Source organism: Molossus molossus, unplaced genomic scaffold, assembly GCF_014108415.1.
Source record: "Molossus molossus isolate mMolMol1 unplaced genomic scaffold, mMolMol1.p scaffold_m16_p_4, whole genome shotgun sequence".
In the NCBI taxonomy this organism is placed as follows: Eukaryota; Metazoa; Chordata; class Mammalia; order Chiroptera; family Molossidae; genus Molossus; species Molossus molossus.
Genome location: NW_023425377.1, coordinates 53881466 through 54025644, shown reverse-complemented (window position 1 = coordinate 54025644; position 144179 = coordinate 53881466). Strand labels below are relative to the sequence as shown.

General features: G+C 42.3%; 2 protein-coding genes, 2 long non-coding RNA genes and 2 pseudogenes across 16 annotated transcripts in view; 3 read left to right on the top strand and 3 right to left on the bottom strand.

The window, feature by feature from the left end:
* Positions 1-2759, top strand: part of LOC118644020 — a 5763-nt gene extending 3004 nt beyond the window's left edge. The window contains exons 2-3 of the long non-coding RNA XR_004962058.1: positions 1311-1547; positions 2636-2759. This is a non-coding gene — a long non-coding RNA (uncharacterized LOC118644020). The remainder of the gene's footprint in view (positions 1-1310; positions 1548-2635) is intronic.
* The window catches only part of LOC118644018, a 45619-nt gene extending 9035 nt beyond the window's left edge, over positions 1-36584 (bottom strand). For 2 of the 11 annotated variants that reach the window (XR_004962053.1, XR_004962055.1), the window contains exons 1-8: positions 36373-36578; positions 35608-35676; positions 31703-31926; positions 30970-31158; positions 29987-30100; positions 23943-24011; positions 8289-8435; positions 7253-7428 (exon numbers count right to left, since the gene is read on the bottom strand). This is a non-coding gene — a long non-coding RNA (uncharacterized LOC118644018). Of the gene's footprint in view, positions 1-4814; positions 5050-7252; positions 7429-8288; positions 8436-23942; positions 24012-29986; positions 30121-30969; positions 31159-31702; positions 31927-34576; positions 34592-35607; positions 35677-36356 lie in introns of those variants that run through there. The other 9 variants (XR_004962056.1, XR_004962054.1, XR_004962048.1 and 6 more) reach the window with 9 other exon arrangements.
* A 7830-nt stretch (positions 36585-44414) lies between these two features.
* On the bottom strand, positions 44415-49530 carry JMJD4 (jumonji domain containing 4). 3 transcript variants are annotated; one of them, XM_036281799.1, is made up of 7 exons: positions 49016-49206; positions 48625-48710; positions 48204-48369; positions 46451-46576; positions 45867-46134; positions 45181-45327; positions 44418-44839 (listed from the first exon to the last, which is right to left on the bottom strand). In XM_036281799.1, exons 1-7 carry the CDS (start codon positions 49189-49191, stop codon positions 44540-44542), a joined length of 1269 nt encoding a protein of 422 aa, XP_036137692.1. In that variant the 5' UTR covers positions 49192-49206; the 3' UTR covers positions 44418-44539. The 3 variants fall into 3 exon arrangements, with proteins under 3 accessions (XP_036137691.1, XP_036137692.1, XP_036137693.1); XM_036281800.1 differs by lacking the exon at positions 49016-49206 and adding an exon at positions 49402-49530 and having other exon boundaries at positions 44419-44839; XM_036281798.1 differs by lacking the exon at positions 49016-49206 and having other exon boundaries at positions 44415-44839; positions 48625-48979.
* A 7676-nt stretch (positions 49531-57206) lies between these two features.
* LOC118643782 lies at positions 57207-58436 on the bottom strand (annotated as a pseudogene).
* A 12753-nt stretch (positions 58437-71189) lies between these two features.
* Positions 71190-71296, top strand: LOC118616737 (annotated as a pseudogene).
* A 29-nt stretch (positions 71297-71325) lies between these two features.
* Positions 71326-138219, top strand: SNAP47 (synaptosome associated protein 47). Its single transcript, XM_036282170.1, is given in 8 exon segments — positions 71326-72128; positions 72131-72216; positions 72218-72267; positions 73280-73332; positions 110054-110092; positions 110839-110925; positions 115938-116098; positions 138073-138219. Coding segments are annotated over 8 exon segments (984 nt in total). The 5' UTR covers positions 71326-71767.
* Positions 138220-144179: the final 5960 nt, after the last annotated feature.

The following is a 144179-nucleotide window of genomic DNA, read 5'->3' as shown; positions in this document are numbered from 1 at the left end:
GGAGCAGTTTCATCAGAAATGGAACTCGGTATGCCGGGGCAGCAGTAGTCACTAATTTACAGGTAATCTGGGCTCAGGCCTTGCCCGACGGAACTTCTGCACAGAAAGCAGAACTGATTGCCCTGACACAGGCACTCTACTGGGCAAAAGGCAAGAGGGTCAACATCTACACTGACAGCCACTATGCCTTTGCAACTGCTCATGTGCATGGAGCCCTATACCAAGAAAGGGGGCTCCTCACATCAGCTGGGAAAGAAATTAAAAATAGAGAAGAAATACTCAACCTCTTAGCAGCCATCTGGCAACCTAAGGCTGTGGCCATTGTTCACTGCAGAGGGCACAAAACCAAGCCTAGTCAGACAAAAGAAGGAAATGACCTAGCAGACCGGACTGCTAAACAAATTGCCCTAACTGAGGTAAAACCTATAGAAATCCTCCCTGCTCTTCCCCTTCAGGAATTGCCCTCCTCGCCATCCTACAATGAAGAGGAGCTCCACCTGGGAAGGAAGTTAAATTGTTCAACAGAAAAGGGGAACTGGCATCGGCTCCCCGATGGAAGACTACTTCTCCCCAAAGCCTTAGGAATTACTCTCATTAGAGGTCTCCACTATAGTACTCACCTAGGCACATCAAAATTAATCTCTCTAGTCAGTAGACACTTCTATATTCCAGATCTCAAGACTATAGCCACTTCGAAGGTTAACCGATGTTCTGCCTATGCACAGGTAAATCCAGGGCCTCCCAGACCCCATGGACTTGGAGTCCGAATCAGAGGGCATGAACCTGGTGAGCATTGGGAACTTGATTTTACTGAGATCTCAACCAGCAAATTTGGATTTAAGTACTTACTAGTTTTTGTTGACAACTACTCAGGATGGACTGAGGCTTTTGCCACAAGGCATGAGACTGCTAACATAGTTGCCAGACATCTCCTAACTGGGATCATTCCTAGATTTGGCCTGCCCTTAGTACTGGGGTGAGATAATGGGCCGGCTTTCATAGCCAAAATTTCCAAATTAATAGCAGAAGCTCTCAGAATAGGCTGGAAATTACATTGTGCCTATAGACCGCAAAGCTCAGGTCAGGTAGAGAGAATGAATAGAACTCTTAAGGAGACTCTTACCAAACTTAAGATTGAAACTGGTGATAATTGGGTAAACCTCTTGCCATTTGCTCTGTTGCGCACCCAATGCACCCCATATCTCAAGAACCTTACCCCTTATGAAATCATCTATGGGAGACCACCACCTATTATCCCTAAGATTCATTATGACCACATAGGCGAATTATCTAACCAGGGGCTTCTCAAGTCTTTGCAGGCCATCGAAGTCATCAGAAGAGAGGCCCGCCTCTCAGCCAAGGAAAGAAAACAACCCACTGAAGCGGAACCACCCCCACTGGACATTGAGCCTGGTGACTGGATTTGGATCAAGAAGTTTAACAAGGAAACCCTCGAACCTACCTGGGATGGGCCCCACTTTGTAATTCTAACAACCCTCACAGCCTTTAAGGTGTCTAATAAGAGACCGTGGATTCACCACACCCAGGTAAAGAAAGCACACCCTGATCAGATCCCAAAGAAATGGGCTCTTTTTAAGGATCCCACAGACCCTCTAAAACTCAAGTTTACTGCAGCCTCTTGAGTTTGTTGTGGGTCCCTACCTTCTGCAGCATTCCAACTAAACATACCTGGGTCCTCACCAGGACTAGAGATGGCTCTAGGCTAGCCATCAATGAGACCTTCCAAACCTCCCAGGAAACCCTTAAGACTGACTTTTCACAATTCTTCGATGACAACCTCTGTCATGGACAATTTGGTGCCCGTCACACAACCCAACCAATAACTCACTTTGGCTTAATAAGTAAAACTTCAGTCTGTAACCTGGGACACCTTAACCATGTTCTATGGAGCACTAAGCATTATGGTTGTCCTGAGAACACATTCTCCAGGCATATGAGGACTATATGTGGTGGACCGGGAGAATTTTATTGTAAGGTCTGGGGTTGTGAACCCTAGCCCTTGGATGGTCACCAGAGGGCGGCAATGATGATGATATAACCCTCCTGCGGGACCCCACACCCCATACCCACAAGGGAAAAGATGGAATAGACCCTACTTGCAAGAACCAAACTTGTAACCCCACCAGTATTACTATAAAACAGCCTCTAAACTCAGCCTGGCTTACTGGAAAAACATGGGGATTGAGACTATATCTCGCTGGATACAACATTGGTACTTTATTCACCATCCAGCGACTTCCCTGGGTTCCTTCTCGGAGGGACCCGCCCAACCCTGCCGGGGGTCTACCCCCATGGCTTCCCATCAGACCAAACCATATTCTCAACCCAGTAACACTCATAGAGTCTCTAGAGAGCCGGAATAGGGCAACAGCTCCAGCCTTTGGGCCCCCTCAGGTGCCAACGCCACACCCCCTCAATTCCTTTAGCAACTCGCTTCTAACCATGTTAGATTCTGTTTTCTCCTTCTTAAATTGTTCTCAACCTAACACCACCGAAGACTGCTGGCTCTGTGTAGATCCAGCACCACCCTACTATGTTGGTATTGGGGCAAATGCCACGGGTACTCTAGCTCCCATGAACCAAACTTTTAGTGACTCAGACTCACCTGGGGAAGGAACCCTTGCCAACTGTGCCCGAGCCGGCAAGCCCACCCTAGGAGATCTTCAAGGACAGGGGACCTGCTTCATCCTTGGAAACCTCAACCTCCAAGCTTCGCCATACAAGGACAACTGCCTGACCAACACCTCTCTGCGAGCCGAAGGCTCAACCCCATGGACTCTGATTGCACCTAGCGGGACTTGGTTTGCATGCTTATCAGGTATCCACCATTGCATTAGCCCCGGGAACCATTCAGATCTTTGTGTTGTTATCTATATAGTTCCCCAGGTATACCTATATGCAGGGCCCACAGGTGCAGCCCATTTTCTAGCCTCAGACTATCATACTAGACTCCAGAAACGTGTTCCCATTCTGATCCCTGTACTGGTTACCCTGGGTATTGCCGGCTCCACTGCCCTAGGGGCAGCAGCCCTCATTAAGAATGACCTTGCCCTTCATGATCTGTCAGCCACATTCTCCCATAATATTGAATTACTCCAAACCCAAGTCAAATACCTTGAAAAAAAGGTTGACTCCCTAGCCAAAGTGGCCCTCCAAAATCACAGAGGTCTAGATCTGCTCTTCCTCAAACAGGGAGGCCTCTGTGCTTCCCTAGGAGAGACCTGTTGTTTCTATGCTAACCACTCAGGTATCATCAGACAATCTATGCAAGAGCTGCAAAAGCGATTACGAGATAGAGAGAGAGAAGAACATACCTCTACCTCATGGTATGAGAGTATGTTCAATTGGTCTTCCTGGCTGACCACCCTCCTCACAGCTCTAGTGGGTCTGCTCCTCCTCTTATTCATAGCCTTAGCCTGCGGACCTATCATCCTTAACAGAATCACTGCATTTGTCAAGGAGTGGGTCCAATCAATTAAGCTTATGGTACTAGTCCAACAGCAACATTACCAACGCTTACCCCTAATCCATGACTAATATAAATCAAGGATTTGATTAATTCACCAGAAGAAGTGGGGAATGTTATAACTCAGTGCCATTGACCCAAACTCCTAGAGGCCTTCACGACAACCAAAGGGGTTGTCAGTTTACTCATTTACTGAAGAACATTCTTCACTAACTAATCCCTAAGTAATCGCTAACCCTGGGGTAATAACTAACCCTTGAGTAATCCTGGGGTCGGTGCCAGGGATAATGTATTGAAAACCTCTTGACCTTTGAGATGTCTGGGAAACTGAGTAACAGGTAATTAACTAACTGCTAAATTTCACTTCTGTAACATGCTTGCTTACACGTAGCAACCCCCCTTACAAAATCCTATAAAAAGGAGCCATTTTAGCTCTCCGCCACTGCAGTTACTCCTGTGTGGGACATACTGCAGGTGCCTGCGGACTTAGCTCAATAAACTCCTTTTGTTAAACCCCATCTCGGCATCTGAGTTTGGTCGATCTCCTGGGTTACAACAGCTAGCTCCTTATAGGGAGTGCTAAGAACCATGAGCTTAACAGCCTGTACTTTTTCTGTAAAAAATTGCATTAAGCAATTAATTAGGATTGGGCCACAAGTTAATATTACTAGGAGGAGGAGTAAGGGGCTCGCAAGGCCAATGATAAGAGTAGTGAACCATGAGGACCAATTAAAGAGGTTCTCTTACCAATTCTTAGATGTGAATAGAGCCTGTTCTCGTTCATCTAGTAACTATCTAACTAATTTTACGCTTTCTCTAATAATACCAGATTGGTTAGCATAAAAGCAACAGGTTTCTCCTAAGGCCAAACAGAGAAGAAATAAACCTGTGGAATAATGTTAGCAAGAATACATAAGTCTTTGGTTTCAATGGGAAAGATGAAGGGAGTCAGTCCAGAGGCACAAGCAAACCAAGTCCTGGGGGGTGCAGTTGGGACACAAGTCTCTTGTAATGAGGGGCTTAATGAAGTTAGGGTGGTAGCATCCCCACATGAATCCACATAAGGGGAAGAGCTTAGATCATAGTTGCCGATGATGAAGCATGTCCCTTGTCCTTGAAGGACTCTGAGGCTCAGGCAGGGGCCCGTACCTTCGTAGCAGTGGCCGCCCTTGAGTGCACCTAAATTGGGTAGGTGCTTTACTGGCAATCAGAGTCAGGAAAGAGACTAGGAGGAAACCCTGGAGAGCTTTATCTTTAGGGGATCCTCGGTTCTCTGTAAGGCCCAGTGTTCAGGTATTTGCTCAGGATGTGCTTTCTTTACCTGAGTGTGGTGAATCCAAAATTTCCATCCTGCTACCTTCAGAGTGGTGGGTGTAGTCAGGATAATAGGAAAAGGGCTAGTCCAGTGAGGCTCAAGGGAGGCAGGCTGATGTTTCTTGACCCAGACCCAGTCACCAGGGGTGAAGTTGTGCGGTGGTATCTGGGGTGTCCCCGGTTGGGGTCTGCTGTCCTTGATTGGCTGTCAGGTCTGTTCTCTCAGCCTCTGGATTGCCTTCAAAGAGCTGAGGAGGTTATGGTTACATAGGTTGGCTAAGACCTCGTCCCCGATTTTGGGTAGAATACAAAGAGGTTGGCCAAACATGATTTCAAATGGGGTAAAACCCTTAAGATAAGGAGTACAGTGCACATGAAGGGGGGGTAAAAGGAAGGATCCTTACCCAGTTATCACCTGTCTCAAGGTGGAGCTTAGTTAAAGTTTCCTTTAATGTCCTATTCATTCTTTCTACCTGTCCTGAACTCTGAGGCCTGTAGACACAATGCAATTTTCAAGTAATTCCTAAAGCTTTAGCTAACAATTTTGTGGTTTGAGCAATGAATGCTGAGCCATTGTCAGACCCCAGAGCTAGAGGGATGCCAAATTGGGGAACTATCTCAGAGTGCAGTAACCGGGCTACTGTGGTTGCAGTTTCAGTCTTGGTAGGAAAAGCCTCAGTCCAGCTGGAGTAGGTATCTACAAAAACAAGCAGATATTTATAGCTATATTGGCCAGGGGTGACCTCAGTAAAGTCAAATTCCCAGTGGTCACCAGGAGCTGTGCCTCATTCTCAGGTCCTGAGGTCTGTTGTTTCCCGAGGGTGAGAGTTGATTTGGACACAGGCAGAGCATAACCTTATTTCGGGTTCTATCCATCTGTTGAGGTTTGGGACATAAAAGTTCCGGGCTATGCGACTGGAGAGTGTAGTCTTGCCGAGGTGGGTGCCCTGATGGAGCTGAGAGTTCAGTTCTTGCAAGAGGATCCTCCCATTGGAGAAAAGCCTCCAGCCTCGAGGCCCATGGTCACAGTTGAGCCTTCGTCCAAGTTCTTCCTCCTCTTGGGTATAGGAGGGCTCTTTGGGGAGGCTTTTTCTTGGAAGGACTGGAAGGATCTCTAGTGGCCCCACTGGTCTTAGGGCAGCCTCCTTGGCTGTCTGATCAGAAAAGGCATTCCCCTTAGCTTCAGGGGTGTCGGGAGTTCTGGTGGCCCCGGCAGTGGATAATGGCCACTTTTGTTGGTAGCCAAATGGCCTCTAAGAGGGCAAGAATTTCTTCTTTATTTTTGATCTGTTTCCCTCCTGAGGTTAGGAGTCCTCTCTCTTGGTAGAGGGCCCTGTGGACATGGGCTGTGGCAAAGGCATAGCAGCTGTCAGTGTAGATGTTTACTGACTTGCCTTTTGCCCATCTTAATGCCTGAGTGAGAGCAATTAGTTTAGCCCTCTGAGTTGAAGTCTTATGCCCTAGTGCCTGGGCCCAGATGACCTCATCTTGTGTGACTACTGCGGTTCCCGCATATCAAACCCCTTCCCGGATGAAGCTGTTCCCTTTTGTATAGAGAGCATGCTCTGGAGTTGGGAGAGGGTTGTCAGTTAGGTCAGACCTCAGGTTAGAGTCTCAAGAATGTCTGAGTAATCATGAAGGGGAGCCTGAGGGTCATCATCAGGCAGCAGGGTAGCTGGGTTGAGGGCAGAGGTCTTCAGGAACTGGATTCAGGAGGAGTTTAAGATGAGTACCTGGTATTGGGTGATCCAGGCATTAGACATCCACCAGTCCAGAGGGCTCCTGAGGAGAGCCTCAACAGAGTATACCCCAATAATCTGGAGGTCTTGCCCTAGGGTTAGCTTGGATGCTTCTTTAACTAAAATAGCAGTAGCTGCTATGGCTCACAGGCAGCTGGGCCAGCCAGAGGCTACTAAATCTAATCTCTTAGATAAGTAGGCAACTGGTCTCTTCCAGGGCCCTAATGATTGGGTTAGGACCTCTTTGGCAATGCCTTGAGTCTCAGAGACAAAGAGCTGGAAGGGTTTAGCAATATCAGCCAGAGCTAGGGCCGGTGCAGACATTAAGGCCATTTTTAGTTTCTCAAAGGCCTGTTGTTCTATCTCAGTCCAGGTTAAGGCATTGTCCTTTCCCCCTGTGCTGGTATAGAGGTTTAGTGATCTCGGCAAAGCTAGGGATCCAGAGGCAGCAGTACCCTACAGCCCCAAGGAATTCCTGAACCTGTCTCTTGGTTGTGGGGGTAGGGATTTTCATGACCGCCTCTATCCTGCTATTGGAGAGCGACTGTTTTTCTTCTTTGAGTTCATAACCTAGGTAGGTCACGGTTGTGGTGCATAATTGAGCTTTCTTGGCTGAGACCCAATATCCTAAGTGTTCTAGCTCTAGTAGAAGTGCCTTTGAGGCCTCCTAACATTCAGGAAGAGAAGAGGCTGCTAGAAGCAAATCATTTACCTACTGTAGCAGGGTGACATGTTGGTACCTTTCCCAGAACAGTTGGGAAGTCCTTGCTCAAGTCCTCATCGAAGATGGTAGGAGAGTTCTTGAATTCTTGAGGCAGTCAGGTCCAGGTCAGTTGTCCTGAGAATCCCCGTTCTGGATCAACCCATTTGAAGGCGCAGATGGGTTGGCTGAGAGGCAATAAAGGAATTGAAAAGAAGGTGTCCTTGAGGTTCAAGACAGTATAGTAAACACGGTTAAGAGGGATCAGGCTCAGAAGCATGTAAGGGTTTGGAACCGTGGGGTGGATGGTTTCCACCCGAGTGTTTACTTCCCTTAAATCTTGGACCGGCCTAAAATCCTCAGTCCCAGGCTTCTTAACTGGCAAGAGGGGAGTGTTCCAGGCCGACTGGCAAGGCTTTAAAATGCCAGCTTCTCTGAGTCTATTAATATGCCTAGTTTGGCCTTTATGGAGATCGGGTATTGGCGGATGAGGTCCTTAGGTTTCTGTTGACCCCCCCTCTTAGGGCAGTCCTTTTTCCAATGACCATATTCTTTGAAGTAGGCACATTGGTTAGGGTCAAGAAGTGGCCGAGATCATTGCCTAGGTCTCCATGGGGTTGGCCCTATGTTTTTATGCTTATTTTTTCATTGCCCTTTTTGATTCTCTTGAAGAGCGGCTATGGTTACTCTTGTGACTTTTTTAGTACTGGCCATTTCTGGGTCATCCTGGTTGTTAAATGCTCTCTGAGCTATTTCAATTAACTAAGATTCTTTCCTTCAAAACCCTCTAATTTTCGGAGTTTCTCCCTAATGTCTGGGGCCGACTGGGTGACAAAAGCAATATTAATTGCCCGTCTATTCTCAGGGGCCTCTGGGTTTATGGGAGTAAAGAGGAGATAAGCCTCCATGAGACATTCAAGAAAGGCTGCTGGGGATTCCCCTGCGGTTTGAACAGTCTTGCTTACCTTAGACAGATTAGTTGGCTTTTTGGCTGCTCCACGGAGGCCCTGAAGTAGAGATTGGTGATACTGGGTTAAAGCCTCCTTACCTTGATCAGTGTTCAGGTCCCAATTCAGTCGGGTAGTTGGGAGGTAGGCTCCTATTTGGGCTGGATCTGTGAGGGGTTGGCTGGCCTGAGGATGAATTTTGCTGCCTCTCTGTGTATCCTGTCCCTCTCCTCGGAGGTGAACAGGACCTGCAACAATTGCTGACAGTCATCCCAAGTGGGCTGATGGGTGTGGAAGACTGTCTCTAGGAGAGAGATTAAACCTTGGGGTTTATCAGAGAAGGAAGGATTCTGTTGTTTCCAATTATACAGATCACTAGTTGAAAGCGGGACATAAACTATAAAGGGCTGAGTCTGGTCTCCACCTGGTGGTGGAGCAACCTGAGGGGCAGGATGGGAGCCAAGGAGTCTGGCACCTGTAAAGGAGGGTTATAAGTGGTGCCGCCACATGTATGGGAAGGACTGAGTGGCTAAAGGCCTTCAGCCTCTCCAGCCACGGCAGCGGCAGGTGGCAGAGACTGATAAGGGGGTGGCCTCACAGGGTCAATGAGGGGGTCTTCTGGGGGACCTGAAAGAACAGGGTAAAGCCTTTGGGAGGGAGCAGGAGCCGAGGGCTTCTGAGGCTTCCATGGAAGCTGGGCAATTAAAATATTCTCCCTATTAGGGCACAAACATTTCTTAATATAATTAAGCTTGTCAGTAGCTAGGTCAATCCAAACATCGGTGTAAGGAGTTTGGTCTGGGAGTCCAGGAGTCCCGTAGATGATGCCTCAAACTGTGAACAAAGAGCTTAAGTCAAAAGTGCCCTGGGAGAGCCAATTGACCCGGAAAGTGGGCCACTCCAATTCACACAAAGTGTGCAAGAATCCAGGGTCTGTTGAGATGCTGTAATCTGAAGTGCACTTGAAAAGGTCTGAGAAGTTATTAAGGAGACATTGAAGAGGGGTCCTAGGTCCTGAAGGTCCCTGACCCATTTTGAAGAATACAGGCCGGCACAGCACAGAAACATAAAACACAAAACACAAAAGGACAAACAAATAAGATAGACAAAAAAAGAAAACAAGACAAACCAAACCGGGGCCAAAAGCAATGTCTCGCTATGGCCCTGGGGCAGGATCTCTGTGCTGCATCCAGCAGATCCACTTCCCCTCACTCTGCAGAGTTTTCAGAAACAGACTTAACTGAGGGACGTCCTGTCTGCCAAACTGAACCTGGGCCCAGGGTTTCCAGATGCTCTCTAGATGGAATTTTGGAGTGGAGACAATTCCAGGGCAGAACTGCGACTGGGGTGGAGAAATGTCTTCTCTGAGGCCTTCCCCTAGATGGCCCATCTGTTCCTGGGATGGACCTGTCTCCCAGAGTCTGAGGAGGTCAACCCACCTATGTGGGGACCTTGTTTGTCAGTCTCGCTGGGGCCTCCAAATGTTGTAGACCAACGAGACAGACCAGACTCAGACTCCGAACTGGGTTCAAATTAAGAGAGCTTTATTAGCCGTGCGGTGACTGTCCCATCCTACTCAGAGGAGAGAGCAGCCCCGAGCTCAGGGGGAGGGTTGCTTATATAGTTGTCTTAGCCCCTGTTAAGGAATTTGGATTAAGAGTATGTGAGCAAGCAAGCACATACAGAAGCAGATATTTGCAGTTAGCTGTTATGCCTGAGGGAACAATCAGTTTCCGTGTACATAAAGCAATGGTTATCTATACAATGCAGTGGTTATCTATTAGCAGATAGTTCTTGCCATTCCCTTAAAATCCAGGGGGCAAGGTCATGTGTTTGTCCTTTAAAATTCAAGGTGGTATTCCAACCCTATCATGCATACTTTGATACTTACAGGGTGGCTTTCCAAACCTAATATATATACCTTATCTATTCACATGTATACTTTGGTCCTTGGCTGGCCAGGCCACAAGAATGTATACTTTAAGGTTACATTTATTTAATCCACCAAACCCTCAACTCTACACTCCAGACAAAAAATTAACAAGTAAACAGAGATCCTAAATAAAGCACTAGATCAGATGGATTTAATAGATATTTTTTACACCCCAAAACTGCAGAATACACATTCTTAAGTGCACAAGGGACATTCTCAAGAAAGAGCACATGTTAGGACACAAACTAAGTTCAAGAAGATTAAAATTATATTAACAGTCTTCTCATGTCTGGTCAAGATTGCAGCGTAGGCAAACATGGTACTCACTTCCTTCCACAACCACATCAATATGAGAACTAAACTACAAAACAAACACCCCTCAAAACCACATGAAATCAAACTGAATGGAAGTCCTACAACTACAAAATTAAAGAATTCACATGGAGACTTGTAGGAGGGGCAGAGGTGTGGATGGGTTGGTCTCACACACACACACACACACATACATATGATGAATAAAGATCAGAGGGATACATCATCAGGGAAGATCCTCCCCAAGGAGTGAAGGGTCCCTATCTCACACCAAGCCCTGTAGCTCAGGGTTCCAGTAACAGAAGGAGAAGTCTCCACCAATTCTGGCTGTGAAAGCCAGTGGGAATTGATGCTGAGGGAGACAGAGGCTTCTAAGTCCCAGGTAGCTCCTCTTAAAAATTCTGCACATGGACTTACTTGGACCCACTCCCTCTGAGCTCCAGCACAAAGAGGAGGCGGCTTGACAAACACCAGAGACTTATGGGAAAGAACTGAGCTGTTTGACACTGGGGTAAGGCCTGGACAGGCAGCTTTATCTCAAACAGACCTGCTGGCAGAGGCTGTTTTTTTTGATAAGCCCTTCCCCCACAGGGATAGCAGACTGGCCCCATATCTGGGACCACAGAAAACTGGCTCACACTGTTTTCCATGCCCTGGTAATTCCCTGAGGGTCTGCAACACCCAACTTTTGGTCCCACCCAAGCTGTTTCCAGTAGCATTACCATAGGATTGACCTGTTTTGGCTCCTCCTTCAGATTTTCCTAACTTCTCTCAAACAAGCAGCATCTGGCCACAGCAAGCCCTATACCTCTTGCTAAGTGGCTCCAGGCATGGCACCAGAAGAAGCCTGCCTTGGTTCACAACTTGGCTTTGCCTGGGCACTTCCAAGCCCAGCACAAGAAGCAGCCATCGACAGATTGCTTTGTAGCTTATGACTTGTGGCCCCAGGTAGAACACAGGCAGTGGCTGACCTTGCCCCAGAGCCAGCACACCCACTGGACAGCTTCAGACCATGTCAAAACTCAAGAAATGGACTCAGTGGGTACCAGAGCACTGCTGAAGTAAGTCTTGCTCTGTGTAGTGAGCCCCAGCACAGCTGATTATCCTAGGTAGTCAGAGTGTGCTGGCATGTTTATAACCCCATAATTGATGACTGGTAAATTATTGTGCTGCTCCATAATTGATGATCGGGAAAGTCACTGTATGCCCTCTAGCCGAACCTGTTTAGTCAAAATAACCTCAGTAAATTGGAATACTCCCTGAACCAAGAAATTGCTGGGAGCCGGCTACATGGCTACATGTCTGACAGAGTCCACAGAGCCTGGAGGTCTTGAGTCAGAGACTCAACCTTCCTCACAATCTCAAGGAATTAGGCTTGCATTGTGTTTGTACAGCTCAGGGCAAAGTGTGACCCAATGTACCTTAAAATACCTGAAATAACTGGGTGTTCCTGGGTGTGCCTGGGTGTTCCTGTTACCCTTAAAGCAAACTAATTCTATACAACTTTACTGTGGCCCTGGGCATTATATCAAGAAGAGCCTATTTTCTGTAAGGTATAAAAGGCATGTAATAAAGCATATCGAGGGTGATTCCAAAGACTGTCACAGGGGTATTTGGAATCAGATGCCAGCTGACTAATAAATGGCTCTTACTTGGACCTCAATTCTCTAATGGTCTTTCTCTGACTCTGGCACTCCACAACATTTGGAGGCCCCAGGGCTGGCATCTGAGAACTCAGGATCAGTTGTTGGCCAGCTTTACTCTCTATTTGGCTTTAATTTGGCTCTGGTGGTCTCTCGGTTCTCTTGTGCTACAGCAAGAGGTCAGTGGTTAGTGGGCATAGCCAGGCCCTGCAGCTGATCAGCCTGTGTAAAACCCTTCCAATGACATGCCAACAGCAATCTAGACTCAATTACAACAGAAGGTGGTGAAGTTCATACAAGTGGTGCACCTCAAGGGCTCAGCTGGGTGAGCATGGAAGCTGTGCCATGGGATCCTGCAGCACACCTAATAAAGCAGGCCAACCTAGGAAGCCCAGGAGACTTAGCAACTATATGTAATACATAGAAACAAACACAGGGAGGCTGCCAAAATGAGAGACATAAAAACATGTTCCAAATGAGAGAGCAGTACAAAACATCATGAAAAGAAATAAACAAAATGGAGGGGGGAAAATCTAACAGATGTAGAGTTCAAAACACAGCATATAAGGATGCTCAATTAACTTAGTGAGAATTTCAAGAAACTTGTGAGAATGTCAAGGAACTCAGTGAGGACCTCAAGAGCATAATAAAGGACGAGTCAGAAATAAAGGATGCACTAACTGAAATAAAGAATACTTTACAGGGAATCAATAAAAGAGTAAGTAAAGCCAAGAAGCAAACCACTGATTTGGAATATAAGAAAGAAAAAACACCCAATCAGAACAGTAAAAAGAAAAAAGAATAAAAAAAAAATGAGGACAGTGTAAGGAGCTCTGGAACAACTTCAAGCATACCAACATTCACATCATGGGGGTGCCAGAAGAAGAAGAGAGAGAGCAAGAAATTGAAAACCTGTTTGCAAAAATGACAGAAAACTTCCCTAACTTGGTGAAGGAAACAGACATAAAAGTCCAGGAAGGACAGAGAGTCCTAAACAAGATGAACCTTAAGAAGCCCACACCAAGAACATCATCATCAAAATGCTAAAGGTTAATGACAAAGAGAGAATCTTAAAAGCAGCAAGAGAAAAGCAGTTAGTTACTTACAATGGATCTCCCATAAAGCTGTCTGCCACTGCCACTTTCTCAAAAGCTACTTTGCAGGCCAGAAGAGAGTGCAAATAAATATGCAAAATGATGAAAAACAAGGAACTACAACCAAGATCACTCTATCCTTCAAAGCTATAATTTAGAACCAATGGACATATAAAGAGTTTCTCAGACAAGAAAAATCTAAATGAGCTCATCACCAGCAAACCAGTATTATATGAAATGTTGAAGGGTCCTCTTGATGGAGAAGATAAAAAAATATGAACAACAAAATAGCAATAAATTCATATCTATCAACAACTGAATCTACAAACAAAATGAGCAAGCAGCACAAAAACAAACTCATGGATACACAGAACTTTGTGTTGTTTGCCTCATGGGAGGGGGGTTGGGGGAATAAGATGAAGAGATTAGAAAGCACAATTTGGCCCTGGTCAATTTGGCTCAGCGTTTAGAGTGTTGGCCCATGAACTAATGAGTCACAAGTTTGATTCCAGCCAAGGGCATGTACATCGGTTGCAGTTCATCCATGGCCCTGGTCAGCTCATGTGGGAGGCAACTGGTCGATGTGTCTCTCTCACATCAATGTTTCTCTCTATCCCCTCCCCTCTCACTCTCCCTCTCTTCCACTCTATCTGATGATAAATAGAAAAATATCCTCAGGTGAGGATTTTAAAAAAGAAGTACAATTTGGTGTTTAGACCAAAGAACCTCAAAGGGAAGTTGGGGAGGTGGGGCAGAAAGAAAGAAACCAAAAATCTTATATACATACATGCATAACCAATAGACACAGACAATAGTGTGGGGAAAGAAGGATGAGAGTGGGAGTAGGGGGTGGAGGGGGGAAAATAGGAGGAATATCTGTAATACATTCAAAAATACAGATAAGTTTAAAAAAGATCTTCTCATATCACAATGGCATCAAACTAGAAATTAATTACAAGTAAAACATTCAAACACATTAAGGCTAAATAGCATGTAATTAAAGAATGAATGGGTTACCAAGTAGATCAAGGAAGAAGTTAAAATTTTTCTGGAAATCAATGAAAATGAATAAAAAACAAAACAAAACAAAAAAAAAACACAAAATCTATGAGATGCAACAAAATCAGTACTGAGAGGGAAGTTCATAGCATTATAAGTCTACCTCAAGAAACAAAACAAAATTCTAATAAACTATCTAATGCTACAACTTAAAGAACAAGAAAGTGAACAAAAATAAAAACCCAGAGCAAGTAGAAGAAAAGAAATAATAAAGATCAGAACAGAAATATATGACATAGAGAAATACAATTCAAAAATATCCATGAAACCAAGATCTGGTTCTTTGGAAAAATAAACAAGATAGATAAACCGTTAGCCAAACTCACCAAAACAAAACAAAACAAAACAAAACAAAAAAAACAAAGAGAGGACCCAAATAAACAAAATCAGAAACAAAAGAGAAGAATTCTGACACCACAGAAATACAAAGCACTGTATAACTAACAATACACCAATAAATTGGACAACCTAGGCAAAAATACAAATTTCTAAAATGACACAGTCTCTCAAATCTGAACCAGGAAGAGTCAAAAAATTTTAACAGACCAATAATAACTAAGGAAGTTGAAGCTGTAATCAATAAATGCCCAGCAAACAAAGGCCCTGGACCAAACAGCTTCACAGGGAAGTTTTACTGAATATTCAAAGAGAATAACACCTATTCTCTTCAAAAAATTCAAGAGAAGACATCCAAGATCTTTTTTTGAGGTCACCATAATTCTAATTCCAAAACCAGGTAAAGACACTACAAAAGAAGAAAACTACAGTCCAACATCCCTGATAAACATAGATGTAAAAATCCTCAACAGAATATTAGCAAATCAGATCCAGCAATATATTAAAATTTTTTACAGCATGCCAAGTGGAATTTATCCCAAGGATACACTGGTACAAGATTCACAAATCAATAAATGTAATACATGACATAAACAAAATGAAGGATAAAAATATGATCATATCAATAGATGCTGAGAAAGCGTTTTACAAAACCCAGCCCCCATTTCTGATAAAAATGCCCAGCAAAACAGGAATACACGAATCATAATTCAACATAATAAAGGAAATATATAAAAAACCTAATGCCAACATCATACTCAATGGACAGAAACCAAAAGCATTTCCCTTATAAACAGGAGAAAGAAAGAAAAGCCAACTTTCACCACTCTTATTCACTGCAGTACTGGAATTCTTAGCTACAGAGATTAGACAAGAAGAAAAAATAAAAGGCATCTAAATTGGAAAGGAAGAAGTGAAACTGTCATTATTTGCAGATGACATAATATTGTACATAGAAAACCCTAAAGACTGAATTAAAAATTTACTAGATTTAACAAATAAATTTGGCAACATATCAGGATACAAAATTAACATCCAGAAATTGTCAGAATGTTTATACACCAATAATTAGCATTCAGAAAGAGAAACTAAAAAATCAACCCCATTACTACTGGAACAACAACAAAAAATAAGATACCTAGGAAAAAACTTAACCAAGGAGGTAAAAGACCTATTCTCAGAAGAGTACAGGACATTAAAAAAGAAATAGAAGAAGATATAAAAAAGTGGAAGCATATACCATGTTCATGGATTGGAAGAATTAACATCATTAAAATGTCCATACTACCCAAAGCAATCAACAGATTCATTCCAATCCCTATTAAAACACCAACAGCATCCTTCACAGATCTAAAACAAACACTCTAAACGTTTATATGGAACCAAAAAAGACCCAGAATAGCCACAGCAATCTTGAAAAAGAAGAACAAAGTGGGAGGAATCATCATACCAGATAAAAAATTATGCTACAAAGCCATCATAATCAAAACAGCCTATACTGGCACAAGAACAGGCATATAGATCAATAGATCAGAATAGAGAATCTAAAAATTGACCCAAGACATTATGCTCATTTAATATTTGACAAAGGAGGTAAAAGCATACAATGGAGGAAAGACAGTCTCTTAAATAAATGGTGTTGGGAAAACTGGACAGGTACAGGGGAAAACAATTAAATTAGATGACTAATGTACACCATACACAAGAATAAACTCAAAATGGATAAAAAACTTAAATATCACTTGTGAAGCTATAAAAATCCTAGGTGAAAAAATAGGCAGAAAAATCTCAGACATCACATGTAGCAGAATTTTCACTAACACATTGCCTAGGGCAAGATAAACAAAGGGGAAAATATTAAACCAAACTGTATCAAACTAAAAAGCTTCTGCAAGGCAAAAGAAACCAGCATCAAAATAAAAAGTGAATCCACTATATGGGAGAGTGTATTTGCCAACAATACATAAAATAAAGGGTTAATTTCCAAAATATATAGAGTACTCATGCAACTCAACAAAAGGAAGACAAGCAATCCGATTTAAAATGGGAAGAGGACCTGAATAAACACTTCTCCAAACAGGACATACAAATAGCCAGGAGACATATGAAAAAAATCTCAATATAACTAATCATCAAAGAGATGCAAATTAAAACAACTATGAACTATCACCTCACACCCGTCAGAATGGCTGCCTTCAACAAATCTTCGAACAACTGGTGCTGACAAGGATGTGAAGAAAAGGTACTCTAGTACACTGCTGGAGGGAATACAGCCACTATGTAAAACAATATGATGCCACTCAGAAAACAAAAAATGGAATTGCCATTTGACCCAGTGATTCCACTTCTAGGAATATATCCTAAGAAGCCTGAAATACCAATCAGAATGAATATATGCACCCCTGTGTTCATAGCAGCACCACTTACAATAGCTAAAATATGGAAACAACCCAAGTGTCCATCAGTAGATAAGCAAATAAAAAACTATAAGGCTGTGATACATATACACAAGGGAATACTATGCAATTGTAAGGAAGAAAGATCTCATACCCTTTGAGATGACATGAAGGGACTAGGTGAGTATTATAGTAAGGGAAAATAAGCAAATCAGAGAAAGACAAGTACCACATGATCTCACTTATTTATGCAATATCATGAACAAAATAAGCTGTTGATCAAAATAGCTCTAGAGTCATGGAAGTAGGGAACAGACTGATGAACATCAGAGGAATGGGGTGTGGGAGTGTGGGAAGAGAGAAACCAAAGAACTTATATACATATATGCACAACCAATGGACACAGACACTAGTTTGGGGAAAGGAGAAAGGGGGTGGGAGTGGGAAGTAGGGAGTCAATGGTGGAGAAAAGGGGGAACATCTGTAATACTTTCAAAAAGAAAACATGAACAAATATATAAAGTCACATGGAATGATAGTCATGTGGTGAACATGCATCTACCTCAGCTGTTTTCAATCTGTGTGACATGACTGCTTTGGGGGTCAAATGGCCCTTTCACAGGGGTCACCTAAGACCATTGGAAAACTCATATTTTCAGTAGTCTTAGAAACAGAGACACTGCTCCTCTATTCATCTCCAGGTGTGTCTGCTCACATGCATATATGCCCACATTCAACATGAGGAACTGTATTAAAGGGTCACAGAATTAGGAAGGTTGAGAACCACTGCTCTACCTGAAGCTCCAAAGCTAATGCCAGCTGCTTTTTCAGCTCCAATACTACCTCAAATGTCAGAGCTATCACCAGTCCCAGAGCTAAAATCACAGCACCAGCATGACTAGAACCACCTCCAGCTCCAGTACCTCATCCAGATTTAGAGATAGTGCCCATTCCTGAGTTATAGCCAGTTCTAGCACAGGTAGAACCAGCTTCAGCACCAACTCTGCCAACAATTCCAGAACTAGTGCCACTTTTAGTACCAGTAATGTGCTAGCATGAACATCAGCTCTAGCATCAGCTTTAGATCTAGTCAGCTCCCAAATCAGCACAAATTCTAAAACTAAAACCAGCTTTGGCACCAGATCCAATGCTAAAACCAGCTCCAAACCCAGATCCAGAAAAAGAGCCAAAGTCAACTTCAGTACCAACTCCAATGTCACATCTGAAGCAGCTCTAGCACCATCTCTAGAGCTACAGCCAACTTCACCACCATTGCCACAGCTAAAGTGAACACCAGCTACAGAGCTAGGGCCAATTTCTGCACCAGCTCTTGCATCAGCTCCCAAGTTAGAATCAATTCTGGCACCAACTCTAGAGACAGAGACTGCTATATTACCAACTACTATGCCGGCTCTGGTGACAGCTCTCAATCTAGAATCGTCTCTAAAACTAGTTCCAAAACTAGAACCAAAACCAAGTTCTGAGTTCAAGTCAACTTCAGCACCAACTCTAACACTTGCTCAATAGCGAGAGTCCACATCAGTGCCAGCATCAGGAGGCTCTGGCATGAGCTCCAAAGCTAGAGCCAGTGCCAGATCCTAAACTTGAACCAGTCTCAGCAGCAATTCTAGCACTTTCACCAGAACTAGCTCCAGCATCAGGCCTACAATCAACCTGAAATAGAGGCAGCTCTATCACCAACTCCCTTGCCAGCTTTAACACTAGCTCTAGCAGCAACTTCAGATCTCCAGCACCAGTTTCACAGCTAGAGCCTGCTTCAGCATGCACCCCTGAGCTACAACTGCCAGAGGTAGGATAAGACCCAGCTCTGGCTCTAGTTATTCTTTATTTTTTTCAGAGAAACAACTTTTGCTTTGATTTTTTTTTTCTGATCTTTATTAGATTCACCTTTGTGCTAATATTTATTTATTAGCTTCACTTGTTTTTAGTTCATAAAGGGCATCATCTAACTGACCCATAGCAGTAGCCAGCCTCAACACCACCTTCTACAGGGTGTGACTGGCCAAGTTGCTAAATACAGACAGAAGTACCCTAGCCAGCCAGGCACCTCCCTCCCAACCTGCCAGCCCAGGCCACCTCTAGCCTCATCTCACCACTGGACCTCTGTTCTGGCTGTGCATGATGCCTATTGACAGGGTGACCTGGGTTCCTGTGGTTCACTTGCTGCCTTGGGTGCCTTTTGCTCTCTGGGAACCAGAGGACTAGCTGATTTTATCTAAGGAGTACTGCTCTCTACCCTCCCATTATCCCTTTGCAGGTATGGGTGGTCCATTACCCACTGGGTTTGAGGACTGCCTTTCCCTTCTCTATAGCACCTGCGTGTTAACTACTCAGGGGTCCTGGCCCAACCTCCCACCACTCTAGCCTTTGTCAGCAGATGGAATCACAAATATCCCATCATCAAGTCTTGCCTACCCCTCCTCTGAGAGAGACCCACCTATCACATACGTGGCTGTTCACCAGGTAATGAGGATACAGCTGATTCCCACTGATGTTCTCTGGTTCCCCCATAAGTGCCAGGCACCAGGAACTTTATGAGACCAGAAGAGATGGGGTCCATAAAAAAAGATTTCAGAGGAGGTATAATTCAATTTTTGTACAAAAAAAACAACTGATTGTTACGGTATTTATTGTAAACAGGGCAAACTACACTCAAATATTATATTGAAGTCATGTTTATACTATGGCATGGAAGTGTGGTTTTTCTCTTTCATTTCTATTTTTTATTATTAATTAATTTATTTTTGTTACAGATGTTTCTCCTTTATCCCCCACTGATTCCCCTCTCCCCTTCCCTCCCTGCCCTGTCCCCAGCTTTGTTGTCCATGTCCACTGTTTATGTACACATGCATATAAGTTCTGTGGTTTCTCTCTCCCCCACCACACCCTCTTCTTGGGATTGTCAGTCTCTACCCCACGTCCATGTCTCTGGGACTACCCCATTCCTCACACTGTTATGTTTATTATATAACACAATTAAGTGAGGTCATATTGTCTTTCTCTGTTTGGCTTGTTTCACTTAGGATATTTTCCAGGTTCCTCCTTATCTCAAAAGATAAGAGATCTTTTTTTTCTTACAGCTGCATTGCACTCCATTGTGTATATGTACCACAGTTTTTTCATCCATTCATCAACAGATGGACATTTTGGCTGTTTCCAGATTAGCTATTGTACATAGTGCTAATACCAACATGGGGGTACATATATACTTTCTGGTTGGTGTTTCAGGCTTCTTAGGGTATATTCCTAGAAGTGGAAACAGAGGTTCAAATGGTAGTTCAATTTTTAAGTTCTTGAGGTAACACTGTACTGTTTTCCATAGTGGCTGAACCAGTCTGCATTCTCACCAGCAGTGTACTAGAGTCGCATTTTCTCCACACTCTCACCAACACTTCTTGTTTGATGATTTGTTGATGGAGGCCATTCTGACAGGTGTGAGGTGATACCTCATTGTTGTTTTAATTTGTATCTCTCTGATGATTAGTGATGTTGAGCATTTCTTCATATGTCTCTTAGCCATTTGTATGTCCTGTTTGAAGAGGTGTCTATTTAGATCCTCTGCCCATTTTTTAATTAAGTTCTTTGTTTTCCTTTTGTTGAGCTGTATGAGTACTCTATATATATTTGAAATTACCCCTTTATCTGATATATCATTGGCAATTTTGCTCTCTCAAACAGTAGGTTGTCTTTCCGTTTTGATGATTGTATCTTTTGCTGTGCAGAAGCTTTTGAGTTTGATGTAGTTCCATGAGTTCATTTTTTCCTTTGTTTCTGTTGCCTTAGGTGATGTATCAGTGAACATTCTGCTGTGTATGATGTCCAAAATTTTGTTGCCTACATTTTATTCTAGGATTTTTATGGATTCATGAATCACATTTAAGTCTTTTATCCATTTTGAGTTTATTTTTGTGTATGGTGTAAGTTGATGGTCTAGTTTCATTTTTTTGAATGTAGCTGTCCAATTTTCTCAACACCATTTATTAAAGAGCCTTTCTTTACTCCACTGTATGCTCTTGCCAACTTTGTCAAATATTAATTGAGCATATTGCTTTGGGTCCATTTCTGGGTTCTCTGTTCTGTTCCACTGGTCTATATGCCTGCTCTTGTGCCAGTACCAAGCTGTTTTGATTACAGTGGCTTTGTAGTACAACCTGAAATCTTGTAATGTGATCACTCCCACTTTGTTCTTCTTTTTCAAGATTGCTGTGGCTATTTGTGGTCTTTTTTGGTTCCATATGAACTTTTGAAATATTTTTTTTAGTTCTGTGAAGTATGTCAGTATATTGATAGGGATTGCATTGAATCTATAGATTGCTTTGGGTAGTATGGACATTTTAATGATGTTAATTCTTTCAATCCATGAACAGGGTATACGCTTTCACTTTTATATCTTCTGCTATTTCTTTTTTCAATGACCTGTAGTTTTCTCCAAATAGGTCCTTTATTTCTTTGGTTAAGTTTATTCCTAGGTATCTTAATTTTTTTGCCACAATGGTAAATGGGATTGTTTTCTTAGTTTCCCTTTCTGTGAGTTCATCATTGGTATGTAAGAATGCTATCAATTTCTTGATATTAATTTTGTATCCTGCTACTTTGCCAAAGTTATTTATTAAGTATAGTAAATTTTTGTTGGAATCTTTGGGGTTTTCTACTTATAGTATCATGTCATCTGCGAATAATGACAGTTTTACTTCCTCCTTTCCATTTTGGATCCCTTTTATTTTTTCTTCATATCTGATTGCTGTTGCTAAGACTTCCAGAACTATGTTAAATAAGAGTGGTCAAAGTGGGCATCCTTGTCTTGTTTCTGTTTTTAAGAGAATTCCTTTTAATTTTTGCCCATTGAATATGATGTTGGCTCTAGGTCTTCCATATATGGCCTTTATTATGTTGAGATATGGTCCTTCTATACCCAGATTGTGAGTGTTTTTATCAAAAATCAGTGCTGAATTTTGTTGAATGCTTTTTCAGCCTCTATTGATATGATCATATGCTTTTTATCTTTCATTTTGTTTATGTGGTGTATCACATTCATTGATTTCCGAATATTGTACCAACCTTGCATTTCTAGGATGAATCTCACTTGGTAATGGTGAATAATTTTTTTGATCTATTGTGATTCAATTTGCTAGTATTTTGTTCAGGATTTTGCCATCTGTGTTCATCAGGGATATTGGCCTGTAGTTTTTTTTTCTTTGTGGTGTCTTTTTCTAGTTTTGGAATTAAAATTATGCTGGCCTCATAAAACAAGTTTGGAAGTCTTCCTTCTTCTTGAATTTTTTATAATAGTTTGAGGAGAATGGGTATTAGTTCTTCTTTGAATGTTCGGTAAAATTCCTCTGTGAAGCTATCCAGGCCTGGGCTTTTCTTTGCTGGGAGGGTCTTGATTACATCTTCAATTTCTATTGTTGTTATTTGTCTGTTCACGTTTTCTATCTCTTTCTGGTTCAGTTTTGGGAGACTATGTGTTTCTAGAAATTGGTCCCTTTCACTTAGATTGTCGAATTTGTTGCTGTATAATTGTTCATAATATTTATGCACAATCTTATGTATTTCTGTTATTATTTCTTCTCTTTCATTTCTGATTTTGTGTATTTGGGTTCTCTCTCTTTGTTTCTTGGTGAGTCTAGCTATGGGTCCATCAGTCTTGTTTATCTTTTCAATGAACCAGCTGTTTGTTTCATTGATTTTTTAAATTGTTGTTTTGGTCTCCACATCATTTATTTCTGCTCTGATCTTTACTATTTCCTTTCTTCTACTTGCTCTGGGTTTTCTTTTTGTTTGCTTTCTAGTTCTTTAAGTTGTGAGGTTAGATAGTCTATTAGAAATTTTTCTTGCTTCTTGACATAGGCCTGTAGTGCTATGAACTTCTCTCTCAGAACTGCTTTCACTGCATTCCATAGAAGTTGTGTTGTTTTGTGTTCATTTTCATTGGTTTCCAGAAAGTTTTTAATTTCTTCCTTGATCTCCTCGGTGACCCATTCATTGTTCAATTACATCCTATTTAGCCTCCATGTTTTCAAATGTCTTTGCATATTTTTGTTGCAATTGATTTCTAGTTTTAAGCCATTGTAACCTGAGAAGATGCTTAATATGATTTTTTAATCTTCTTTATAGATTGTATGTGAGTTTATTCCACACACGGATGGACTCACACAAGGGTTAACAAGGATATTCTGCACACAGATGCCTTGGAGTGCTGCTCAATCCTTAAGAATAATTCAGAGCAAAATCCTGCACACAGGCATGCTCCTCCTTGCCTGCAAACAGGAAGTATGAGATATTCTTAAGAGCAGCACTGACCTTTGAGCAGTGGAAATAGTTAGATTAGTTATCTTGATAGAAATTAGGACCACGGCAACCTCTTTGGCTATAAAAATAAACAGCTGCAGGGTTTCGGGGCTGCTGCAGTCTTGTCTGTCTTTGTGTCAGTTTGTGTATTTTGTTCATTTTGCAGACCCTCTCAACAAGTGGCACCCGAATAGGGACCTGAAATACAAGACTAGAAAAATTACCTGCAGTTGAAAGAAGGGATAGCAAAACCAAACGGGTAAGTACCCCAGAACAAAAAGTAAATACAGGGGAACTTTTGGGATAAAAATTAGGAATCCCCCATCAATGGAACAGGAGTATTTAAAGCTCCTCAAAGGTTTGTTGCACTCCACTGGAGTTGAAGCAACTGACAAATGTTTTAAGAAACTATTTAAGCATGTAAATCAGAAATGTTATTGGTTTGCTAGCCAGCATAAAGTACAACTTAATTTGAAGGAATGGAAGCAAGTAATGAGAATTTTATAAAAGTGTCACCAACAAGGGCAGACTATGGACTTAAACTTATGGATGCTTTGTAGTGCCATAACTCAGGCCCTTCAGCTGTTAGAATCCTCTAGTGAAGGAGGATCCCCAAATAAGCCGGAGCTGGAAGAGGAGAAGATATATGAGGACGTTTCTTCTTCCTTACCTCCTCCTCCATGTCCTGAACATCCCGAGGACAGTGATTCAGAGTCTTCCTCTATAAGTTCAGATGACTCTAATAATAATGATACCAAAGTATTAATTACATTAATAAAAAAACTGTTAAAAGGACAGGAGGCTTTATCTACTATCCAGCCTACTGCCCCTCCTCTAGCTGCATATCTAGCCACTATAAGTTACCCTCCACCACCACCTCCTGTACCTGGGGCTTCTGCAGCCCCTCCTATAGGGCCTCAGAACTATGTCTTTGGGCCTTCTGGTCCCCCAACAATATTTCCATTCCCCTTGGCTGGAATGAGGAGGATCCACCCTTATTGTTTCCTATTCAGAGGCAGAGATTTGCCGCCAATGCTCAATTTCCACAAGGAGGCATGGATGTTTAATATAGCACCTTGCAGTTTAAGATTTTGAAACAATTAAAATCCGCCATCACTCAATATGGACCTCAATCTCCTTTTGTGGTGGGACTGTTAGATTCATATGCATCGGGAACTCTCCTCATACACAAAGATTGGGAAACAATTGGAAAAACTGTTTTAGAAGGTTCTCAATAGTTACAGTTGAGAAGTTGGTGGTTTGAGGAGGCTTGAATACAGGCTCAGCTAAATGAAAGTCTCAGTCCCCCCAGGCCAACCTACGATGAGTTAGCAGGAATGGGAGCTTTCTCTACTATTGCACAACAAGCGGGCCTTACAGATGCTGCACTAGTACAAATCAAAAACATATATTTAAAGGCAAGGCAAAAAATTGAGTCTACTGGGCAAACTGCTCCCTCTTTTGTAAAGACTATGCAAGGTCCTATGGAGCCATATACTGATTTCTTATTTCAATTAACAAATGCTGTGATGAGAGGAATCAGTCAAGGAGAAGCTGCTAGAATAGTTTTGCAGTCTCTAGCTTTTAAGAATGCAAATTCAGAATGTAGGCATATACTAAGTCCCTTAAAGGGGTAGGGTGCCTCCTTAGATGATTATATACGGGCCTGTGCAGGAGTAGGTAGCCCAGAGCATCATGCTAATGTTTTCACTACTGCCTTAGCCTCAGACCTTAATAATAAGGGAACATGTTACAATTGTGGAAAGCCAGGACATTTCAGAAAAGATTGTAGAAAAAAGAAAAAGGTGGAGGTTAAAGATACTAAGAAAGAACCTCCAGGCCTCTGTCCTAAGTGTAAAAAATGCTGTCACTGGGCTAATGAATGTTTTTCTAAGAAAGACAAAGATGGGAATTGGATTAACCCTGTTGCTCCTAAACACCCCGCAGTCAGGAAAGGCCCAGAGGGGCCCACAACCCTGGGGCCACCAGCAGAATACAGCATCTCTGCAATTCCCTGTCAGCAATGGCCTGCAATACCAGCAATCATTAGGGTAAAAGATTTAAGAGCAGCTACAAAGGGCAGTGCAGTGGCAGATTTGCCTGTAAGCCAACCTTATACCCTCTCCCCCTCTGGAGGAGTTTATAAATTATCTGTTGGGGTTTTCAGGCCACTTCCCAGAGAAATGTTTGGATTGCTACTAGGGAGAAGTAGTTCTATTCTCCGAGGCCTCCAAGTCCATCCAGGGGTTATTGATTCAGATTACAAGGGAGAGATAAAAATTATGGCTCAAGTATCACAAACCTTGAGTTTAGTCGCTGGGGAACGCATTGCTCAACTGCTCCTCTTGCCTTATCATTCTTTTAAAACTCAGAATGTGGACTGACAGGGTGGTTTCGGGAGTACAGGAAAATAGGTTTTTTGGGAAACATTAATCAGTGACTCTTGTCCATCTCTGAAATTAACTATTCAAGACAGTGTATTTGAGGGCCCCGTGGACACAAGTGCTGATGTTTGTATCATAGCTCTTAAGTTTTGGCCACCCTCATGGCCTTATCAAGCTGTGTCTGTTACTTTGTCTGGAATAGGATCCACTAATCAGGTATTTCAAAGTACACACAAATTACTGTGTTACAGCCCTGATGGACAAACTGCCCAAACGCAATTTTACATTGTGGATGTCCCTATAAACATCTGGGGCCGAGATTTATTACAACAATTTGGGGCATTTTTACAGATATTATACTTGCCTGAATCAGTAAAAACCATGATGTTTAATATGAATTTTAATCCTGTGCCTTCAGAAAACTTGTAGTCACTGTTTTGCAACCTCAAACCCTACCTCTTAAATGGTTAACTGAAGAACCAAAATGGGTGGAGCAGTGGCCTCTGACAAAAGATAAGCTCGAGGCTTTAAAACTTTTAGTTAAACAACAGTTAAAAGATAGTCATATAGAACCTACCACATCTCCATGGAACTCTCCCGTTTTTGTTATTAAGAAAAAGAGTGGCAAATGGAGATTCCTAATAGATTTAATAGAAGTTAATAAATGCATAGAATCTATGGGGCCTCTTCAGCCTGGCCTTCCATTGCCACCCATAATTCCTGAATCCTACAAAATCTTAGTCATTGATTTGAAAGATTGTTTTTTCATGATTCTTTTACGAACAGGACAAAGCTAAATTTGCTTTTACTATCCCTGAGTATAATAATGGCAGGTCTACTAAACGTTATCAATGGCAGGTTTTACCCCAAGGAATGATTAACAGTCCCACTTTGTGTCAAGAATTTGTAGACAGAGCTTTACAGCCCTTGTGAGAAAAATATCCTCAAATTATTCTGTATCATTACATGAATGATATATTGCTAGCAGCTCCTACTTTAACTGAGAGAAATCTTTACTATAAGGAGCTTAAAGAAGACTTGCAACAGTTCAATTTATGTACAGCTCCTGAAAAAGTACAATTAGAACCTCCTTTTGTTGTAACCCAGGAGATCAACCAAACTCAGACGCCGAGATGGGATTTAATAAAAGGAGTTTATTGAGCTAAGTCCGCAGGCACCTGCAGTATGTCCCACATAGGAGTAACAGCAGCCCCGGAGAGCTAAAATGGCTCCTTTTTATAGGATTTTGTAAGGGGGGTGCTACATGTAAGCAAGCATGTTACAGAAGCAGAATTTAGCAGTTAGTTAATTACCTGTTACTCAGTTTCCCAGATATCTCAAAGGTCAAGATGTTTTCAATAGATTATTCCTGGCACGAGCCCAGGATTACTCAAGGGTTAGTTATTACCCCGGGGTTAGCGATTACTCAGGGGTTGGTTAGTGAAGAATGTTCTTCAGTAGATGAGTAACTGACAGCCCCTTTGGTTGTCTTGAAGGCCTCTGGGAGTTTAGGTCAATGGCATTGAGTTATAACATTCCCCACTTCTTCTGGTGAATTAATCAAATCCTTGATTCATATTAGTCATCAATAAGGGGTAAGCATTGGTAATGTTGCTTTTGGGCTAATACCATAAGCTTAATTGATTGGACCCGCTCCTTGACAAATGCAGTGATTCTGTTAAGGATGATAGGCCTGCAGGCTAAGGCTATGAATAAGAGGAAGAGCAGACCCACTAGATCTGTGAGGAGGGTGGTCAGCCAAGAAGACCACTCTCATACCATGAGGTGGAGGTAAGTTCTTCTTTCTCTCTATCTCATAATCACTTTTGCAGCTCTTGCATAGATTGTCTGATGATACCTGAGTGGTTAGCATAAAAACAACAGGTCTCTCCTAGGGCAGCACAGAGGCCTCCCTGTTTGAGGAAGAGCAGATCTAGACCTCTGTGATTTTGGAGGGCCACTTTGGCTAGGGAGTCAACCTTTTTTTCAAGGTATTTGACTTGGGTTTGGAGTAATTCAATATTATGGGAGAATGTGGCTGACAGATCATGAAGGGCAAGGTCATTCTTAATGAGGGCTGTTGCCCCTAGGGCAGTGGAGCCGGCAATACCAAGAGTAGCTAGTACAGGGATCAGAATGGGTACACATTTCTGGAGTCTAGAATGATAGTCTGAGGCTAGAAAATGGGCTGCACCTGGGGGCCCTGCATATAGGTATACCTGGGGAACTATATAGATAACAACACAAAGATCTGAATGGTTCCCAGAGCTAATGCAATGGTGGATACCTGATAAGCATGCAAACCAAGTCCCACTAGGTGCAATCAGAGTCCATGAGGGTGAGCCTTTGGCTCGCAGAGAGGTGCTGGTCAGGCAGTTGTCCTTGTATGACTAAGCCTGGAGGTCAAGGTTTCCAAGGATGAAGCAGGTCCCCTGTCCTTGAAGATCTCCTAGGGTGAACTTACTGGCTCTGGCACAGTTGGCTAGGGTTTCTTCCCCAGGTGAGTCTGAGTCACTAAAAGTTTGGTTCATGGGGGCAAGAGTACCCGTGGCATTTGCCCCAATACCAACATAGTAGGGTGGTGCTGGATCTACACAGAGCCAGCAGTCTTCAGTGGTGCTAGGTTGAGAACTATTTAAGAGGGAGAAAACAGAATCTAACATGGTTAGAAGTGAGTTGCTAAAGGAATTGAGGGGGTGTGGCATTGGCACCTGAGGAGACCCAGAAGCTGGAGCTGTTGTCCTATTCTGGCTCTCTAGAGACTCTATGAGTGTTACTGGGTTGAGAATGTGGTTTGGTCTGATGGGAAGCCTTGGGGGTAGACCCCCGGCAGGGTTGGGTGGGTCCCTCCAAGAAGGAACCCAGGGAAGTCACTAAATGGTGAATAAGGTACCAATGTTGTATCCAGTGAGATATAGTTTCAATCCCCATGTTTTTCCAGTGAGCCAGGCTGAGTTTAGGGGCTGTTTTATAGTAATAGTGGTGGGGTTACAAGTTTGGTTCTTGCAAGTAGGGTCTATTCCATCTTGTCCCTTGTAGGTATGGGGTGTGCAGTCCTGCAGGAGGGTTATATCATCATCATTGCTGCCCCCTGGTGACCATCCGAGGGCTAGGATCTCACAACCCCAGGCCTTACAATAAAATTCTCCCGGTCCACCACATGTAGCCCTCATATGCCTGGGGAATGGGTTTTCGGGACAACCATAATACTGAGTGCTCCATAGGACATGGTTAAGGTGTCCCAGGTTACAGACTGAAGTTTTACTTGCTGAGCCAAAGCAAGTTATTGGTTGGGTTGTGTGACGAGAACCAAATTCTCCATGACAGGTTGTCATCAAAGAATTGTGAAAAGTCAGTCTTAAGGGTTACCTGGGAGGTTTGGAAGGTCTCATTGATGGCTAGCCTAGAGACATCTCTAGTCCTGTTGAGGATCCAGGTATGTTTAGTTGGAATGCTGCAGAGGGTAGGAACCCATAACAAACTCAAGAGGATGCAGTAAACTTGAGTTTTAGAGGGTCTGTGGGATTCTTGGAAAGAGCCCATTTCTTTGGGATAGGATCAGGGTGTGCTTTCTTTACCTGGGTGTGGTGAATCCACGGTCTCTTATTAGACACCTTAAAGGCTGTTAGAATTACCAAGTGGGGCCCATCCCAGGTAGGTTCGAGGGTTTCCTTCTTAAACTTTTTGATCCAAATCCAGTCACCAGGCTCAATGTCCAGTGGGGGTGGTTCTGCTTCAGTGGGTTGTTTTCTTTCCTTGGCTGAGAGGCGGGCCTCTCTTCTGATGACTTTGATGGCCTTCAAAGACTTGAGAAGCCCCTGGTTAGATAATTCACCTATGTGGTCATAATGAATCTTAGGGATGATAGGTGGTGGTCTCCCATAGATGATTTCATAAGGGGTAAGGTTCTTGAGATATGGGGTGCATGAGGTGTGCAGCAGAGCAAACGGCAAGAGGTTTACCCAATTATCACTGGTTTCAATCTTAAGTTTGATAAGAGTCTCCTTACGAGTTCTATTCATTCTCTCTACCTGACCTGAGCTTTGTGGTCTATAGGCACAATGTAATTTCCAGCCTATTCTGAGAGCTTCTGCTATTAATTTGGAAATTTTGGCTATGAAAGCTGGCCCATTGTCTGACCCCAGTACTAAGGGAAGGCCAAATCTAGAAATGATCCCAGTTAGAAGATGTCTGGCAACTATGTTAGCAGTCTCATGCCTTGTGGCAAAAGCCTCAGTCCATCCTGAGTAGGTGTCAACAAAAACTAGTAAGTACTTAAATCCAAATTTGCTGGTTGAGATCTCAGTAAAATCAAGTTCCCAATGCTCACCTGGTTCATGTCCTCTGATTTGGACCCCAAGTCCATGGGGTCTGGGAGGTCCTGGATTTACCTGTGCACAGTCAGAACATCAGGTAACCTCCGAAGTGGCTATAGTCTTGAGATCTGGAATATAGAAGTGTCTACTGACTAGAGAGATTAATTTTGATGTGCCTAGGTGAGTACTATAGTGGAGATCTCTAATGAGAGCAATTCCCATGGCTTTGGGGAGAAGTAGTCTTCTGTCGGGGAACGGATGCTAGTTCTCCTTTTCTGTTGAACAATTTAATTTCTTTCCCAGGTTGAGCTCCTCTTTATTGTAGGATGGCGAGGAGGGAAATTCCCGAAGGGGAAGAAGAGCAGGGAGGATTTCTATAGGTTTTACCTCAGTTAGGGCAATTTGTTTAGCAGTCCAGTCTGCTAGGTCATTTCCTTCTTTTGTCTGACTAGGCTTGGTTTCGTGCCCTCTGCAGTGAACAAGGGCTACAGCCTTAGGTTGCCAGATGGCTGCTAAGAGGTTGAGTATTTCTTCTCTATTTTTAATTTTTTTTCCCAGCTGATGTGAGAAGTCCCCTTTCTTGGTATAGGGCTCCATGCACATGAGCAGTTGCAAAGGCATAGTGGCTGTCAGTATAGATGTTGACCCTCTTGCCTTTTGCCCAGTAGAGTGCCTGTGTCAGGGCAATCAGTTCTGCTTTCTGTGCAAAAGTTCTGTGGGGCAAGGCCTGAGCCCATATTACCTGTAAGTTGGTGACTACTGTTGCCCTGGCATACCGAGTTCCATCCTTGATGAAACTGCTCCCATCAGTATAGAGGTCATAGTCAGAGTTGGCTATTTGCTCATCTTTGAGGTCCAGTCTTGTTCCCTCTATGGAGTCTAGTAATGAGTAGCAATCGTGGAGCAGTTTTCCTTGATTCTCGTCAGGGAGTAAGGTAGCTGGGTTGAGGGCAGTAGACTTGGAGAAGGTAACCTGTGGTAGGTTCAATAATAGTACCTGATATTGGGTGAGGTGAGCGTTGCAAATCCATCTGCCAGGAGGAGACCTGAGTAAGGCTTCAGTGGTGTGGTCTCTGATGATTTGGAGGTCCTGGCCTAAGGTCAGCTTCTGCGCCTCCTTGACAAGGAGAGCGGTTGCAGCTATCGCTCTCATGAAAGACGGCCAGCCTGCGGCAACAGGGTCAAGCTGTTTGGAGAGATAAGCAATTGGGAGTTTCCATGGTTCCAGAGTCTGGGTTAGGACTCTTTTGGCTATGCCTTTGAGTTCTGCAATGAAAAGCTGAAAAGGTTTTAAAGGTGGCATCTGACAAGGCAAGGGCAGGGGCTGAGGCAAGCGCCTGTTTAAGTGTTTCAAAAGCCTCTTCCTCCTTTTCAGTCCAAGTTAAATCAGGTTCCTTTCCCCCAGTATATGAATAGAGGGGTCCTGAAAATTCTGCAAACCCTAGAATCCACAGTCCAACCATGCCTAGAAATTCTCATACCTGCCTTTTGGTGATTGGCCTTGGGACTCCAAGGATTGCTTGGATTCTTCCTGAGGATAAGGTGTGTTTTCCTTTCTCTAAATGGTAACCCAAGTAGGTGGCTATCTTGACACAGATTTGGGTTTTTCTCATGGATACCAAGTACCCAAGTTTGCCTAACTCAATGAGAAGGGCTTGAGTGGCAGCAAAGCAGTCATTGGAGGTACGAGCAGCTAGTAGTAGGTCATCTACATATTGGAGCAGTGTTACCTGTGGGTGGCTTTCTCAGAAGTTGAGGAGGTCCTGGCTCAGGGCTTCATCAAAAATGATGGGAGAGTTCTTGAAGCCCTGAGAGAGTCTGGTCCAGGTAAGCTGGCCTGAGAAACCCCCTTCAGGGTCTGTCCACTCAAAGGCAAAGATGGGTTGGCTTTTCGCAGCAAGCGGCAGGGTAAAGAAGGCATCTTTGAGGTCCAGGACTGAGTAGTAAACCTTGTCTGGAGGTAAAAGACTCAGAATGGTATATGGATTAGGCACAGTAGGGTGGATAGACTCAACCCTTTTGTTTACCTCCCACAAATCCTGAACTGGCCTATAATCTTCCATTCCCAGTTTCTTCATGGGCAACAATGGGGTGTTCCAGGGGGACTAACACGGAATTAAAATGCCTGCATCTCTCAGTCTCTTAATATGTTTGGCAATCCCTTCCTTAGCCTTTTGGGGAATTGGGTATTGTCTGACTTGAATGGGAGTAGCAGTGCTGGCCAATTGCACAATGATAGGGGGCTGGTGAGAGGCTAGCCCTCGTGGGTTTGTTTCAGCCCAAACTTCAGGAATCTGTATGGCTAATTTAGTCAAGACATCCTGTGAGTTACTTTCCCCAGTGGGAGGTGACATTTCCTCTTGAAGGAGATATTCCTCAGAAAGGGGTACTGTAACCATGATGGTGGAAGGTTGTTGGTTCCTTAGGCTTAGAGTTGTGCTATTGTCTTGAAAAGTTATAGTTGCTTTCAGCTTTTGCAGCAGGTCTCTGCCAAGCAATGGGTAGGGGCAGTTGGGCATTACGAGGAAGGAGTGAGTGATAGTGCTATTCCCAAGATCAGTGATTCTGGCCTTAGTCCATATGTATGCTTTTGGCTTTCCTGTCACCCCTATAATCTATGTCTTTTGGGAGGAGAGCTTTCCAGAGGCCTGCTTCAGGACCGAATAGGTGGCCCCCGTGTTGACAAGAAAGTCAGTTTGTTTTCCCTCAACTGTCAGGGTTATCATGGGTTCCTGGGGGCCTAAATTGATGGAACCCTGACCCCCCTAATCTTCCTCAGTCTCTAGAAATAAGTGTGCAGGGGTTTCTTGTGCTTGCCATTAGCTTGGGGCAATCTTTCTTCCAGTGTCCCATAGCCTTGCAGAAGACACACTGATTTTTCTTAAGTTGGGGTCTACCTTTAGATGGTTCCTTATTCCCCTGATAGGTGACTAGTGGTCCCTTGTTAGGGTTTGCCAGCAAGATTCAAGACAGTTGCCTAGTTTGCTCCTTAATGGGATCCTTCCGGTTCTGAAAAACTTTCTGAGCTATTTCAAGTAACTCACTTCTATTCTTTCCCTCAAAGCCTTCTAATTTCTGCAATTTCTTTCTGATGTTTGGGGTTGACTGTGAGACGAAGGCCATGTTGACCATTCATCTATTCCTATCTGCATCCAGGTCTAAGGGGGTATAACTTCTGTAGGCCTCTAATAATCTTTCTAAAAAGGCCATGGGAGATTTGTCTTTCCCTTGCATAGTGGCTGCTACTTTTTCTATATTGGTGGGTTTTTAGCAGCGCCCCTTAGACCCCTGAGGAGGTTTCAGTGATAAGTGTGTAACCTCTGCATCCCCTCCCGAGTGTTTGGATCCCATTCTGGGGGTTGTTGAGGCAGTTCATCATCTAAGTTCTCGGGGTCAGCGTCATCCCCGGCCACAGCCTTAATTGCCTCAGCGCGTATCCTCTCCTTCTCCTCTGAGGTGAACAAAGTTTGTAAGATCTATTGACAATAGTCCCAAGTGGGTTGGTGGGTCCGAAATACAAACTCCAATAAATTTATCAGAGCTTGTGGTTGCTCCAAGAAAGGGGGGTTTGTTGTTTCCAATTATATAATCACTAGTTGAAAAAGGGACATAGATCATATGCGTCGGGCCCATAGTGCCGGGCACGGCGGGCACCTCTTGTAATGGGAGCATCGGGACCAAGGTGTCCCGTTCCCGGGCCGGTTGATAAGAGATGCCGTCCCATGTATGTGAAGGACTCAAAATTCTGGCGTTGTCAGCCGGGCCTGGGGCTCTTGCCTGAGGCTCATCTGAGGGTGTCATGGCCTTCCTGCCTGAGGTGTTTCTTGCATAGAGTGGGAGTGTCATTACTTCTAGGAGCGATTCCTCAGGATTCCCTGGGAGGACCGGATATAATTGGGGTTTGGGTGCTTTTCCAGGGGATTCTGGTTGGCTCTCCTTGGTTGCCCCCCGCGGTTGCTCCTTTGGGGCTGCAACCACAATAGTATGGTTTCTTACCTTAGCTTTCATTCCCTTTTGGGGCTTTTCCCTTCCGCATTTCGTTATATAGGGAGGCTTGTCTAATACTATGTCAATCCAAACATCTATATATACCCGTTGATCTGGGTGAGGGACCCTATAAACAACTGAACGCACAGCGAAGAGGAGGCTAGGGTCAAAACTCCCCTCTGAGGGCCATTCCATCCCGAAGGTTGGCCACTCTAGTTCACATAGCACCCTCAGGAAGCCGGGGTCTGCTGGCTTCCCATAATTACAGGACCTTTTGAGAAAATCAGAAAAGTTAGAGAGCAGACATTCAAGGGAGATCGGTTTCCTGGATGGTCCTTGACCCATGGCGTCTCTCCTGAAAGTGAAACAGAGCAGCAAGAGAGGCTGAACATACAAGAACATGAAATCAGAAGACAAACAAGAACAATCACTGAGACTAGTCTCACACCCTCACGAAACACACACACCTTCAAAGTGAAGCACCTAGGCTTCCAAAATCAGAAGTCAGCGTCTTGACTCTGATTAGAAGCAGACAGTGCATGGTGTCCTGCATGTACAGCCTCACCAAATGCTCCAGAGCCAAAGACACAGAGAAACAAATGGATCAATCCACTTACCAAGACCACGTGGCGTGAAGACCCTAAGCCGAATCTGGCCGCAGTCAGAAGATCAAATTTGTAGAGGCGAAAATGGAGGCGCCTCGCCTTGTGCCTGAGGAGGTCGACCCCTCTTAGAGGGGGACCTCAAGGTGATCTTGCTGGAGCCTCCAAATGTTGTAACCCAAGAGATCAACCAAACTCAGACGCCGAGATGGGTTTAATAAAAGGGGTTTATTGAGCTAAGTCCGCAGGCACCTGCAGTATGTCCCACATAGCAGTAACTGTGGCCCCGGAGAGCTAAAATTGCTCCTTTTTATAGGATTTTGTAAGGGGAGAGGGGTGCTATGTGTAAGCAAGCATGTTACAGAAGCAGAATTTTGTGATTAGTTAATTACCTGTTACTCAGTTTCCCAGATATCTCAAAGGTCAAGATGTTTTCAATAGATTATTCCTGGTGCGAGCCCAGGATTACTCAAGGGTTAGTTATTACCCCGGGGTTAGCGATTACTCAGGGGTTAGTTAGTGAAGAATGTTCTTCAGTAGATGAGTAACTGACAACCCCTTTGGTTGTCATGAAGGCCTCTGGGAGTTTAGGTCAATGGCACTGAGTTATAACACTTTTAATTATTTGGGCTATATTCTTGGGGAGCGACAGATAAAACCACAAAAAATCACTATCAGAACAGATCAATTAATACTTTAAATGATTTACAAAAATTACTAGGAGACATTAAGTGGCTGAGACCTGCTTTAGGAATCCCTACTAGTGCTTTGCAAAATCTCTTTGCAACATTAGAAGGAGATGCTGCCCTTGACAGTCTGTGAACTTTGACTTTAAAAGTTCTCAAAGAGCTAGAGTTTATAGAACAAAGAATTTTAGAAGCACAGTTAGATGTTTATGACCCTACTAAGCCAGTGCAGATCTATAGCTTCTATACCTCTCATTCTCCCACCGCCTGCTTAAGACAGGATGCCAAAGTTTTAGAGTGGTTGTTTTTGCCAAAAAATTCAATAAAAAATTAACTACCTACCTAGACAAAATTGCTTACCTTATCTACAAAGGCCGGAGGCCCTTATGACTACTGGCCAGGTTGGAGCCAAGTTCTGTAATCATGCGCCTCCAGCACAAACAGATTCCAAGAGCAATAGAAAACAATGAAAGCTGCAGTTAGCCCTAGCGGGATATCCAGGTCAATTTGACAATCATTATTCCACCACAAAGCTATTCAGTTTTCTTAAGGAACATGCCATTTTACCTTATAACCCAATTTCTAACATTCCTGTAGAAGGACCTACAATTTTTACAGATGCCACCAGCAAAGGCTATGCTGGCTATTGAACTAAGAATCAAACAAATGTTCAAAAATCACCGTGGGATTCAGTACAAAAGTCAGAATTGTGGGTTATTTGTTTAGTTTTACAAGATTATGCCCAGATACTTGTTAATATTGTCTCTAACTCTCAATATGCAGTACTGACCACACAGTTAATTTCACAAGTGTCTCTTCCTTTAGTGCCCTCTTCCTCCTTAGAAAAGTTATATTCTATGTTGTTCCAATGTATTATCCAAAGACAGATGCCAGTGTTTATTACTCATATTTGATCTCATTCAGACTTGCCAGGTCCCCTAAGCCAGGGGAATCAACATATTGATAAGTTATTTATTGGCTCTGTTCAACAGGCTGCTGAAGAGCACGCTTTACATCACACTAATGCTTCAGGGCTCAGAAAACGATATAATTTAACCTATAAACAAGCAAAACAAATTCTTTGCAACTGTGATATTTGTGCTTCTTACAATTTATATGCTCTACCTGCCGGAGTGAATCCTTGAGGTGGAGACATCAATCGAATTTGGCAAATAGATGTTATCCAATACACGCCTTTTGGGAAGTTAAAATTCGTCCATCATACCATTGACACTTATTCACATTTCCATTGGGCATCTGCTATGTTTAATGAAAAAACTGACTTGATTATTTCTCATTTATTAATCTTTTTTGCAGTCATGGGGAAACCAAAACACATTAAAATGGATAATGGCCCAACTTATTGTTCTAAAAAATTCGCTGACTTTTTGAAGAATATACAAAATTTCACATAGTACAGGTATCCCTTTTAATAGTTAAGGACAAGCCATCATCAAATGTGCAAATCGCACTCTAAGATCTTATTTACAAAAACAAAAAGGGAAAATACGAGGTATGAGACCCAAAGATAGTCTCCCTAAATTATTATATACTCTCAGTTTTTTTAATTATTGGGGTCAAATTGGCATGACTGCGGCAGAAAAACATTTTGCAGAGGAGCAAAAAATGCTCACAGATAAAGGCTTGGCTCGCCCTATCTGGTACAAGATACTAGATGGAGCCTGGAGAGAGGGAGAACTTCTGCATTTGGGGCAAGGATTTGCTTATGTTTCCACAGGAGAAGCGTGTGAGTAGCCACCCACCCACTGGCTAAAGTGGAGATAATGAGCAACTCTCAGCCCGTGGACGACATGCTGTTCACGTCGAGCCATCGGATTGATTATAGCTGCCATTCTTAGACTTGCTGCTGTAACTGCTAACGCTACTGTTGCTGGAGTGGCTTTACATCAGGGCATCCAAACTGCAGAGAACTGGCATTGGGATTCACATTTAATGTGGCAACAACAAGAATTGGACTGTCAAATAGCAATGGACATTCAAAACAAAACAAACTGTTGAGTAGTTGGGAGATCAGATTTCTGTGCTATCCACAAGATCTATGTTAAAATGTGACTGGAACTCTTCCCATATTTGTGTCACTCCTTTGCCTTACAATGTATCAGAGGGTTGGGAAAAAATTAAGAAAACATTAATAGGTCATGCTAATCTGACTAATGAAATTCTAGCTCTGGAGAAAAAAATTGAAAATACTTATAGCAACAACTTGGCATCTCTCACGGGAGGTGATATTTTAGAAAGCTTGGCTGATGAAATAGCAAATTTAAATCCCTTTGGACAAACTAAAAATCTTATAGGCACTACTCTCAGTAATACCATTGTTTTGCTTATAATTTTGTTTATTGCTTTTCTAGTCTTCCGCCGATGGTCCCAGCAGCAAGTAGATAACAACAATCAAAATATGTTGTCAACTTTACAGCATGTAACATCTCAAATAAAATAAAAAGGGGGGAAATGTACATTATATGTGAGTTTATTCTGCACATGGATGAACTCATACAAGGGTTAACAAGGATATTGTGCACACAGATGCCTTGGAGTGCTGCTCAATCCTTAAGAACAATTCAGAGCAAAATCCTGCACACAGGCACACTCCTCCTTGCCTGGAAACAGGAAGGATGAGATATTCTTAAGATCAGCACTGACCTTTGAGCAGTGGAAATAGATTAGTTATCTTGATAGGAACTGGGACCACGGCAACCTCTTTGGCTATAAAAATAAACATCTGCATGACTTTGGGGCTACTGCAATCTTGTCTGTCTTTGTGTGTGTTTGTGTCTTTTGTTCATTTCACAGACCCTCACTGCAATGCTTCTTGAACGTGTAGAGACTTAGTTTGTGCCCTAATATGTGGTCTTTCTTTGAGAATGTCCCATGGGCACTTGAGAAGAATGGGAATTCTGCAGTTTTGGGATGTAATTCTCTGTAGATATCTGTGAAAACCATTTGATCTAGAGCTTCATTTAGAGTCTGTGCTTCCCTGTTAATTTTTTGTCTAGAAGATCTATCCAGTGATGTCAGTGGGGTATTGAAGTCCCCTGCTATGATTGTATTGCTGTTGATTTCTCCTTTGAAGTCCTCCAGATTTTTAATATATGTTGGTGCTCCTATATTGGGTGCATATATATTTACCAGGGTTATATCTTCCTGTTGGATAGATCCTTTCAATATTATGTAGCGGCCTACTTTGTCTCTAGTTATGGTCTTCATTTTGAAATCTACTTCATCAAATATGAGTATTGCTACCCAGCTTTTTTTTGCTTTCTGTTTGCTTCAAAGATTTTTTTTCCATCCCTTCACTTTCAACCTATGTGAGTCTTTTGTTGTGAGGTGAGTCTCTTGTAAACAACATATATGTGAGTCATGCTTTCTTATCCAGTCAGCTATTCTGTGTCTTTTTATTGGAGCATTCAAACCATTCACATTTAAGGTGATAATTGATATGTACTTATTTATTGCCATTTTTGTTTAGTGTGCTTCTATTTTTCTTCCAATTTCTTCCAGTAATTACAGCAGTCCTTTTAGCATATCTTGCATTGCTGGTTTGGTGTTAATATATTCCCTTAGTCTTTTTTCGTCTGGGAAGCTATTTATTTGACCTTCTATTTTGAATGATAGCCTTGCTGGATAGAGTAGTCTTGGATTCAGATCCTTGTTTTTCATGACCTTGATTACTTCATGCCACTCCCTTCTGGTCTGTAGTGTTTCTGTTGAGAAGTCAGCTGATAGCCCATGGAGTTTCCTTTGTAGGTAACCTGTTCCTTATCTCTTGCTGCCTTTAGGATTCTCTCTTGGTCTTTAATTTTGGGCATTTTAATTACTATGTGTCTTGGTGCGTGCCTGTTTTGGTTCTTCTTGGCTTCTTGAACTTGAAGGCCTTCTTTCTTCACCAAGTTAGGAAAGTTTTCTGTTACTATTTCTTTAAATATATTCTCTAATCATTGCCCATTTTCTTCCTCTTTGGGGACTCCTATAATGTGAATGTTATTATGTTTCCAGTTGTCCCAAAGTTCTCTTAAGCTGTCTTCCTGTTTTTCAATTGTTTTTTTTTTCCTTTTGGTTTTCTGATTGGTTGATTTTTTCTATCCTGTCTTCCAATTCACTGATCCAACCCTCAGCTTCCTCTACTCTGGTGGTTAGTCCTTTCAATGTGTTCTTAATTTCTGCTATGTCATTCTTCATTTCCACTTGGTTGGTTTTCAGTGTTTCTATATCTTTACTCATGGTGCTGATGTTCTTACTCATGCTGTTGAGCTTCCTCAAGATCTTGGCTCTGAACTCTACCTCTGATAACTTCCTTACCTGCATTTAATTTATCTCATGTTTGATAGAGTTCTCTTGTTCTTTCATTTGGGATTTGTTTCTTTGTTTCACTATTTTGTCTATCTCAGTGGGTTTTGGAGCCTGCCAAATTTTCCATGTGAATGTTGGTGTTCTGCTGTTTGTGACTCCCTCTACTGGGTTTGGATGAGCCTAGGTGGGCCCACATTAAACAGCACTGTGAAGTCTTACTTTTCTGGGTAGATTTGCAAGCCCAGGAAAGGTTCAGTTATCCTCTAGCTTTTTCCTGGTGGCTAGTAGTCTCAGTTACTCAGTGCCTTGGAATGTATTTCTTTTGTTCTGCATAAGAGGATTTCCAGAGGGTGGGATAGATGCTGGTTGTTAATGAGCCTCAGTTTGCATGACTTTGCCTTACCTGGGAAAGGCTGAATCTCTGAGGGGATGGGCCTGCTGCTTTTCCCCAGAGCTCAGGGAAGGAGCACACTGGCCGCCATCCTTTGTGGCTGCAATTCAGCAAAAACTCTGAGTGTCCTCCAAATCCCAGTTGTCCCCACAGAGTTCCAGCCCAGTCTGCCCTCCCTCTGCCATAGCCTCCAGGTGAGTGGCTGTGGCTATTTTAGCACTCTGTCCTGGCTCTCTGCACTGTGCAGTGGGCTTGATCTTTATTCCCCAAGGGTGCTGCTCACAGCTAAGACTGCTGCTGTCTGTGGGCTCCCAGCCCACCACTCTTTCATGCCTCTGCAGATCCTACCAGTGTCCTTAGGTATATGGTCCTGTCCTGATGCTTTTGTGTTACTTTTTTCTAAGGATTTATCTTTATTTTAGTTGTAATTCCCATTGGCTCCAGGGAGATCATGTGCGTAGCTTCTATTCACTCTGCCTCCATTTTCACATCCTCTATGCCTATCTTGTGTGCAGCTGGGTCGCACAGGCCTCTCTGGTGCCCCTGCACCCTGCAGGTCCCACGGGTAACTGGATGGCACAGTCCCTGCTGGGTCCCACAGGCCTCTCTGGTGCCCCGTACCCTGCAGTTCTCGCAGGTGGGCATCTGGATCTCACCAGTCTCTCTGCTCTTGTGGCTACTGGACCACACAGGCCTCTGTGGAACCCCAGTTCCCACTGCTGGTGACTAGGGAGTACTGCTGCCCTGTGGGACTTAACTCCTGCTCAGCATTTGCTGTAGTTTGTGGGGATGGGTCTCAGCTGGTGGTCTGTGCTTCTGTTGCCTGGGGATGAATGTCTGCTCCCCACCCTCTCTTGACTCTGATCAGGCTGCTACTATGGATAATGGTGCTGGGCTCCAGGCTGTCTGTGGCTTCTGCGACTGGCTCCTTGGGAGCTCCACTACTACTGTGCACTGGTCTGTGTTGACACAGATTGTGCACTGATCCAATAGTGCCAGGTGTGCTGGTGGCCTCAGGCTGCTGGGCCCTAGCTGCTTCCACTGCCTCCTCCCAGGGAAGACCCAGGATCTTTCAAATTGGTGGGATATCTCCCTGGCGCAGGGAGAAGTGCCCTGAAGAGCTGCTTATTGCAGTAGCTGGCTGCTCCCATCCACAGCACAGAAACCTTCTGCTCTGTGGTTCTGCACTGTTTGGGTTTGGTTGTCCACCTTCACATCCACTCACACTCTCTTACATACTCACTCTCCCTCCAGTCCTGCCCACCATCATCTTCTCTCTTTCATTTCTGGTGTTAATTTAAATCAGGTAGACTCATTCCACATAAGTTTTCCAGAGTCATTAATTTATTTTAGGTGGGAGAAGGACCAGCTCCCCCACCCCCCAGCTACTGAAATCTATGTGCAAGTCCCCCTTCCTTGGATGACAAGTTCATCCTAGGGTCATAAACCTGGGCCAGGAGCAGAGACAGCCCATCCAATCTCCTGGGATTAAAGGTTGAAAGTTACTTACACAGGCAGAGCTGAAATTGGGTGTCTTATAAATAGCACTTGTGAGGGCCACCTCGTTACCCAGGACAGTGGCTGCTTTTCTACACTTCAAGAAAAATGAACACTCTGCTTCTCCTGCTAAGGTATCTTTTTTACTACCAATTGGGGAATTGTAGTTGTTAAAGTCAAAGTGGAATTCATCAGCACTAAATGGGGAAAATTGTAAAAAAGATTAAAACATACAATGTGGAAAGGAAAAGGTCAGAGGAAGATTAATAGCAAAGAAAATGAGGGCATGCAGGATTCCATCCTCAGTCCCCATCAAGTGCCCTGCAGTTAGCCTTTTAACTAAATTTGAATCCTCCTGGGAGAGAGCCACTAGCTCCCCCTAACCTCCCATAGGTCAGGCACACCATGTTCACTCCCCTCCTCCTGGCCCTGATGAATGTACTTTGGTTATGTTATAGGGGTGTGCACCTTTCCTGTGAGGCTGAAACATGCAACCTGGCAGACAAGGGAGGAGGTATAAGCAGGACTGATGTCCATGGGCAGCAAGAACACATTACCAATTAAATAATGCAGTGCTTTCAACCCCATTGAGAAAGACATCTGTCCTGAGCTCACAGGCTAACAGCAGACTTAGCAGGAAGCCTCTGGGGCAAACACAGCCTCCAACGTGCACCCTATCACCCATTTCAACAGCTCCAGAATATACAGCTTGTAAAGGCAGGAGCCTGGTAAAATGTGGGTAGTTCTGAGTTATCCCCTCCTCCCTGATGGCTAGAAGTGTCACCAGCATAGGGCCCAGAGTGACTGTGCAAGAAGTAGACATAGTATAGAGCAAAATGAGATGTGATTATTAAACCAGTGTTTGTGAGGTTGATTACTGATGGCTTAGTGGGACTCAGATAGTGCAGAGGTAATGTACAAGGAAAGACTGAACTGACACATACAAACAGTGGTTGTTGATTTGCGGTGTGCAAGCACTGTCAAATGGCTCACAGTGGTTGTGCAGGATGGGGAGCTGGACGAAGCAGAATGGTGAAACATGGCTAGGAACCTATCCTAGTAAGTGTTCAGTGTCTCTTGCACTGGGAGTGTGCAATAGGACAGTGTTGAACAGCAAATGGTGGCTGTGAACAGCAAGTTTGAACGTGAGCATGGGAAGAGCAATTGTTAAATGCCACAGAGGGTGTGCTGGAGTAAATGTTGGACAGAGCGAAATGCACAAACATAGACTGGTTGTTGAAGTGCACATTGTGAGTGGGTAAAAGGTGACTGCCAATGTGCAAAGTGTGAGGTTGAATGGAGAATGAGAGTGGCTTTTGAATTACACAGAGTGCGCAGTGATTAAATGGCAGAGGGTGTGCAAATAGTGAGTTGGTTGGTATAGAATGAATGTGCAAAGGGCGGCTGCAGAATTAACCAGTGAGAGTGTTTTGTCAGTGTGCCAAAACAGTGGTTGCAAAACACTCAGGGAAGTGTGCAGAAGGACTGTCAAATGGAAGTGTGTGGGGGCAGGTAAGTACACTAAGGGGGGAGGGTCATTAAATTGCCCACAGTACCTGTGCAAGGAGATAGTGTTGAATATGTGAGCCTTTTAAGAAGTGGGTGCTGGAGGGAGCAGTGACTGCTAAATCCCAGTGAACAAACACAGAGTGATTACATTGGTCGCATTTATGTGCTAACATAGCAAGGCCATAGACTCACTTGGTCAAACACCCGTGTGGATATTGCTGTGAAAGGTTTTTAGATGAGATTCATATTTAACTGAGAAGACAGAACAAAGCAGATGACTTGCCATAATGTGGGCGGGCCTTGTCCAATCAGTTGAGGCCTTAAGAGCAAGGCCCAAGGTATATGAAGAAATAATTTCGCCTCCAGATTGCAACACAGAAACTTTGCCTGAGTCCTGCCTTTGGACCCAAGAGTACAGTGTCAACTCTTCTCTGGGGCTCCAGCCTTCCCTGCTGACTAATACTCACAAGCCCCATCTCTCTCCCATACAACCTGGTTCCCTGGTGAACACTCATACCATGATTAGGTGGTACAGAGGTGTGCAGGGAGTGGACACTGGATGGTACAGATAAGCGTGCAGAGGTTAAAATATATAACAGTGTGTAATAATTGATTTGCTTGGCACAGAAGAGATATATAAGGATTGGGAGTTGGATGGGAAGTGAGTGTGCAGAGTAGTTGTTTAATCAGTTTGCATTGACTCTGAATGGCAAACATGTGTGCAACAAGTAGGTGGATGGTGCAGAACGGATGTGCAAGGTGTGGAAGAGGCCTGGGCTCCAACTGCCCTGCAGGTAGACCCTAATCAGGGCCTTCTCACTGCTGGTTGGGAACAAAGAAGTGGCCCTGGAGGCTCTGAAAGGGAAGGCCTAGCTGCAGCAAGCAGGAAGGAAACAACACATGAGTGTTCACACCTGCCACTTACTGCCAGCCGGACCTGAGTGTCTCCTGAATACGATGCTTGTTATACCTGGGGGCCTAGGAGCCAGTGAAGGAAAGTAGGGTGCTATTTCAACAGTGGTTGGAATGTGGGATAGAGAAACACAGGCCCTGCAGCATGGAGGTGCCTTGGGCCAATGTCTCTATCCCACCCAAAGGGGCTTGCTCAGAGGGAGAGGTGTGGACTTGGGTGGTGTGGTACTACTGCAGAGTGGTCCTAAAAGACAAATCATTGCCCTGTACTGCCATAAAAGGGAGGCCTGTCAGCTTGGTGCTGGCCTTTGCTGAGGGAAGGCTAGAGACACCAAGAAAACCCAGCCACATGCTGGTCACACTCCAGATTCCTTGCCACAGGTCTAAATTACCAACTTTCCACCCACCCCCAGTGGATCTGAGACCCCAGTCTTGCTGGGCCTCATAAGAACAAGGAACCTGGACCCTCTGGACAGGTACTGAAGTCCTGGGATACCAGGACGGTACCAGACCCTTAAGAGCAGGAACCATATCTGGGAGGCCAAGGCAACAAGGCTCAGCAGGAAGGCAACATGTCCTAGGCCACACAGGAGGATGGAGCTTTATTTCTAGAAGGAACCTTGGAGTAGGGCACTGCCTTCCATACAAGTGCCTCAAGGGTCACAGCCCACACTAAAGGGACTCTGTGGCGGCCACGACTTCCTCCAGATGCTGCAGGAGATCCTCTGGCCGCTGTGAAAACATGCTGGTGTCTACTCTCTGGAAGTCGGGGTTGACCACCACAGATGCCAGCACCTCAGCAATCCGGCCAATGTCAAAAATGGTCTGCTGGGGCCCCAGCCCAGAGCCCTCAATGCGCTCCACTTCACCAGGGCCTATGTCCTTCACTAGGAGGAGCCTCCTTTTGGCAATGACCTCGAGGAAGTGGTAAAATTCTTCGAAATTGATCCCAGAGCAGGACCTCATGATGATCTGGGGCAGAGAGGAATGAACAGTGAGCTACTGCTCACCTTGCACCTACAGGCAGGTTTCTGATGACTGTGGAAAGAGTCCCACCTATAAAGGATCCCAAGCCATGGACCAGTTTTTGAGGATGGAGACAGATACCTAGGGGCCAGCAAGTGATGGTTGGGTCTGAGCTCTGCAGCCTAGAAGTTGCTGTGATCTGCCTCAGCCCCAGATTGACCCTCTCATAGGAAGGCCAGGTACCCACCCCTCCCCCTACTGTAGCCCCGTCCCTAGTGAGCTACCCTCGACCCCCCATGGCCCTGGCCTCTCCCCGTCCCCACTCCTGTCCAGGCCAGACACTCCACCTGGCAGTGGTGATGCCAATCAGGCATGGTGTTCCTCCACTCGCTGATCTCCTTCTGCACAGTACAGAGCTCCTGCTGCAGGAAATGCCACATGTTGGCCAGGTTACAGCCATTGACCCAGTTATGATTGATGGAGATAGTGTCCTCCTGGAAGAGGCAGGTTACAGGCTGTTTTCACAATCCCACAGGGGACACTGTCCCCTCCCACATCCTGAGGTCCTCCCAGCCCTCCTCAGCTGGGAAGAACTCTCCCTCCTGTATCCTAGTGGATGCCAGAAGGAAAAAGGGAACCATCTGGGATTATCTGAGTCCATAGCTAATCCAGAGTAGGGTTCCGCAGGGGCCCTGGATAACCCCACTGTGTGAGGACTAGGAAAGTTATATGGGAGGGAGGAACAGGGTCTGGAAATCCTCAGCAGTGCTGTGTGGAGTCAACAAACCCATACATGGTACCATCTTCACTGTGGCCTGCCCTGTCACACACCCAGACTCTCCCAAAGGAACTGTGTATTTGGGAGGAGTGGCATAGCCCTCTCTCTTCAGGAAGCATCAAGAAAGGTGACAATGGCAGTCTGAAGGGCACAGTCAAAAGGGGGTCAGGGCCAGCCTGGTAAAACTCCATGGCGTGTCTCCCTACCTGCCTGGGCTACCTCTTGGGCACTTGGGGCAGGGTGTGTGCACCCTACCAGGTTGTGGACTTGGTGGTGCCATCCGCTGGGCACAAACACCATCTCGCCTGCTTCCTGCATGACCTCCAGTGGTGGGCTGCAGTGCTCATGCACAGGGTGCAGGTGGCTATCCAGGAATGACGGGGCGGTCACATCATATGGTAGGCCACCATGGCAATCCCGCAGGGCTTCTTCTTGCCCTGGTGGGAAGAAGAACCACTTTTTCCTCCCGCAGATGTTGACAGACCAGCTGAAGGAGCGGAAAATGTCGGCATGGAATGGTGACCTGCAAAAAGTCCCTATTGTTGCCTCATGGCCTGGGTGTAGGCTTTAGTTCTTCCAAAAAGACTGGCCACATTCAGAGGCCCGAGATCCCCAGCTCTCACACCTGTCTGTGAGCCACAGGGGTAAGCCAGAACTTCCCCACTTCAGAACATCCAGTAGGAGGGGCACAGCCATGAAGGAAAGAGGGAACTGGGCTTGGAAATGCCAGACTTGGCAAAGGGGAATCTCTCAGAAGCTCTGAGAGAGAGCCAACATGGTTCAGGAGAGTGACCAGGGACAAGGTGCAGGGCAGTGGGTGGGAACAGACACACAGTTACCAGCTGCCAGTGGGCCCCATGTAGATGAAACGGTAGTCGTCCACATCCAGGGTGTCCCAGTACTCGTTGAGCCAGTCAGATGAGAAGTACACAGGCAGGGTGAATAAACCCTCGGCAGAGGAGTCCCTTCAGAGAGCAAGCGGCATGAGGATGTTGCCATGTTCTCAAGCCCACTGTAGTCACTGATGTGAGGGACCCTAAGCTGCCTTCCAGAGCCAGAACCAACTGCCAGGCTGAGTGGGGCCACCTCAGATGACCCAGCCCTAGTCTGGCCACCATATAACCACAGCTCCCAGTGACCTGGCTGAGCTTACCCAAATAACTGAACCAGAATGGTTAAGTAGATGAGATGGCAATGGGATGCTGTGACAGGGCCTAGGAAACCCATAGAGGTAGCAACCCAGGTGCTCTGGACCCTCAAGCTAAGTTCTAAGATTTTAGACTGTGGCTGAGTTGGATTTTAAATATATCATTTGAATCACAGTTTTTCATGCAATACCTGGGATATACTTATACCAAACAAACAAACAAAAACCACAGTGCATAAGTGTTGGGGCCTATGAGTCCCTGAGGGCCAGGACCAGTGTCTGGTCACATCTTAACCACTGTCTGCACAGAAAGCTCCATGCCCAGTACAAAGAGTTGTAGCAGGAGCGCCGAGGACATGCTGTGGGTGCTATAGGTGGAGGCTGGTGCTGGTGTGTCTCATGTATTCTACATTGGTCTTAAAATCACACAAACCTGAGTTCTAGTCTCATTTTATCTTTCTGAGCCTTAGTTTCCACACCAGCAAAACAAGAATTCAATTTATGCACTCATTTATGCAACATTAACTGAATACCTAAGTGGGAAGTCTGATAAGTATTTCTGCTGGTGAAAAGCACACTTCTGGGTGGATAAAAGAGACACAAAACCAGAGGACCACCTCAGAAAGTGGTCACAGCAGTGAAAGTGAGGTGTTTTCAGAGCAGCATTGTTTGAGCTCCCCTGGTGGAAGTATATAGGAGGGAACAAATAAAGTCATCTTTAAAGAGTTGGTGTTGCTCAGCAGTGTTGGACATTCTAAGCAGGTGGAATAGTACTGTTGGAAAGAGCATTTGGACTTTGGCGGCCTAGCAGTGGGATGCAGAACTCGAGGCAGGTGGTCAGTCAGGACACTGGCAGCACAACAGGCTGAACCTGGAGAATGGGGGCTGGAAAGGGAGGCTGGTTCCAGGGGGCATCTGAGCAGAGGAATGAAGGCTGGGTGCTGCCAGTTAGATAGAGCCTTCAGTTCTGAGGAAATGTGATAAAGATGTAAGAACCGCCCTGGCTGGTTTGGCTCAGCGGTTAGAGCCTCAGCCTGCGGTCCAGAGAGAACCAGGTTCGGTTCCCGCTAAGGGCACGTACCTCAGTTGCAGTTTGTCCCTGGCCCTGGTTGGGTCGTGAGGGTGGCAACGACTCGATGTGTCCCTTTCACGTCGATGTTTCTCTCTCTCTCTCTCCCTCCCACTCTATCTGAACGAAATGTCAAAAAAAAAAAAAAAAAAAAAGATATAATAACCAGAGCCCACCAAAACCTCCACCAGTCCCATGTTCCCCACAGGAGCCAATTGTGTGCATACCATGAGATGGCTACACTGTGCTAAAAGAGCCAAATTCTTTATAGGAACTAAAATTCCTAACTGGGGAAAAAAGGAGATGCCCCATGTGCAGCCAGGGCTCACTCAGGTCTGGAAAAAGCAGTGCCACGGCCAGTGCACCACACCTTTACCTGCACAGGTGCCAGTCTTTGAGGTACAGACATCCCTGTGGAGAGGAGTAGTCTCCCTGGATGAATTCTTTCCAGTAGCTGATGTAATCTCTGAAGAGCATGTGTTCTTTAGGGTTCGAATTGTATTCCTGGACCCCGCAGTTTGCAACAGGTACAACTACATCTCCTGGAAAGGGAGAGTCGGACACAGACTGTTCTGAGTCCTCCATCTTGTCCATTTTCTCTGACCCTGTCCACCCTCCAACTCACTGCTACGTCTCCGCATGAATTCTTTTGGGAGCCCACTCATGCCGTCTCCCCCCCAAGCTCTCAGGGGTTGCCCTCTTCGCGCCCTCTCTAGTATTACCTAAGGGAATTCGGCAGCATGAGAATCAGAGGACCCTGCCCTAGTCCTGTGCTCGCGCTCGCCCTCAGTCCTTACCATAATTCTGAAGCAGATAATCGAAGTCAGGCTTCCCACCGGGTGTCACCCAGTGCCTCCTGCTACCCCAGCTCTCGGTGAAGGCGCTGGAGAAAACACAGGGCACATTGGGGAGCAAGTAACCCTTGAAGAAGTCCGTGTAGGAAAAGGAGTCCGGCCTCTCGATAAAGTCCACACGGCCCGGAGTCCCGCAGACACTGCTGGGGAGACGCCCCCGGAGGCCTCGGAAATAGCTCTCTGCGAACACGCGCGTCTCCCTATCCATGTCCGGCCAGGCTCCGCACCCAAGGGGTACGGGGGCTAGCCAGGGCTGGGGTGATGCTCGGGAGTGGACAAAGGGTTCTGCCGCGGGATGGAGAAGCTTTGGGGGAGGGAGAAAGGGGGAATCTACCCAGAGTGGAGGTTCTGCCGGGCGCGGGGAGACTTCCACGGATGGAGAGTGCTAGTGCCGCTGCCCGGCTTAGGACGGGATCCGGAAACCGGTCTTGAGGCTCCCGCTGCCTTGCATTTTAACCAGGGAGGTGAAAAGGAAGTACTTCTTGAAACTACTTCCGGAACTGACACCATGGGCACCCAAGCGCCAGCGGAACGAAATCGTGAGCAATACTTAAGCGCGGTTCGCCAGACTCTGCCCAGCGGAACCAGTATCCGGGGGTAGAGTTCCTGCCGGAACCGTACCACGGAGTGTCCGGCCCTGCGCCCGTGAGCACCACAAGCGGCGACCCTCACCGGGCTCAAGTGCAGGCTGGCGCCGGAGCGGCGCTCAAAACAACTCACCCAGTTCCTGGTCCACACAGCGATTGAGATTGTCGAACAACGCCTACGCCGAGTTTCGTCATCTTTGTGCCTCAAGACTCAGGAATGCGTCTTCCCTAGTCTGCATCTGGGCCTGTGCGGCTGTGAGGACCCCTCCTCTTTTTAGTGTTCCAAGGACTACCGTAGGTGGTGGGTTGTGGATTGTGGGCTGCGCTGAGAAGGGGGCAGAAGGGCCAAAGGTGGGGTACTGGGGATGGTAAGGACTAGGGTATAGTGGGGGACCTGGAGAGGAATGTGGGGGCCTGGGTAGATTGTGGGAATCAGGAGGAGATAATAGGGGCTTATGGTGATGGTGGAAACCTGGACGGAAATAATGGAGGGCCAAGGGAGATAATGGATCCTGGAGGGGATCATGGGAGCTTGGAGGATGTTGAGGACCTGGAGGGATTGTTGGGGAATAGAAAGACCTGAAATGAGGGTGTGGGGATCAAAGGTGGGGACTTGAGATTGCATACACCGCAGATCTAAAATGAAGGGACATGAGTGGAAACTTGGTGGGGGTGATAATGCCAACGTCTCCGCATATCAGAGAAATCAGCGTGGTACCCTCACAAACTTACCCACATCAGCATGGAAACAAAGAAACCAAACTCATTACTGTGTGAATTTGGTAGATTACATACATGTATGTGGTGTATCAGCAAGAGAGAACAGTTGGACAGAACTTCACACGTCTCCCACACATCTTATCTCCTAGAGGGAAAGATAGATTTGGCTGTGTAGTCTGCACCTAGGGAGAGACTCGTGATCCAGTCCTGTAGCTTTGGTTTACACTTCAGTCAGTATGAAGCTTCCCCAAGAGAACAGGGAGCACCAGAAGTGGGGAAAGGCAGAAGAGGGGAGGACTAGGAGGAAAGAGAGTTTTGGGGAATCTGAAGTCTTGGTGGAGGGGGAATCTAAAGTAGGAGCAAAGAGCACCACTGAGATGGGGGGGGGGGGGGCGGCTAGAAATTGTGTGTGGCAAGTGGAGCAGTGGGAGGTGTTTTGTGATTTGTGTCCCATCTGCTTCCTTTGCCAGTGTGGCATTTTTTCATTGGGCTAGTGTAGAGCAGACAGTGAGAACACAAGGGGAAGGCAAAATGGAAAAAAAGTGTCACCCATAATCCCATCCAGAGATGAACATGTTTTCCTTTTTGATGTAGAGCTATCCTTCCAGGCATGTATTCATTCATTTATTCATTTCCTTCATATTCTCTCCCTACCTCCTTCCGTGTACATTTACACAGCTGTGGAATATGGGGGCAGCAGGGAAAAGTGTGGGAAGCAGAAGTATTCATAAGTATATAAAGCTTTGGGAAATATAGGTCAAAGTTTGCCCCATGGGAGAAATATGAAATTCAGGTGGGTATTGCCTGGGGGGAATCCAGCTCCTGAAAGTGTATGATTAAGAGTAAATTTCCTAAGAAAAAGGAGGCTTTGGGCCAGCAGGTCCACATGCTCCCTGAGGTTGTCACTCAAGGTAGAAGATAGGGCCTTTCTTGAGCACTGGCTGTTCCTGGCATTTGTATTGTATTTCCCCTAGTCCACACGGTGACCATCTGGCGCTGGCAGTGTCACCACTACTGTACTTACACACAAGGTGACAGAACTAGTGAAAGCAGGTATGTGTGGCTTCAAGGCCACTAGACCGCCACCTTGGCATCACTAGGAACTGGTGAGAAATGTATATGCTTGGGCCTCACTCAGACCTACTGCTGTCACATTCTGGGGACCAGCACTTCCCAGTGACACACCCTTCAGAGGGCCATAGAGAAAACAGCAGGAGGAAGTTTAAAAGTAAGCACTTTGAGCTCTGGCTGGTTTGGTTCAGCGGTTAGAGCGTCACTCACAGACCAAAGGGTCATGGGTTTGATTAGGGTCAGGGGCACGTACCTCGGTTGTGGTTTGGTCCCTGGCCCTGGTCATAAGGGAGGCAACCAACCCAGTCAGTATTTCTCTCTCTCTCTCTCCTACTCTATCTGAAGATTATTTTTAAAAAAAGTAAATACTTTGGTACTGACCAGTTCGCTCAGTGGTTAGAGCATTGACCCTTAGACCAAAGGGTCATGGGTTCAATTTCCAGTCAAGGGCACGTACATAGGCAGCCCCGGTCTGGAACATGCAGGAGGCAACCAATCAGTGTGTCTCTCTGACATCTATGTTTCTGTCTCCCTCCCTCCTTTCCACTCTATGTGGAAATCAATAGAAAAATATCCTTCGGGGAGGATTAAAAAAAAAAAAAGTAAGCACTTTGTAGGAAATGCAGTGGGAATTATATAAAATCTTATTTGTCTGCTCTGAGGAGCTAGAAAGATGGGGCACGCCCTGCGAAGACACCATGTTGTCGGAAAAGGCTGGCCATGGCAACTAGAGACACTACTCCCACTGTTCTGACTCTAAGCCTTCTTGTGGTTGAGTTATTGGAAGGTGTGTAGAATGTTACTGGTTCTGTTACTCTGGAAATTCACTAAAAATAGGTGTTTACTTGATACTGAGTCTCACTGCAGGCACAGGTCTAATGCAAGGGCTGAAAGAAATATACTAATTACTGTGCATCGTAAGTGTGGTCCAGTGACCCAGAGCATCACTTTGGCAGTGAGCTCCACACAATCTTGGGGAGCCTTGCCATGACCTTCCCTCCCCTTTTCAGCTCTATTTTCAGGGTCCACACAGATCTGTAATTCTTTCCCTAGAAGATGTAGGTTCTAGGTTACAGCGAGGACCAAGTGAGGACTCCAGAACTTAGTATAGATCCGACCTGGGTAAGCACATGGAAGGAGGAAAGCAATCTACAGTGGACAGTTGATGTTTCCACATGGCATGACTTGCTGTTTACTCAGCAGGTATTTTCTGGGTGCCTAAAGGTGCTGGCATTGTGCACAAGGAACTCTCCACATGATATTTGCTTCTCCAGTATGTAGACCCAGTTGTCCTCATGTGAGCACATTCATAGGCTCCTAGGAATTGTAGTAAGTGCAGTGGTTGATGAGGGCTCCATTTCAGGGGGACATGATGTCATTGGGCAGAGGCCATTCAGAATCCTGGAGCAGCAGATGGGGGTTCTGAGGCTAGAACAGAGTGGAACACAGGTAGGAGGGTCTGAACAATAAGGCTGCAGCTCAGCAGAGCCTGTTGGGCTGGGGAGGGGAGAGTGGACTTTACTCAAAGTACGTGGGGAAAGGTTTTGGCAGAAGAGTGGCATTTTCTTTCTTTTTTTTTTTTTTAAACTTTCTTTATTTGACTTATTCCACTTAACATAATGCCCTCATGGTCCATCTATTTTGTCACAAAGAGCAGGGTTTCCTTCTTTATGGCTCAACTACTATTATGAATACGTATCTAGAAGTAAGTTAGCAGGAATTATGTCATGTTTTCTAATCTTGTGTTATGACTGTCACATTGGCTACTGGATGGAGAATGTGTGGTGGCGGCAGAGTGAAACAAGGAGGGAAGTTGAGAGATTGTCCAAAGGAATAGTGACAGCCTTGCCTGGTGCTGTGGCAGATGAGGTCACAGCTGCCAGGACTTACTGACAGATTGTTGGAAGGGATGAGGATGTGGGGAAGGGGTATACAGGAGAACTCCTCACCTGAAGTTCCATCATTGAGGTGGAGAAGAGATGGAGATGCCTATTAGATAGTCAAGTGGGGATGCTCAGGTTACTCTAATGTCCATGGTGGGAAAGGCTGGGTTGGAGGTAAAGTTTGGGAGGCAGCAGTTCAAAGGTAGCATACAATGACATGGAACTGAGTTGGATCACTGAGGAGCAGAGTGTTGTGTTGATTAAGACAGTCAGGGCTGTCACCTGGGCATTCCAGCATTCAGGGAGGAGAGGATGAGCCAAGCACTTGGAAAAGTGGAGGTGGGAGCCTAGGGAACTAGGCTGTGATGTCTCACTGGAGGAGTAACCTTGCAGGACAGAGGTTACATCAGAGGTGGGCATTGGGTTTGGCCACCTCGAGGCCTGTATAGAGCTGTACCATGAGTGGTGGGGACAGGAGCCTATGTGGAGGGCAGGATGAACACAGGAAAGCAGTGAGTGTCTGTTGGAGGAGGAGCAGCTAGTCAGGACTGTAGGGAGGTGGGACAGGTGTGTATTTGTCTGTTTGCAGGTATAGCTCCTAGAGAAGATGTGTAAACTGAGGAGAAGGTCGAGGACGGGTTGACAGCTGTGCCCTTGGCCACATCTGCTGCTCCTTTTTTATAAGTGAGTTGTATTGGAGCTGCCACACTCTTGTCCTGTGGTATGGTCTTTGCTGCTTCTCCTCTACAGTGGCAGTGATGAGCATGGAGCCAGAGACAAAATGCCAAAGAACCTAAACTATTCACTCTCTGGCCCTTAGCTAGACAGCGAGTCCCTGGGGCCAGAGAGAAGGAGAAGTTGGTGCTGCTGAAGAGGGAGAGTGTTGGGGCCAAGGGAACAAGAGCCTGGCCTTTGAGGGAGCAGGGCACTTCTTCCTGCTGGCTGTACACAAGGACTGGGGTAAAATAGGGCACCCAGGAGAGGTGGGGCATATAGGTGGAGTTCCACTTGATCTTTACTATGGACGTTTGGGAAAGCTGCCATAGAAACTGTGTGAGGAAAAATTGTGGCCACAGAATTATCCTGTTGCTTTTTCACTAGTGTTTGTCAAACCTGAGTACTTATTCATTTTTCTTATAGCTAGTATAATAGTGAGAAGTGTTTAGGTTCTCCTCCTAATTCTTCTTCCTTTTTCTTTTATCCCTTTTTGAATTTTATACTTTAGAGCCGATGTTGTCCTTAGGTCTTTTAGCTATTATTTTTTCTTTAGTTAAAAGGAAATTTTTATTAACAATAAAAATTCTTAGTGTGAGATCCATTTTTAATTATTAAATAGGATAAGGTGCTCCTAGTCCAAGAGTCTAATCTATGAATACTCTTCCAGTATAACCCTCTCAAATTCATTTGTTTGCCATGCATATACATTTTAACAGGTAAAAGCCATAAACTACCAGTTATTTAACTGAAAGGAGTAACTACATAGGAAAATAAAAATTCAGAGAATTTTATCATTAGGTCTGAGTAAAACAAAATTGAACAGAATAAAACTTGTTAAATTACACCTTTTTCAGAACACGTTTAATTGTAGAAATCATACAAGACAACTTTTTTTATATTCTAATTTTTCTTTTTTATTTATTTATATATTTTTATTAATTAATTTTTGTTACAGATGTTTCTCCTTTTCCCCCCACTGATTCCCCCCTCCCCCTCCCTCTCTGCCCTTTCCCCAGTTTGTTGTCCATGTGCACTGTTCATGCATACATGCATATAAATTCTGTGGTTTATCTCTCCCCTACCACCTCCTCTTTTGGGGATTGTCAGTCTGTACCCCACTTCCACGTCTCTGGGACTACCCCATTCCTCAGACTGTTATGGTCATTATATTCCACAAATAAGTGAGATCATATGAAACTTGTCTTTCTCTGTTTGGCTTGTTTCACTTAGGATGATACTTTCCAGGTCCCTCCATGTCATCTCAGAGGATAAGAGATCTTTCTTTCTTACAGCTGCGTAGTACTCCGTTGTGTAAATGTACCACAGCTTTTTTATCCATTCGCAAGACAACTTTTTATTAAAAATTAATATTTGTCAATGTTTTCTTTAGCTGAAATGTTATTTCAATTGTAAAAACCATCTCTGGCTACAAAAACAAAAAAATTAAAAACCTTATTGAATTTTACTTGTTTTTACAAATACCCTAAGAATTCTTAAGCTGAACAATATTTTAAGTAGAAAAACACTATTTTTTAAATAGATTGGTATACTGTTTCTGTGGTTTATATACATATATATTACCTGGTTTATTTTATAGGAATCCTGACTAGAAGTATATATCACATTAAGCATTATAATATAAAGGCAATTTATAAAAATTATATTTATATAAATTATATTTATGTAAAAATTATACTTATATAAATTACTATTTATATAAAAATTATATTTATATAAATTATAAAAATAATTTATAAGTAACAATTGCAAGTATCAAAGATATTCTTTACTGGTTGATAATTAACTGCTATAATATATGAAACAAAATACATTTATTGGATTGTTTTTCTGAGTGCAGCTGCACTCTGGCTCCCAAAATGAGGATTTCCCATAAATAAAAGCCTCAAAGCAATTCATGTAGTGGTTAGTTTAGGTCAAGCTTTTTTCTCCTTATTGTTCTTTTCTTCTTCCCTACCCCCATTCCCCACACAGTGACACCATGTTATTAAAAACATCTGAGATTAGTACCTCAGATCAAGACATTATTTGAGCAGTTTCAAATGATGTACAGCTCCTCATGTAAAAAAAAATATGTTTTGTGGTCACAATTACTTCAAAAAGTAATTATATTCAAGTAACCTGGCAGATCATATTTTAGCAATTACAGAACTGTGATTCTGACACATGGCAATTTATAAGTTAGGCAAATGTAAAATGCTAAAAGATGTGAATAGCTGCTCTTCTGTATAAGTTTAGAGTGCTACAAAATTCAGGTAATTGTTTTTTCAGTGAATTAAATATTTATTAAAAAAAAAAATACAGTACCTCATTAGCTGGAAAAGAATGGTAGCTTTGATTTATATCACATTTCTTATTATATTTTCATAAAACCAGTACGTTTTCTGACAGTTTCCTGTATATTTTTATGAGTTGAAATCCTAGCTCATAAAAGAGAGATAATGATGATAGAAAATAATCAATTTTAATCCAAGATACCTAAGTAAAAGAAAGATGGCATACTGTACTGTTGTACTGGTTTAGCCAAGAACTATAGGAATTATGATGACATTAGCAATGAAAATCCAGTACAGTTTTCTGTATCTAACCCAAACAAATTCAATTTTGTTAATTTTGTTTTGGACCAAGCTGGCTCTCGGGTAATTGATTGAAGGAGGATGAGAGGAGGTCCATCTAGTCCAACTACAAGGGTTACCTTCCATCTGTCTACTGATGCTCTTCCTTCAAATACTCAAAATGATTGGTCCAGTCTTACATTCTATGCTGTATTTGGGAAGAGTGTTTTGCTACAGTCCATCACTCAGTGTGCCAAAGGGCTCAGGACATACTTAGATGACTGTGACTCTTATGTTATATTTCACAGTATTACTGATCCAGTCTTCAGCCCTCTTCTTCCTATATCATTTTGGTTCATAAGCACCTTGTAGACTTCACTTGCCTTGCTTGTCCCTCTGGGCCCATGGTTAGAATGACTTTGTTTTTTCAGTTAACATAACTAGCCCATGATACAGCATACTAAGTCATAAAGTACAAATCCAAGGAAGGTAGTACCTTCACTAAGTTGCAAAATTTCAGCAAATCAGTACAGTACTCTTTAATAAAATAAAATCTTATTTTTGTTGCAGTTATATATTAATTGATAATTTTCACTCCAGAAATGTCACTTATGTACCAAATTAAAACACTGTGGTTTTCAGTGGTGGTTTATGGCAGAGCAAGTTATTTTATATAAATTAATATATTTTATTTTTTTAATTTTTTTGAAAATTCTCATCTGAGGACATTTTTGCATTTATCTTCAGATAGAGCGGGAGGGAGAGAGGGAGGAAGAGAGAAAGAGAGAGAAACATCGATGTGAGAGAGACACATTGACTGGTCACCACCTGCACAACCCCAGCTGGGGCTGGGGATGAACCGCAATTGAGGGACATGCCCTTAGCGGGAACCAAACCTGGGACTGTCTGGTCCGGATGTTGACGCTCTAACCGCTGAGCCAAACTGGCCAGGGCCAAGTTAATATATTTTAAAACTATACAGTTTCTCCTTTGAAACTGAGTTCCCTCTTGAAGTTTACTTCAGCAGAACAATTGTGTCTGTTTAGAGGTAGTTCTGCTTTGTCCTGGGGTTGGTCCAAAGCCAGATAGAGTTTCACTGCATGAAAAGCTTTAAAATTCAACCCGAAGGAGATTTAATATGCTAACACCAATTTCGAAGTACTTTTCAAAAATTATTAAATTTTCACATGAATACTGGATTCTTCAAAACCAATCATTTCAAACAACACTAATAATGTTGTTTGCAATAATAAAAGATGTTCCCTTTTATTTAGAAACCCTAAACCTCTTTATTTTGATCAAGTCACATAATCTTTCTTTATCTTATTTTAAAAAAAAAAAATTCCAGCCCTGTCCGGTTTGGCTCAGCAGTTGGTGTGTTGGCCAGGCAGTTCGAGGAATTGCAGGTTCGATTCTGGTCAAGGGCATGCACCTCGGTTGCAGTTGGGTCCCTAGCCCTGGTGGGGTCATACGACAGGCATCCAGTTGATGTATCTCTCTTACATCGATGTTTCTGTCTCTCTTTCTTTTTCTCTCTCTCACTCTCTCTAAAGATAAGTGGAAAAATATTCTCGGTGAGAATTTTAAAAAATATATAGTTGTATTTTTAAAATAACAAATATAATGCCAGCTAGTAGAGATCCAGGGAACTAGGTGATATATATCAACTTTCATCATTTCTCTACAAAGGCTGCTGCTGTTATGGTTGTCCTTCAGTTCTTCAGTCTTAGCATTTAATTTATATATTACCCATTCCATTGCTTCTTGGCCTTTACTGGCATTTGAAGATATCATACTCACCATCAGCCCTTCCAGGTAACTACTGAGACTGACTCTTTTCACAGTGATTATGGCCTCTTGCGTCAAAACAGTTTTTTTCTGGGTCCTGAGGATATGTTTATAATCTCATCTGCTGAAACTATATTTGTAAATGCAATATTAGTGGATTTAAGTTTTATTGTTTTCTCTACAGGATCAACTACAGAGTGATCTTGCACATATGTTTTGGTTCTTGTCGCATCAATCAGAGATTTCACAATGGTCTGTGCTGAGTCTATGGCTATGCAACTTTCCAGAAGGATCTATATGTCTGTCTAGTACATCTACTCCAACCACGCTTGGGTTCATAGGGCTTGGGTATTTTTGCATTGCCGCTATTGTAATAGTTCCCCATGGTGGTCAAACACATGCTCCAAAGTCCAGATCTTTATGGTGCCAGGGACCAGCACCATGTCCTGATGGCACAAAGAGGCAAAGAGGCCACACAGGCCCCCGCCCCTTTGCTCTCTTTTAGCTATCTTAATGGTGGATATACAAGTTCAGAAGGGAACTAACTTTTCCATAGTCATAAAATTTGTAGTGGAACTGAAGTTGGAAGTACAGTGTGCCTCCTCAGGTGCTGCAGGCCAGACTTATTAATTCTCTGGGGCATTTATTTGTGCATAATCTCCCTCAGTACTCAGGCATGATAGCTTGGGTCAGGCAATTATTAACATGAATTCAATTTTTATGCCAAACCTAGCTCTCAAAGTACAGGGCAATGATGACCAAGATATGCCCCTCCTTAACTCTCTCCAGAGATTTATGGCCAGCAGGGCTGGCTGGGTGGTGGGAGGTTCCTTTCAGCAGGAGGACCAGGGTCTAGCCAGGTTCAGGGCTGACCAGGGCTGCGGGCACACTGCTGTGATGGAGGCCCAAGGTGCTTGGCCCCCAACATTTGTCTTAGACATGGAAACACTGAAAACCATGGAGACACTGATACTGTAATCATTCCCTAATTCTGAAAGTAGAGACCTTTTGCATTTTCCACAGTCTGGCAGGTTGTGTGCATGGTAGATAATGTTGGTATGACAAGCTGGAGCCTGCAGCAGAGGGCAGTCCCATGCAGCCGTGCTCTGCCTTTTGTCTGTGTTTATGTTAGAGTACCCAGGTGAGTGCTCTTTTCACTACGGAGAAAGGGCTGATGAAGACACAGGTGCCTTAAGGTTCCCTCCATCTTGCATGAGCTGTTGGCACAGAGGAAAGGCAGGCCCAGTTGCTCTGCCCCTACAGTGAGCTTCTGCAAGGTGCAGCGTGTGAGGAGAGCTCACAGGTCAGACCTCTCAAGAAGATACCGCTGTTCACTTTTCAGAAGTCAGGGATTAGACAGCTGAGGAACTCCTTGCTGGCTTCCCAGTGACACGAGACCATAGACTTCCTGGCTCCTTCAGAGTCTCCTGGGATGAGAGTATGAGTGAGAGATTGTTGTTAGCTGCATTTTCAGTGTTGAGATTCCACTTGCTCTGGCATTGATTGTTGCCCTAAGAAGATGGATTCTTGGGTTCTTGTCTCCTTGAGCAAATTTCTGACCCTTTCAGCCTCAGGTCCTCCTCTGTGGCCTGGGGTGGTGATGCCCATCATTGCATGAGAAGGGGCACTGGGCCTGCTGCTTCTTACTCCAGTCCTACCACATTCTTCAAGTGGAAGGGTTGCCTTCCCTATAGTTTCAATACACAGCAGTCTGTTCTAGGAGGTTTTTTACCACATCTTGACTCTGTGGTGCAAGTGTGTACAGTCTTACTGTTTATTTGTAAGTATTCTGTCTCCTCACCTGTATATTCCTCTGGTGTCTGAACTGCATAGTATCTCCTTAAATATCCAGATCCTAAGGCTGATAGTTTCTGAGAATTGATGCTCATGTGAAACACTTGATGATGTTAGTACTCGTGAAAGAGTATTGGCCAGGCTTCAGAGCTTCTGCCGTGACATGCTATACACATTCATCAATGAAATGTGAGTTGGACAGATGGTCTCTGTGGTCCCGCCAGCCATGATATCTTTATATTTATTGCTTCTGAGTCCCATATCTTATTTTATTTTGTGATGATAACCTAGTTCTCAAACTTAATATGGCAGATCTTTTTTAGGCTTGTCCTAATTTCAGGTATTAGTAACTAGCCCAGCTGGTGATCTGGACTGATGTTGGGACTGAGTAACAGGAGCTGGCTTGCATGTGTATGCATCTGGGAAGTGTGGGCCTGCCCTTTCTGTTGTGATGAAGAGAAGTTCTGGGATGCATTGGTGAAGTACTCGAGTCAGATTAACGAAGTTAAATTTATTTGTCCTGTGGTAGAATCGAGTTGTGTTGCTTAAACCTGGCACCTTTGTTTTGTGTTCACTGGGCACATTCTTCCATCTTTTCTTCATTGTGTGTGTGTGTGTGTGGGGGGGGTGGTGGAGGGTAGCTAGGTGCTGTCTGTAGCCAACTCTGATCAGATGGTGAAAACTAATTAGGTCAAATGGCAGATTCTGGATGAGGCAGTGTTCTAGCAGTCATATAAGAAATAAAGAAAAGAGTCAAGAGGAAGCAGTAGACTTTTCCCACATCTAAGGTATGGGCAGAGTTAGTTCTAGATACTTTGTAGGATTAAATATGATCATAATGTCCCATGTAGCACATAGGAGCCAGATTCTCTTCTTATATGTCTTTGACATATCAATTCAGTTAAACCTTACCACTGCAGTGTGGAATAGGGACAATTCTATCCCCACTTACAGCTCAGGAAATGGAGGCAGAGAAGCTAAGTATTTGACCAGGGGTCACATGCAAATGAATGGCACATCTGCTGTTGTCAGTGTAACAGCCATGTGTGTCTTCTATTTGTGCTTATGCCTAGGGCAGTGATTTTAAATGTTTGTGAAATTGTACCACCCAGCTAAAATTCAGTTCTGGTAAACCTTTCATATGTACATTTATTAGTAAACTTTAATACAGTTTATATTGTTAAGTGTTCAATAAACCTTTTATTGAAGTATTAATGCAAAGAAATGAACAAATGATAAGCATAGAAAATGCACAAATCTTGAATTATCACAAAATGAGTACACCCAGGACAAGAAGTGGAACATCAACCACAGAGGCAACTATAGGCCCCCTCCTAACCCAATATGTATATTTTTTTCATCGATTTTTTTTTTTTTTTTTTTTTAAGAAAGAGAGAGGAAAGGAGAGATCAAAACATCTATGTGAGAAACATTGATTGGCCGCCTCCTGCATGCCCCCCACTGGGGATGGAGCCTGCAACCCGGGCATGTGCCCTAACCAGGAATTGAATCGGGACCTCTAGGTCCATTGGATGACTCTCAGCCACTGAACCACACCAGCTGGGCCTAAATATTTAGTTTTATTAGAGATCCTGGTGTGAAGAACCTATACCCTGATCAGAATGATCTTTGTAGTGTAAATCACTGTCAGTAACTGTAAAGGATGTAAGAGTGGCAAGCTAGTAGTGAACCTGCCACAGTTTTTATAAATGTGACAGCAGACAGAGGTCCTGGTCAGAGAGAAAGGGCCTGTTATATATGGCACAGCAGGCTTTATGTATGCATCTGTTCCCTTGCGCCCTAGGTTCTGAGGGCCCAGGTGCACGCTGCACACAGTGTGGATTTGTGTCACAGCAAGGAACCCTCTAGTTTTTTAAGGGGGCTGCTCACAAACCTGCCTAACCCTTGTCTCCAAGAGAAGAGTACCCTATTATACAGGTCAACCAGAAGAGAGACAACATCTACAGCTATGAAAAAGATAGTCTGGGACAGAGGCTGACACCAGACCTGGAGAATTGCCTCTCAATAATGTCCACATTATTTAGCCTTGGTGAATATTCCCATTTCACTCCATTTGGCACTCTGATTAATTTGACTGGGACCAGATCTGCATAGTTTGTCTAATAGTATCAATGTTGCCATCAGTAAAATGCCAAACAGCAGGATGAGGCCAGCCTGCAACATTGACCTTAGCTGGGCCGAGGGTCCCTGTTGGACAAACACTTTAAACCATGAATGTCTGTTCCATTCATTCAGTCACATAGTGTTCCCTGAGTTAGGATTATGAACAAAATACCTGCCCTCTGAGAGCTTATAGTCAAATAAATAAGTGGTCATCATACTGGTGCAGTGAGTGAGCCAGGTCTATGCAGCCCCATGAGGGGTGGGGACAGAGGTAAGAGCTGGCTGGGCCTGGCTCTCCCACTCTAGAGAGATTACGGTGGCAGTACAGGGTGCTTTAGGGTGACAAATACCAAAGGCAGGAGACCGATTAGTTTCTTACTGTAGTCCTGACCATGCCTGTAGCCCTACGAGCTCTGGGGTTTTGTTTGTGTTAACTCCCTTTGTATTTGAGGATACACTGCCTTTTCTCAAATAACTTTTTCTGTATAATTGGGAATTAATTCCACGCAAGTTCTTCAAGTGCAGGACCCACCATTTTTGTTGTCAGGCTTTGTGTTGCTTAATGTGGTGTCTGCACAGCAATTACAAAAAAGAGTCTGGGTCTTTATTTTTTTTTTTTTTTTTTTTTTTTTTTAATTTTATTTATTTATTTATTTTTTTGTTACAGATATTTTACCTTTTTACCCCATTGGCACCCCCCACCCCACCCCCCACCCCCGTCCCCGGCTTAGTTGTCCATGTCCATTGGTCATGCATACATGCATATAAGTTCTGTGGTTTATCTCTTCCCACCCCCCCACCCCCCATCCCCTCTTCTGAGGGATGTCAGTCTGTGCCCTACTTCCATGTGTCTGGGTCTACTGTATTCCTCAGACTGTTATGTTCATTATATTCCGTATATAAGTGAGATCATGTGGTATTTGTCTTTTTCTGCTTGGCTTCTTTCACTTAGGATAATACTTTCCAGGTCCCTCCATGTCGTCTCAAAGGATAAGAGATCTTTCTTTCTTACCGCTGCATAGTACTCCATTGTGTATATGTACCACAGCTTTTTGATCCATTCGTCTACTGGTGGACACTTGGGCTGTTTCCAGATCTTAGCTATTGTAAATAGTGCTGCTATGAACATGGGGGTACATATATTCTTCCTGATTGGTGTTTCAGGCTTCTTAGGGTATATTCCCAGCAGTGGGATCACTGGGTCGAATGGAAGTTCAATTTTTAATTTTTTGAGGTAGCACCATATTGTTTTCCATAGCGGCTGCACCAGTCTGCATTCCCACCAGCAGTGTATTAGAGTCCCCTTTTCTCCACACCCTCGCCAACACTTGTTGTTTGATGATTTGTTGTGGCGGCCATTCTGACAGGTGTGAGGTGATACCTCATAGTTGTTTTAATTTGCATCTCTCTGATGATTAGTGATGTTGAGCATTTCTTCATATGTCTCTTGGCCATTTGTATGTCCTGTTTGGAGAGGTGTCTATTCAGCTCCTCTGCCCATTTTTTAATTGGGTTCTTTGTCTTCCTTTTGTGGAGTTGTATGAGCACTCTGTATATACTGGAAATTAACCCCTTATCTGATACATCGTTGGCAATGATGTTCTCCCATACAGTGGGTTGCCTTTCCATTTTGATGATTGTTTCTTTTGCTGTGCAGAAGCTTTTTAGTTTGATGTAGTCCCATGTGTTCATTTTCTCCTTTATTTCTGTTGCCTTAGGTGATGTATCAGTGAAAATTCTGCTCCGTATGATGTCCAAAATTTTGTTGCCTACATTTTCTTCTAGAATTTTTATGGATTCACGGGTCACATTTAAGTCTTTTATCCATTTCGAATTTATTTTTGTGTATGGTGTAAGTTGATGGTCTAGTTTCATTTTTTTGCATGTAGCTGTCCAATTTTCCCAACACCATTTATTAAAGAGGCTGTCTTTGCTCCACTGTATGCTCTTGCCACCTTTGTCAAATATTAATTAAGCGTATTGCCTTGGGTCCATTTCTGGGTTTTCAGTTCTGTTCCACTGGTCTATATGCCTGTTCTTGTGCCAGTACCAGGCTGTTTTGGTTACAGTCGCTTTGTAGTATAACCTGATATCTGGTATTGTGATCCCTCCAACTTTGTTCTTCTTTTTCAAGATTGCTGTGGCTATTCGGGGTCTTTTTTGGTTCCATATGAACTTTTGAAGTATTTGTTCTAGTTCTATGAAATATGTCGTTGGTATTTTGATGGGGATTGCGTTGAATCTATAGATTGCTTTGGGTAGTATGGACATTTTAATTATGTTAATTCTTCCAATCCATGAACAGGGTATGTGCTTCCACTTTTTTATATCTTCCTCTATTTCTTTTTTCAATGACCTGTAGTTTTCTGCAAATAGGTCTTTTACTTCTTTGGTTAAGTTTATTCCTAGGTATCGTAATTTTTTTGGAGCGATGGTAAATGGGATTGTTTTTTCAGTTTCTCTTTCTGTGAGTTCATCATTGATGTACAAGAATGCCGTCGATTTCTTGACGTTAATTTTGTATCCTGCTACTTTGCCAAACTCATTTATTAAGTCTAATAGATTTTTGATGGAGTCTTTAGGGTTTTCTATGTACAATATCATGTCATCTGCAAATAATGACAGTTTCACTTCCTCCTTTCCAATTTGGATCCCTTTTATTTTTTCTTCATGTCTGATTGCTGTGGCTAAGACTTCCAGTACAATGTTAAATAAGAGTGGCGAAAGTGGACATCCCTGTCTTGTTCCTGTTCTTAATGGAAATGTTTTTAGTTTCTGTCCATTGAGTATGATGTTGGCTGTAGTTCTTTCATATATGGCCTTTATTATGTTGAGATATGATCCCTCTATTCCTACATTGCTGAGCGTTTTTATCAGAAATGGATGCTGGATTTTGTCGAATGCTTTTTCAGCATCTATTGATATGATCATGTGGTTTTTATTCTTCATTTTGTTTATGTGGTGTATCACGTTTATTGATTTTCGAATATTGTACCAGCCTTGCATCCCTGGAATGAATCCCACTTGGTCATGGTGAATAATTTTTTTGATGTATTTCTGGATCCGATTTGCTAGTATTTTGTTCAGGATTTTGGCGTCTATGTTCATCAGGGATATTGGCCTGTAGTTTTCTTTCTTCGTAGTGTCTTTTTCTGGTTTTGGAATTAGAATTATGCTGGCCTCATAGAACGTGTTTGGAAGTCTTCCTTCTTCTTGAATTTTTTGAAATAGTTTGAGGAGAATGGGTGTTAGTTCTTTTTTGAATGTTCGGTAAAACTCCCCCGTGAAACCATCTGGGCCTGGGCTTTTGTTTGCTGGGAGAGTCTTGATTACCTCTTCAATTTCCTTAGTTGTTATTGGTCTGTTCAAGTTTTCTATCTCTTCCGGGAATAGTTTTGGGAGACTGTGTGTTTCTAGAAATTTGTCCATTTCGCTGAGATTGTCGAATTTGTTGCCATATAGTTGTTCATAGTAGTTGTTAACGATCTTTTGTATTTCCGTGGTGTTGGTTGTTACTTCTCCTCTTTCATTTCTGATTTTGTGTATTTGGGTTCTCTCTCTTTGTTTCTTGGTGAGTCTAGCTAAGGGTCCATCTATCTTGTTTATCTTTTCGAAAAACCAGCTCTTTGTTTCATTGATCCTTTGAATTGTTTTTTTGGTCTCTATGTCATTTATTTCTGCTCTGATCTTTACTATTTCCTTTCTTCTACTTGCTCTGGGGTTTTCTTTTTGTTTGCTTTCTAATTCTTTAAGTTGTGAGGTTAGACAGTCAATTAGAAATTTTTCTTGTTTTTTGAGGTAGGCCTGTAGTGCTATGAACTTCCCTCTCAGAACTGCTTTCGCTGCATCCCATAGATTTTGTGTTGTTGTGTGTTCATTTTCATTGGTTTCCAGGAAGTTTTTAATTTCTTCCTTGATCTCCTCGGTGACCCATTCATTGTTTAATAACATGCTATTTATCCTCCATGTGTTGAAATGTCTTTGCATGTTCTTTGTGCAATTGACTTCTAGTTTCATGCCATTGTGATCTGAGAAGATGCTTGATATGATTTCAATCTTCTTGAACTTGTAGAGATTTAGTTTGTGTCCTATCATGTGGTCTATCTTTGAAAATGTCCCATGTGCACTTGAGAAGAATGTGTATTCTGTAGTTTTGGGGTGTAATTCTCTGTAGATATCTATTAAATCCATTTGGTCTAGTGCTTCATTTAGAGTCTCTGTTTCCTTGCTAATTTTTTGCCTAGAGGATCTATCCAGTGCTGTCAATGGGGTGTTGAAGTCCCCTGCTATAATTGTATTGTTGTCGATTTCTCCTTGGAAGTCCTCCAGAAGATTTTTAATATATTTTGGTGCTCCTATATTGGGTGCATATATGTTTATCAAGGTTATATCTTCCTGTTGGATAGATCCTTTCAATATTATGTAGTGGCCGTCTTTGTCTCTAGTTATGGTCTTCATTTTGAAATCTATTTTATCAGATATGAGAATTGCTACCCCCGCTTTTTTTTGCTTTCCATTTGCTTGGAAAATTTTTTTCCATCCCTTCACTTTCAACCTATGTGAGTCTTTTGTTGAGAGGTGGGTCTCTTGTAAACAACATATAGATGAGTCATGCTTTCTTATCCAATCAGCTACTCTGTGTCTCTTTATGGGAGCATTCAATCCATTTACGTTTAAGGTGATTATTGATATGTACTTATTTATTGCCATTTTTGTTTAGTGTGGTTCCATTTTTCTTCCCATTTCTACTGCTATTTACAGCAGTCCTTTTAACATTTCTTGCAGTGCTGGTTTGGTGCTAATGTATTCCCTTAGCTTTTTTTTGTCTGGGAAGCTCTTTATTTGATCTTCTATTTTGAATGATAGCCTTGCTGGGTAGAGTAGTCTTGGATTCAGATTCTTGTTTTTCATGACTTTGATTACTTCATGCCATTCTCTTCTGGCCTGTAGTGTTTCTTGTGAGAAGTCAGCTGAAAGCCTTATGGGGTTCCCTTTGTAGGTAACCTGTTGCTTATCTCTTGCTGCTTTTAGGATTCTCTCTTTGTCTTTAATTTGTGGCATTTTAATTACTATGTGTCTTGGTGTGGGCCTGTTTGGGTTCTTCTTACTTGGGACTCTCTGTGCTTCTTGAACTTGAATGCCTTCTTCCTTCACCAAATTAGGGAAGTTTTCTCTCACTATTTTTTTGAATATATTCTCTATCCCTTGCTCCTTTTCTTCTTCTTCGGGGACTCCTATGATACGAATATTATTACGTTTCCAGTTGTCCCATAGTTCTCTTAAGCTGTCTTCCTGTTTTTAAATAGTTTTTTCCTTTTGTTTTTCTGATTGGTTGATTTTTTCTACCCTGTCTTCTAATTCACTGATCCGGTCCTCAGCTTCCCCTACTCTGCTTTTTAAACCTTCCAATGCGTTTTTCATTTCGGATATGTCATTTTTTATCTCTTCTTGTTGGTTTTTAATTTCCATTTGGCTTATTTTCAGTGTCTCTATGTCTTTACTCATGCTGTTCAGCTTCCTCAAGATCATGGCTCTGAATTCTAGCTCTGTTAACATGCCTAATTGCTCCACATTGATCTCATCTTCGGTGGAGGTGTCTTGCTCTTTCATTTGGCTTCTGTTTCTGTGTTTCACCATTTTAGCTATCACTGTGGGCTTTGGAGCCTGTCAAGTTCTCCCTGTGGGTGTTGGTGTTCTGCTGTTTGTGGCTCCCTCTCCTGTGTTTAGATGAGCGAGGGAGGACCCGCGTTGAACACCACTGTCAAGTCTTACTTTCCTGGTTAAAGTTGCCAGCCCAGGAAACGTACTGTTATCCTCTAGCTTTTTGCCTGGAGGCTAGCAGTCTAGGTTACTTGAGGAGTTTTGGGTTGTCAGTTGCTTGAAAAACTCCCTCTGGTGCTCAGCCAAGGGGCTTTCACGAGGGTGGGGCAGATGCTGGTTGTTAGTGAGCCTCAATTAGCACTACAATGGCCCACAGGGTGGGGTTGGATCTCCGAGGGAGGGGCTGCTGCCTCTCTCAGAGCCCTGGGAAGGAGCAATGTGGCCACCGTCCTGAGTGGCTGCACTCAGCCAAAGCTCTGAGCGCCCTCCAAACCCCGAGTGTCCAGACACAGTTCCAGTCCAGTCTGCCCTCCCTCCGCCGGAGCCCAAGGTGAGTGGCTGTGGCTGTTTCAGCCTCTGTCCCGGCTGCGCTGTGGGGCCGCCTGGGAGTGTAACCCGCGGGCGCCGCTTACAGCTGAGGCCTCTGCCGAGCTGCCGACCGTGCGCTCCCAGCCCCGTCTCGCGCCTTCGCAATCCTACCGGGATGGAGTCAGTGTCCTGCGTTGTATGGTCCTCGCAAGCTGCTTTTCTGTTGGTTTTTTCCGTCGATTTGTCTGTGTTATAGTTGTAATTCCAGTTTGGTTCTGGGAGACGGTCTGTGTAGCTCCGTTCACTCCGCCGCCATTTTTCCCGCTCGAGTCTGGGTCTTCAGAGTGTAGCTCAGTGAGGAAATCTGTAGACTTCCACTGGGTTCAAAGCTGCAGGATCCTGGGAATATGTCAGTGTGATTTCTTTTGTCTTTGCAGCCCAGTGTGGCATGGTGGATAAAACTTGTTGACCGAATGCAGAGAATCCCTGTGGCCTCAATCCAGACTGCGAAAACTCACACTTTTCAATGTTTTAAGATATAATATTAGTTATTTGTCCTCATTTTTATTTTTATTTTTACTTTTTTTATCTTTATTTTTGAATGCATTACAGATGGTTCTCATTTTTCCCCCATTGACCCCCTTTTCCCCACTCCTGCCCCTCTCCTGCCTTTTTTCACACTGTTGTCTGTGTCTATTGGTTATGCATATAAGTTCTTTGGTTTATTTCTTCCAACTCCCCAATTCCCTTCTCTTTGAGGTTTGTCAGTCTAGCAACCAATTTGTACTTCCTAATCCCTTCACCTTTTTCACCCATTCCCCTAACCCCCCTCCCATCTGGCAACCAATAAAATGTTCTCTGTATCTATGGGAATGTTTCTGTTCTGCCTGTTCATTTTGTTTGTAGATTCCATTGTCAGTAGATAGGTATTCATTGCCATTTTGTTCGTTCATATATTTTATCTTTTTCTTCAAAAAGACCTTTCAACATTTCATGTAACAATGGTTTGGTGGTGACGAACTCCTTTAACTTTTTTTTTGTCTGGGAAACTCTTTATATGGCCATCGATTCTAAATGACAGCTTTGCAGGATAGAGTAGTCTGGGTTGTAGGTTCTTGCTTTTCATCAGTCTGAATATTTCTTGCCACTCCCTTCTAGCCTGCAAAGTTTCTTTTGAGAACTCGGCTGACAGCCTTATGGGTACTCCCTTGTAGCTACCTTTCTCTTGCTGCTTTTAAGATTCTCTCTTTGTCTTGAACTTTTGCATTTTGATGATGATGTGTCTTGGTGTGGGCCTCTTAGGGTTCATCTTGTTTGGGACTCTCTGTGCTTCCTGGACTTGTATGTCTGCTTCCTTCACCAAGTTAGGGAAGTTTTCTGCCATTATTGTTTCATATAGGTTTTCAATTTTTTGTTCTCTCTCTCCTCCTTCTGGCACCCCCAAGATGCGAATGTTGGCATGCTTGAAGTTGTCCCAGAGGCTCCTTACACTATCCTCATTTTTTTGGATTCTTTTTTTTTTTTTTTGCTGTTCTGATTGGGCGTTTTTTGCTTCCTTATATTCTAAATAGATGGTTTGCTTCTTGACTTTACCTACTCCACTATTGAATCTCTGTAAATTATTCTTTATTTCAGTTAGTACCTCCTCTATTTCTGACTGCATCCTTTATTTCTGACTGGTCCTTCTTTATGCTCTTGAGGCCCTCACTAAGTTCCCTGAGGTTCTCACTAAGTTCATTGAGCATCCTTATAAGTAGTATTTTGAACTTAGCGTCTGTTAGGTTGCTTATCTCCATTTCGCTTAGTTCTTTTCCTGGAGAGTTTTTCTGTACTTTCATTTGGGACCTGTTTCTCTGTCTCCTCACTTTGGCTGCCTCCCTGCGTTTGTTTCTATCTATTACTTAACGAGAAGTATGGGGCTAGCTGAGACCAGATGCTGCTTGTTTGAAAGAATTTAGGAAAACCTAAAGCAGGATCCAAGACAGGCCAATCCTATGGTAAAGCAAGTGGCAACAGCTTGGGTGGGCCTGAAAGATGGGTGGGGCAGGGCCTCAGGGAATCACCAGGGCCGGGCAAACAGTAGGAGCCAGGTTGCTGGAGTCCCAGATAATGGCAGCTGTCTGCCGCTCCTGAGAAAGGCTCACCAAAGGAACAAAGGCCTCTGACAGCACGTTTGTCCTGGAGAAAGCCTTCTGTCCAGCCCTCGCTCCAATGCCAAACAGCTCAGTTCTTCCCTGTATGTCTCTGGCGCCCCTCGAGCTGCCTCTCCTCCAAGCTTAGAGGGAGTGAGTTCGATAAGTCTGTGCGCAGGCCCTTTAATGAGCTGCCTGGGGCTCTAGCTGCCTCAGCCTCCCTGAGCCTCAGTTCCCGCAGGTTTTTCCAGCCAGAAGTTATGGGGATTCTCTTCCTGGCACTGGAACCCTGAGCGGGGCACCTGGTGTGGGACGGGGACCCCTCAGTTCTCAGAGAGGACCATCCCAGCCAAGGTATCACACGTGGGTGTGGGACCAGCCCATCTGCCTCCGCCCCTCCTACCAGTCTGGATGTGGCTGCTTCTTTAATTCCATAGTTGTAGGACTTCCATTCATCTTGATTTCAGGCAGCTCTGAATGATGGTTGTTCTGTAGTTTAGTTGTAACTTTGAGGTGGTGTGAGAAGACACGATACCGCGTTTACCTACGCCACCATCTTGACCAGAAATTCTATCCTCATTTTTATAAGTGAAGTTACATCATTATTGGAGAGTGTGTGAGACAGAGAAAGAGGGAGAGAGAAGTGGAATATAGTTCATATTGCAGGTGAGCCTCTACTTGGAAGAGCCTTAGCAAACCTAGTTCTAGCCATGTCAATGTCATGACCTTGTGGTTTAACCCTGTACAAGGTCCTCATCCTTTCATGGCCTTGTATTCTTCATCTGTATGACAGGTTGGGCTAAATGTTCTATAAGAGTTGTTTCAAATCTTTCGTGACTTTTCAAACTGCATTGGTAAGTGCTAATTATAGATAAGACTGTATAAAACTATATATAAGTATATATGTATAACTCCATAATTATGTTGAACTCTAAAAAAATTATTTGGGATTACAAGAGAGGGAAAGTTTGTAGGAATATTTTCTCTGTGATCGCTTCTCGCCCTTTAGGCTAAGATCAAGTGTAGTATCTGTTCTTATCTGGTTAATATTTTCTCTGTGAAATTAGGTTTATAAAAACTTAAAATGGAGACTCTTTGTTAGTTTAGAAACTTGTAAAAAATTTGTAGTGATAAGGGTTATCACGGCTGAAATGGTGTTCATATGAGTGAAGGATCTTGGCATGGTGGTTTCCAGCAGTTTTCTTCCTTTAGTCATGTCCTACTGTGGACCCTGATCCTAGTGTGGATGCTCTGGCGGGCATAGAGCCTGAGTACCCTGGGGCTTTGGGAAGAGCACAACTCTGAGACGTGGCCATATTCTCTCTCCTAACTAGAACAAAGACTTTGTCCTGTCTGTTTCATGTAGAATGAGAGCTCTTGTGAGGCAAGGACCCTGCTATGTGCCAGTGTCTTGGTTTTATTCTGAATCCAGACCATTCCCTTGCTGTTGATGTTCTAGTGACTCTACCAAGTGTAATGACACATTTTAGCCTCACACACCCACTAATTTGTCCCTTTTTCTTCAGAGCAGAGTGGCTTGGCTGTGGTATGGACTGACTCAGGAACAGATGAGCAGAGACAGCTGCGTCCACACCTTGCCATTCTCCTACTATTTAGAACTTGAGAAGCAATGGGTTCCTGGGAAACTTTGGTTAACTTCACTCTCACTAAAATGTATGACTGATAAAACTGGAGACTTTCTCATCAATTTTCCCCTTGCTGGTATAATTGAGATCAAGAAAGAGGCTTCTCATTTTATCTTCAGTTCTGTCACCATCCTGGAAAAAGACCATGTCAAACACTGGTTCAGTTCCTTGCAACCTAGTTGGAATGTCATTTTCGATGTCATCAAGCACTTCTGGAGAGAAGTTTTAGTTGAGTGCTGCTGTGGGGGCATCATTCTTCCCACCCCACCCCCCATGACCAAGGGCAGGAGCTCACTAGTCTGATGGCCTATTCCCAAAAGGATCTGGACGATACAGTCAGAGTCCTGCACTGCCAGGATGAGCAGCTAGACAGACAGCATAGTGAGCAGCCTGGACAATATGGAATCTGACGTGGCTGACAGGTAGAAAAAAGTACTACAGCCCTAAGCTGCTCTTCAGGTGGCTGGGGTACCTTCCATATCCCATATTTAATACACATTCAGAAAACATGGGTTATACCTGTTGTGGACAGTTATTCTGGGTTGGCTGCTCTGAGTATACAGACAGGGGCCAGTGTTTATTGAAAGCTCACAACTGTCAGGTTTAGCGTAAGTGTTCAATGAGGATCACCTCATTCAATCACTAGACAAGCCAAGAACATGTTGTTTGTTGTTGACTTCATTTTGCTGATGGGGAAACTGAGGCTGAGAGGCCAGAGAATTTGTTCAAGATCTCACACACTAAGTTTGCTAGCATAATTTATTTTTTTTTAGTAGTTTATTTATTTTTTTTACATAGTTGTGGAGCAGCCAGGTTTCAGTGTAAGCATTTGGCTCCAGAAGCTACCACCTGAGCTGCTGGACCAGCCACTCAAACCTTGAGTCTTGGGGCCCTTCTATTCTCTTTTGAGACCCCCAAAGAGCTTTTGTTTCTGTGGGTTATGTTATATTGACCATGTTTTTTTAAAACTGAAAAATTAAAAAGTTATTTATTCATTTAAAGAGTGCAGTAATAGCCCAGCCGGTGTGGCTCACTGGTTGAGTGTCGATGCATGCACCAAGGGGTCACCAGTTCAATTCCCAGTCAGGGCACTTGCCCAGGTTGTGGGCCAAATCTCCAGTGGGGGGAGCATGCAAGAGGCGGCTAATTGATGTTCTCTCTCATCAATATTTCTGTCTGTCTCTCACTCTCCCTTCCTCTCTCTCTCTAAAGTCAATAAAGAAAAAAAATAAAGAGTACAATAATAAATTCATGATTTAGTAACATAAGTAACATTAAAAAATTTTTTAAAAACTTTATAAAGCAAAACCTGTTCAGTGAAGAGTGGTACTATTTGAGACTTTGCACCTCTGTAAAGTGAGGCTTAGTCAAAAATATTGTGTTCCCATGCCTGCTGTGAGTGCTATGCTGACCTTTGGAAATCTCTGTGTACAGTCTGGATGCCATCAGAGCAGCAAAGCCAGATAGTGACATGGTGCTATTAGGGAGTGATTTTGACCATACTTTGAGAAGCACTGGCCTGACCCTAAGTCATGAAAAGTCCTCCAGGGATCTTAGAGTTTAGTAGGAATAGCCTCTCCCCACAACTTAGAGGGCTTCTGGGAGTCAGCCTCTTGGTTATGAGCCCTGAGCATAGTCCACATCTCTTGGATGAGGTCTGTATGGGTAGCATAGGTGGGAACCCATGCCCCTGAGGGAACTCACATATACTCACCACCTGCTACTGTTTCCTAAGTACTTACTTGTGAAGGGCTAATTGCTGCAGTTGCAGGGGACAGAAAGCCCCAGATCTTACTCTCAGGAAGGGTGCTTGTGGAGGATGAGATGAAGGTCACTAGAACTTTGTCAGTTTTCCTCTTGAGGATATAGCCGGATGCCATTTGTAGATGCTTTATATATTCAAAATAGCACTCTAGGAAAACTATGGAGACAATGAAAATAGGAAACCTAAATGGGATGGGCACATGTAGGGCCATTTTGTTTTACAGAGCACCTGACAGCTCCTGGAGGACTATGCTACTACAGGACAGTAGTGTCCAGTACTCAGTGAGCCTTCTCATTTCTCCATCACATCTGGGGATATTTCTCATATTATTTGTTTGATAATTTCTTCCCCACAATTTTTCTTTCTTTTTCTCTTTTTATTATTATTTTTTTATTTATTTTTGTTACAGATGTTTCTTCTTTTTCCACCATTGACACCCTCCTCCCAAACCCGATCCCCCACCCGCCCCAACATTGTTATCTATGTCCATTGGTTACACATACATGCATATAAGTTCTTTGGTTTATCTCTTCCCACCCCTCCATCCCCCTCTTCTGAGGTTTGTCAGTCTATACCCTACTACTATGTATTGGTTGGTTTTGTTCATCAGCTTTTTTTGTTCATTATATTCGACAAATAAGTGAGATCATGTGATATTTGTCTTTATCTGATTGGCTTATTTCCCTTAGCATAATACTACTCTCTAGGTCCCTCCATGTCATCTCAAAGGATAAGAGATCTTTATTTCCTACAGCTGTATAGTATTTTATAGTGTATATATATCACTGCTTTTTTATACACATCTATTGATGGACACTTGGGCTGTTTCTAGATCTTAACTATTGTAAATAGTGCTGCTATGAACATAGGGGTACATATATTCTTTCTGATTGGTGTTTCAGGCTTCTTAGGGTATATTTCTAGAAATGAGATCACTGGGTCAAATGGCAGTTCAATTTTTATCTTTTTGAGGTAGCACCATAGTGTTTTCCATAGTGTCTGCATTCCCATCAGCAGTGTACTAGATTCCCCTCTTCTCCACACCCTCACCAGCACTTGTTGTTTGGTGATTTGTTGATAGATGCCATTTAGCAGTTGTGAGGTGATACCTCATTCTTATTTTAATTTGCATCTCTCTGATGATTAGTGACGCTGAGCATTTTTTCATGTTTCCTGGCCATTTGTATGTCCTGTTTGGAGAGGTATCTTTTTAGGTCGTCTGCCCATTTTTTAATTGGATTGTTTGCCTTCTGTTGAGTTGTATGAGTATTCTATATATTTTGGAAATTAACCCCTTATCTGATGTATCATTGGCAATTATGCTCTCCCATACAGTGGGTTTCCCTTTCCATTTTGATGGTTGTTCTTTTTGCTGTGCAGAAGCTTTTTAGTTTGATGTAGTCCCATTTATTAATTTTTCTTTTGTTTCTTTTGCCTTAGGCGTTGTATGAGTGAAAATTCTGCTGTGTGTGATGTCTGAAATTTTGTTACCTACATTTTCTTTTAGGATTTTTATGGATTCATGAGCCACATTTAAGTCTTTTATCCATTTTGAATTTATTCTTGTGTATGGTGTAAGTTGGTGGTCTACTTTTTTGCATGTAGCTGTTCATTTTTCCCAACACCATTTATTTATTTATTTTTATCCTCACCCGAGGACATTTTTCCATTTTTTTTATTCAGATAGAGTGGGAGGGAGACAGAGAGAGAGAGAAACATTGACGTGAAAGAGACACATTGAGTGGCTACCAACCAGGGCCAGGGACAAACTGAAACCAAGGTACATGCCCTTAGTGGGAACCGAACCCGGGTCTCTCTGGACCACAGGCCAATGCTCTAACCGCTGAGCCAAACCAGCCAGGGCCCAACACCATTTATTGAAGAGGCTATCTTGACTCCACTCTATTCTCTTGCCACCTTTGTCAAATATTAATCGAGCATGTTGTCTTGCGTCAATTTCTGGGTTCTCTGTTGTTCTCCGTTGATCTAGATGCCTATACCAGGTTCTTTTGATTACAGTGGCTTTGTGGTATAACCTGATATCCGGGATTGTGATCCCTTCTACTTTGTTCTTCTGTTTCAAGATTGCTATGGCTATTCAAAATTGTTTTTGGTTCCATATGAACTTTTGAAGTATTTGTTCTAGTTCTGTGAAATATGTCGTTGGTATTTTGATGGGGATTGCATTGAATCTATAGATTGCTTTGGGTAGTATGGAAATTTTAATGATGTTAATTATCTCAATCCATGAACAAGATAAGTGCTTCCACTTTTTTATATCTTTCTCTATATCTTTTTTCAATGTCCTGTAGTTTTCTGCAAATAAGTCCTTTACTTTAATTAAGTTTATTCCTAGGTATCTTAATTTTTTTTTGCCACAGTGGTAAATGGGATTGTTTTTTAGTTTCTCTTTCTGTGAGTTCATTATTTGTGTATAAGAATGCCATCGATTTCTTGATGTTAATTTTGTATCCTGCTACCTTGCCAAATTCGTTTATCAAATCTAGGAGATTTTTAATGGAGTCTTTAGGGTTTTCTGTGTATAATGTCATGTCATCTGCAAATGACACAGTTTCACTTTCTCCTTTCCCATTTGGATCCCTTTTATTTTTTTCTTCATGTCTGATTGCTGTGGCTAAGACTTCCAACACGATGTTAAATAAGAGTGGGGAAAGTGGGCATCCCTGTCTTGTTCCTATTCTTAAAAGAAATGCATTTAATTTTTGCCCTTGCTTCTCTTTTCCTCTCTCCTGTCTGTCTGTCTGTCTGTCTGTCTCTCTCTCTCTCCTTCTCTCCCTCTCTCCCTCCCTCCCCCCTTCCCTTTCTCTCTCTCTCTCTTTCTTGTGTGTGTGTCAGTGTCCTACTGGTTCTTCTGTGGAGAACCCTGACTGGTACAGATTCTGGTATTAAGAGTAAAGTGTGAGTTTGGTTCAACAGTTTCTGGAATCTTTAATCTGATTAGAATTAAAGCCACTAATACTGCTTATTTCCAGTGGTGTAGGGGCACTGATACTATATAGCATGATGTGGCAATAAAGATACACAAATATCACCATGTGGTACTCCTAATCAAAGACTTTAAAAAGGCAATGTATTCAGTACCTAATACATTCATTTGTAATCTTAACCTAATGCACATGATGAGATTAGATTGCTGCTTCTAACTCCAGCAAACAAAGTAGGGAAAGGGAAGAATGAGCTCAGGTTGCTGCATAAATGGCCTGAACATTTCTGTATGTTCCCTGAAAGAAACCAGCTCCTGTAAATGTGACACTGAAATTCCTGAAAACTAGATCTAGATTGTCATCCTGTGAATGGCTGGTTGCAATGTAAATTGAAATCCCTACTTTGTTGTCTGCTGTTAGACTGAGGGCATTGATTGGGAAGAAATGTTCACATTTGAAAGTGAACATATGGGAAGATCCTGATGAGACAGGAAACTGAAATCCAAAATTCTGATGAGTCTTCTCTGCTAGTAGAAGCACTCCTACCCCATCTGAGATTATCCATGCTTTGCCAGAGAATTCTATAATGGCCTCCTCTGAGGCAATTGCCCTTCAATGTACTGCTGACTATCCTTAGAATGCACACCTATCACTGTTTCTAGATGTGTTGCTAGACTTGGGTCCCAACAGATTCAAAAAGATGAGGCACAAAGTATGACCCACAAGTAGGTATGCTAAAAGAACTGCATGATTTTTTCCAGTTTACCCAGAAATCTGGAGAATATGTAGGGAATAGATATCAAAGGTGTGGGTCACCTTTGTGAAAGAAACATAAAGTTGGATCAGGCTGAATTACTAAACTGGGCCCACTAAGCTGAGATTCTGGATCCATTGCTATAACTGGAAGGGTTTGCTTGGTTGGCTGAGAAGTAGGCTAAAAGGTGGCACACACTAGATGAAGTGTGAGATGTCAGGACTGCCTTGGTTACTCCAGAGGAAGGATCCAGGGCTGAGGGTGATTGGAGAGGTAGAGTAGACTTACATTTGAGACCTGTTCACCCATGTGGCAGGCTCCAGAGGACACACTGTGAGGGCAGCTCCGCCATTCTTAAAGAGTTATGTAGTTGCTCTTCTGGGTAGGCTAGAAATTAGTGGGAACTGCTACCACTGAGCTGGGATCCTTAAATTCAGTGGGGACAGCTGTATCCCAGGTGGTGGGGCCAAGTGGCAGCACTCAGTCACCAAAGGCAAGTGGGGATGGTTACCATAATATACAGTAGAGTTAAGCAGCCAGCAGTCTGACTCTGAGTCCTATGCCATTGACTAGTTGGTCATGTGCCCCAGAACAGAAATAGATGGCCGTCTCTCCATTCTTGATCTGTGTATGCAGAATTCATGTCAAGTGAGCACACATCTCAATTGAATTAAAACAACAGTCATGGCCCCCAATTGATTCCCAGACTTAAACCATTTTACAGACTCAGAACCTCTTGAATGACAGGGAGGCTGGGGCCCCTTATAGAAAGACCCCAGTGTGCTACCAAAAACTGATACTGTTAAATCTTTCTCCCAGAGGGACCTCTGGCTCTACGTTGAGGAGAAGGAAATAGATTTTTCAGGGATACTGGACACTGGCTCTGAACTGACACTGATTCTAGGGGACCTAAATCATCACTGAGGCTCCCTAGTCATACTAGAGGCTTATGGAGGTTAAATGACTGATGGACTTTTGGCTCAGGTCCATCTCACAGTGGGTCCCCCAAGTCTATCCTGTGGTTATTTCCCCAGTCCTGGAATGCATAATTGCAGCAGACATACTCAGCAACTCACAGAATCCCACAATGGTTCCCTGTAGAAGGATGGTTATTCTGGTAGGAAAGGGCAAGCAGGAGCTCTACTAGAACTGTCTGTATCTAGTAAAATAGCAAACCAGAAGCAATACCATATTCTTAGAGGGATTGAAGAGACTAGAGCCACCATCCAGTACTTGAAGGATACAGGGGCTGAGAATCCTACCCCATCTCTATTCAGTTCACTTATTTGTGCAGGAAAAAAAGATGGATCTGGAAAAGGACAGTGGATCATCTTCAACTTAACCTGGTGGTGACTCTAATTGCTATTCCAGAAGTGGTTTCATTGCTTGAGCAAATCAACATCCCCTGGAACCTGCTATGCAGCAATTGATCCATCACTGTTAGTAAAGACCCTAGAGGCAATTTGCTTTCAGCTGGCAAGGCCAGCAATACACCTTCATTGTCCTATATCCCAAGGGTATGTCAGCTCTCCAGCCCAGTGTCATCATTTAGTTCATAGGGCTCTTGATCACCATTCCCTTCCACAAGATAGCACACTGGTCCATGACATTGATGACATTCTGCTGATTGGACATAGAGAATATGAAGTGGCAACTGCTCTAGACTTATTGGCAAGATATTTGCATGTCAGAGTGGGAAGTAAATCTGACAAAATTCAGGGGCCTTCCCACTCTGAAATTTCTAGGGGTCCAGTGGTGTGGGGCTCGTTGAAGTGAAGGGTAAGTGGTTGCATCTAGCCCCCCATACAACCCAAAGGAGGCACAATGCCTAGTGGCCTGTGTGGATTTTAGAGTCAACATATTCCTCATTTGGGTGTGTTACTCTGGCCCATTTACCAAATGACTTAAAAAGCTGCTAGTTTTGTTTTGAGTAGATGCAGGACAAGAGTATGCTCTCTAGCAGCTTCAAGCTGCCATGCAAGCTGCTCTACCTTTGGGCCATGTGATATGGCAGAGCCACTGGTACTGCAAGGTCAGTGACAGACAGGGATGCTGTTTGGATCATTTGGCAGACCGCTAAAGGGAATCACAGCCTGGGCCCTTAGGATTTGAGAGCAAAGCCCTCCATCCTTTGTGGATAACTACTTTCCTTTTGAAAAATAGCTCTTAGTTGACTGAACATTTAACCATGGACCACCAAGTTACCATGCAACCTAAGCTGCCCAATCATAAAATGAGTGTTCTCTGACCCACCAAGCCATCATCAAATGGAAATGGAGTCCCAGAGATGGCTTAAGCAGGCCCTATAGACACAAGTTAGATTGCATGGGGAAGTGGCCCTCATCCATGTTACACTCTTTTCTCTCCCAGTTGCACTTATGGTACATTTCCTACATGGGAGTGCCCTACAGTCAGTTAACTGAGGAGGGAAAAACTATGGCCTAGTTTAGGATGATCTCACACAATATTCAGACATGACCCAGAAGTGGAGAATTGCAACACCACAATTCCTCTTCTGAACAACCTGAAGGACATGGTGACAGGAAATCCTCCCAGTGGGAAAGACTTCAAGTAGTGCACCTTGTGGTTGGTTTGTGTCAGGAAAGGGAGTCCCCTGCATGTAGTCTTTTGACCCACACTCAGCCATGTAAGAATGAGCCTTGGTGCTGGAGCACTTTTTCACCAAAAGAGAAAGTGTCAGCTCCTTATGTGTAGTCAATGAAGTTTCTCTTCCATTGTCTGCATTCAGTCAATGAACTGACAGAGATTTCTTTAAAAGTATGGTTCCCATTGAAAGGGCAAAAAATAATAGTCCTATTTCTTCAAATTCCCTTCTGGCCAGGAAGCCGCTTCAGGTCATGGTTAAACAGTGGCCAGCTGGCCTTTCAACCATCAAAAGCAGCAATCAGCCATCAGAACCCACAACACCTATTTTTGGAGGAAAGGTCTTTATTTTATTGCCCATCCTGACTCCAGCAGGCAGCACTAGGAGCACCTGCTACTGTCCCCACAGCTGCTGGCTGCAGATGTGTGGGATGGGGGATAGGATCTGCTAATGCTTGAAAGGGGAAACTGATACATATACACTGGCCTCTCCATCACATTCTCCTCTAGATATGGCAAATGTTGTGCTAGACCCAGGATTACAAAATAATATAGTTCAGTCCTTTTACCAGAGGGACAGATTCCTGCAGCTGCCTATCCTGCCATCTTCCTACTGTCACTACCTAGATGACTTATGAATGGACTCTGCCCTTCATGTGCCATTTTATTCTTGGACATAAGTTCTTGCTGCTTTTCAAGGTGATGGGTTTATTTTCTGTCATCCTCAAAAGATGTTTAATGATGAATTTTACTGTCTTTGAAAATGTATGGATTTTAACATATGTGATGGTTTTCAATCCATTGCAATTACTATCCTTTTGAAACTTAAACTTTTCCATCTTTGAACATGTTGTGAGATTGTAACAGGGAATAAAAACTTTGTATTACTCTGGCCCTGGCCGGTTTGGCTCAGCAGTTAGAGCATCGGCCCATGGACCAATGAGTCTCACATTCGATTCTGGTCAAGGGCACATACCTTGGTTGCGGTTCTTCCTCGGCCTTGGTCAGGGTTGTGTGGGAGTCAACCAGTCGATGTGTCCCTCTCACATCAATGTTTCTCTCTCTTTCCACCTTTCTCTCCCTCCCTGCCACTCTATCTGAAAATAAATAGAAAAATATCCTCAGGTGAGGATTAAAAAACAACTTAGTATTACTCTCTGAAATGGAGTTAGAATAAAATGTACCAATAAACCGATAAATGTAATAACCTGCTCTTATCACTTTGTCCTGATTAAATAAACAAAAGGCCAACTATGTAGCTTTCAGAGGCAACCTGAGGAGGTACCAGCTGGCCTGATACTCCTCTAAATGAATGTGTCCTCTAAGCAAATTTGTTAGTTTTTAGAACTTAGATAATAGAATAAATAGCAGGATAGATGTATGCTGACATAGTTCACCCAGTTCCCTTTTATCTCAGCTCTCTCCCACCTCCATTCCCTCCTGCTTATTGCTAATTGCCTCTGCTTCTGTACACATAGCTTTCTTGCTCTGCTCAACTCTTGAATAACCCCTGTCCTATATAAGCAACCCTCCCCCTGAGCTCGGAGCTGCAGTTCTCCTCTGTGTAGGTTGGTTGCAGTCCCTGCGCAGGTAATAAAGCTCCTAATATTCAAAATTACTTTGTGTCTGAGTGAGGTTGATTCTCCTGGGTTACAACAATAAAAGGAGCTCACATACTGACAGTTTCCTTATAAGAATATTTCAAGTTATCAGCAATTCCAGTTCCTGCTTGTAATAGACATGGTCTTGACCACTACTTTTGATGCAGATCACCCAACTGCAGGAATTTGGCTGGCACTGACCAATTCTGACATTAAAGATGCATATCAGGACCAGCAAGGACATTGCCTGCATGTCCACAGCCCCTCCTCCTGATCTTTTTGTTTTGCTTTCCCTCTCCCTCGCTATAAAAACCCCGGCTTACACTGAGATGCTACGATGGGCTTTGGGACGAGAGTCCTCCTCAGGTAGCCAGCACTTGAATAAACCTCTTTTTATGAGCATCTGTCTCACAAGTTTGGCTTTGTAGCAGCAGGCAGTTGAAACTTGGATTCAGTTTTACTATTGAACCTCAAATTCTATAATACAGATTCCTGGACAGCTCAGAAATATAACTGTGTTAGGGGAATGTTCTGCTAATGAATTCCAGGCAAAGCCCACATTACAGGAAAGGCCAGAGTAACCGGAGAAAGTCTCATCATTGAGGTCAGATGGTGCAGTCAACTTCCAAAGGATTGACAGCTGCCTCTGGGGAGGGAACTAACAGCCCTGGTTCTCTGATGCCCATTCACCAGCCACAACAACTGCAGCAAACTCTTTACTACTTTCTCACACTCTATGGTAAAATAGGGACCATGGGGTGATTTTTTTTTTTTTTTTTTTTTTTTTTTTTATTAAACAAAATTTATTTACATGTAATAAAATTCTGGGATTATATGATTTCTATTTTTTGGAGGTGTTAGATAGGTCAAGTGTCTCAAGGTTTGGGTGATTCTTACTAAATGCTATTCTTGCTAAATGTTAAAATGTAGCACAGTATTTTGCAGACACAGCTGTAAACAGGAATGGGCCTAACAAGAATCCAACAGGGTAAGTGTAGCCAACTGCAAAGAAATCAACATCAACATATAATTGACTGATTAGTGTATATAAATAATGGCTAAGCCTCTCTCCAGGGTGACAGAGCTTTGGGTATGAATCCTCTATCTCCTTTACTTGCTGCAAGTAAATAAAACTACTTTGCCACAACCAAGTCTAGTTCTTGAATAGAGCACACCAAGCTACAAACACTTTGAGTTCAGTAACTGTTACATACCTCTTTAAAATGAAATGAAGACAAGTTGGTAACCCAGTGTGACCTCAGGAGTTTGATGGAATCTCCTTGCTGAAGTGATTCTGGTTGTGTTGTCATTGGAGTCTATGAGTGAGTAGTATTATCTCTGTCATTGTACATTGGAAAATACCTGCACAGTAAATCCTTGATTTTGCAAACCTGGATTTAATAGACCAAATTGCTAATCAGTATATCATATGTGAAAATTAACACCCTATTATATTTAAAATGCTTTAAACCAAGATTTGCTTATAATTAAATTAATAGGTTATTTTTGTTATTAATTCATTATTTTTAACACATTTTAGTGAATAGGCCATGTGTTGGAAAAAACACTGTAGTAATTTCGCCAACATAAATGTTAATGTATTTTTTTTTCATCCTCACCCGAGGACATTCTTTGATATTTTGTTCAGATAGAGTGGGAGGGAGGGAGGGAGGGAGGGAGGGAGAGAGAGAGAGAGAGAGAGAGAAACATCAACGTGAAAGGGGCACATCGAGTGGTCACCACCCACATGAGCCAACCAGGGCCAGGGACAAACTGTAATCGAGGTACATGCCCTTAGCGGAAACCGAACCCAGGTCTCTCCAGACTGCAGGCTGACGCTCTAACCGCTGAGCCAAACTGGCCAGGGCTAAATGTTAATATTTATAACTATAGTCTACATATTTAAATCCAAAAATCACCACTTATAAACAATGTTTAGCAAATGATTGGCACGTGAACACACCGCATTGTGCTTGGTAATTGATTCTACTGTCCGAGGCATGGTTTTCTGTAGCAGTTTTAACGTTTACTGGCCTATGTTCCAATGTGCGCTAAGCCACGCCCCAGTTGTGTGCATTTGCTTATTTGCGGTGACTGGTGAATGCACACATTTACTAGACTTATTCAGTATAAACTTAAAATTACTGTAATATATATATATATATATATAACTTTTCTGTGAAATTAAACTTTTCATACATACCTCATTTTAATTACACATAGATGTCTACATAAGTAAAAACAGGTAAACTGATTTGTCAGTTTTTTAATATATGCATTTGGGAAACCTACTTTATTATAAAACGGACTTTGGGCTTTAACAGATACCCCCTTCCCCAAATTAGTCCATTATATCAAGGCTTTACTATATTTTACTGGCACTCCTGGATGATAATTTGGTACCTCACAATTGAGCCAAACAGTAGCTAACTTTTTGAAGCTGTTTAATTTACATACCACAGAATTCACTTATTTTATGTGAGCAATTCAATGTGCTTTTGGTTTTTAGCAAATTTACAGTTACACAAACGTCACTATGAAACCAAATTTAAGGTCAACTGCCTACCACTATGAATGCCAAACTCATGAGACAGATGCTGGTAAAAAAGGAAAGAGGTTTATTTAAGAGTGCTGGTCACCTGAGAAGAAGGGAGATTCTCATCCCAAAGCCTATCTTCCATCTCAGTGCAGGCAGGGGTTTTTATAAAGAGGGAGAGGGAAAGCAGGACTAAGTGATCAGGAGGAGAGGCGGTGGATGTGCAAGCAGTGTCCTTGATGGTCCTGATAGCAGTTTTTAATATTAGCATACTGAAACTGTTCAGTGACAGCCAAATTCCTGCAGTTGGGTGATATGCATGGTCAAGGCCATTTCTTTTATAAGCAGGAACTGGAACTGCTGATAACTTGAAATATTCTTATAAGGAAACTGTCAGTATGTGAGTTTTTTTTTTTTTTTTTTATCAGTTTGTTAGTACATTTTATTCTAATTCTGTTTTATGGTTAGAGCATTATAAAGCTTTTATTCCCTGTTACAACTGCATTCCAATTTTAGAACAGTGCCATGACCCCAAAAGCTTTTTTCAGCCCATTAGCCGTAATCATTTTGGTACTAGCACCAGGTCACCATTCATCCACTGTCTCTCAGCCCTGGTCACCAATGATTTACTCTTTATGTATATTATCCTTCTTTGAGATTTAATATATGCCAGGCTTCCTTCACCTAGCATCTTATTTTTGAGATTATCCCTGCCATAGGGTATATAAAAACTACTTTGTTACTTTTTACTTCTGGGTAATATTCAATTGTATCATAGTTTGTTTATCCATTGACCAGGTCTGATGCACTCTGGGCTGTTTCTACTTTGTGTCTATTATGATCAGTGCTTTTAAGACACTGAACAATATTTGTATGGCATATGTTTCATTTTCCTTGGAAGGGAAATTACTGGGTCTCTCTCTAACATTTTGAGAAACTGACAAACTGTTTTCCAAATGGCTGCACCATTTTATATCCTTGCCAGTAGTGTATAAGGGCTCCAGTTTTTCCATATTTTCACCAACACTTGTTACGCCTATTTTTTTTTTATTATCCTCGTGGGTGAGAAGTGGTACCTTATCATGGTACTGTTCATTTTTCTAATGATAATGAGCATCTTTTCATGTGCTTTTTGTCTACGTGTAGTATATTTTCACATTCTTTGGTGTGTGTGTGTGTGTGTGTGTGTGTGTGTGTAGAAATTTATTTTAGGACATCCATGTAGGAACCAACTTTACCAATGCATTTTCTCCTCTTTGGTTTCATCCTGACACTAGTCTAAGAAGCTTAACCAACATTTTACCATTTTTGTTTTACAAAGAATGACATCAGACATGGCTAAACGTGTATGAATTGCCTCCTCAGTCCAGAGTTAAAACCATTGGAGTTATGGAAGGATGCAGGCTCTGCTTCAACACCTTTCTCCCAGTTTCCCCAAATGAAAACACTTTTCTTTTTCTTTCTTTCTGTCTTCCCTAATTTTTTAATTGAATTCATTGGGGTGACATTGATTCGCAAAATCATACAAGTTTTAAATGTACAACTCACTGCATCGTGTGCCCATCACCCCAAGCAAAGCCTCTTTCCATCTTTGATTTTTTTCATTTTTAATCTTCACCCAAGGATATTTTTCCATTGATTTTTATTTTTTCAAAAAAAATTGTTTTCTTTATTGATATTTGAGAGAGAGAAAGGAAGAGGGAGAGAAAGATAGAAATGTCGATGAGAGAGAACATCCATTGATGGCCTCCTGCATGCCCCCTACTGGGGATTTGGCCCACACCTGGGCATGTGCCCTGACCCAGAATCAAACCAGTGACCTAGGTGCATGGGTCGACGCTCAACCACTGAGCCACACTAGCTGGGCTTCCCATTGATTTTTAGATAGACTGGTAGGAAGAGGGGTGGGGGAAAGAGAGAGAGAGAGAGAGAGAGAAATATTGATGTGAGAGAGACACATCAATTGGTTGCCTCCCCACACAACCCTGACTGGGGCTGGTGATCAAACCTGCAACCCAGTTATGCGCCCTTGACTGGGACTCAAACCTGTGACCCTTCGGTCCACAGGCTGATGCTCTAACCACTGAGCAAAACCAGCCAGGGCTCTTTGATAATTTTTAATGTAGATTTTTGACTCTGTATCATGACGTTGTAAGAGTGAAACCAAACCCAAGTTTGATGCCTACCTCAGAGAAAGCCAAATTTATGAGACAAGGCTGGTGAGAAGGAATGTGGTTTATTCGAGTATTGGCAACTTGAAAATATGGAGGACTCTTGTCCAAAGTTCATCTTAACAGCTCTTGTCATGCCAGCTAATTATGTATGGTAAAGGGGAAGTGGGAGTTGAGCTGAGGGGAGTAGCACGGTTTTTTTCTGGGGACGTGCAGTTTGACTCAGCTGGTCAACCTGTTCCTGATATTTATTTCGTTCTTCTGTGGTTGGCCAGTGTGTTTGCACATCTGGTGGTGACTGGAAACAGGAATGTGCTCTCCTAAGACACTTAAGCAAAATTGTGATTTTACAATATATAAATTTCTACTTTATTGTTAGTTAACTCTTGCTAGGATTTCAAGGTTAGCTCAGTGGTAGCAAGAGTTCTTTACATATTCTGGGTTCAAGTCCCTTTATCAGATATATGATTTGCAGATATTTTCTCCCAGTCTGTGGATTGTCACTTATTGATGGTGTTCTTTTGTTTTTCTTTTTGTTATTGAGTTTAGAGGAAAGGGGAGAGAGAGAGAGAAACATCATTGTGAAACAGCAATCATTTGACTCTCTTATGTGCCCCAACCAGGGATTGAACCCACAGCCTGGGTATGTGCTCTGACTGGGAATCAAGCCTGCCATCTTTTGGTGTATAGGACAACACTCCAACCAACTGAATCACATCCGCCAGGGCTTATTGATGATATTCTTTGATGCACAAAAGATTTTAATTTTGATGGTGTCCAATATATGTAACTTTTTCTTTTGTCACTTCCTTTTGGTGTTATATCTGTTAACCAACAAATCAAGGTTACAAAGATTTACTCTTTTGCTTCTCTTTAATAGTTGTATAGTTTAGCCCTTATATTTAGGTCTGCGATGCATTTTGGGTTCCTGTTTGTGATTGTCATAAGGAATGGGTCCAACTTTTTTTTACATCCAGTTGTTTCGGCAGCATTTGTTTATGACTTGTTTCTCCATTCAATTGTCTTGTCATCCTTGTAGAAAATCAGTTGACCATAAATATAAAAGTTTCTTTCTGAACTCTGAATTTGATATCATTGATCCTTATGTATAACCTCAGGCCAGCACCGTCTTCATTTCTGTAGCTTTGTAGTAACTTTTAGTAGTCAGGCAGTGTGAGTCCACCAACATTGTTCTTCTGAGATTGTTTTGGCTATTCTGGGTTCCTTGCATTTCCATATAAATTTGAGGATCAACTAGCTAATTTCTGCACAAAAGCCATTTGGAATTTTTTTTTTTATCCTCACCTGAGGACATTTTTCTATTTTTTGTTCAGATAGAGTAGGAGGGAGAGAGAGGAAGAGAGAGAGAGAGAGAAACATCAACGTGAAAGGGACACATCAAGTGGCTGCCACCCACACAACCCAACCAGGGCCTGGGACAAACTGCAACCAAAGTACGCGCCCTTAGCAGGAACCAAACCCGGGTCTCTCTAGACTGCAGGCTGACGCTCTAACCACTGAGCGAAACTGGCCAGGGCCCATTTGGAATTTTGATAGAAATTTGGTTGAATCTGTAGATCATTTGGGGGTAATTTTCCACGTTAATGTAATTATTGATGTGACATAAAATGACTTAAATTTGTTGTTTTATTTTGTGTTTGTTCCTCCTGTTCATTTCTGGTTTTTTTCTGTCTTCCTGTGGGTTACTTAAATATTATTTGAGAATTCCATTGTGATTTATCTATAATGTTTTTTTAATATATCTCCTTTTATAGATTATTCATTGGTCACCCTAGGTATTACATTATACATACTTTATCACATACATATCTTTTACATATTTTGAAAACATAACCTCATCAAGGTTATGTTACTTCAGCCATCATCCATATTTTAGCAAGCTCAAGAGAGGAAGGCAAGTCTCTTTCATTTCCCTATACTATTTTTTCCATTTTCCTACCCTCCCTCCTGATATTCCACATATTTATCAGTTCCTTTCTAATTCAACAACATCTTTGAGCCATTTTTTTAGGGCAGAGCTGCTGGCAACAAATTCTATGTAGTTTTCCTTCCTCTGAGAAAAACTTGATTTCTTCAGTCCTGAAGGATGGTTTCACTGAATGTAGAATTTGAATTGCTGGTTCTTTTCTTTCAGTACTTCCTAATGTTATACCACTTCCTTCTAGCCTCCATTGTTCCTAGTGAAAAACTCACTAGTATTTGAGTTATTTTTCTCCTGCAGGTAAGGTGTCCTATCTCTCCTACTGCTGTCAGGATTTTGTCTTTGTCTATGTAATGTATCTTAACATTGATTTATCTGGTTTTATCCTGGTTGGTTTCAATTCAGTTTTTAGAATCTATGAATTTATGTATTTTTGCCAAATTTGGGGAATTGTTAGCATTATTTTTTTTTTTATTCCCTTGTTACTTTTCTTCTTCTCCTGGGATGCTGATGATATGAAAGTTAGATCTTTTGCTTTGTCCCTCACTCCCAAGGTTCTCAGCTCTGTTCTTTTTTGTATGTTCTCTGTATTTTCCAGATTGAGTAATTTCTATTCTTTTATCTTTAATTTTACTAATTCTTTTATCTGTCATCTCATGTTGCAATTTTCCTCATGTAGTCAGTTTTGAAATATTAGTTACTGTATTTATGAGTTCTCAAACTCCCATATGGCATTTTCTGTGTTTTTTATTTCTTTGCTGAGACTTTGTGGTAGGTTGATTGGTTGGTTTCAAACATGTTTATAATTGTTTAAGTATTTTTATGACCTCTGCTTTAAAATTATTGTCATGTAATTCCATCAATTTCAACTTGTTTTTGGCATCTAATGCTTGTCCTTTTTATTCAAGTTGAGGTTTTTGTGATTCTTATTAGGTTGGATGATTTCCATTGAATCCTGGATATTTTGGATTTTGTGTTATAAGACTATTAGTTTTCCATCAAATTTGGGGATTTTTGACTATTCAAATAATTTTTCTGTCTCTTTCTCTCTCTCGTTCCTCTCAGCCAAGTTACATGTATATTGGTAGTATGTTCATTTGTATCCTCCAGGTACCTGAGTAACTACATTTTTCTTTATTTTTTTCTGATCTTAAGATTGTATGATGTCTATTGTTCTGTCTTCAAACATTGATTCTTCTGCCATTTAAATTGTGCTGTTGAATGTCTTTAGTGAACTTTTCATTTCCTTTACTGTATATTTAAAATTAGCATATAATTGACATATAATGTTATATTTTAAATGTACAGTATAATGATTTGATGTACGTATATATTGTGAAATGATCACCACAATAAGTTTAGTTAACATCCATTACCATGCATTGTATTTTCTTATAACTGTTAAGATTTATTCTTTTATCAGCTTTCAAATATACAATACAGTATTGTTAACTATATTCATAATTGCTGTGCACTACAGCCCAGGATTTATTTGTCTTATAACAGAAGTTTGTACCTTTTGACCATCTTCACCCATTTCACTCATCCCCCAAACCCCTGCTTCTGTTCTCTGTGTCTATGAGTTTGATATTTTATTTTTAGATTCCACATAAGTGAGATATACAGTGTTTGATTTATTTCACTTAGAATAATGCCCTCAAAGTCCATCCATGTTGTTACAAATGGCACTGTTTACCTCTTTTTTTAATGGCTGCATAATATCTATATATCTATATCCACATGTCACATTTTCTTTATTCATTTATTTGTCAGTCAACACTTAGGTTGTTTCCATGTCTTGGCTATTGTAAATAACGCTGTTATGAACCTGGGGGGGTGCAGATATCTTTTTAAGATAGGTATTTTGTTTTATTCAGATAAATACCCAAAAGTGGAATTGTTGGATTATACAGTAGTTCTATTTTTAATTTTTTGAGGAATCTCTATACTGTTTTCCATAGTGGCTACACCAATTTACATTCCCACCAACAGTGCATAAGGATTTCCTTTTCTCCACATCCTTGCAAGTGCTTGTTATTTCTTGTCTTTCTGATAATAGCCACTAATAGGTGTTGCGTAATATCTCATTGTGACTTTGATTTGAATTTTCCTGATGATTAGTGATGTTGAGTACCTTTTCATGTGTCTGTTGGTCATCTGTATATAAATATCTCCTTTGAAAAAGGTCTACTCAGATCTTCTGATTTTTAAATCAGATTGGCTTTTTTTCTACTGAGTTGAGTTCTTTATATATTTTGGATATTAACTCCTTTATATATATATATATATATATATATATATATATATATACACACACACACACACACACACACACACATGATTTGTAAATATTTTCTCCCATTGTGTAGGTTGCCTTTACATTTTGTTGATGGTTTCCTTTGCCATATAGAAGCCTTATGGTTTGATGTAATGCCACTGATTTTTGCTTTCGTTGTCATCTGAAAAATCATTGCCAAAACCAATGTCTAGGAGCTTACCTCCTGGTTTTTTCCTAGGGATTTTATGGTTTCAAGTTTTACATTTAGGTCTTTAATCTATTTTGACTTGATTTTTGTGTATGGTGTAAGAAAGTGATCTAGTTTCTTCCCTTCTTTCTTTTTTCATTTTCTTTTGTATGTGTTTGTCCATTTTTCCTAGTACCATTTACTGAAGAGACTCTCCTTTTCCCATTGTTTGTTCTAGTTCTTTTGTCATAAATTAATTGTGTGGGTTTATTTCTGAGCTCTATGTTCTGTTCCATTGATCTGTGTGCCTGTTTTTATACCAGTACCATTCTGTTTTGATTACTGTAGCTTTGTAATATGGTTTGAACTCCGGAATTGTGATCCCTCATCTTTGTTCTTCTTTCTCAAAATTGCTTTGGCTATTTGGAGTCTTCTGTGGTTCTATACAGATTTTAGGATTGTTTGTTCTATTACTGGAAAGATGCCATTGGTATTTTGATAAGGATTGCTTTGAATCTGTAGATTGCTTTGGGTAGTATGGATATTTTTTTTTTTAAAGTAGTCCTACCCTTATCTATGGGGGATATATATATATATATATATATATATATATATATATTTTTTTTTATCCTCACCCGAGGACATTTTTCCATTTTTTGTTCAGGTAGAGTGGGAGGGAGAGAGAGGAAGAGAGAGAGAGAGAAACATCGATGTGAAGGGACACATCGAGTGGCTGCCACCCGCACGACCAACCAGGGCCGGGGACAAACTGCAACCGAGGTACGTGCCCTTAGCGGGAACCGAACCCGGGTCTCTCAGTACCGCAGGCCGACGCTCCAACCGCTGCGCCAAACCGGCCAGGGCTATGGGGGATATATTTTAAGATCCCCAGTGGATATCTGAAACCATTAATAGTATCAAATCCTATATATATTACATTTTTTCCCTATGCATATATACATACGATAAGGTTGAATTTGTAAATTAGGAACAATAAGAGATTAACGATAATAATTGTAATAAAATAGAATAATTGTAACTATTTGCTGTCAGAAACTTATGTGCATGTGGTCTCTCTACTTCTCAAAATCTCTATTGTATTGTACTCATATGATACATTGATGGAACCATTCCATAAATAAGATAGCTGTCACCATGCTTCTGATTATGTTACCAGAACATGGGAAGATAATTTTGGAGTATTTTTTAGAGCATGAGAGATCTTCACACTGTACACTATTTTGGCTTTATTATATGTCCTGCAGCATTGCAAGGCCACTTCCGTGCTGATACCTCCTTTGCACCTTTTTTTTTTCTTCTTTTTTAGTTAACATTTAATTTTATAGGCAAATAATTTGGAAATTTTGTTCTGAATAATCATTTATCTGGGCTGAGTTAATTATGAATACTCTAAAATATTGCACAAGAATCAGATCTCTGTGGTTGCTTAGATTACTTCTTTACTCGAAGAGTTGATTACTTTTTAAAAGAGGAGGCTATAAGAAAAGGTAGATGTCAGTCTTTGAATTCATTGTCTATACACATAAAAAATCATGTAGTAGGAATGATAGTGATGTTAGTTGTTTGGGGGGTTTTGTTTGTTTGTTTGTTGCATTTTGTTTCAGGAAGTGTAATTCTTTGTTTTAATCTAAAGTTCTAGTGACTTAAGTCCTGTTGTTACACATGATTCAATTTTTTAAAGTACCAAAGTTATATTGAAGTCCAAAGTTGTCATCATAAACTATACTACTTTTGAAAATTGTTGTATGAGAGAGATTTCTGTAAAGATCCAAGAGAAAAAAATATTTGGAATCAAATTTGTAGCTAACATGCCTGCAATTTCTTTTCTGGGATGTGTCAGTTACATGATGTATCCCCTTTCCACTTAGTCCTGTGCAATGAACATTGAGCATTTCAGTAAATTTATTTTCACATTGGCAAGTGGCCTTGGCTTTTCCTTGAGCAATTCATGTTTGCAGTCAGCTTCTGTCTTCAAAGAATCACAGTTACTAAGGAGATCTCCATACTGGCAACTATTGGTGCATAGTCCATTGTCACAGTTACCAGGGCAATTGGCACAGGATGTTTCTTGTTTGTAAGGGGTATTCTTTTTACTAACATTATTACCAATGGACAGTATTGGCAAACATAGTATTATTTTAGAAAGTCTTGATTGGGACAATAGGCAATTCCATATCCAACATGGTAAGATGAGTAGCAAATAACTTGGGTATAATGTTCAACAACTGCACTGAAACTTTTTGGTCCTATACAATAGACAAAATCATGGCTCTCATCATACCAGTTTTGTATTGCATTTGACCAGGTCATAGGGTTGAAATTGAATCTGCCTGCCACAACGAAAGCCAAACTTGTGAGGCAGGTGCTCATGAAAAGGAAGGTTGTTTATTCAAGTGCTGGCAACCTGAGAAGATGGCAGACTCCTGTCCTCAAAAACCATCTTAACATCTCAGTGCAGGTAGGGGTTTTTATCAGGAAGGAGAGGGAAAGAAGAACAAAGAAATCAGGGGTTGGGTGCTTTGGACATGCAGGCAGTGTTCTTGCTGGTTCTGATGTAGATCTTTAATGTCAGCCAAAGTCTTGTGGTCAAGCTGCCCCAGGCCCCGGCAGGATCCAGAACAGCCAGTTTCTGCAGTATGCTCAAAAAAAGGCTGTTAGTGATTAATGGCAGGCATTACTAACCAGGCCTTTGTTTTAAGGCATACATCCTGTTTCCTGATCCAGGGAGAAGTATTGTTCATTATGTTATTTAATCAAGGTTATTTTGTTGTTTAGCATAAGTTTTCTTGTAATATGTGTAGGACATCTTCCCATAGGCCTTGATATAGATCTTTATGTTCAGCATCCTTGAGTTGGCTATCTGGTATTTTGTCAGCTGAATTCCTGCGAGGAGGGCCCTTGAGATCAGGCTACTTTTTAGATTCACACAGGAACTAAAACTGCAGATCCCTGTAAAGTATACTAAAAAACTAACATACAAGCTCTAGTTTTGAGAGGAAAAATCAGGTTAGAGTAAGAAGCTGAGTTTAACATTTACTAAGATTAATATGAGTGGCTTTATATAGATTTTTTTTATAAGTTTGCTTTGTTAGTATATTCTTATTTTAGTTCTATTCTGTGGTTAGCCAGAATAGTATAAAGTTTTATTCTCTGTTACAGGGTCACTTGACATACAGAAATTCTTACCACATGTTTTACCGTTTTTTTTGTTTTGTTTTGGTTCTCTGCATTACTGTGTTCTAAAGTGCACTTGTCTACCCACTTTGGGGCATTTGCTATTGCTTCTCTGCTTCATTTCATCTTTAGCATGTTGCTGACAGATGGAAAGACTGATTTTTTTAGTTCATTGTGTTTACACTCTCTTGTTGGACTTGCATTTAAGTGGTTAACAAAGCAGTGAAGGCTGTCTTCTTTCCTTCTGCAGGTAAAGTTGGAAGTAGCACAGCAGCCAGAACCAACACCACTGGGGAGTAAAGCCATTGTTTGGTTCTCAGAGCAGGATGAAGTATCTCCTTTATTAATAGAAAAGTATTGTGTCCTTTCTTGCAGGTGTTTCAAAACCAGGATATCATGGTTCTGATGGCATGTCCATAGGAAGAGCATGGTGTATGGTTTTATAATCCCTAATTCTAGAGCCCAGATCTTCCTGCTAGAGGGCAGGAGCCAGAGACCAGCTGCAGTTTGCCCCCTCCTTTGTACTTTTATAAATATAGGTTCTATTGGGCATCTTCTCTACAGAAGAGCCTGGTTTCATTGCAGTTGAAGACTTGCTTTGGATGGTATCCTTTCTCCTTAATCAATTTCTTCAGCTCTTCTAGAAATGTGGCAATAGCTTCTTCATTGGAAGATGCAGCATCTACAGTAATTTTTATATTTTGAGTCTAAACCTATTTCTGATTAAGTGTAACCATCCCTTTTACAGTAGTAAATGGCTTGGTGTCACTCATATAAGGGGATGGATCCTTTGCAGAAGTCTTTATAGGCTCAGCACTTTCTGGCACAACACATTACCTTCATTTGTAACGTTTTCTATTCATGTCTTCTACCCACAGATTTCATCTTTTCCAGCTTAACTGAGTACATATTTCACACTGTGATTTTAACTTTTGCAGTTTGAAGTGGGACAGCAAAACTAGCACAAAGTTCTCTATTCTTTTTTACAATTTTATGGATACAAGATTTGTTCTTAACCATAGTTCTTAGCAATCTCTGCATAAAATTGTTTTTGTTTTTGTTTTTTTTCTTATTGAGTTGAAAACTTACTTAAAGGAAGTACTTTGTAGCTTTACTTTGGCATATCCTAATTGCCAGCGTTACTACTCCTGTGCTTTGGGCCATTTTTTAGTAGAATAAGAGTGACTTGAACACAAGCACTGCAGTACCATGACAGTTGATCTGATAATCAAATGGTTACTAAGTGACTGGCAGGCAGGTAGCATATACAGTGTGGATATGCTGGAAAAAGCGGTGACTTATCCTTTATGAAGGACAGCTTGGGATTTCATGGCTCTATTCAGAATGGCATGCAATTTAAAACTTATGAATTGTTATTTTTGGAATTTTCCATTTAATATTTTCTGATCATGGTTGACCGTGGCTAACGAACTATGGAAAAGAAACTGTGGATAAGGAGGAACTACTGTATTCTTTCAATCCATGAGCACAGAATATCTTTCCTTCTATTTGTGTCCTCAGTTTCTTTCTTCAGTGTCTTATAGTCTTCAATATACAGATCTTTCACTTCCTTGGTTAAATTTATTCTTAGATATTTTATTCTTTTTGATCCTATTGTAAATGGGATTGTTTTCTTAATTTATTTTTCAGATAGTTCAGTGTATAGAAGCAACTGATTTTTATATATTAGTTTTGTATACTGCAACTTTACAGAAATTGTTTATTCTTGGTTGGAGGTCCTTATTTTACATTGCTTTGAATATTTCATGCCACTCCCTTCTGGCCTGCAAAGTTTCTTTTGAAAAATCAGCTGACAGTCTATGGGAGCTCCCTTAAAGGTAACTAACTGTTTTTCTCTTGCTGCTTTTAAGATTCTCTCTTTGTCTTGAACTTTTTGCATTTTTATTCTTTATTTAGTTACTGTGGTATCATATTGATTTGTTTTGGGATATTATACTATCCTTGCATCTTGGAATAAATCCCACTTGATCATGCTGTATGATCCTTTTAACATATTGTTGAATTTGGTTTGCTAATATTTTGTTGAGGTTTTTGCATCTGTGTTCATCTGGAATATTTGCTAATAAATTTCTTCTCTTGTGGTATCCTTGTCTGGTTTTGTTTTTTATTTTATTTTAAATTTATTTTTATTGTTGAAAGTATTACAAATGTCCCTCCTTGTTTTCCCCCATGCCCCCTCTTCACTTTCCCCCTTCCGCCTTTCACTGCACTATTGTCTGCATCCATTGATTATGCATATGTATTCATATAAATTCTTTGGTTTATCTCTTCCCATCTCCCACCTCCCCTTCCCTCTGAGATTCATCATTCTGTTCCCTACTTCCATGTCTCTGGATCTATTGTTTATCAGTTAATTTTGTTCATTAGATTCCAATATAAGTGAGATCTTGTGATACTTGTCTTTCTCTGACTGGCTTATTTTGCTTAACATAATACTCTCCAGGTCCCTCCATGCTGTTTCAAAAGATAAGAGATCTTTGTTACAGCTGCATAGTATTCCATTGTGTAAATATACCACAGCTTTTTTTTTGGTAATCCTCACCCAAGGACATTTTTGCATTTATCTTCAGATAGAGCAGGAGGGAGAGCTGGGGGAGAGAGAGAGATATCAACATGAGAGAGACACATCAAGTGGTTGCCACCCACACGACCCCAACTGAGGCGGGGACAAATTGCAACCGAGGTACTTGCCCTTAGCGGGAACCGAATCTGGGACTCTCTGGTCCACCTGCCTATGCTCTAACTGCTGAGCCAAACCGGCCCCGGCTGTACCACAGCTTTTTTAACCACTCATCTACCAATAGATATTTGGGCTGTTTCCAGATCTTAGCTATTGTAAATAGCACTGCTATTAACATAGGGGTGCATATGTTCTTTCTGATTGGTCTTTCAGGCATCTTAGTATATATTCTTAGAAGTAGGATCACTGGGTCAAATGGCAGTTCCATTTTTAATTTTTTGAGAAAACTTCATGCTGTTTTCCATAGTGTCTACACCAGTAGCAGTGTGCCAGAGTACCCTTTTCTCCAAATCCTTGCCAGCACTTTTCATTTATTAATCTGTTGATGATAGCCATTGTGTGAGATGATGCCTCATAGTCATTTTAATTTGCATCTCTGATGATTAATGACATTGAGCATTTTTTTCATATGTCTCTTGGCCATTTTCCTTGTCTGGTTTTAGTGTCAGGGTAATGCTAGTTTTGTAAAGTATGTTTGGAAGTTTTTTCTCCTCTTCTAGCTTTAGTAAATTTTGATAAGAATTGGTATTAATTCTTCTTTATATGTTTGATAGAATTCACTGGTAGAGTCATGTGGTCCTGGACTCTATTGGGTTATTGTAACTTTTTAATTTTAGGATTTCTATTTGATTCTTTTATATATAATTTCTCTCTCTATCGATAGTCTCTATTTGATGAATCATCATTATTCTTTTCTTTAATCCTTATAACTTGGTTTTCTTTAATTCTTTAAACAGGTATAACTTTTTTGAAATCTGTATCTGTTAAATTCACTATCTGAATCCTTTCAGATATGGATTCTATTGATTGTTTAGTTTAGTGTTTTTGTTTGTTTGTTTGTTTACCCCTATGTGTAGGTTACATTTTGGTGTCCTTTTATACCTCATACATTTTTGTTAGAAAATTTGGCATTTAAAAAATACGCATTGTTGCAATTCTGGATTCTGATCTCCCTTCTCACCACTGGGTGGTGCTGTTGGTGGTTGTTTTTGTTTGTTCATTTTAGTAACTTGCCCAGACTAATTTAGCAGAGTGTATTTCCACTGGAGTGTGCAACATTTGTCATCAGATCAGCCTTTTATTTTTGTTTATAAATGTTTTCAATTTTGCTTGGCTTGGCTCCTATGGGTTGTTCTCGCATCTGCATAGCTTTATGGTCAGCCATTGGTCAGACAGAGGTTATGCTTAAACACCCTATGCTGATTAAATGTTCTGCCTTGGATCTGTGTGACACTTCAGAAATGCTTTAAAAATTTAGATAATTTAGAAATCTGCCCCCTCCCCCCCTCCCCCCCCCCACACACCTTTTTTTATTGTTGTTAACTTTGTTTCTGATCTTGGAAGACACTGGCTTTTTCAACATTAGGCATGCTGTTAACTTGTAAGTTTTTTATAGATGTCCTATATCAAATTGAAGACATTTTCTTCTGTTTCTAGCTTGCTGGAAGTTTTAACATGAGCAAATGTTGAATTTTGTCATTTTCTTTTCGTCTTTTGTGACACTTATACAGTTTTTCTTCTGTTTTTCTACCATTGAGAGAGATTAATTAATTTTCATATGTTAAACCAACCTCAGGATTCTGGGATTAATATCACTTAATCATGATGTAGTATTTTCTATCTATTGGTAGATTTGATTTACTAATATTTTCATAAAGAATTCTGCACCTATGTTACTGAGGTATATTGCTTTATTCTTGTTTTCTTGTAATGTCCTTATAAGATTTTGGAATAGGAATTAGAGTGGTCTTTTGCTCTAGTCTTCGAAAGACTTGGTGTACAGTTATTATTATTTTTTTATATGTTCATAGAATTCATCAGTGAAGCCACCTAAAAACCATGGCTTTTCTCTTATTGAAAGCTCTTTAATTACAGATTCAGTTTCTTTGTGAGTTGTCCATATTCTTAAACTTTTTCTTGCCTCAGATTCATATGTTGGGTTGTTCACGTGTTTTGTGTATTTCATATAAGTTGTCCGATTTATTGGTATAAGTTGAGTATAATATTCTCTATAGCCTTTCAGTGGTTGAAGGATCTATGGTGATGCCCTCCCCCCTTTTTATTCCTGGTATTGGTCATTAGTATTTTCTTTCTTTTTTTTTTGATCATTTCTTGCTAAGGTACATTTAATTTTTAAAATTACTGCAAGGAACCAACTTTGGCTTTGTTAATATTTTATATATTTTGTTTTCAGCTGTATTGATTTCTACTTTTCCTTCCTTCTCCTTAATTTGGGTTTAATTTATAACTTTTAAAAATAGAAACTTAGATCACTGATTTTTAAACCTTTCCAAAAGTTTTCAGATAAGTGCATTGAGAGCAATAAATTTCCCTTTTATGACTGCTCTATTTCTATTTCACCATTGTTGTATCTTCTATATTCAGTTTTATTCACTTTACATATTTTGATATCCTTTGTTTAGAATTGTGTTTAATTTCCATATATTGGGTATTTTTTAGTTAACTTTTTGTTATTGACTTCTAGTTTCATTTTTGGGGGAACAGAGAATATACTCTCTGATTTCAGTATTTGATATTTATGTAGGCTTGTTATACACTTTTTTTTTGTAATGTTCTGAAAACACTTGAATAGAATGCATTCAGCAGTTGGATGCAGTTTCTATAAATATTAATCAGGTTCAGTAGGTTAAATAGTGTTGCTCAAAACTTTTATATCCGTACTATTTTTGTCTTCTTAATGTATCAGACAGAATATTGTTTACATCTACAGCTATGATTGTCAATATCTCCTTTTAGGTTTTTTTTTTTTTTTTTCCATGAATTTTTATTTTTTTGTTACAGATATTTTACCTTTTTACCCCATTGGCACCCCCCACCCCACCCCACCTCCGCCCCGTCGCCAGCTTAGTTGTCCATGTCCATTGGTGATGCAAAGATGCATATAAGTTCTGTGGTTTATCTCTTCCCCCCCCCCCCACCCCCATTCCCTCTTCTGAGGGATGTCAGTCTGTGCCCTACTTCCATGTGTCTGGGTCTACTGTATTCCTCAGACTGTTATGTTCATTATATTCCGTATATAAGTGAGATCATGTGGTATTTGTCTTTTTCTGCTGGCTTCTTTCACTTAGGATAATACTTTCCAGGTCCCTCCATGTCATCTCAAAGGATAAGAGATCTTTCTTTCTTAACGCTGCATAGTACTCCATTGTGTATATGTACCACAGCTTTTTTATCCATTCGTCTACTGGTGGACATTTGGGCTGTTTCCAGATCTTAGCTATTGTAAATAGTGCTGCTATGAACATGGGGATACATATATTCTTCCTGATTGGTGTTTCAGGCTTCTTAGGGTATATTCCCAGCAGTGGGATCACTGGGTCAAGTGGAAGTTCAATTGTTAATTTTTTGAGGTAGCACCATATTGTTTTCCATAGCGGCTGCACCAGTCTGCATTCCCACCAGCAGTGTATTAGAGTCCCCTTTTCTCCACACCCTCGCCAACACTTGTTGTTTGATGATTTGTTGATGGCGGACATTCTGACAGGTGTGAGGTGATACCTCATTGTTGTTTTAATTTGCATCTCTCTGATGATTAGTGATGTTGAGCATTTCTTCATATGTCTTTGGCCATTTGTATGTCCTGTTTGGAGAGGTGTCTACTCAGTTCCTCTGCCCATTTTTTAATTGGGTTCTTTGTCTTCCTTTTGTGGAGTTGTATGAGCACTCTATATATATTGGAAATTAACCGCTTATCTCACACATCATTGGCAATGCTGTTCTCCCATACAGTGGGTTGCCTTTCCATTTTGATGATTGTTTCTTTTGCTGTGCAGAAGCTTTTTAGTTTGATGTAGTCCCATGTGTTCATTTTCTCCTTTATTTCTGTTGCCTTAGGTGATGTATCAGTGAAAATTCTGCTCCGTATGATGTCCGAAATTTTGTTGCCTACATTTTCTTCTAGAATTTTTATGGATTCACGGGTCGCATTTAAGTCTTTTATCTATTTTGAGTTTATTTTTGTGTAGGGTGTAAGTTGATGGTCTAGTTTCATTTTTTTGCATGTAGCTGTCCATTTTTCCCAACACCATTTATTAAAGAGGCTGTCTTTACTCCACTGTATGCTCTTGCCACCTTTGTCAAATATTAATTGAGCGTATTCCCTGGGGCCATTTCTGGGTTTTCAGTTCTGTTCCACTGGTCTATATGCCTGTTCTTGTGCCAGTACCAGGCTGTTTTGGTTACAGTCGCTTTGTAGTATAACCTGATATCTGGTATTGTGATCCCACCTACTTTGTTCTTCTTTTTCAAGATTGCTGTGGCTATTCGGGGTCTTTTCTGGTTCCATATGAACTTTTGAAGTATTTGTTCTAGTTCTATGAAATATGTCGTTGGTATTTTGATGGGGATTGCATTGAATCTATAGATTGCTTTGGGTAGTATGGACATTTTAATGATGTTAATTCTTCCAATCCATGAACAGGGTGTGCTTCCACTTTTTTATATCTTCCTCTATTTCTTTTTTCAATGACCTGTAGTTTTCTGCAAATAGGTCCTTTACTTCTTTGGTTAAGTTTATTCCTAGGTATCGTAATTTTTTTGGCGCGATGGTAAATGGGATTGTTTTTACAGTTTCTCTTTCTGTGAGTTCATCATTGGTGTACAAGAATGCCGTCGATTTCTTGACGTTAATTTTGTATCCTGCTACTTTGCCAAATTCATTTATTAAGTCTAATAGATTTTTGATGGAGTCTTTAGGGTTTTCTATGTACAATATCATGTCATCTGCAAATAATGACAGTTTCACTTTCTCCTTTCCAATTTGGATCCCTTTTATTTTTTCTTCATGTCTGATTGCTCTGGCTAAGACGTCCAGTACAATGTTAAATAAGAGTGGCGAAAGTGGACATCCCTGTGTTGTTAATGGAAATGTTTTTAGTTTCTGTCCATTGAGTATGATGTTGGCTGTAGGTCTTTCATATATGGCCTTTATTATGTCGAGATATGATCCTTCTATTCCTACATTGCTGAGCGTTTTTATCAGAAATGGATGCTGGATTTTGTCGAATGCTTTTTCGGCATCTATTGATATGATCATGTGGTTTTTATTCTTCATTTTGTTTATGTGGTGTATCACGTTTATTGATTTGCGAATATTGTACCAGCCTTGCATCCCTGGAATGAATCCCACTTGGTCATGGTGAATAATTTTTTTGATGTATTTCTGGATCCGATTTGCTAATATTTTGTTCAGGATTTTGGCGTCTATGTTCATCAGGGATATTGGCCTGTAGATTTCTTTCTTCGTAGTGTCTTTTTCTGGTTTTGAAATTAGAATTATGCTGGCCTCATAGAACGTGTTTGGAAGTCTTTCTTCTTCTTGAATTTTTTGAAATAGTGGAGGAGAATGGGTGTTGGTTCTTTTTTGAATGTTCGGTAAAACTCCCACGTGAAGCGGTCTGGGCCTGGGCTTTTGTTTGCTGGGAGAGTCTTGATTACCTCTTTAATTTCCTTAGTTATTATTGGTCTGTTCAAGTTTTCTACCTCTTCCGGGAATAGTTTTGGGAGACTGTGTGTTTCTAGAAATTTGTCCATTTCTCTTAGATTGTCGAATTTGTTGCCATATAATTGTTCGTAGTAGTTGTTAACGATCTTTTGTATTTCCGTGGTGTTGGTTGTTACTTCTCCTCTTTCATTTCTGATTTTGTGTATTTGGGTTCTCTCTCTTTGTTTCTTGGTGAGTCGGGCTAAGGGTCCATCAATCTTGTTTATCTTTTCGAAAAACCAGCTCTTTGTTTCATTGATCCTTTGAATTGTTATTTTGTTCTCTATGTCATTTATTTCTGCTGTGATCTTTACTATTTCCTTCCTTCTACTTGCTCTGGGGTTTTCTTTTTGTTTGCTTTCTAATTCTTTAAGTTGTGAGGTTAGACAGTCGATTAGAATTTTTTCTTGTTTTTTGAGGTAGGCCTGTAGTGCTATGAACTTCCCTCTCAGAACTGCTTTTGCTGCATACCATAGATTTTGTGTTGTTGTGTGTTCATTTTCATTGGTTTCCAGGAAGTTTTTAATTTCTTCCTTGATCTCCTCGGTGACCCATTCATTGTTTAATAACATGCTATTTCGCCTCCATGTGTTGAAATGTCTTTGCATGTTCTTGTTGCAGTTAATTTCTAGTTTCATGCCATTGTGATCTGAGAAGATGCTTGATATGATTTCAATCTTCTTGAACTTGTAGAGATTTAATTTGTGTCCTATCGTGTGGTCTATCTTTGAGAATGTCCCATGTGCACTTGAGAAGAATGTGTATTCTGTAGTTTTGGGGTGTAATTCTCTGTAGATATCTATTAAATCCATTTGGTCTAGTGCCTCATTTAGAGTCTCTGTTTCCTTGCTATTTTTTTGCCTAGAGGATCTATCCAGTGCTGTCAATGGGGTATTGAAGTCCCCTGCTATGATTGTATTGTTGTCGATTTCTCCTTGGAAGTCCTCCAGAAGATTTTTAATATATTTTGGTGCTCCTATATTTGGTGCATATATGTTTATCAAGGTTATATCTTCCTGTAGGATAGATCCTTTCAATATTATATAGTGGCCTTCTCTGTCTCTAGTTATGGTCTTCATTTTGAAATCTATTTTATCAGATATGAGAATTGCTTTCCATTTGCTTTTTCCATCCCTTCACTTTCAACCTATGTGAGTCTTTTGTTGAGAGGTGGGTCTCTTGTAAACAACATATAGATGAGTCATGCTTTCTTATTCCAATCAGCTACTCTGTGTCTTTTTATGGGAGCATTCAATCCATTTACGTTTAAGGTGATTATTATTATTTTTTTTTTTTTTTTTTTTTTTTTTTTTTTTTTTTTTAATCCTCACCCGAGGACATTTTTTGATATTTTGTTCAGATAGAGTGAGAGGGAGAGAGAGAGAGAGAGAAACATCGATGTGAAAGCGACACATCGAGTGGTTGCCACCCACACGACCCCACCAGGGCTGGGGACAAACTGCAACCAAGGTACGTGCCCTTAGCGGGAACCGAACCCGGGTCTCTCCAGACCGCAGGCCGACGCTCTAACCGCTGAGCCAAACCGGCCAGGGCATAAGGTGATTATTGATATGTACTTATTTATTGCCATTTTTGTTTAGTGTGGTTCTATTTTTCTTCCCATTTCTACTGCTAATTACAGCAGTCCTTTTAACATTTCTTGCAGTGCTGGTTTGGTACTAATGTATTCCCTTAGCCTTTTTATGTCTGGGAAGTTCTTTATTTGATCTTCTATTTTGAATGATAGCCTTGCTGGGTAGAGTAGTCTTGGATTCAGATTCTTGTTTTTCATGATTTTGATTGCTTCATGCCATTCTCTTCTGGCCTGTAGTGTTTCTTGTGAGAAGTCAGCTGAGAGCCTTATGGGATTCCCTTTGTAGGTAACCTGTTGCTTATCTCTTGCTGCTTTTAGGATTCTCTTTGTCTTTAATTTGTGGCATTTTAATTACTATGTGTCTTGGTATGGACCTGTATGGGTTCTTCTTACTGGGGACTCTCTGTGCTTCTTGAACTTGAATGCCTTCTTCCTTCACCAAATTAGGGAAGTTTTCTGTCTCTATTTTTTTGAATATATTCTCTATCCTTTGCTCATTCTCTTCTTCTTCGGGGACTCCTATGATGCGAATATTATTACGTTTCCAGTTGTCCCATAGTTCTCTTAAGCTGTCTTCCTGTTTTTTAATAGTTTTTTCCTTTTGTTTTTCTGATTGGTTGATTTTTTCTAGCCTGTCTTCTAATTCACTGATCCGGTCCTCAGCTTCCCCTACCCTGCTTTTTAAACCTTCCAATGTGTTTTTCATTTCTGATATGTCATTTTTTATCTCTTCTTGTTGGTTTTTAATTTCCAATTGGCTTATTTTCAGTGTCTCTATGTCCTTACTCATGCTGTTCAGCTTCCTCAAGATCATGGCTCTGAATTCTAGCTCTGTTAACATGCCTAATTGCTGCACATTGATCTCATCTTCGGTGGATGTGTCTTGCTCTTTCATTTGGCTTCTGTTTCTGTGTTTCACCATTTTGGCTATCACTGTGGGCTTTGGAGCCTGTCAAGTTCTCCCTGTGGGTGTTGGTGATCTGCTGTTTGTAACTCCCTCTCCTGTGTTTAGATGAGCGAGGGAGGACCCACGTTGAACACCACTGTCAAGTCTTACTTTCCTGGTTAAAGTTGCCAGCCCAGGAAAGGTACTGTTATCCTCTAGTTTTTTGCCTGGAGGCTAGCAGTCTAGGTTACTTGAGGAGTTTTGGGTTGTCAGTTGATTGAAAAACTCCCTCTGGTGCTCAGCCAAGGGGCTTTCAGGAGTGTAGGGCAGATGCTGGTTGTTAGTGAGCCTCAATTAGCACTTCAATGGCCCACAGGGTGGGGTTGGATCTCCGAGGGAGGGGCTGCTGCCTCTCCTCAGAGCCCTGGGAAGGAGCAATGTGGCCATAGTCCTGAGTGGCTGCACTCAGCCAAAGCTCTGAGCGCCCTCCAAACCCCGAGTGTCCCGACACAGCCCCAGTCCAGTTTGCCCTCCCTCTGCCGGAGCCCAAGGTGAGTGGCTGTGGCTGTTTCAGCCTCTGTCCCGGCTCTGCGCTGTGGGGCTGCCTGGGAGTGTAACCTGAGGGCGCTGCTCCCAGCTAAGGCCACTGCTGAGCTGCCAACCGTGGGCTCCCAGCCCCGTCTCGTGCCTCGCAAGCCTACCGGGATGGAGTCAGTGTCCCTCGTTGTATGGTCCTCGCAAGCTGCTTTTCTGTTGGTTTTTCCCGTCGATTTGTCTGTGTTATAGTTGTAATTTCAGTTTGGTTCTGGGAGACGGTCTGTGTAGCTCCGTTCACTCCGCCGCCATTTTTTTCTCCTCTCCTTTTAGTTTTTATCCATTTTTGTTTAATGAATTTTAAGGTTCTGTTATTAGATACATACATATTTAGTATTGTTAAATCTTTCTGTTGGCTTGACCCTCTTTTTTCAATGCCTTTGCTTTTGATATACCTGTATCCTTATATTTTACACTATCTCTTGTAAACAAGACATTGCCAAATCTTTTTTCTTCACCCAAGTTGACAGTCTGCCTTGTAATTAGACAATTTCATCCATTTTTATTTAGTATGATTACTAATATGGTTGTGTTTAATTCCACCATGTTATTTGTTTTGTTTACTTTATTTGATCCTTGTTCCTTTGCTTTTCCAGCCCTGCTACTATTTTTTCTTTTTTTTTTATTAATTTATTTTTGTTACAGATGTGTCTCCTTTGTTCCCCATTAACACTCTTCTCCCCATCCCCCCACCCAGTCTGCTGCTTTATTGTCCATGTCAATCGGTTATGTGTACAGGCATATAAGTTCTGTAATTTATCCCTTACCTCTCCCACCACCCCGTCTTCTGAGGGTTGTCAGTCTGTACCCTACTTTCACGTCTCTGGGTCCACCCTGTTCCTTAGACTATTATGTTTATTATATTCCACAAATAAGTGAGATAATGTGATATTTGTTTTTCTCTGCTTGGCTTGTTTGGCTTAGGATAAAACTCTCCAGATCCTCACATGTCGTCTGAAAGGATAAGAGATCTTTCCTTCTTACAGTTGCATAGTACTCCATTGTGTATATGTACCACAGGTTTTTTATCCATTCGTCAACTGATGGACATTTGGGCTGTTTCCAGATCTTAGCTATTGTAAATAGTGCTGCTACAAACATGGGGGTACATATATTCTTTCTGATTGGTGTTTCAGGCTTCTTAGGGTATATTCCTAGAAGTGGGATCACTGAGTCAATTGGAAGTTCAATTTTTAATTTTTTGAGGTAACACCATACTGATTTCCATAGTGGCTGCACCAGTCTGCATTCCCACCAGCAGTGCACTAGAGTCCCCTTTTCTCTACACCCTCGCCAACACTTGTTTGATGATTTGTTGATGGTGGCCATTCTGACAGGTGTGAGGTGATACCTCATTGTTGTTTTAATTTGCATCCTTCTGATGATTAGAGATGTTGAGCATTTCTTTATTTGTCTCTTAACAATTTGTATGTCCTGTTTGGAGAGGTGTCTATTTAAGATCCTCTACCCATTTTTTAATTGGGTTCTTTGTCTTCCTTTAGTGAGTTGTATGAGCACTTTGTATATTTTGAAAATTAACCTCTTATCTGATATATCATTGGCAGTTATGCTCTCCCATACAGTGGATTTCCTTTCCATTTTGATGGTTGTTTCTTTTGCTGTGCAGAAGCTTTTTAGTTTGATGTAGTCCCATGTGTTTATTTTTTCCTTTGTTTCTGTTGCCTTAGGTGATGTAACTGAAAATTTTGCTGTGTATGATGTCCTTAGTTTTTTTGCCTACATTTTCTTCTAGGACTCTTATGGATTCACAAGTCACATATAAGTCTCTTATCCATTTTGAATTTATTTTTGTGTAGGGTGTAAGTTGATGGTCTAGTTTCATTTTTTTGCATGTAGCTGTCCAATTTTCCCAACACCATTTATTAAAGAGGCTGTCTTTAGTCCACCGTATGCTCTTGCCACCTTTGTCAAATATTAATTGAGCATATTGCCTTGGGTCCATTTCTGGGTTCTCTGTTCTGTTCCACTGGTCTATATGCCTGTTCTTGTGCCAGTACCAGGCTGTTTTGATTACAGTGGCTTTGTAGTATAACCTTATATCTGGTATTGTGATGCCACCTACTTTGTCCTTCTTTTTCAAGATTGCTTTGGCTATTCGGGATCTTTTTTGGTTCCATATGAACTTTTGAAGTATTTGTTCTAGTTCTGTGAAATATGTCGTTGGTATTTTGGTGGGGATTGTATTGAATCTATAGATTGGTTTGGGTAATATGGATATTTTAATGCTGTTAATTCTTCCTTTCATGAACAAGGTATGTGCTTCCACTTTTTTATATCTTCCTTTATTTTTTTTTTTTTTCTATGTCCTGTTGTTTTCTGCAAGTAGGTCCTTTACTTCTTTGGTTAAGTTTATTCCTAGGTATCTTAATTGTTTTTGCCGTGATGGTAAATGGGATTGTTTTTTTAGTTTCTTTTTCTGTGAGTTCATCATTGGTGTATAAGAATGCCATTGATTTCTTGACATTAATTTTGTATCCTCCTACTTTGCCAAATTCATTTATTAAGTCTACTAGATTTTTGATGGAGTCTTTAGGGTTTTCTGTGTATAATATCATGTCATTTGCGGATAATGACAGTTTCACTTCCTCCTTTCCAATTTGGATCCCTTTTGTTTTTTCTTCATGTCTGATTGCTCTGGCTAAGACTTCCAGTACAATGTTAAATAAGAGTGGTGAAAGTGGACATCCCTGTCTTGTTCCTGTTCTTAAGGGAAATGTTTTTACTTTCTGCCCATTGAGTATGATGTTGGCTGTAGGTTTTTCATATATGGCTTTTATTATGTCGAGATATGATCCCTCTATTCCCACATTGCTGAGCATTTTTATCAGAAATGGATGCTGGATTTTGTCGAATGCTTTTTCAGCATCTATTGATATGCTCATGTGCTTTCTATTCTTCATTTTGTTTATGTGGTGTAACACATTTATTGATTTACGAATATTGTACCAGCCTTGCATCCCTGGCATGAATCCCACTTGGTCATGGTGGATAATTTTTTTTGATATATTGCTGGATCCGATATGCTAGTATTTTGTTCAGGATTTTGGAGTCTATGTTCATCAGGGATATTGGCCTGTAGTTTTCTTTCTTTGAAGTGTGTTTTTCTGGTTTTGGAATTAGAATTATGCTGGCCTTATAAAATAAGTTTGGAAGTCTTCCTTCATCTTGAATTTTTTGAAATAGTTTGAGGAGAATGGGCGTTAGTTCTTTTTTCAGTGTTTGGTAAAACTCCCCTGTGAAGCCATCCTGGCCTGGGCTTTTGTTTGCTGAGAGAGTCTTGATTACCTCTTTAATTTCCTTAGTTGTTATTGGTCTGTTCAGGTTTTCTATCTCTTTCCAGTCCAGTTTTGGGAGACTGTGTGTCTAGAAATTTGTCCATTTCACTTAGATTCTCGAATTTGTTGCCATATAATTGTTTATAGTAGCTGTTAACGATCTTTTGTATGTCTGTGGTGTCAGTTGTTACTTCTCCTCTTTCATTTCTGATTTTGTGTATTTGGGTTCTGTCTTTGTTTATTGGTGAGTCGGGCTAAGGGTCCATCAATCTTGTTTATCTTTTCAAAGAACCAGCCCTTTGTTTCATTGATCCTTTGAATTGTTATTTTGTTCTCTATGTCATTTATTTCTGCTGTGATCTTTACTATTTCCTTCCTTCTACTTGCTCTGGGGTTTTCTTTTTGTTTGCTTTCTAATTCTTTAAGTTGTGAGGTTAGACAGTCAATTAGAACTTTCTCTTGTTTTTTGAGGTAGGCCTGTAGTGCTATGAACTTTCTTCTCAGAACTGTTTTTGCTGCATCCCACAGATTTTGTGTTGTTGTGTCTTCATTTCCATTGATTTCCAGGAAGTTTTTAATTTCTTCCTTGATCTCCTTGGTAACCCATTCATTGTTTAATAACATGCTATTTCGCCTCCATGTGTTCAAATGCCTTTGCATTTTTTGGTTGCATTTGATTTCTAATTTCATGCCATTGTGATCTGAGAAGATGCTTGATATGATTTTAATCTTCTTGACCTTGTAGAGATTTAGTTTGTGTCCTAACATGTCTTTGAGAATGTCCATGTGCACTTGAGAAGAATGTGAATTCTGTAGTTTTCGGGTGTAATTCCCTGTAGATATCTATTAAATCCATGTGGTCTAGTGCTTCATTTAGAGTCTCTGTTTCCTTGATAATTTTTTGTCTAGAGGATCTATCCAGTGATGTCAGCGGGGTGTTGAAGTCCCCTGCTATGATTGTATTGCTATTGATTTCTCCTTTGATGTCTTCCAGAGGATTTTTAATATATTTTGGTGCTCCTATATTGGCCCTCATTTTGAAGTCTATCTTTTCAGATATGAATATTGCTTGGAAATTTTTCTTCCATCCCTTCACTTTCATCCTGTGTGAGTCTTTTCTTGTAAGGAGGATCTCTTGTAGACAGTATATATATGGGTCATATTGTCTTATCCTATCAGCTACCCTATGTCTTTTTATTGTAGCATTTAAACCATTTACATTTAAGGTTATTATTCATAGATAGTTATTAGTTGCCATTTTTATTTTATGCCTGTGTTCCCCTCTCTCTCTCTCTCTCTCTCTCTCTCTCTCTCTCTCTCTCGTGTGTGTGTGTTTTCTTCTTACAATAGCACCTTCAGCATTTCTTGCAGTTCTGGTTTGGTTGTGGTGAATTCCTTTAGCTTTTCTTTGTCTTTGAAACTCTTTATTTCTCCTTTAATTTTGGTGTACTCAGGTTGCTCGGCCCTAGCCTTGGCCCACTTCCTCCTCCCAGAGAAGACCAGGGATCTTCCAAAACGGCAGGGCCTCCCAGCTGCACAGGGAAAGGCTTGCAGACTAGCTGCTTACAGCAGTAACCGGCTGCTTTCCATCACCAGCACAGGAATCTTCTGCCCTGCGTTTCTGTACTGCTCAAGGTTGGTCGTCCACATTCATGTCCATTCACACTCTCTCTCACACTCGCTCACTCTCTCACACACTCACCCTTGCTCCAATCCTGCACGCTGCCATCTTCCCTCTGCAAAAAAATCCATTTATCTTTAGGTAGAGGCGGTGGGACATTGATGTGAGAGACACATTAATTGGCTGCCTTCTGCATGACCCCGACCAAGGCCAGGGACAAACCGCAACTGAGGTACGTACCCTTGACTAGAATCCAACCAGGACTCCTTGGTCCAAGGGTGGATGCTGTAACTGCTGAGCCTAACCAGTCAGGCCTCCATTACAGAAATTTTTAATTTTGCCGTGCTCAAATCCACCATATCCTCCTTAAGTTCGTTTTTGAGCCCTGTTTAAGAAATCCCAAAGTTATGAGATATTCTGATATTTTCTAATACTAGAGTTATAGGTAATATTACTTCTGTATTTAATGTAATTTTTTTTACAACAATAGTCTTTTCTTATTAATTTTGATTATTATATGTCTGTTAAAGTAAGAGAGATATTTGTTACTATTCCAGTTTCTTTTCTTTTTCTCTGAAGTGATTGATTTTAATTCTAATATGTAACCTATTTCTCTAACACATGAAATATGTTGATGTTATTCCAGATGGCTTTAAGTTTCAAAAAGAAATATGCTTGATAATAGATCTGGTATCATAAGATCCAAAATGTTAGAAATGTTAATGTAAAAATTTAATTTAAAACCTTATTTTCTTGGCAGTTCTGGTATTTCTTTGGCCCTCATTCAAGGCAGGACTCAGAAGCTGGCCCATAAAAGAACCAAGAAGGGTGGGCTGTAGCAGCCGATGTAAGACCCTGACCAGAGGGCCCTTCAGGCAAGGCCATGTACAAGCCCAGCTGAGCAGCTACTTTTATACCCCGAGTTTTGACTGAGTCATCCCACTGCATTTTTCCTTGGGAGGGGCTTCAGCAATGAGAGAAGGAGGTTGTGGCTTTGAGGGACCAGACACAGAGCACCATCAGCTGCTGGTCCTGCCAGTGCTGATTGAGAACCCCGCAGTGCCAGGCATGGTGTCTGGCACCAATAGTCTTGGGGAAAAAAATGGTAAATAAAACCCACAACCTTCCTCACAGAGCTCCACCCTGTTTGTGTGTTGTTAGGCATGGCACAGAATGCAGTGAATGAGATAGCAGATGCAAGCATGCCATATATGGCACACAAAATTGCTGGGCGTGCTGTCAGGGTCCCCATGGAAGGTGAGATGGCAGGCTTTGACCTTAGCGTCCAGGTGGCAGACAGGGCTGGAGAGCAGCAGTGAGTGAGTGCAGAGCCTCTGCAGTCACAGGCATACTTTAGGAAGATCGGTGAGTAAGAGTTCCACAGGGCCTGGCCTCGGGAAAGGCAGGCTGGACCTCTTGGGCACAGTCTGAAGCTACTGACCACAGGCTGAACATCGTCTTCTTCCTCCAGGAAGCCACAGATGTACTTTTAAAGCCTTTCAACTGATTGTACCAGGCCCACCACATTATTAAAGTCAATGATTATGGGCCTTCACCTACACTACAAATACTTTCCCTGACAACACCTAGATTAGGGTTAGATTGAGTAGCTGTGTCCTGGCCTTTCATGGTAATGGATCAAATGTGCATGGAATGAGCTGACAGATAGGTTTTCATCTCAGTGCTAACTTTAGCTTCTGGGTGGGATCCCTGCAGAGTGTGTGCATCTGCTCTGAGCAAGAAGTGCCATCCTTCTGTTATAAGGCTACCCTACCTCACAGAGTAGGTGTACCTTACAGCTGTGGGTTTGGAGAGGCTTAGGTAATGATTAGTGATGAGTTTGGAAGAAGCCATCATGCTGAGTTTAGTAAGTAAGATGGTATCTGACTTGCTAGGAACTTCTCAGTGTCCTCTGAAAGCCTAGCAATGAGAGCCAGCTTCTCACTGTCACCTCTGTGTTATGTCTGCCATCACCTCTGTCTTTACTGTTCCACATTGGAAACTGCAGAGACAGTGGAGGTGGAAACAGTGACTGACATCTCAAATGGATTCCTCTCCCTAATGAGGTATTTGAGTAAACTTTGTGGCCAGAAGGTGGCAGTCTAGTAACAAGAGACTGATGTTTGCCTTGGGTGAGTATCTAGAAGAACTTTCCAGAGACCTCTGAGGTAATGTGGACTGGTGAGGGCCCAGAATGACACAGGTGGACAGTTTCCATCTTAGGAAAGAGCAGTTCCAAATTGCTGTTTTTCTGTGTAGTATATTTTAAATAATCTTTCAAATTTTAGAATAGTTTCAGACTTGCAGAAAAAGTTACAGGTTAGTTCAGAGTTCCCATTTCTCCCACACCCAGTTGCTCCTCTTGTCACCTGACATTAGTGTCGTTTATAGTCATAACTAATGATCCTATATGGATATGTTATTTTCATAAGTCCACATTTTATCCAGATTGTTTTACATTTTACTCTTCCAGGATCTCACGTGACATTTCAGCAGCACATCTCCTTGTACCCTTCTGACCGTGTCAGTTACTCAGACTCTCCTTACTTTGGTAGACTTGGTAGTTTTTAGGATCTATAGCATGCTCCCAAGGTTTCTCATGTCCTAGGGTGATGGGTGTGGGAGGAAGCTCTCAGATCCGTCTCCATCAGAGCAGGATCTATGCCTCACACTATTAAGGGTTTTGGTACTGATTTTTGTCTTTGTTGTTTACTGACTGCCACCTTCTGAGAGGGTCCTTCCCTGGCACCTAATTAAAGACATCCTGGTCACCCAATCAATCACTCACTTTCTGGAAATCTAGCCTCACTTGCCCTCTGGTGCCACCCCTACAGCCCAGTTAGGTCCTCCGTAGTGTTTCCTCCTTCCTGGAAAGTGAAATCATCTTTAAGATTCCTTGAAGCTTGAACAATGTATGCTCAGTTTGTTTAACAGAGATAGTTAATGACTTTAGAGACAAAAACCTTCTTATACTGAACTACATTAATTTTTCCCAGAAGATATTTCAAAGTATTGAGGTAACTGAGTCAGCAACTCCAGTGTCAACACAGAGCACTGGGGGTGGCCAAAGCCTTGTGCTGGGGCAGGATCCCGCTGAGACCATGGCTTGTCCTGAAAAATATCACTGGAAGAAATATCCTCCACTTTGACTTTCTGGTTGTTTAATACCCTTTTGTTAAACATTCATAGAGTACACCTCTGTCAGTATATATAGCTATAGGTGTTAAAATGGACACCAGAGCACAGTCCTGGGCACAGTGTGAGTGGATGGACCTTGCTCTCACAGACACTAATCAGGGAGATCCTGGTGTGAGGAGATGCTGAAAAAATAAACAACAGGGCAGTTTCAAGCAAGTTTATTAAAAGGTGTGCAAATGGAATGATACTAGGATTGCTGCCAATGGAAGGGCCAAGTGCAGAACCTGTTGCCATACTTAGCACTGGGGTACAGCCCTTCTGCATGACCCATGCAGGTGGGGCAGAGAGGTAGTTAGGGCCAGCATGCTGGGAGGGGTGTGCAGAATGATGACAGGTAGAGTCTGAGTGAGGCATTTCCTCACCTCTTAGACCAGAGAGTTGCCATTCTCATAGGCCAGTGAAGTACACTTTGCCATTGTATCTTCACAGATAATGCTTTAACGTCATGTATCAGGAGGCCTCTCCTTTAGGTTTATAATAACTAGTAGGACATTCTCGCTGTTCTGCCATGATAGCTTCCAACACAGCTCTGATGATGGTCTTAGAAAAGGATTTTTCATATGTAACATCTCAGTGAACAACACTTTAGATCATGCAGGAACAATGGGTACCATGCTAGTGAAGAGGCCCCCCAGGATGTTGGAGTAGATGGAGCTTTAGCAAGTCTAGAACATAAGTTATGACATTAGTTTACAAGGGTTTCAAATAATGTTTTCATAAAGAATGGACTAGAACAGAAAACATTTGAATGCATGGTTCACAGTAATGTTTTGTCTTGTGAGACTTTTCTAGACCTGGAGATGAGGTTACTGCAAGATGTGCCTCTCACTTGCATAGTTAGAAATGGGCCCCGGGGAGGGCTGGGGTCTCGCCTCCAGCAAATTTACTCCTCTGACTGCTTCCTGAGCTTATTCCATTTGGCCTAGGCCCTTTTCCTCCCATGACCCTGAGAAACCTACTTTCTGTTCTGATTCCATCCTGCTTTTGGCCTGAACAAGGCTGGGCACTCTCCGGGAGTATTATTTATATGAGTTGGTGTTTTTGTTTTTGTTTTTGTTTTTGAAAGTATTACAAATGTCCTCCTTTTCCCCCATTGACCCCCTTCTTCTCGCTCCCACCCACCTCCTGCCTTCCACAGCCTAATGTTCATATTGATTGGTTATGCATATATGCATATAAGTTCTTTGGTTTATCTCTTTCCACCCCTACCCCCTACCCTCTGAGGTTTGTCAGTCTGTTGCCTACTTTCATGATTCTGGGTCTCTTTTGATCGACAGCTTATTTTGTTCATTATGTTCCACAAATAAGTGAAATCATATGGTACTTGTCTTTTTCTGACTGACTTAATTTGCTCAGCATAATACTCTCCAGGTCCCTCCATGTTGTCTCAAAGGATAAGAGATCTTTCTTTCTTACAGCTGCATAGTATTCCATTGTGTAAATGTACCACAGCTTTTTTATTCACTCATCTACTGATGGGCACTTGGGCTGTTTCCAGATCTTAGCTATTGTAAATAGCGCTGCTATGAACATAGTGGTGCAAGAATTATAAGAAATAAGAATAGCGAGGGTATTTGTGTGCATGTTGGGGGTGGCTGAACTCTCTTGCCAAAGAGGGGTTGGCACAGTCATTGTATCCTTAAGGCCACCAGCTGGACTCCAGCCCCTCAGTCCCATTGAGAGCCTTACCTCAACAGATTTGCTTCTCCTCTCCTTTCCTTAGCAGCTGATTCAGGCCACTCTGATGAAAGGCAGCTCTGCTCACCACCACTAGGTTTGGGGAAGGATGTGTGGATCACATGTTGCCCTGCTGTGACCCCCTTTCCACTAAAGCAGAGAAAGCTGCTCAGAGGAGCTGGTGCTGGTTCTCAGATTAGTGCACTTTCTACTGCCTGCTCTGCTTTCCAACATCCTAATTAGTAAGTGTGCTCTGTACCTGAGGTAGTCTATGCAGACGAGCAGGCAACAAACTAATTGATGCCCTTATCTGGGCTCACAGTGCCAGGGTATGGGTGGAGTCAGTTCTTTAAAGGACAGGTGACCACTGTGGGAGGGGTTGTGAGCCACCTGATTAGCACTGTCTCTATGCAGGCTGCCCTTCTGCTCCTTGGGGACATTACCCAAGCAGGTGCTGTTTGAGCAGAAACCCATTCTGAGCAACGCCTGGCCTAGCAGCTCTCAGGCTCATCCACCTCATGGCTCCACAGTCACCATTGTTTGGCCAGCCAGCTGGCTATCCCCTGTGCTTTCCACATCTACAGTGTCCTATGGGGTTCATGAGTATTCAACAGTACTGTCTTAAACTCCAAATCTATAGTATTTCCTCATAAAGAAAATGACCACTCCTGGATAGGGGCCTTTCTTCTGAGAGCCAATTATAAAACCAGATCCTGGGTATTTAGCTCTTCACTGGGATCAGGGTGGGATAAGGAAACCACCTTGGACTGTAGTGGAAGGCAAGGCTTGGGCAGGCCCTACAGCTGCTCAGCTTAGCACAGGCTCAGAGAGTGGACCAACAGGCACAGAGTCTACAGGTGTAGAGATGCTGGTGAGGACATTTCATTGGTACAGAGAGCTGAGGTGGTCTTTGTAAAATTGTGAGTGCTTTTGCGTTGTGTGCAAGTTATGGACCATGTCACTGCTGTTGGACTTTCATTTCAGCATCCAGGCCAGTAGACTGCGCCAAGCACTGAAAGCCCTCCTTGGGGACCCAGGGAGGCAGACAGCTTCAGCTACAGATGAGCAAGCCACTTATTTCCGAGGAGGACACCCAGGAATTCAGAGAAGTAACACGTGTTTGGGGGCTTCATCTTCTCTTACAGGTAGATGACTCCCTTCTCTTTTCTGCGTGAAAAGGACTCTCCCTGGCTTGTGCTTGCTTCTCACCCATAGGAGCTGCTGGGACACCCACCCAGTTTGCTTTGCTACCTACAGCTGGAGAAGGGAAAGAAAGGCAGTGCCCATTCTGAGTCCTTGTGTTCTATGCATGCAGATGTCCACAGCCCACCTGTGCTTCCACTCATGTATATATGTGTACATGTGCAATTATGTACATGCATATGGGTTGTGTGTACATGTGCTATGAGTTGGTGTACATTTGTGTGCTATGTGTAGTATACATGTGTATGCTGTGCATGCAGTATGTATATGTGTGTACAGTTGTGTGCTATGCCTTGCTGAGCTTATACATGTGTGTGCCATATGTGCTATGAATCCATGTGTATGTATTGCTGTGTGTATGCTGAGTGTGTGCTGTATGTTGGTGTATGCATATGTGTGCTGTGAGCCTATGTAGCATACATGTGTGTACATGTGTACTCTAAGTGCTGTGAGTTTTTGTGTATATGTGTGTACACATGTGTGCTGTATGTGTGTGTGTGCATCCAGTTGAAGACGTTTGTTCTGTCATCTCTCTTAAGTGATCAACTGGATTCTGAAGAGGCTTGCCACTGTGTTCTGAAAGTTGGAATTTAAATAATATTTTATAGAAATACTAATTTTCCTATGTTATTGCTGGGCAGTACAATGGCTTTTTTTGTTTGTTAGTCCTGACCCAAGGATATTTTTTTGTTGACTTTTAGAGAGAATGAAAGGGAGGGAGGGAGGGAGGGAGAAAGAGAGAGAGAGAGAGAAACATCCATGTAAGAGAGACACATCCATTGGTTGCCTCCCACATGTGTCCCAACTGGGGCCAGGGGTCAAACCATCAACCCAGGTGTATGCCCTTGACTGGGACTCAAACCCACAACCCTTCACTGTGTGGGCTAACACTCTAAAACAAGAACTATTTCCAAGACACATAGTAATCAAAGTGCCAAAAATTAAAGACAAAGAGAGAATCCTAAAAGCAGCAAGAGGTAAGCAACAGGTTACCTACAAAGGAGACCCTATAAGGCTCTCAGCTGACTTCTCACAAGAAACACTACAGGCCAGAAGGGAATGGCATGAGGTAATCAAGGTCATGAAAAACAAGGATCCGAATCCAAGACTACTGTACCCAGCAAGGCTATCATTCAAAATAGAAGGTCAAATAAAGAGCTTCCCAGACAAAAAAAGGCTAAGGGAATACCCTAGCACCAAACCAGCACTGCAAGAAATGTTAAAAGGACTGCTGAAATTAGCAGGAGAAATAGGAAGAAAAATATAACCACACTGAATAAAAATAGCAATAAATAAGTACATATCAATAATCACCTTAAATGTAAATGGACTGAATGCTCCCATAAAAAGACACAGAGTAGCAGATTGGATAAGAAAGCATGACTCATGTATATGTTGTTTACAAGAGACTCACATAAGTTGAAAGTGAAGGGATGGAAAAAAATCTTCCAAGCAAACAGAAAGCAAACAAAAGCTGGGGTAGCAATACTCATATCTGATAAACTAGATTTCAAAATGAAGGCCATAACTAGAGACAAAGAAGGCCACTACATAATATTGAGAGGATCTATCCAACAGGACGATATAACCTTGGTAAATATATATGCACCCAATATAGGAGCATCAAAATATATTAAACATCTTCTGCCCTGGCCGGTTTGGCTCAGCGGTTAGAGCGTCCACCTGCAGTCCGGAGAGACCCGGGTTCGGTTCCCGCTAAGGGCATGTACCTTGGTTGCAGTTTGTCCCCGGCCCTGGTTGGTCGTGCGGGTGACAGCCACTCGATGTGTCCCTTTCACATCGATGTTTCCCTCTCTCTCTCTTCCTCTCTCTCCCTCCCACTCTGTCTGTACAAAAAATGGAAAAATGTCCTCGGATGAGGATAAAAAAAAAAAAAAAAATATATTAAACATCTTCTGGAAGACTTCAAAGGAGAAATTGATAGCAATACAATCATAGCAGGGGACTTCAACACCCCGCTCACATCACTGGATAGATCCTCTAGGCAAAAAATTAGCAAGGAAATAGAGACTCTAAATGAAGCACTAGACCAAATGGATTTAATAGATATCTACAGGGAATTACACCCCCAAACTGCAGAATTCACATTCTTCTCAAGTGCACATGGGACATTCTCAAAGATAGACCACATTTTAGGACACAAACTAAGTCTACAAGTTCAAGAAGATTGAAATTCTTTCAAGCATCTTCTCAGATCACAATGACATGAAACTAGAAATCAATTGCAACAGGAACATGCAAAGACATTTGAACACATGGAAGCTAAATAGCATGTTATTAAACAATGAATGGGTCACCGAGGAGATCAAGGAAGAAATCAAAAACTTCCTGGAAACCAATGAAAATGAAGACACAACAACACAAAATCTATGGGATGCAGCGAAAGAAGATTTGAGAGGGAAGTTCATAGCACTACAGGCCTACCTCAAAAAACAAGAAAAATCTCTAAGAGACTATCTAACCTCACAACTTAAAGAACTAGAGAGCAAACAAAAAGAAAACCCCAGAGCAAGTAGAAGGAAGGAAATAGTAAAGATCAGAGTAGAAATAAACCACATAGAGTCAAAAAAAAAAAAAAAAAACACAATTCAAAACATAAATAAAACAAAGAACTGGTTTTTCAAAAAGATAAATAAGATTGATTGAACCTTAGCTAGACTCGCCAAGAAACAGAGAGAACCCAAATACACAAAATCAGAAATGAAAGAGGAGAAAGAAATAACAACTCACACCACAGAAATACAAAAGATCCTTAACTACTATGAAAAATTATATAGCAACAAATTCAACAATCTAAGCGAAATGGACAAATTTCAGGACATACAGTCTCCAAAAACTGGACTGGGAAGAAGTAGAAAACTTGAACAGACCAATAACAACAGAAGAAATTGAACAAGTAATCAAGACTCTCCCAGCAAACAAAAGCCCAAGCCAAGATGGCTTCACGCGGGAGTTTTACAGAACATTCAAAGAAGAACTAACACCCATTCTTCTCAAACAATTTCAAAAAATTCAAGAAGGAAGACTTCCAAACTCATTTTATGAAGCCAGCATAATTCTAATTCCAAAACCAGAATAAGACACTACAAAGAAAGAAAACTACAGGCCAATATCCTGAACAAAATACTAGCAAATCGGAACCAGCAATACACCAAAAAATTATTCAGCATGACCAAGTGGGATTCATCCCAGGGATGCAAGACTGGTACCATATTCGCAAATCAATAAACCACATAAATAAAATGAAGAATAAGAACCACATGATCATATCAATAGATGCCGAAAAAGCCTTCGACAAAATCCAGCATCCATTTCTGATAAAAACACTCAGCAGTGTAGGAATAGAGGGATCATATCTTGACATAATAAAGGCCATATATGAAAGACCTACAGCCAACATCATACTCAGTGGGAAAAAACTAAAAGCATTTTCCTTCAGAACAGGAACAAGGCATGGATGCCTACTTTCGCCACTCTTATTTAACATAGTACTGGGAGTCTTAGTCACAGCAATCAGACAGGAAGAAAAAATAAAAGGGATCCAAATTGGAAAGGAGGAAGTGAAACTGTCATTATTAGCATATGATATGATACAATATGTAGAAAACCCCAAAGACTCCATAAAAAATTTACTAGACTTAATAAATGAATTTGGCAAAGTAGCAGGATACACAATTAACGTCAAGAAATCGATGGCATTCTTATTCACCAATGATGAACTCACAGAAAGAGAAACTAAGAAAACAATCCCATTTACAATTGTGGCAAAAAAATTAAGATACCTAAGAATAAACTTAACCAAAGAAATGAAGGACCTATTCACAGAAAACTATAGGTCATTGAAAAAAGAAATAGAGGAAGATATAAAAAAAGTGGAAGCCCATACCCTGTTCATGGATCGGAAGAATCAACATCATTAAAATGTCCATACTACCCAAAGCAATCTATAGATTCAATACAATCCCCATCAAAATACCAACAGCATACTTCACAGAATTAGAACAAATACTTCACAAGTTCATATGGAACCAAAAAAGACCTCAGATAGCCACAGCAATCTTGAAAAGGAAGAACAAAGTTGGAGGGATCACATTACCAGATTTCAGGTTATACTACAAAGCCACCGTAATCAAAACAACCTGCTACTGGCCCAAGAACAGGCATATAGACCAGGGGAACAGAAGAGAGAACACAGAAGTGGACCCAAGGCAATGTGCTCAGTTAATATTTGACAAATGTGGCAAGAGCATACAGTGGAGTAAGGACAGCCTCATTAATAATGGTGCTGGGAAAATTGGAAAGCTACATGCAGAAAAATGAAACTAGACCATCAAATTACACCCTACACAAGAATAAATTCAAAATGGATAAAAGAAGGAAATGTTACTCATGAATCCATAAAAATCCTAGAAGAAGCTGTAGGCAACAAAATTTCAGACGTTATACACAGCAGAATTTTCACTGATACATCACCTAAGGCAATAGAAACAAAGGAGAAAATGAACACATGGGACTACATCAAATTCAAAGACTTCTGCACAGCGAAAGATACAATCATCAAAACGGAAAGGCTACCCACTGTATGGGAGAGCATAATTGCCAATGATATATCAGATAAGGGGTTAATTTCCAATATATAGAGAGTGCTCATACAATTCTACAAAAGGAAGACAAAGAACCCAATTAAAAAATGGGCAGAGGAACTGAATAGACACCTCTCCAAACAGGACATACAAATGGCTTACAGACATATGAAGAAATGCTCATCATCAGTAATCATCAGAGAGATGCAAATTAAAACAACAATGAGTTATCACCTCACACCTGTCAGAACGGCTGCCATCAACAAATCATCAAACAACAAGTGTTGGGGAGGGTATGGAGAAAAAGGGACTCTAGTGCACTGCTGGTGGGAATGCAGACTGGTGCAGCCACTATGGAAAACAATATGGTACCTCAAAAAATTAAAAATTGAACTTCCATTTGACCCAGTGATCCCACTTCTAGGAATATACCCTAAGAAGCCTGAAACACCAATCAGAAAGAATATATGTACCCCCATGTTTGTAGCAGCACTATTTACAATAGCTAAGGTCTAGAAACAGCCCAAGTGTTCATCAGTAGACGAATGGGTCAAAAAGCTGTGGTCCATATACACAATGGAGTACTACGCAGCTGTAAGAAAGAAAGATCTCTTATCCTTTGAGACGACATGGAGGGACCTGGAAAGTATCATCCTAAGTGAAACAAGCCAAACAGAGAAAGACAAGTATCATATGATCTCACTTAATTGTGGAATATAATGAACGTAACAGTCTGAGGAATGGGGTAGTCCCAGGGACGTGGAAGTGGGGTACAGACTGACAATCCCCAGAAGAGGCGGTGATGGGGGAGAGAGAAACCACAGAACTTATATGCATGTATGCATGAACAATGGACATGGACAACAAAGCTGGGGAAAGGGCAGGGAGGGAGGGGGAGTGGGGAATTAGTTGGGGGAAAAGGAGAAACATCTGTAACAAAAATTAATTAATTAATAAAAAAAAAGAACATCATAACCATACTCACCTTAAAAACATAAAAAGTAATTCTTTTTTTTCCCTTCATTGTTGAATGTAAAATGTATTACAGATGTTCCCCGTTTTTCCCCAATTGACCCCCTCCTCCCCACTCCCGCCCCCTCCCGCCTTTTCCCACACTATTGTCTGTGTCCATTGGTTATGTATATAAATTCTTTGGTTTATTTCTTCCCACCCCCCACCCCCAACCCCTTTCCCTTTGAGGTTTGTCAGTCTAGCAGTGAATTTATACTTCTTAATCTCTTCACCTTTTTCACCCATTCCCCCAACCCCCCTCCCAACTGGCAACCAACAAAATGTTCTCTGTATCTATGAGAATGTTTCTGTTCTACCTGTTCATTTTGTATGTAGATTCCATTGTTGATAAATATGTATTCATTGCCATTTTGTTTTTTCATATATTTTATCTTTTTCTTCAAAATGACCCTTCATCATTTCATATAATAACGGTTTGGTGGTGATGAACTCCTTTAATTTTTCATGTCTGGGAAACCCTTTATATGGCCATCAATTCTAAATGACAGCTTTGCAGGATAGAGTAATCTCAGTTGTAGGTTCTTCCTTTTCATCACTCTGAATATTTCTTGCCACTCCCTTCTGGCCTGCAAAGTTTCTTTTGAGAAATCAGCTGACACTCTTATGGGAATTCCCTTGTAGGTAACTAACTGCTTTTCTCTTGCTGCTTTTGAGATTCTCTCTTTATCTTGAACTTTTGCATTTTGATGATGATGTGTCTTGGTGTGGGCCTCTTGGGGTTCATCTTGTTTGGGAGTCTCTGTGCTTCCTGGACATGTATGTCTGTTTCCTTCACCAAGTTAGGGAAGTTTTCTGCCATTATTGTTTCAAACAAGTTTTCGATTTCTTGTTCTTGCTCTTTTCCTTCTGGCACTCCCATGATGCGAATGTTGGCACGCTTTAAGTTGTCCCAGAGGCTCCTTACACTATCCTCATTTTTTGGGGTTCTTTTTTCTTTTTGCTATTCTGATTGGGCATTTTTTGCTTTCTTATGTTCCAAATCGATGGTTTGCTCCTTGGATTTACGTTCTCTATTATTGAAGCTGTGTAAATTATTCATTATTTCAGTTAATGCCTCCTTCAATTCTAACTGTGCATCCATGATTTCTGACTGGTCCATTTTTATGCTCTTGAGGCCCTCACTAAGTTCACTGAGGTTCTCACTAAGTTCATTGAGCATCCTTATAAACAGTATTTCGATCTCAGCATCTGTTAGGTTGCTTATCTCCATTTCGCTTAGTTCTTTTCCTAGTGTTTTGTTCTGTTCTTTCATTTGGGACCTGTTTCTTTGTCTCCTCATTTTGGCTTCCTCCCTTTGTTTGTTTCAGTGTATCACTTAACGAGAGGTATGGGGCGAGCTGAGACCAGATGCTGCTTGTTTGAAAGAATTTAGGGGAAACCTGAAGCAGGATCCAAGACAGGCCAATCCTATGGTTAAGCAAGTGGCAACAGCTTGGGTGGGCCTGAAAGTTGGGCGGGGCGGGGCCTCAGGGAGACACCAGGGCGGGGCTACCAGTGTGAGCCAAGTTGCTGGAGTCCCAGATATGGCAGCTGTCTGCAGCCCCAGGGAAGGGCTCACCAAAGGAACAAAGGCCTCTGACAGCAGGTTTGTCCAGTAGAAAGCCCCCTCTTCAGCCCTCGCTACAGTGCCAAACAGCTCAGTTCTTCCCTGTGTGTTTCCAGAGCCCCTCGAGCTGCCTCCCCTCCAAGCTTAGAGGGAGAGTCCGTTAAGTTAGTGTGCAGGCCCTTTAAGGAACTATCTGGGGCTGTAGCCGCGTCAGCTTCCCTGAGCCTCAGTTCCCACTGGTTTTTCCAACCAGAAGTTATGGGGACTTCTCTTCCTGGCACTGGAACCCTGAGCAGGGCAACTGGTGTGGGATGGGGACCCCTCAGTCTTCAGGAAGGACCTTCCCAGCAGAGGTAGCCTCCTGATTATTATCCGCCACACTTGGGTGTGGTACCAGCCCATCGCTCCGCTGCTGCCACCCCTGCCGCCCCTCGTGCCTCCGCCCCTGCTACCAGTCTGGATGTGGCTGCTGCTTTAATTCCGTAGTTGTAGGACTTCCATTCAGCTTGATTTCAGGTGGTTTTGAATGATGGTTGTTCTGTAGTTTAGTTGTAACTTTGATGTGGTTGTGGGGTGACACAATACCGCATTTACCTACGCTGCCATCTTGACCAGAAGTTCAAAAAGTAATTCTTAATGTCATCAGACATTAAGCCCGTGATCCATTCTCCCCTTTATCCTCTTAAGGATGTTTGTTGTACATTTGTAGCTCAGGAGTCCTGGAAGGCCTGAGCATTGTGATTGATGAAGCACCTTAATGCATAGCTTCCCTCTGTCATCTTTTCTTTCTCCTTTGCAGTTAGTTTATTTGTTAAAATCAACAGTGCAATTTGCATCTTCCTGACTTGGCTTCCCCAGGATGAGCAGTATGTTTTCTGCCCCGGTGCCCTGTAGGTCAGTTTATAACTCTAAGGCTTCATCAGGCCTGTCTCTGCTTTGGAGACACCAATTCACTGATACCCCGCACACACCAGCAAGCCTGTTTTCTATGTGTCTCTCCAGGCATAGACTCCTTAAACTTAGACCTTTCATTTTGGGCGGAAAAGGTACTTATCTTCACTGTGGGGTATTTTAAATATACATATTTTGTCACTTTTTCCTCCTGGTCGAACTTAGTCACTTTTTGTAATGACAGAAATGCTGCTTTTTAGTTGCAACTAGCAAGTGTGGCAGGTTCCTAATTGCTTCCAGAACACTGGTTCTTGTCTGCTCTGGGCTTGAGAAATCTTGACCTATAAAGGCTGACGTGCCCATGCTTCTGAAAGTGGATGAGAGCACAGGTCTCGGGCTGGTGGAATCTGGGAGTCCCACCACCCCCATGAAGGTGTTGTGGCTGAGACGTGTTCTTCTGGTCCCCTGGTGGTGTTGAGGCTGAGGAAGGAATGCGGCTTTGTGATGGGAGATGTAGGGATTTTTATCTGTTAATTCTGAATGAGGCCTTGCAGTTTCAGAGGGCTCTTCCCCTGAAAGCCATGAGGGGTGGGAAAGGTCAGGATGAATGTACCCACAGCCCGTGAAAGCACATGTCTGTGTGGCTGGTCCTAACTGTCGTCAACAAGTCTTACTAGCGAGCCTGTGCATTGGTGCTGAAACAGTGGCCAAATGAGTCAGGACTGGCTTCAGGGCAGAGGAAGTGGTGACCTGAGCAGAAGGCTGGGCAGAGCTGTTTCAGGAGGGGCAAGGCTTCCACCTGTCAGCTGTTCACCCTTCCTCCTGCAGGGGGAACCTAGTTTCACAAGAGATGATCTTTTTAGAGGTTAATCACATGTCTCCTATTTAGAGATGAGACCTCATTGTGTAATGAAGCTCAAGCATATGGAGGAATGAGTTAAATTTCTGGGGAGAAAAAATGCAAGAGCACCCCCAATTCAGCTGTGGTTTCTGCTACAAATGTTATTAGAGTCATTATGTAAAATGAGTCTTGGTCACTTAAACTGCAGTTGGTGCTGAAGGATGGTGTGCCTGATTTCCTGGGGCAGCAGCTTCGTGTCGTGGGGACTGCAGTTCCATGTGGTGGCCATGGCTGGGTCACTGCAGGGGGACCCCTGTGGGGACTGGAGAGCACAGTTTGGCTGGGATGGACTTGGCTGTGTGCCCTGACTCCTTTCTAATGTGGGATGGGCCAATTTTCAGTGCCTCAGAACTGCAGCTTTTTGTTACAGTGTGTCATTGCCACATATTTGATGCAGCATTTGGAGATGACAAAACAATTCCACATTTGGCTTCTGAGGGCATCTTGGTTTCATGGGCATTTTCTTTATAATTTCTGAACCTCCACTCTTCTGTCTTATCCTGCATTTGGTCTTCATCCTGCCTCCCTCTTTCACCAGAAAGAATTGGAAGAGAAGCTGACACGGGTCTGGTGTTTTAGTTTATCCAGGCAGGTTCGGGGCAGGCTCCCACCTTGGTGGATTGCACAGAAGGTGCTATGTAAGCCCTGGGAGCCCCAGCACTGCAAACAATGACAGGAAACTTGAACTGATGCCCTTGTCATTCTAGTAAAGAGGGTCACAGTATATATTTCAAGAAAGGTTTTAGGTCATAGATTTGAACTTTTTTTGTCTGTATTAGAGCTTGTAGTCTGCCTGTAGTGTCTATTATCTGTATAAACAATAAACACAAAAATTAAAAGAAAAACTGATGTGATACATTCAGTTCAGTCAAAAAGTCCATTCACTGGAAAATGTAGACAACTGGTGAGCTGGTGTGAAAACAAGCATTTAACTGCAGAGGCAGCCTGGATGAAGAGGGGAAGGAGGTGACACCGAAGGGGAGGTGGCACCAGGCCAGAGATGAATGAGGCCCTACTCTGGGCTCTGTGGCGCTGCCCTCTGCCTACTTAGTGCAGTGATTGATGTTCCACAGGGATCTGTGTTAGCAACTCTTAGGAACTTCTAGGGCAGAGATAATTCTAGGGCAGAAGAACATGCTATGGTTCTCTACTTGCTGTGAAACTATCTTAAGAAACTCATGTCCTTTTGTTTCTTTTTAAGAAATTACAGAGTACATTTCATCTTCAGTGATTCTACTGTCCTGGTCATTTTCTCCTATTCTCTATTCCCTGATATCGAAACTTGTCCTAATTCATCAGTCTCTTCTCAGAATCAAGAAAAAAATTGGCCATTTCTTGTAGACCTAATTAATATAATAGGATTATATTTAACCAGTGTTCTTCAGCCCGAAATAAATGTCTGGACAGTTAATGTGTTAACTGTCAGTGCACAGTCACCAAGTGACCAGCAGCGTAGTCTTGCATAAGACCTGTGGCAGGCCAGACCATGCTCCAGGACCGATGCATTTAGGAAGACAGGTGGCTGGGCTGGGGAACCCTCAGGGGTGAACAGGCAGGGAGGACCTGCAAGGGGTGTGACACAGACAGCAGGACCTTCCTGTCAGGCAAGGGGTCAGGAGTGTGTCCTATAAGCAGTTTGGAGTCATTGAGGATTTTTGAGCGAGGAGTGGTAGTATAATTTCAAACTTTAATACCTATTCTTCTCAGGTTCTCTTCTTGTCCTGTGCCTTCTGAACCTTTTCCAGAATTTTTATTTCATTGATTAGATGTGGGGGAGGTTTTTATGATGATGATGATTATGTTGTGTGTGTGTGTGTGTGTGTGTGCTTTTAATCCTCACCCGAGGATGTTTCTCACCCAAGAACATTTTTCCCATTTATCTTCAGGTAGAATGGGGGAGGAGAGATAGAAATAAACATCAGTTTGAGAGAGAGACATCGATTTGTTGCCTCCCGCATAACCCCAACCAGGACCAGGGATTGAACCGCAACTGAGGTACGTGCCCTTGACCGGAATTGAACCCATGACTCTTGATTGGCAGGCCGACACTAACTGCTGAGCCAAACCAGCCAGGGCTATGATGAAGTTTTTATTTATGGTTTTGATACCAGTCCAGATATTACCAGTGAGCTGGGCCACTTATTTCAATATCTGTTGCTTGAATTGTGAATTATTAATAAATGTTTCTTACATCACATCCTATGTCATTTCTAAATGTTAAACCATACTTGGTAACTGGGAAAAGGTGCTTAGTAACTTCTGACATCCATATATCATCGACATTTTAATAAGAGGACACATGCTCTAGGATGAGCCCTGGATCAGGAATCAGGGTCCTGGCCTTAGTCGCCACCTCTGAAAGTGAGGCCTTGACTTCCAGTTCCCACTGTCTACTTCAGAAACTACCATGATGAAATGAAAGTGAATTGCAAAAAATGCCAAGCCTTTTAAATAATTTATTCATGATTTTTCTGTCTGTTCTGTTGGTTAACTAGGTCACTGGTAACCATGAGCACAGCAGACATGCAACAACCCCCTGCCGCAACACCCTGCCTGCTGTGGTTCCTCTTAAATCCCCGGAATAGCCATCAGAGCTCTGTCATGTTGAATGTGGTCACCTATCTAGCATAGGTCCATGCTATCTTTGGCAGTGGTTGTTCAGAGTGGGAGGGCCTGTTCACACATGTGTCTGTGTGTCCCCTGCAGCTGACAGAAGGCTGTGCAGGTGTGCTGGACCTCCCTTATATAGAAGCCATGGCTAAACCTGGACTACATGATCTAGATACCCCAGAACTGTGGACAGGGAAGGGAGCTGCCAGGTAAGGAACTCCAGGATTCCAGACCATACCAGTGTCTCAATGAGATTCTTCTAGAGCAGCTGTGTGGCTACAGTGGGTAGAACATGGGAAGCAGGAAACATGCTCTGGAATTTCAGTTGAAAGAATGACTTGTTAGCCCTGGAACATTTTCCTGTCTTCTCGGTCAGCATTTAAATGGACCTCAAGTCTTAAAATCAAGTGTTTGATATTTTGTTATTGACTACTTGGCTGTGGAAGGTTATATACATATATTATTTATATACATTGTGATCATATTCTTTATTGTCGTAAAATATATACATAATGCAAATTTTGCCATTTTAACCATTTGAAATGTACAATTCAGTGGCATTAATTGCATTTAAAATCTTGTGCAAACCATCACCATCATTGATGTTTCCAAAGCTCTTTCATCCCTCACGCCCAGCCCCTGGTAACCTCTAATCTCCTCTGTCTGAATTTGTCTATTCTGGGAATCTCCTCTAAGTAGAATCGTACATTCATTCTTTGTGTCTGCCTCTTTTCACTTAGCATGATGTTTTCAAGGCTAATCCATTTTGTAGCATGAATCCGTACTTCTTTTCTTTTTATGGGTAAATAATATTGTATCGTATGGGTGAACCACATTTTGTGTCCCCATTATCTGTTGATAGACACTTGGTTGCTTCCACCTTCTGGCTACTATAACTATGTTGCAGGGAGCATCAGTGTACAGTTCTGTTTGAGTCCTGCTTTCCATGCTTTGGGGCATATTTCCTAGGAGTAGAATTGCTCACTCTCAGGATAATTCTGTTTAGCTTTTTGAGGAACTGTCACACTGTTTTTAATAGTGGCTGTACCATTTTTTACTTCCACCAGCAAAGTATGAGGATTTCAATTTTTCCACATTCTTACCAACACTTAATTTTCCTTTTTGAAAAATTTAAAATTGTTATAGTCATCCTGGTGGATGTGAAGGAGCATCTCATTATAGTTTTGATTTGCACATCGCTGATGACTAACATTTCAACCATTTTCTCATGGGTTTATTGGCCTTTGTATGTCCTCTTTGGAGAAACGTCTATACAAGTTTTAATTGGTTGTCTCTTTGTTTAAGTTGTAGGAATTTTTTATATATTCTAAATATTAAACCCTTATCAGAACTGTGATTTACAAATACTTATCTCATTCTATAGGTTGTCTTTTGATTTTCTTGATAATGCCCTTTGATGTAATTCTGACCCCAAGCCCATCTGGTGAACTACAATTTAATTTTGGCACTAATTATCCATTGTTAGTGCAGACCCCACAGTGGTCCTGGTCCCCAACAAGACTGCCCTTCTTTGAGACACCAGCTGCACTGGGATGCCCAGGCCACCCGAACTTCTTACCAATGGGCTACAAACCTGAGGGGTTCCCATGACCCCTCTCAAATTTGATAGTTCATGAGAGCTACTCACAGAACTTAGGAATGCACTCTATTTAGGATTACAAAGGATGCAGATCGGGAACAGCCTAATGAAGAGACACCTGGGGTGCGGTCTGGGAGGGGCCCACATTTGGAGCTCTGTGCTCTCTCAAGTAGAACTGGTGCATGATCCTCTTGGCACATCAATGTGTTCACCAGCTAGGTGGCTTCACAGAACATTGGTTGTCCTGAGTTTATTTTACACTTAGGTTCATGAAGAAGTTCTGTTCGTTGTTTTCTGAGTGATTGTGTCATGAAAGGATGTTGGGTTTTGTCAGTGTCTTTTTCTGCATCAGTTGACATGGTGTTCTGGGAATGTGGTTTATCATATCGATTGACTTTCTTACATTGAACCACCTTTGTATTCTGGAATAAATCCCCGGATTTGGTTTGCTAGTATTTTAGTATGTTGTGTTTTGTTTTCATTTGTCTCAGAGAATTTTACTGATTTCCTTTTTGGACCCACTGGTTAAGAATATGTTAATTGGGGCTTCCGGTCAAAATGGCGGCGTAGGTAAACGCTGTATCGCGTCATCCCACAACCACAGCAAAGTTACAACTAAACTACAGAACAACCATCATTCAAAACCGCCTGAAATCAAGCTGAATGGAAGTCCTTCAACTATGGAATTAAAGCAGCAGCCATATCCAGACTGGTAGGAGGGACGGAGGTGCAAGGGGCGGAGGCGTGACAGGCTGGTCCCACACCCACCTGTGGCAGATAAAAATCAGGAGGATACCTCTGCTGGGAAGGTTCTTCCTGAGGACTGAGGGGTTCCCGTCTCACACTTGGTGCCCCACTCAGAGTTCCAGTGCCAGGAAGAGAAGTCCCCATAACTTCTGGCTGGAAAAACCAGCGGGAACTGAGGCTCAGGGAGGCTGAAGCGGCTAGAGCCCCAGGCAGCTCATTAAAGGGCCCGCGCACAGACTTATCGGACTCTCTCCCTATAAGCTTGGAGGGGAGGCAGCTCAAGGGGCACCAGAGACATACAGGGAAGAACTGAGCTGTTTGGCACTGGAGCGAGGGCTGGAGAGGGGGCTTTCTCCTGGACAAACCTGCTGTCAGAGGCCTTTGTTTCTTTGGTGAGCCCTTCCCTGGGGCGGCAGACAGTCGCCATGTCTGGTACTCCAGCAACCTGGCTCACACTGGTAGCCCAGCCCTGGTGTCTCCCTGAGGCCCCGCCCGACCCAACTTTCAGGCCCACCCAAGCTGTTGCCACTTGCTTAACCATAGGATTGGCCTGTCTTGGATCCTGCTTCAGGTTTTTCCTAAATTCTTTTAAACAAGCAGCATCTGGTCTCAGCTAGCCCCATATTGCTCGTTAAGTAATACACAGAAACAAACACAGGGAGGCAGCCAAAATGAGGACACAAAGAAACAAGTCCCAAATGAAAGAACAGAACAAAACCCCAAGAAAAGAACTAAGCGAAATGGAGATAAGCAACCTAACAGATGCTGAGTTCAAAATGCTGCTTATAAGGATGCGCAATGAACTTAGTGAGAACCTCAGTGAACTTAGTGAGGGCTTCAAGAGCATAAAAATGGACCCGTCAGAAATGATGGATGCAGTCAGAAACAAAGGAGGCATTAACTGAAATAAAGAATAATTAACACAGATTCAATAGTAGAGTAGGTAAAGTCAAGAAGCAGACCATCGATTTAGAATATAAGGAAGCAAAAAATGCCCAATCAGAACAGCAAAAAGAAAAAAGAACCCAAAAAAATGAGGATAGTGTAAGGAGCCTCTGGGACAACATCAATCGTGCCAACATTTGCATCTTGGGGTGCCAGAAGGAGAAGAGCGAGAACAAGAAATTGAAAACCTGTTTGAAACAATAATGGCAGAAAACTTCCCTAACTTGGTGAAGGAAACAGACATACAAGTCCAGGAAGCACAGAGAGTCCCAAATAAGATGAACCCCAGGAGGACCACACCATCAAAATGCAAAAGTTCAAGACAGAGAGAGAATCTTAAAAGCAGCAAGAGAAAGGCAGCTAGTTACCTACAAGTGAGTTCCCATAAGGTTGTCAGCTGATTTCTCAAAAGAAACTTTGCAGGCCAGAAGGGAGTGGCAAGAAATATTCAGAGTGATGAAAAGCAAGAACCTACAGCTAAGATTACTCTATCCTGCAAAGCTGTCATTTAGAATTGATGGCCATATAAAGAGTTTCCCAGACAAGAAAAATTAAAGGAGTTCATCACCACCAAACCGTTATTATATGAAATGTTGAACGGTCTTTTTGAAGAAAAAGTAAAATATATGAACAAACAAAATGGCAATGAATACATATCAACAATGGAATCTACAAACAAAATGAACAGGTAGAACAGAAGCATTCTCATAGATACAGAGAACATTTTGTTGGTTGCCAGATGGGTGGGGGGTTGGGGGAATGGGTGAAAAAGGTGACGGGATTAAGAAGAACAAATTAATTGCTAGACTGACAAATCTCAAAGGGAAAGGGGTTGGGGGGTGGGAAGAAATAAACCAAAGAACTTATATACATAACCAATGGACACAGACAATAGTGTGGGAAAAGGCAGGAGGGGGGCGGGAGTGGGGAGGATGGGGTCAATGGGGAAAAAATGAGGAACATCTGTAATACATTCTACATTCAACAATAAAGATTTTAAAAAATTTTTAAAAAAGATTATGTTAATTTATATATATTTGTGAATTTTCTAGTTTTCCAGATTTCTAGTTGTATTCAACTGTGGTCAGAGAATTTACTTTCTATCACTTCTGTCTTTTTATATCTGAGGCTTGTCTTGTGGCTCACCATGTGGTCTGTCCTGGAGACCCTGAGAAGGATATGTGTGTTCTGCTGATTTGGGTGGAGTGTTCTGTATACACCTGTTAGGTCCAGTTGATGTATAGTGTTGTTTAAGTCCTCTGTTTCCTTACTGATCTTCTGTCTGGGTATCTTATCCATTACTGATATCATTTTATTAACATTTTAAAACAGCAGGTATTAGGTGGTTTCGGTTCATGGGAAATTGGTTTGTATGGTTTTAAGAGTAGAATTGGACTGAACATGTAAGCCAGCGTTGAGGAGGATGCTCAACCTCATGTCCTCAGCAGCGTGTCTGTCCATCCCATCTATGGCACAAGGGCTGGGGACCATTTGTTGGAGACTTGGCCTCAGGTGGCCAGAGAGTACCTTGTCATATTGGTTATGTGGCCTTCGGCAAGCTGCATGTTTCTTCAGTGTTCCTGTGACATTTTATAGGACAGGGTCCTTCTTCAAGGCTTGTGTAGGGATGAGGTGAGGAGGCCTGCACTATTTGGGGTGGAATTTTGGCATGTTGTTTAGTGAGCTCTAGATAAACATGTCAGTGAGGCTCTGGTTGGCTGTGACCCTGTCAGCTCTGAAAAGCCACAAACTTAATACATTTCCCATATGTTTTATACTTTGAGAATTGCCCCACTGAAGCATTTACTTCCACATTTAAGAGGAACCTTCAGTTAATTGTCTTAGTGGGTTTTTTTTTTTTTTTCTTCTCTTAAAAACCTGGTTCTCATCATGGGAAATTCTGTTTGAGGTCTGATGGCAGGTTGGCTCCCAGGACCACCTTTGGTCATGGGAGGTACTCACTTGTGCTTTCCCTGTCTGTACCTTGAGTTGGAGAGGCCATTTATAACTGAGGGCTGACCCTTCCCTGATGTGTGGATGCAGCCCTGATTCATCAAGCAAGTTTGTGTTCTGTTCTTCTGCCCTCTGCACTGAAAGAAGGCATGAGGAAGGGAGCACATGGGATCCCTTTAAGAGAACCCTGGGCCAGGGCCTCAGAAATGCAACAGAGGGATCTCATGGGATATGGGGGGGGGGGGGGGTCCAAGAGTTCTGAATGACATATTGTAGCCTAGCGTTCTTTACAGTCTCTAGAGCGTTGGCTCTGCTGGAGGCCGATTTTTCCCTTTTACCCTTCTTTATAGCATATTAATGGCCCCAACTGGTAGAACTATTTGAAGTTGCAGACAGCTTGATTTATTCCAGCTCTGTTCTTAAATGGTTGCTAATTTCTCAGTGCTAGAAAATTCACAGTTTAGCAATGAGTAAGCTTAATAACAAGATGAAGGCAGACAATCTAGCTAATACTAAACTCACTTTAAGTGCTTAATAGTAATATAGTAATACTCTGAATCCTGGAGTTGTTATCATGAGGTAGAGCAAAACATTTTTTTTTTCTGACTATAAGTTGAGACAACAATCAGAATTTTACAGATATTTTGGAAACATCAAGGCCCCTACTTCTTTGTACCGTGTTCTTCCCTTGCTTTAGTAAGACAGATGCTTCAGGGCCCCCTTGGAGGTGTGGCTCACAGCAGAGCCCGGGGTCCGGATGGCTCGGGTGAGGCCAGACGTTTAAACATGTTTGTTTTGGTAGTAGACCTACTTTACTGGATGAGCTACTTTTCCATAACTTATTTTATGTTTTCTAAACAAGATGGAAGTGGTTGGAAGGCTAAAATGTCTCCATGTCCACTCACGTGTTGACCCAGACAGTGCCTGTGCTCAGTCCTAAGATCTGGTGTCAGGGAATGGAGGCACCATAGTGTATGACCCATGCAGGGGTTCTTCCCCTTTCATAAAGGACAGTATGTCTGCTCTATCCTGGGGGCCACATAATGCCTCCCACTTCCTGCCTGAGTCTTCTTGCCTGCCTCATTCCCAGTTACTGATGCTGGTGAGCAGACCCAGCGTTTACCTGTAGGACCGAGTCCCCTGCACTGGCTTTGTGGGGTGCCTATGACTCCCAAGCTAAGGAACACTCTGTGCCCCTGTTTCTTCATGACCCTATACCTGGGCAGTGCTGGCTTACATGCTTTTGTATCTTGCATCTACTAAGTGCACTGTATATGTCTTTGGAGTTTATAAAGTTATTTTCTTGTAAAACTCAATGCTCTTTAAATCAGGTAGTTCTACATAGGTATGCATATGGCTGGAAAGAAGGCTCCTGGGTTTACTTATCAATGTCACACGGACTTGGAGAAGAGCCCACTTTGAGCCTGGTCTTTGACTCAGAGCCCAGTGAAGACCCATCTGAGAGGCCAGGTGATATTTCAGAGGCTGGCAGTATTCTGTGTCAGTAACTACACAGCTTGTAATCCTGGGCCACAGAAGTAACAACTGTGTTTAAAGTTTGGCCAGTCTTCCTATTCTTCATTCTTTCCATCCCATGTTATATGGAATACATTGAGATGCGCTATTGTGTATATATATATAAAAAACATTCACACCAGCTTGCTAAGACTTTATATAAAAAGACTATAAAATATGTCATTAATAATTATATTGATTTCATGTTGAAATGATATTTTGAGTTGATTGAGTTAAATTAAATATATTTTAAAAATTAATTATGCTCATCAATTTTTACTTTTTAAAATGCGTGTACAGTGGAACTTTGGTTCTCAAACTTAATTTGTTCCAGGAGGCTCTTCGAAAAGTGAGTTGTTTGAAAACCAAATCATTTTTTTCCTATTAGAATGCAGCACAATTTCCTGAGATGTTAACAACACAAGATTTAGTGGTAAACTGACTCGTATTCTCACATTCTCTCCTTTGTTTGTTGCTTGAGAGGCACATGATCATACAGGTATCAGCATGAAAGGGTTGTTGGGTCGAGAACCAAAGTTTTATTTGACAACCAAGACATTATTTTCCCGTGAACAACTTGGTCAAGAACTGAATTGTTCGAGATGGGGGATGATCAAGAACCGAGGTTTGACTGTATTAGAAAATTTTAAATAACAAGTTGGCTTTCCTTACACTGGACATCTTGCCACAGTTGCCAAGCACACATCCTGGGTCCTAGCCTTCCTTGGTATGTGAATGGCTTGCCAGTCTTGGTGGTGCCCTTTTGCCAATTTCTTAAGGGGTATTTTTTATTTCTCTCAGTATCCTAGTGTTGTCACCCCTGAGTCATTGCATCATGACATCTGTTATCTGTATGATAATCATGTCAGGGCTATACGGGGAGATACACCCCAAGGGCTTAGGAAACAGACAAGTTACCCAGCACCCTCAGCCTAGTTTGTGAAGCAGAGTTACTTTGAAGATTAACAGAAAAAGGACAGTTAGGGCACATCTCAAGGACCCCATAACTCAGCCTTATTTAGGATGACTAGGGGATAAGGAAACAGAAAACAAATCTGTGTACACACTTTAAGACCAATTTTATTTTTCTGTGAGAGTGGATGTTGGGGTGGAAGGAAGCAGAGGGAAGGCACCACCACAATCACTGACAGTGCTTGTCTGACAGGCCCTGGTGTGGATATGGATTTTGGGGGACTCTTTAAGTTCTGTATCCTGATCTGCACTGAGGGGAACAGTGGTTGCCTTCTGAGAGCCCATCTCCATCCTTAGCATGGCACAAGGGTGACCGTTTACAGTCCGGGGCATGAGGGACAGTTCAAATGGATGTTAACTTGGCCATACTTTGATATGATTGACAAACATAGAGGGTGCAGAGAAAGCTGCAGAAATATGGGCAGCCTGATCACTCAGTGCAGGAAAGATACCTCAGGGGTGTCAAATCAGGTGTACATGTGTGGCAAGGCCAGGCTTCCAGGGAACATTTTGTACAAGTTTCTGGTAGAGCAGCCTTATTATCACACTAAAAATGGAGGTAAGTTTGGGAATGGTTGACAAGAGAAAATGGCATAGAAGGACCTGCGTGACATGGTTGTGAGCACTGCCTTTTTTAGTATGCTGTTTGGGCCTCAGCCCTGTGAAATTCAGTTGAGAGATGGAAAAGACCTCCTGTATTAGGTCATCCAGCCCAGCCCCTCCAGAACCAGCTGACCCCACGGTGTACTTTCCAGAGCACCATCTAGTTTTCAAGTGATTCAACTGATGGAGTTTCCACCAACTCCCAGAGGGTACAGAAAAGTGGTGCCTGAGCCTGCTGACTTGGGTCACAGTTTACTCATGTCTCATGATGACGATCCAGTGATAATGCTGTATTTGGAGAGAGATGTGGGGTGAGTCCTTTCTCTGCCATCAACCTGCATGTGACTGCATGTGGATGACCTCAGCTCTGCTCATCCCTGTCCCCTCCACAGATGGGGCAGCCCTGGCCTCCTGCGGTCCAAGCGTACTAAGACGTGGCTGAAATACCACACATAGCACCTCATAGTTTTCACAGCTTGTTCACATTTGGAACCTCATTGGAACCTCATCATTCCTGGAGAACGAGCTGACTTTATTATCCTCCTGGCCATCATTCTACTTTGATTCTGTTTCTTGTTGATAAGACAAAGTAGTGACCCCAGGCAGTGGGTGGTGGCCAGGTGGTAGGCATTTCTTGTGCTTCTAAGCACAGAGCTGCCATTTGACCACATAGGTACCATTCCTGCCTCTTGACACTACATGGTGCCGTTCACTCTGCTCTCCCAGGGGTAGCAGTGTCCCACACCATCTGCTGGGACCTGAGCTGATATCATTGTGGGGTTTGATGTTTTGTCAATATATTGGACTTGGGGGTCTTCTGGGGTGGTCATCCAGGCTATTCACTGCTGATATCCATACCTGTGTGACAAGGCAGTTGAACTCCTGGGACAAGCAAGGCTCCATGGCCCCTCATGCTGATCTTCTGTGTTCCTGCTTCTCAACCATGATCAAAAGTTTTCCTAAAAGAGGCATTAACATTTATAGCAAGTAATTAGTCATTATAATTTTTCTTAAAACCATTCCTTTTGTCAGCTTGAGAATATTACATCTTTTACCCCAGACCCAGTAAGAATGTAGTTAAAGTACATTTCACAATGCAGTTTGTCTGAGTAGACTTGTCATAAATGGCCACTCTTTCTGGTTTAAGAACATGTATGAAGGATGACATGAGTCACAGTGGGGGGGGGGGGGCTTTCAGTCTAGCCTGATCTGCTTCCCCCATTCTGCCAAGCTACAGCAACCTTCACCCTGTGGGTACCTGCTGGCCTCCCCTGCCGCATTGCCCATCATGGTTTGTGGCATTTCTGTGCCCTTCATGTCTACTCACCCTGGTTCCTTCTCTACCTCCTGGAACCCCAGGCCCTGTGCTTCCTGGTTAATTCCCTTGTTTCTCAGTTTCTCAGGCCTGGGGCATAGGGAGGTAGAGGGGACTGTGCTGTGTGACTTGGGTTATTTGTGCTATGTTCTCTTCTGCCTTTTGTATTTGTGAAATATTTCAAACATACAGACAAGAAAAGTATTTTGCTTTTCTTGTTAAATATTGTTTTTTGAGCTTCAGTGTGCATTTGGGTACTTGGGTGCAGACAGGTAATGAACACAATGATTAGGTAGGAGCTGGAACTTGGATCCTACTTTTGGCCCCAGATCTCTGGCTCTCCTATGCTTGTCACCCCACTGCTGCAGCCGGAATTCCTCATGGATGTGGTAAGGCATTGGTGACACAGCATACCATGGGTTGGAACAGACTGCTGCCCGTGGCCTGCAGCAAGGCCAGGGACAAACACATCATCTTCCAACAGCTCCCCAGTCAGTGGCAGAGCCTAGCTTAGACCCCAACCCAACCTCTGGCTCTGTGCTCCACCATGGGGACAGAGGACACATTATCTCCACTGACTCACAAAATTCCTTAAGTATTATAAAAATGATGGAAAGAAATATTGTCTGTTTTTGAGAGTTTAAGGAAAGTCAGCCCCTCCTGTCTTTATACTTCTCTCCAGATCCTGGGGAAGCTGAAGGGTCTTGTCTTGGATGCTGAGGCGGAGTTGGAAAGACAGGATGAGGCCTTGGGTGGCATTGCCAATGCTGTGGACCGCACAACCTTAACCATTGACAAGATTATTTCATGAGTGAAAAAACTGACGTAGAAGGAAAAGATTGCATAGAGGTGAGAGGTTTTTTTGTTTGTTTGTTTGTTTTTAATACTCTCCTGAGAGATATTTTTCCATTTTTGGTTCAGATAGAGTGGGAGGGAGAGAGAGGAACAGAGAGAGAGAGAGAAACATCGATGTGAAAGGGACACATCGAGTGCCTGCCACCCGCACGACCAACCAGGGCCGGGGACAAACTGCAACTGAGGTACGTGCCCTTAGCGGGAACCGAACCCGGGTCTCTCGGGACTGCAGGCCGACACTCTAACCGCTGAGCCAAACTGGCCAGGGCGAGATGAGAGTTTTTGATGAGAATCACTTCTCTCAGTACCTTATCAATTCCTGTATGCTGCCTTCATTTGAAGACCACAGGAGGTCATTCTCAGGGCCAGAGAGAAACTTGCAGCCCTGCCTCAGAGACACACCTGCCTCAGGGCCACTGGCTACTGTGAAGGTGATGGGCAGCCACCTAGGGGTCCTCTGCAAGGTGCTGAAGGTGCAGTTGCAGGAAAGGAGTTCTGCCTGTGGACACAGCAAACAGCATCCCTCTAAGACCCTCTCGAGTTGCTGGGCTGTCAAGAGCAACCATGCACTCAAACACAGGGCTGAACTTTGGCCAGCCCTACAAAGCTGCATGGCAGCACTTCAGAGTGTGGGCTGCACCCAGTACTCAGGGACCACTTTGAATGGCTTTGTCCCAGGTCTCATCATCATCTGTAGCTGCATTGTCATCCCTTCTCCACTCTTGTTGGATGTAACAGGAAGGTTGAAGTCTCTGAATGAAATCTGCCTTTTTATCACTCTGTGGGCCTAAGCACTGCAGGTGTATCCTGTATCAGCAAAATCCTTTCTCCAGACATGCAGTCTGTGCCTGCTCCCCTCCGTGGGCCGCTGAGCAGCCCAGCACCCTCACTTTTTCCATCTCTCTGGTGGATAGGCTGGCTTATTTTATTTTATTTTTTATTTTAAATTTATTTATTTATTTTTTTGTTACAGATGTTTCTCCTTTTTTGCAGGTTAGAGCGGAGTGGCAAGAGATATTCAAGGTGATAAAAAGCTACGACCTACAACCAAGATTACTCTATCCTGCAAAGCTGTCATCAGTGGACATATAAAGAGTTTCCCAGACAAGAAAAAGCTAAAGGAGTTCATCACCACTAAACCAGTATTATATGAAATGCTGAAGAGTCTTCTTAAAGGAGAAAACAAAAATATGAACAATAAAATGGCAATTAAGCCCGGCCGGTGTGGCACAGTGGTTGAGTGTCGACCCATGCACTAAGAGATCACCAGTTCAATTCCTGGTCAGGGCACATGCCCAGGTTTTGGGCCCAATCCCCAGTGGGGGGCATGCAAGAGGTAGCCAATCGATGTTCTCTCTCATTGATATTTCTATCTCTTATTCTCCCTCCCTCTCTCTCTAAAATTAATAAAGAAAAAAATAGTTTTTTTAAAAAACGGCAATTCATATCTATCAACAATTGAAGCTACAAACAAAATGAGCATGCAGAACAGAAACAGACTCATAGATACAGAGAACTTTTTGTTGATTACTAGATGGGAGAGGGCTGGGGGGATGAGTGGAAAAGATGAAGAAATTAAGAAGTACAAATTGGTTGTTAGACTGATGAACCTCAAAGGGAAGGGGTGAGGGAGGGTGGGATGAGATAAACCAAAGAACTTATATGCATATATGCATAGCCAGTAGACACAGACAATAGTGTGGAGAAGGCAGGAGGTGGGGTGGAACTGGGGAGGAGAGGGATCAATGGGGGAAAAAGGAGGGGACATCTGTAATACATTCAACAATAAAGATAAGTTTTTAAAAAGGGGATTAGAGCCCTGGCTGGTTTGGCTCATTGGTTAGAGCGTTGGCCTGTGGACCAATCACAGGTTTGATTCCGGTCAAGGGCACCTATCTCGAATGTGGTTCGTCCCCGGTCCTGGTCAGGTCGTGTAGGAGACAACCAGTCGATGTCTCTCTCTCACATAGATGTTTACCTCCCTCCCTCCCTCCCTCCCTTTCACTCTATCTGAAGAGAAATGGAAAAGTATCCTCGGGAGGACCGGAGGGAGGGTGTGTGTGTGAGAGAGAGCTAGTGTGTGAGAGAGTGTGAGTGGACATGAAAGTGGATGACCAAACTCGTGCAGTGCAGAGAGGCAGAGCAGAAGGATCCTGGGCTGTGGACAAGAGCAGCCAGCTACCATGGTAAGTGATTCCTCAGGACGCTTCTCCCTGCACCGAGGGGAGGTCCCGCCATTTTGGAAGATCCTGGATCTTTTCTGTGAGGAGGCAGTGAGAGCAGCTATGGCCCAGCAAATTGAGCACACCAGCACACCTGGCAACATCAGACCAGTGCACAGTAGAGGAGTTCCCAAGGCACCAGTCGTGGAAGCTGCAAATAGCCGGGGGTTCAGCATCATCCCCCATAGTAGCAGCCTGATCAGAGTCCAGATATACCCCCCAGCAACAGAGGCTGGGAAGCAGACATCCATCTCCAGGCAACATAAGCACAGATCAGCAGCAGAGAACCATCCTCTAAAACTACAGCAAAGGCTGAGCAGGAATTGAGCCCCACAGGGCAGCAGCACTCCCCAGCCACCAGTGGTGGGACCTGGACCTCCACAGAGGCCTGTGCAGTCCAGCAGCTCACAAGACCAGCGGAAAGCCGGAGCCCAAGAGAGAATGGTACAATCCAGCTGCCCACTCGTGGGACCTGCAGGGGGCAGGGGCACCAGAGAGGCAGTGCGACCGAGCAGGGACTGTGTGATCCAGTTACTCGTGGGACCTGTGGGGTGTTGAAGCACCAGAGAGGCCTGTGCGACCCAGCAGGGATTGTGTGATCTAGTTACCTGCTGATCTGTGGGGTGCTGAATCACCAGAGGCCTGTGTGACCCACCAGGGACTGTGATCTAGATGCCCGTGGGACCTGCAGGGTGCTGAAGCACCAGACAGGCCCTTGCAACCCAGCAGGGACTGTGCCATCCAATTACACATGAGACAGGCAGAATGCTGAAGCACCAGAGAGGACTATGTGACCTAGCACAGACTATGTGATCCAGTTACCTGTGGGACTTGTGGGATGCTGAAGCAGCAGAGAGGCCTGCGTGACCCAGTAGGGACTGTGCCATCAAGTTGCCGGCAGGACCTGCGAGGTGCTGAAGCACCAGAGAGGCCTGTGGAACCCAGCAGCCCATCACATAGGCATAGAGCCCATCCCCAAAGGGACTGTGCGATCCAATTACCCGTAGGACCTGCAGAGTGTGGGGGCACCACAGAGGCCTGTGCAACCCAGCTGCACAAAAGATAGGCATAGAGGATGTGACAATGAAGGCGGAGTGAATAGAAGCTACACAGATGATCTCCCATGACCAAACGGGAATTACAGCTAAAATAAAGACAAATCCTCGGAAAAAAGCAGCAGGACAGGACCATATAACCAGGGACACTGGTAGGATCTGTGGAGGCATCACAGGGTGGTGGGCTGGGAGCCCACAGACAGCAGCAGTCTTAGCTGTGAGCAGCGCCCTTGGGGAATAAAAACAAAGCCCACACCACAGTGCAGAGAGCTGGAGCAGAGCACTAAAATAGCCACAGCCACTAACCTGGGGGCTACGGCAGAGGAAGGGCAGACTGGGCTGAAACTCTGTGGGGACACCTGCCATTTGGAAGGCACTCCGAGTTTTTGCTGAGCTGTGGCCACAAAGGATGGTGGCCAGTGTGCTCCTTTCCTGTGTTGTGGGGAAAAGCAGCAGGCCCCCTCAGAGATTCAGCCTTTCCCAGGTGAGGTAAAGAAATGCAAATTGAGGCATCTATCCCACCCTCTGGAAATCCTCTTATGCAGAACACCAGGGCTACTTTCCAAGGCACTGATTAACTGAGGCTACTAGCCTCCAGGAAAAAGCTAGAGCATAACTGAGCCTTTCCTGGCCTTGAAAATCTACTGAGGAAAGTAAGACTTCACAGTGCTGTTTAACGTGGGCCCACTCAGGCCCATTCAAACCCAGTAGAGGGAGCCACAAGCAGCAAAACACCAAAACGCACAGGGAAAATTGGGCAGACTCCAAAACTCACTGAGATAGACAAAATGGTGAAACAAAGAAACAAATCCCAAATGAAAGAACAAGAGGACTCTATTGAAGATGAGATCAATAAAATGCAGTTAAGCAAATTATCAAGAGGTAGAGTTCAGAGCCGTGATCTTGAGGAAGCTCAACAGCATGAGTAAGGATAGCAGCAGCATGAGTAAAGATATAGAAACATTGAAAACCAACCAAGTGGAAATGAAGAATGACATAGCAGAAATTAAGAACACATTGAAAGGACTAACCAGCAGAGTAGAGGAAGATGAGGACTGGATCAATGAATCAGAAGACAGGGTAGACAAAATCAACAAATCAGAAAGCCAACAGGAAAAAAAAAAAACAATATAAAAACAGGAACACAGCTTAAGAGAACTGTGGGACAACTGGAAATGCAATAACATTTGCACCATAGGAGTCCCTGAAGGGGAAGAAAATGGGCAAGGGTTAGAGAATATATTTGAAGAAATACTGACAGAAAATTTTTCTAACTTGGTGAAGGAAGAAGGCCTTTCAGTTCAGGAAGCACAGAGAGGTCCAAGTAAGAAGAACCCAACAGGCCCACACCAAGATACATAATAATTAAAATGCCAAAACTTAAAGACAAAGAGAGAATCCTAAAGACAGCAAGAGATAAGCAACAGGTTACCTACAAAAGAAACCCCATATGACTCTCAGCTGATTTCTCAACAGAAACACTACAAGCCAGAAGGGAGTGGCATGAAGTAATCAAGGTCATGAAAAACAAGGATCTGAATCCAAGACAACTATGTCCAGCAAGGCTGTCATTCAAAGAAGAAGGTCAAATAAAGAGCTTTCCAGACAAAAAAAAAAAAAAAAAAAAAAAAAGCCTAAGGGAATATATTAACACCAAACCAGCACTGCAAGATATGCTAAAAGAACTGCTGTAATTAGTAGAAGAAATAGGAAGGGAAATAGAACCGCACGAAGCAAAAATGGCAATAAATAAGTACATATTAATTATCACCTTAAATGTGAATGGTTTGAATGATCCAATAAAAAGACACAGTAGCTGACTGGATAAAAAAACATGACTCACATATATGTTGTTTACAAGAGACCCACCTCACAACAAAAGACAAACATAGGTTGAAAGTGAGGGGATGGAAAAAAGTCTTTCAAGCAAGTGGAAAGAAATAAAAGATGGGGTAGCAATAGTCGTATCTGATACAGTGATTTCAAAATGAAGAGTATAACTAGAGACAAAAAAGGCCCCTACATAATAATAAAAAGATTTGTGCAACAGGAAGATATAACCTTGGTAAACATATATCCACCCAATATTGGAGGACTTCAAAGGAGAAATCGACAGTAATACAATCATAGCAGGAGACTTCATTACCCCACTGACATTACTGGATAGATCTTACAAACAAAAAATTAACAAGGAATTACAAACTTAAGTGTTATATCAAATGGATTTTATAAATATCTGCAGAGAATTACACCCCAGTACTGCAGAATTCACATTCTTCTCAAGTGCACATGGCACATTCTCAAAGATAGACCACATATTAGGACACAAACTAAATCTCTACAAGTTCAAGAAGATTGAAATTCTATCAAGCACCTTCTCAGATCATAATGGCAAGCAACTAGAAATCAATAGCAACAAGAACATACAAAGACATTTCAAAACATGGAGGCTAAATAGCATGTTATTGAACAATGAATGGGTTACCATGGAGATCAAGGAAGAAATTTAAAACTTCCTGGAAACCAATGGAAATGAACACACAACAACACAAAATCTATGAAATGCAGTGAAAGCAGTTCTGAGAAGGAAGTTCATAGCACTACAGGCCTACCTCAAGAAACAAGAAAAAATTTTAATAGACTATCTAACCTCACAA

Excerpts from the sequence above, each read along its gene's own strand:
- JMJD4 (XM_036281798.1), bottom strand. The coding sequence starts at position 48,889 with ATGGATAGGGAGACGCGCGTGTTCGCAGAGAGCTATTTCCGAGGCCTC. Across the intron at positions 46,577-48,203 it reads AAAGACTGGCACCTGTGCAG|GGACTCCTCTGCCGAGGGTT; the intron begins GTAAAGGTGTGG and ends TGCTCTCTGAAG. Across the intron at positions 45,328-45,866 it reads ACCACCAAGTCCACAACCTG|GAGGACACTATCTCCATCAA; the intron begins GTAGGGTGCACA and ends TGCCTCTTCCAG.